At 36.1% G+C, this 102,456-nt stretch overlaps 1 protein-coding gene and 1 long non-coding RNA gene across 7 annotated transcripts; one reads left to right on the top strand and one right to left on the bottom strand.

Annotated features, from left to right (window-relative positions):
* Positions 1-2,256: 2,256 nt before the first annotated feature.
* Positions 2,257-67,650, top strand: ova (ovaries absent). 6 transcript variants are annotated; one of them, XR_010949380.1, is made up of 7 exons: positions 2,257-2,752; positions 24,846-25,106; positions 25,180-25,377; positions 57,064-57,234; positions 57,317-59,213; positions 59,278-59,377; positions 59,464-67,650. XR_010949380.1 is itself a non-coding variant. In XM_067764777.1 (6 exons), exons 2-5 carry the CDS (start codon positions 24,861-24,863, stop codon positions 59,171-59,173), a joined length of 2,472 nt encoding a protein of 823 aa, XP_067620878.1. In that variant the 5' UTR covers positions 2,257-2,752; positions 24,846-24,860; the 3' UTR covers positions 59,174-59,213; positions 59,278-67,650. The 6 variants fall into 6 exon arrangements, 4 of the variants coding, with proteins under 4 accessions (XP_067620878.1, XP_067620879.1, XP_067620877.1 ...); XR_010949379.1 differs by having other exon boundaries at positions 57,317-59,377; XM_067764777.1 differs by having other exon boundaries at positions 59,278-67,650.
* Positions 67,651-77,707: 10,057 nt separating this feature from the next.
* LOC137239455 (uncharacterized) lies at positions 77,708-78,500 on the bottom strand. Its single transcript, XR_010949378.1, has 2 exons — positions 77,979-78,500; positions 77,708-77,924 (listed from the first exon to the last, which is right to left on the bottom strand). It is a non-coding gene; the product is annotated as an uncharacterized lncRNA (long non-coding RNA).
* Between the last annotated feature and the right edge of the window lie 23,956 nt (positions 78,501-102,456).

The following is a 102,456-nucleotide window of genomic DNA, read 5'->3' as shown; positions in this document are numbered from 1 at the left end:
AAACCAACAGCTGTTTATTGTGAGAAATAAACACCTGGTTGTTAGTAGACATGAAGCGTAATTAATTAAAAATTAATTATACATATTTTATTTTATTTTCGTGAAAATACTGTGATATGGAATCTTACAATTGAGTCCAGTTAGAGAACCAGAATTTGGGTTTTATTTTGTTTCCACTTTAGTAATATAATTTTTTGCATTATAAACAATTTCCTCTTTTGTGAGTACGCTATGATTCTCGTGTTAAGACACTGTTTCGAAACAACTCTAGAGATTTTAGAAATATGCCTAGTTATCAACATGGGTTCTAATGGTAGTCAAGCCTACATCTTGTTGGGTATATTCGACACCATTTCGAACGAATGCAAATAACTGATAGAGCCTCCTGCGATTTACAACCAGATTGACTGAACTTTTGTATGTGTGAGTGTCGGGTATTTTACGCTTGCCCCGCGACTATCAAATAAAAAGCCATCAATCAACATTTGCATTGAGAAACTGTAGCGTTCGGTCGTGAATATGTCGTCATCGGATGATGACTTTTTTACTTGCAACTACAGCGGTTTTATTAAATAATAAAAAAATTAATAAAAATTTTATTAAATAATAATAAAAGCTTTACATTCCATAAAGCTGGAAAACATTGATAATTTTCAATACATTTTAACATGAATTGCTGTTCTTGCGCGCACTTGTTCATTTTGAATGTCGACACAAACTAAATACAACACTGCTGTTTTGTCAATCACACCCCGCGACTATCAAACAAGCTAGCGTCAAATGAAAAACTCAAAAATTTTTGATTTACATCAACGTGTAGCCGACAACAAATACGTGTGTCACGAAGCCACCCGACTGCACTAACACACACTCAAAATTCAGTCAATCTGGTTGTAAATCGCAGGAGGCTCATAGGTTAACTAGGGTTTAACCCTGCCAGATCGGCCGCTTAAACTAAGCTTAAACTTCAGTTAAAGTTGACTGAAAACTGCTGATTAAGTTTAAGCGTAGTTTAACTGATGAACTTATACTGAAAAACCGGAGCTTAGTGTAAAGGTGACTCATATTTCAGTTACATCTGAGTATAATGCGTATTGAAATTGAGTAGTACTAATTTTATGCGCAGCAATTTCAGAGGTGTATTTAAAGTTTGCCACTTTGCAGTCCATACAAAGTTTAAGCGTAAATGTCTATAGATGTAAAAATAACACAGCTAATAAAACTTGTTTGTCTCGCTTGACGTATCACAAACATTTTATAGCAAAATATGAAGGCCTCGGCACAATTATACTAGGTTCAAACACACACCAAATTGGCAATTTATACTATTTGGGCAATTTATTACGCAATTTGTCATATAACAAATTGTAATAATAAATTGCCAATTTAAAAAAAATTGCGTAATAAATTGTTTCAAACTACAAATGCAACATTGTAAAGTGTGTTTATTGAGTATATTTAAACGTCACTTACGCATGGCTGAACTATATGGTTGGCTCATATCATCAGCTGATTTTATGTCTTTCATTTCACTGGAGTAGGGATGGTCAAAAGAAGATGGCAAACTCAAAATGAAACAAAAACATTGAACACATTTTCTTACAACACACAAAAATTTCAAAGTTTTATGTTTTCATTCCATTTCATTCGCCTAATACCAACAAGCACATTTTGACAGTCTGAACAAAGGTATGCTCTTGCTGTAGAGATGAGCCAACCAGCTATCAAATTACTATTGTGTAAGCTGAATCGAGTTGTATGAACAGCACTCAATTCAAATCGAAAATTTCTCAATTTATTTTTCTGTTTGAACATAGTATTAGATTTTTCATATAGATGTGTTTAACACAAGCGTAGGCATTCCAATAACAATGCCCACAATCATCCAAGATGTTGCGTTTATAAATATGAAGGAACTTCAGACTTGGCAATTGAAGTTTATTTCGCCTTGCCCATTCACATACTAAATTTCGTGAAGTACTGTTATAAGCATTCTTCTTATACAACAAAAATACTTGCTAACATATTTTGTGTCGTATTCATTTGTTATACTGCAGTTTTTAATTGCGAATTAATATGTCTTTCTCTCTTCCAGAAGAGAGTCCGGCTCTACCTTGTACTTCTTCCATCATTCTATTATAGCACTATTAATTCATAGTAATCACTCTGTAACAGTGTTTGTTCAGTGCGCATTTTCTAATTTGCACCTTGTTCCTACTCTTTTTTACATATTCCAGTTTTCATTATTGGAATACAAATAAATTTGGTGCTCATTTTACATTGAAAAGCACTGTAAAAAAGCTGTCGGTTTTGTAAATTGTAATTATACAAAAAAAAAATGTTCTAGTGAAAAATGATGAAAATAATTCAAATGGGAGATTAAACTTAAATTTATTTAGTGCAAAAGTATATTGAAGTGCGACTAGAAAATCTAGCCAACTAGAAATACTTTCCCCAGCAAACAATAGGAACAGTACAAATCATTTTGGAATAGTTTGCATTTTGTATTGCGGCCATATTTGTATGGCCCGAATTCGGCTCGAGTGTGATATTCACTTGCAAGGGAGTGGATCCCCAATAGAATCCTTAATCGTCCAAACTGCGCATGCCAAACGGGCTTGTTTTTTTGGTTTGTTACGAAAGGACATAAATTATTGATTTGTATGAACGCTTGTTTTATATGTAAAAAGAGGAGGCTGGGATAAATAAGAAGCGTATTGTAATTGATTGGAAATTGTATATAATAAATTCTGTAAGTAGAAATTTTATAATAAAATCCAGATGAATAAATAGTAAGAAATCTCGAAATAATTTTAATAACAGAATTTATCGTAATACAAATTTATGTACACAATTACATAGAATTACGTTTTATTTTTATTTATGTAGGTATCTATTATATTTATTAAACACGCCCTAAACTTAATAAATGAAGCTAAATCTTATTTTATTTAGCTTTAGCTTATATATATACTACAGAGGGTTGCAGAAGTATCAGAATACCCACTATGCTCTACACCAAAAGCCGAAATATGCTTGAAAATTATCAGACATACTGCTAAAAAATGTGATTATCTTAATAGAAATATTTGAATGAAATGATGTTATATTGCTTCACTAACATGTAGGTCTATAAGCCGATGCGCTCAACTTATAGCATATGTTTGGTACCGATACAGAGATTACTCAACGGCTGATTTGCGGCTATAACGTTTTTCATCACTCACCACAAATCTGCAACTTTCCCTCACATTTAGAAGTACGGTTTCCTCAAAATATCTGAAGCCGCCTAGAAGTTGCAAATAAAATCAGTAGCCGACCGCTTTGTGTCTGGGCTAGTACCCGAGCATACCAAATTTATATTCGGCAAAGGAGTGCCGCTTCGGCAAACAATCCCCGAAGCCCTCCTAAAACGTTTTAGCTGAGAAAACAACATAGTTTTAATGCAAACTACTGAGGAGATTCCTCTATTTTTATAGTTCGATTTCACTTGCACACCGTGAAAGTTATTTTTTGAAGCTGTCCAGCCCTGACATTTAATCACCTCTTTTTAGTGATAAGAATACTTTGTCTATTTAATATGTTACATATATGTTCTTCAACACTTTGAACACCCGTCTTTAGTTCCACGTGTAATTTTTAACTAGCCTAATATGTTTGGGATGTCGTTGTTGTTGTTGTTGTAGCGATAAGGACACTCCCCGAAGGCCCTGGGGAGTGTTATCGATGCTGATTGTCCTTTGTCGGATGCAGTTCCGGTATGTTCCGGGTACATGCATCATTCAGGTACTAGCCCAGCCCGACCATCTCAGGAACGATTTAGTATGACCACATGAACCCTTCAAGGCCATCCTGAACTCCCAGAGCCTCGCCTGTTAAAAAACAGATTTATAGCTTCTCCAACCCAATTGTCAACCTCACCTACGCGGGGCTAATCCTGTTACAAATATGAATGTATCATACACATATTTAGCAGGCGAGGATCCGGCGGACTATTTCTTCAGGGTTAGGGGTGGAGGCGGTATGGTCTAGATGGTTCAATGTGGTCATATTAAATCGTTCCCGAGATGGTCGGGCTAGTACCTTAATGATGCTTATTACCGGAACGTATCGGATCTATATCCGAGAAAGGACCATCAACATCGAAAGGACTTTCCGGGAAGTATCTTTATCACTGGTTTAGAGGAAGTAAGCCGCTTCGTAACTTACCACAATGTACCTTGTTGTAGCAATGCTGTTGTTGTTGTTGTTGTTGTAGCAATGCTCGCCCCACCTAATAGCCGCGACCGATCACAAATTGTCATCAATATCCTCTAACGGGAGTCCAAGGAAACTTGCCGTTTCAACAGGGGTGGACCATAAGGAAAGGGGTGTTAGAGGCGATGGTTCCACATTACAATTAAAGAGATGGTTGGTGTCATGTGGGGACACATTGCAAGCAGGGCATACATTTTGTATGTCGGGGTTGATTCTGGATAGGTAAGAGTTTAACCTGTTACAGTATCCAGAACGAAGTTGAGCAAGAGTGACACGCGTTTCCCTAGGGGGTATGCGTTCCTCTTCTGCGAGTTTTGGATAATTTTCGTTAAGCACTGGATTCACCGGGCAATTCCCGGCATAAAGGTCCGACGCCTGTTTATGGAGTTCACCAAGGACCTGCTTGTGTTTTTCACTTCGTACGGCTGGGTTCTCAGGTGCTTCTGGATATTTATTCTGGATATTTATTGTAGCAATGCTCGCCCCACCTAATAGCCGCGACCGATCACAAATTGTCATCAATATCCTCTAACGGGAGTCCAAGGAAACTTGCCGTTTCAACAGGGGCGGACCATAAGGAAAGGGGTGTTAGAGGCGTTGGTTCCACATTACAATTGAAGAGATGGTTGGTGTCATGTGGGGACACGTTGCAAGCGGGGCATACATTTTGTATGTCGGGGTTGATTTTGGATAGGTAAGAGTTTAACCTGTTACAGTATCCAGAACGAAGTTGAGCAAGAGTGACACGCGTTTCCCTGGGGAGTATGCGTTCCTCTTCCGCAAGTTTTGGAGTTTTATATTCTTCCCACTTTCCTTTTTTGAAGTTTATGAAAGTGCGTTTTTCAGTGACGATGAAGTCGGCGGTACGCTCAAGCGAAATAAGTATGGGGGTGGTCGGATGCCAATGTTACCACCGGCTGCCAGTTGACGCAGTTTACGAGTTCTGCGCTCACGATTGAGATATCTGGCGAGCTGTGACAGCTTCCTACCATACGTGTGGGGGGGGGGTCTCCGTTTATTGTGCAGAACATCGTTTCTTCTATTTGATCCGCCAACATCTCACCCCTACTGTCCGCCCGCAAGTTCGAACGCCATAGATCATGATGGGCATTGAAATCACCTAAGATAATGCGATTGTTGCCAGTGAGTACGGCCCTGATATTAGGGCGGTATCCACTGGGGCAACAGGTGGCAGGAGGGATGTAGATATTGATGATTTCTAGGTTTGCATCGCCTGACCGGACAGATAGGCCTTGACGTTCTAAGACATTGTCCCTGCGGTCGATGCCAGGATCAAATATATAATATTGCACAGAGTGGTGTATGATAAAAGCGAGACCGCCTCCATTTCCGCTCTCGCGGTCTTTCCTGTGGACGTTATACCCAGAGCAGGTCTGCAATGCAGATCTTGCTGTGAGTTTAGTCTCTTGAATCGCAGCAATGCGGATGTTGTGCCGCTTCATGAAATCGACTATCTCCGTAATCTTCCCAGTTAGTCCATTACAGTTTAACTGCAGGATTCTGAAGTGCATAAGGGGAGACGTCACCACTCTGGGGGTAAGTGACGGGTGACTACGCCTGGGTTGTGGAAGGCCAGGACGCAATTGCTGTTGTGGCCCTGGGACTGGGCGTCCTTGGGCAAGCATTGGGGTACCCGGATGATTTGGGTTTGCGACCTGGCAACATGGCGCGATGAAACCCGTCGGAGGGTTGCCGTCGCGGAGACCAGAACATCTGGGAAAGTGGCACCACCCAAGGCAGGAGCTGCATTGGGCGGATGTCGCAAACCTATATATTCTGTGCTGGCAGACGGTGCAAACGGAGGTAGGGACTAAGAGTCTGTTTCCCTGACCTGCACGATTGCTGTCGGAAAAGAGGGGGGGAGAAGACGGGGGCAGGGGCTGATGCTCAGCATTGCTACCAACTCTACTACGAAGGTAGTAGTTATGAGTGGTATCAGCTGTTTGAGTTGTTGGCGCCGTGGGGCGCGAGCAGCAGCGGGTACTTGTTGTGGCTTGCTGAGCAGGGGGGCTGCTGGAAGGTAGTGGGGGGGGGGGGGGCTAAGGCGTAGACTACAGGACGCCCTTGGGCGTGAACAGCAAGGAGCCACAAAAGATTTATTAAAGTTACGTGGACGTCGGGTTTTGGGATCAAGCCCAGAACAACCTGTCCGATGCAACCATCCCTTGCACGAGACACACTGAACAGAGTATGACCGTCCTAAAAAGATTATTTTCCGACAGATGCAGCAAAACCATTTCTCAGGACCGGGGTCAGGAGACGGATCCGGATTGGATTCGATGCCTTCCCGGAGTAAGAGAATATGGAGCAGTCCTGCTGCAAGGAGCTGCTGGGAGGATGACAATTTGTGGGAGGGACGAAACAAATTAGATGGGGTCTCACACTGAAATGACAGTCCTTGGTCGGGAAAAATCCCGAGTCGCTCCGGTACATAGAACCGACTGTCTTGGGAAGCGACCACAATGTAGCTAATAGGTGTCTTCGACTTTCTTGACCTTTTACTTGCGTGTCGGTAGATCTAATTATTGCATGTTCGACCAGATTTTTCGCGCACTTACCGAATTTAATACTCTCAGGGAGTTTACTTTTTGATTGCTCTTTGTCGAGAAGTACGTTCAAGTCTTCTCTGGGATTGTGCATTTAATTTATTAAGTTTTTTTTTATATATTTATTCAACTCATTGTTTATCTTTTATTTTCACGTTAATTACGTTTATAAGTTGTTTGTATAGTTTTAATATCTTTTAATTCATCTGTATCTAGTCTGTAAGATTCTTTTTGCACATAAAAAAATAATAAATGTAAGGCGCGATAACCTCCGAAGAGATTTTAGGCCGAGCTTCTCTTCCAATTTGCGTCGTGTTCCTCTTGATTTTCCCTACAAATTGGCCGGCCGGTCGAGACCTACATGTTTTATGCCGACTCCGAACGGCATCTGCAAGGCAGATGAGTTTTCACTGAGAGCTTTTCATGGCAGAAATACACTTGGATCGTTTGCCAAACACTGTCGAGAGGGGACCCCGCTTAGAAAAGTTTTCTTCTAATTGAAAAACCTTATTTCTAAAATTTTGATGTTGCTTTGCCCGGGGTGTGAACTTTGCTCTTAAAACGAAAATTAAGGATATTGGTGTTATTTTCGATTACAATTTTTCTTTTTTATGCCGCCCTTGCCTTTATAAAACGGAATAGTCGAGAGTTAAAGGTCCCCACACAAAAAAAACAACTTTATTATGCTTTTGTTAGGTCTTTTCTGGAATATGCGGCCATTCGAATAGACTCGAGCAATTTATCCTTGTTGTAGCAGTACTTCGCGCCATCCAATAGGTGTGACCGATCACACATTGCCATCAATATCCTCTAACGGGAGTCCAAGGAAACTTGCTGTTTCAACAGGGGTGGACCATAATGAGAGAGGTGTTAGAGGCGTTGGTTCCACATTATTGACGAGATTGTTGGTGTCATGTGGGGACACATTGCAAGGGGGGCATACATTTTGTATGTCGGGGTTGATCTGGATAGGTAAGAGTTTAACCTGTTACAGTATCCAGATCGAAGTTGAGCTAGAGTGACTCGCGTTTCCCTAGGGAGTGTGCGTTCCTCTTCTGCAAGTTTAGGGTATTGTTCTTTGAGTACACCATACAGCGGGCAATTGCTGACATAGAGGTCCGACGCCTGTTTGTGGAGTTCACTGAGGATCTGCTTGTGTTTTTTGGTTTTTTTGATTTGATTGATTAATCTAATTTATTATTATTATAAATGTTCAATTTTTATAGCTCATGCTATTCATGACTAGCACTGTTAAATAATTTGTCAAAATTGTTGTGCTAGGAACAAATTTTCAAATAAGTACATACATACATACATACGGCTGTGTTCTCTCTCAGGTGCCGTATTTCCTCATAATGCTTACGGAGATGACTACTTAAGCCCCTGGGCGGTGTTGGCTCAGCAATTAGATGTATGTTGGGATGCCCAGGTTTCTGGGTATTCAACAGGAACTGTTTGGTCAGCATTCCATTTCTCTCCCTAATGGGGAGTATTTTCGCCTCATTATGTAGATGGTGTTCTGGGGACATACGAAGACAACCCGTGGCGGTTCTGGGGGCAGTATTTTGGCAGGCAGATATTGTTATAGTCTGTAAGGTCTGTAATACCATAGACTAAATATATACAGCCCAGTTCTTAGTATTCCCTCGGAATTTTGTTCTCGCGGATTTTTTTATTCCCGCGGAAAAATTCCTCCAATTCTTTTCTCCTAGGGAGAACAATAATTGGGAAATGTTGCAGCAGTGCTTCGCCCCATCCAATAGGCGTGACCGATCACAAATTGTCAACTCACAAGAAATTTTTATTTAGAATACGAGGAATGGGAGAAGGGAAAAAACTCGCACGGAATTTTTGTTTAGAATTGGGCTGATATAAATAAATAAACAACAACAAACTGTACAGGGGTATACGAATTGTATACTATAGACTTTATTGTAGCGAATTCCAGGGAACTCTTGATTATTCTGCACCTTCTGTTATAGTTCGAATCACTGAACTGTCGAATAAATAACTCAAATATTCAGTATAGCAAAATGTTTTTTATTTGTAACACTACTGCGGTAGTAGTACTTCAAAATTAAATTCCTCGCGTACTTCACTTATAGCGTTTTAAAATGAAACTGATTCATTATTCCTCAGCCTGCGCTGCTTTTGTACTCTCAGTTGCCTCGAAGTGTTTGTGTATACCAGCTACATCGGCAAAATCCCATCGAACAATAACCTAAGGTGGAAATACTGGTTGTCAACCGCATAATTTAAGCGTTCCAACATTCATGAAAGTTATTAATAGAACTTTATAAATTTACTCATTTAAAACCGATAGTACCTGGGCGACTGAGCTTTGCTCGGCAATCTTCGAGTAACATACTTTGTTCTACATGTCATCATTAATCAAACTCTACTTTTATTATATGTATATACATTATATATTTTTACTTACCAATATTTGATTTCCTTAAAAATAGATCTCAAAAACACATCAAACACTACCCGCAAAAGGAATTGGAATGAAAAATTTGAAATGGGTAATTCCAGCCCATAGTATAAGGAATTCTTATGACAATTAGTGAAATCGAGAATTAAGTTATTTAGGTCGAGTATCTTCATGTGCCGAATTATTAATTTCAAACATTGTTTTTAGTTATACACTATAAAAATCTCACATTTTTATTACATTCCAAAAACTTGTAAATTTCACGAATGACAACTATCAGTTAGTTTAATTAAATGTCAACTTACTTCCCTAAGCGCCATCTGTTGGTAAGGAGTTAAATGGTTAGATGTCGTTTTCAAATTGAACATACATATGCCTCTAGTGTTCAAGGGTAGTAAATTACCATGGTGAGCTATCTTTTTGCTATGGTGAGAAATCTTTCTAATAGTAATCTGCAAGAAATTGCAATTATTCATTTCATATTTGCCAAAAATATGCATTTAAATATATTTTGCTAGAATTTGCCACGGTGCCTTGATATTGCATTTAAATTTCATTAGCGTGTGTGAAATTAAGAAAATTAAGTCGAATCATGTGTAAGATTTTTTTACGAAGATTTTTAACTTTAATGTTCTCCCTTAAAGCTTTAATAGAATATGAGTAAGTAGAGTACTATTTCGTGAAATACCTTTCGTTTGATACCCATATCGGCATATCTCATGCAATTTTTTTTTAAACTGCGAATAGGTGGTAGCCCTAAATGGCAACCCTACCCAAAAATGTCCCTATTGTAATGCGGAGTGGAATACCTTTCGTTTGATACCCATATCGGCATATCTCCTGCAATTTTTTTTTAATTTCGAATAGATGCAACCCTAAATGGCAACCCTACCCAAAAATGTCCCTATTGTAATGCGGAGTGGAATACCTTTCGTTTGATACCCATATCGGCATATCTCTTGCAATTTTTTTTTAATTTCGAATAGGTTCAACCCTAAATGGCAACCCTACCCAAAAATGTCCCTATTGTAATGCGGAGTGGAATACCTTTCGTTTGATACCCATATCGGCATATCCTGCAATTTTTTTTTAATTTCGAATAGATGCAACCCTAAATGGCAACCCTACCCAAAAATGTCCCTATTGTAATGCGGAGTGGAATACCTTTCGTTTGATACCCATATCGGCATATCTCTTGGAATTTTTTTTTAATTTCGAATAGGTGCAACCCTAAATGGCATCCCTACTCAAACATTTCCCTATTGTAATGCGGAGTGAAATACCTTTCGTTTGATACCCATACCGGCATATATGTATCATGCAATTTTTTTTTTCGAATAGGTAGCAACCCTAAATGGCAACCCTACTCAAAAATGGCCCTATTGTAATGCGGAGTGAAATATCTTTCGTTTGAGGCTCATATCAGCATATCTCATGCAATTTTTTTTAATTTCGAATATGTGGCAACCCTAAATGGCAACCCTACTCAAAAATGTGCCTAGTGAAATGCGGAGTGAAATACCTTTCGTTTGATACCCATATCGCATGTCTCATGCAATTTTTTTTTTAATTTTGCACAGGTGGCAACCATAAATGGCAACCACCCCAGCGGGTTAGGGGATCAGAATATACCCGCGGTAGGTATGCCTGTCGTAAGAGGCGACTAAAATACCAGATTCAAGGGGCTGTGTAGCGCAACCATTCAGGTTGCCAGCGCAATATATAGCTTCTCCAAACCCAATTGTCAACCTCACCTAACTTCACTAACAGACGAGGCTCTGGCGACCCCAAGCTCCTCATGGAACTTGGGGGTAGGGAGGGAGGGAATGGCCTGAAGTTTAATGTGGCCACGTAAATCGTTCCCGAGATGATCGGGCTAGCACCTTAATGGTGCTATGGTTCCGGAGCGTACCGGATTTGTATCCGGCAAAGGACCATCACATCGATAACACTCCCCAAAGCCTTCGGGGAGCAACCTTATCGCTACAACAACAACAACAACAACAACATAAATGGCAACCCTACTCATAAATGTCCCTATTGTAATGCGAAGTGAAATACCTTTCGTTTGATACCCGTATCGGCATATCTCATGCAATTTTTTTTTAATTTCGAATAGAGGTGGCAACCTTGTGAAACATTCTGAGTGGCAAGACATAGGTAGAAAGTCTTAGAAGGTGATACATTATCTCTGCCAAATTTCATTTAAATCGGTTCAGCCGTTCCCGAGATCGTTCGGCTATACAAACATACAAATATATGAATGTACAAGAATTGCTTGTTTAAAGTTATAAGATTGCTTTTTTGTAGTATTACTAATTTCTCATTCAATGTGAATTAAAGCCCTGCATATACTTTATGTTCTTAGTAGTTTTTAATAAGACGCGTTAAAAAAAATTAATTCAATTTCAGAATTCGAATAGTCAGATCTTTCACTAATCGAATACAAATAGCTAGTCGGTTAGTTATAACCAAGGGTGGGCAAGAGCTTAGCTCCTGCTAACCCAGCAGACCAAATGCTCGCAAATTATACCACATTTGAGGTATTTGCGATATTTCACCGGATAAAACTCGCAAACGCATCTGAAAACGATAGCAATATGATTCATATGTCGTTCAGTTTGTGGCAGTGAAAGTATTGTTTATGATAATCGCAACAAATAAAGCTAGCGAATATTAACAAATATTTTTTATAGGCTTTTTTGATACTTCTGCTTAGTCGGATAAAATATTTGATTTGATACATTTTCGACTCGAATTAGAATCTTTTTCCCGAGACTGAAACAATATTATATAAGTATCAAAAAGGATATTGCAAAATGGACATAAGAAAACCGATGAGCGAATTTTTCAGTTGTTCCGTTTCCCGCTGTGTTCCCCTTTATTAAATACATTGAAGCGCACTTTAGGCGTTTATACTTTGCACAGTATTTGTATGCGTATAATAAATATTAAATAATTTTTCAAACACAGCTCTCAAGTATTCACTCTCACGGATATCATAGAACTAAAAAATTGTTTTATTATTTGCGCTGCACATCGATAGAAGAAATAACGCTATATACGAAATTATTTTAATTTATTTAATTTATTTAATTTAATTTAATTTATTTATTTAAAGTCGACGCAAACACAAAGCGGTCGACTAATTATTGTAATAGACAGATATATATGTAAAATACAGAGCCATTCTTAAAATTAAAAAATTCAAAAAAGGTACATAGAAAATTGGAATGTTATAAAAATTTGACATCGCATTGTATAAGAAAATTAAAATATCAGGCTAAACATAAGAGTATAGCAGTATGTAAAGCAGCAAACGAACATTCAAAGCCAATGCAGTTATACAAATCATTGTACCGCGAGCACCAATGACGCAGGGGACTGTTTCTAGCAAAATTTTGCCGGCATAGAGGTAAATGAAAAGGCACAAAATGTCTGGACGCCCTAGCAGGAACCGCAAAATTTAGTTGACTGAGTAGGTCAGGGGAGTCAATCACGCCAATGATGAGCTTGTGAATGAACATAACGCCAATTAATACTCTACGATTCTCTAGAGATGGCAAATTAATTAGAAGAAGACTATTCCTGTATGGTGGAAGATGAGTACTTGATTCCCAGTTGAGACCTCGTAATGCAAAAATTAAAAACCGTCTCTGGACCGACTCAATCCGATCAACATGGATTTGATAGATCGGAGACCAGACACATGAACAGTACTCGAGAATAGGACGTACCAGCGAAGTATAAAGGATCTTTGTGAAATAAGGGTCATCAAACTCTTTAGCCCAACGTTTGATAAAACCCAATACACCAGTTGCTTTGTTTATAGCGGTTGAAATATGTGTGGTAAAACTTAATTTCGGATCAAAAATAACTCCTAGATCAGTTACAATACATATCCGCTCCAAAGGGTTGCCGTTAAGTGTATAAGATGATAGGACCGGCTTCACACGGTGAAAAGCCATTTGCTTACATTTAGAGTAATTCAAAAAAAGTAAATTTGCAGTACACCAGCTTTGAAATGAGTCAAGATCGGCCTGAAGCTGATTAAAACAGAACAAGTTCGAAGGCAGATATGTGTAACAAAGTTTTACATCATCTGCATACATAAAAACTCTAGAATGTAATATAACCTTTGGTAAGTCGTTAATGAACAGGTTAAAGAGTAATGGACCCAAATGGCTACCCTGGGGCACGCCAGAAGTTACATCAAACGACTTTGAATGATTGTTGTTAAAGAAGACTCGCTGAGTCCTATTTTCAAGATAACTTGAAATCCAACTTAATAAAGGCGCTGGAAAGCCCAGAAGATCAAGTTTGGTAACTAAGAGCTCGTGATTAACAGAGTCAAATGCTTTACTAAAGTCGGTGTAAATTACAACTGTTTGTTTGCAATCTAAAAAACCATTCATAACAAAAGACGTAAATTCAAGCAAGTTGGTAGTAGTTGATGTCCGATGAACAAAACCATGTTGACAAGGTGATATTAAAGAGCTACACAAGTATTGAAGCTGGTATGTAATTATCTGCTCAAAAGTTTTAGGGATAGCTGAGAGCTTAGCTATGCCTCTGTAGTTCTCAATATTAGACCTACTACCTTTTTTATGCAAAGATATAATAAACGATTGTTTCCAAATAGATGGGAATGATGCGGATTCCAGAGACAGTTTAAATAATTTAAAGATAGGCTCTGATAAGCTGACAGCACAGTACTTAAGTACACAACTAGGAACACCATCTGGACCCGGTGAAGATATCGGTTTCAATGCAAGAAGATTATTAAGAACAGTATCCTTATCAATAAATGGGTTTAAAATATTATTAGAACTTTCCAAGCAATATGGATAAAGATTAGACTGGACACATTGGGATGAATAGGTTGATTTAAAGAATTCAGCAAATAAATCTGCGATTTCGTGATCAGAATTTGCGTTTTTGCACCCATAAATAAAAGTAGATGGGAAACCAGAAGTTTTCCTTTTGGAATTAACAAATCTGTAGAAACGTTTCGGATTATTAGTAAATTGGAATTTGCAACATGATAAGTAACCTTTATAACACTGCCTGGTTAAGACGATGAAAATTGGAGCGCGCCACTAAATATTTAGATAAATCAATAGCTTTACCAGATCTTTTGAAACGCTTATAGAGTCTAGATTTAATATTATCAAGTCTTAATAGTTGCTTTGAGAACCAAGGTGGTTTACCCGTGGTGGTACTGGAATAACGAAGAGGGACACAACTTTCAAAGAAAGCATCAATAGAACTATAAAACAAGGAAGTCGCTGTTTCAACGTCTGTACACGCATAAAGACTCGACCAGTCATGGGCAGAAATCAAATTATTGAGCTCACTAAAATTCGTCTTTGAAAAACATCTCGACCGGGGTCGGGAATTGGGCTTAGAAACATCGAGCATCACAGGTTGAACAACATCCAGTACTATCTCAAGCGTAGGATGAAGAGGGTCTTCAGGAAGGGATAATGGGGGAGTTCGGGTTAGAGTAATACCCGCAGAGTCATCTGTAAAAACTAAGTCTAAGATTTTCCTTTTGGAATTTAAAATATTATTAATTTGGAGAAGAGATGTATCTAGCAGGCTATTTAAAAACTCGTGCTGAGTAGTGGGAGTCATAAAATTTGAGTCGATGGTATTGATCCAATTTACTGATGATAAATTGAAATCACCAAGAACTACTAGGCGGTCTTTGTCTCGCAATTGCGAGTACAAACTACAAATAACAGTGCTATGACATGTATAAACGTGTATATCCGATCGTGGCGGTATATACGAGCAGCAGATAAACAAACTAAAATTGTGCAAGGCAAGCTTTACTGCTATAAATTCAATGTCATTTGTGGTGTCCAATAGCAGCAACTCAGATGGAAGCGTCGAGTCAACAGCAATAAGGACACCACCTGCTCTAGATTCACGATCACGCCGATAAACTACATATTTACGTGAAAAGAGTTCAGTGTTAAAATTATCAGCTTTTAACCAGGTTTCACTAAAAGCTATAACTTGAAAAGTAAAAATATAACTATTCAGATAAAAGGTACTTAATTTCGATCTTAGGCCACGAACATTTTGAGTTTTTTGAAGTTCCTGCGGCGTTAGGTTTTTTTGTAAACAAATGCACAACTGAATGTTTCGGCCAGAATGTATGTTCAAGAACTCTATCAAAATAAGCGTCTGGCACTGATATTTTAAATGATGAAATATCCCTATCATATCTAAAATTAAATTTATAAACGCCTATTTTAATAGGTTGTGAAAGGTCTAGCTTATCTTCTATATACTTAATAATATCATTTTCTATAAGCGAAGAATGAAGACGAGATACAAAAATTGTCCTGCGAGGCGGCACGGCAGTCACCTGCCTCGGTTGCGCATTGTCAACATTTGGCAAACGCACAGCGGCAGAGGTAGAATCACCACCTGTGTTGGTGGAGCTGGAAGCAGCATTGTCATTATTAATTGTTGTTATATCATTAACAGCAGTAATTTGAACTTGAGTGTTAGCAGCCACATTTAATGTTGCATTATCGTGAGAAATCTTGTTTACAGCCAAGGGTGTAGGTTTAGCATTCGTCTTTACTTTATCAGCGGCTATGTGTTCAGCAGCAGCGTGGACATTTGCAGTTTTTGCAGTTTTATTGGCAATGTCTTTAGCATTAAGGTTAACAGAAATGTTATTAGCAGTCGAATAATTTACAGTATCAACAACATTAGCAGTATCAGCAGCATTGGCATTTGCTACAGTAGATTTAGATTTATTAACAATTACAGCTGGAGCCGCGAGCTGTTGTGCATAAGACATATTACTCTTTTTATTATCTGAGTTAGCAGTAGAAAGCAATGTAGACGATGGCCCACAGTTATTAACACAGCAGTATTAACACTTGCAAAAACAGGTGATCGGTCGAGAAAATGGCATTGCACACACTGTTGAACGGGGAGAACAAGAGACGGCGACAACGACACATGTGTAAGCGCGCAACTATTAATATCACTGCGCAATGTTTTCGCAGCATTGAGAGAGCTGACAACACTTGACGTTTTGTTGATACCATCAGTCATCTCATCCACACAGTATTCATTGTTATTGTGAAAATTAGCTTTTGATTTAACATGAATGTTAATATCATTTTTTATTTCAGCAATTTGTTCAGTCAAAAGTTTAAATTTTACATCAGTTGCAAGCAAGGCAGATTCTAGGCCAACTTTATGTGACGCCAAGACGGTGTCATATGCCTTGCAAAGCTTGTCATAGGCATTTAAGCATTCCGTGCACAAGTAACTGAGATGCCAGTTCTTAGCTAGCAATTCTACATCGTATGTAGACATGTTGCCTTCACAGCATGTACGATGGAAACATTTTTTACAAAAGCCACCGCATGGCACAATTAGAGTCTCACTTCGGCCAAAACTCTTATCACACTTAGCACAGAAACTGTCCATTGCACCAATATTGGCAGAAAAAACAGAAAACCAGGTAAAACAAAATAAAGTTTGCAGAGCGATAACACAACACGTCTGTACGGCACGACTGTATTGCAGGTTATGAACCGTTATTTTGTCTGCATTTTGGTTTTTGCCACAAAACACATGTTGCAAAGCTCATAAGAAAGATTTTTGTGCAACAAAAATGAGCATCGTTCTTTCCAAACTTGCGAGAATTCCTGCAAACATTAAGCGAGTGATATGCGATAAATAAATTTTCTATCGCTCTTTGTTCGCGTAGGAGCTTGTTTACAGGTTTTTGCGATAAAAATAAAGTTTCAATCTTCTTTTGTTCACATATGAGCACAATTCTGAGCATTTTGCGAAAGTCTCGAAAAATTATCAAATTTCGTCCGCTGGGTAGCGACCATATACGTCAGTGGTCCCTATTTAGTTGAATAATTATTGGCGCCACTTCACACGTATCATTATTCTCTTTCGTCTTTATTCATCTGAACAAGCAGAGTAGCAACATCGGGTGATGCTATTGTCTATTTGCGTATTTGCGAAAAGATATTTTGCAAACAAACGCACATGTGCATAATGTTTTCATGGCTTAATGTTAACAATTTATTTTGTTTAAATTTTCCTTAGACTCAAGCAATAAAGTAGTATTTATATAGCATATTTACGAATTACTTTTTATGTGTTAACAAACATGCGTGCATACGTACTACCTCATTGATTTTTCATCAACAACTAAACCACTACCAATAAGATGATTTTAGTTTTACTCTCCCAGCCACAGTTTTGATTTTGGGGACCCCTGCTCTACAAACATTGAAACCAAACTAAATAAATAAATGTATTTGCTTTCGTGCTCGGTACGCGTTCGTGTATACTAACACATTCTCAATTCGGTAACCGTGTATATATAGTGGTGACCACCGGTGGTTATAACTACCTTTTCTAATCGAGTAATCGATTGTTCGAATAGTTCATTGTCAAGAGCACTATTAAAAAATTGTTGAAAGAGTGGTATCTGCGTGGATACGTTCTTTTATGATTAGGAAACATGCTGTTAATTTTCTGGGTTTCCTATAAAAAGTTGTTGTCGTTTTGTACAAATTATTCATAAGGATTTGTGGAAAATGTGTGTAGATACCGAAATGGTGTGAATTTAAAACCACTTTAACTTTAAAACTATTTGCCATTTTAAAAGTATTTCAAGAAGTATTATTATTGGTAATTCTTTACTTTAGCACACAACTGCTAAAACTCGTCCAAAAATATCGGGAAGGGTGTCAAAATACGGGTTTTGTACCCAGGACCACGAATCCCAAAGCAGAAACTGAAAATTTTATTTCGTCAAAAGATATTTCCAAAAAACCGAAAAATGACTCCGGAGATCTCCGAAACCGGGGGTGGGATCCATTGTATTTTTGCGCAGAACACTTTTCTGCATTGGCGGCCTTTGGCCGCGATTATAAAAAATTACCCTGGGTGGGTCCGACACCGATTTGGAGACCAAAACTATATTCACGCAACACACTTTTACCCACATTTTTTTTGTGGGTACTTTTGAGAAAGCTAAAAAGCATAGCAGTACGAAATACAGCTCTTGATTGGTTGAAAAGCTACCTTACTGGAAGAAAACAAAATGCAAGTGGTTGTGGCAAAGTAAGTTAAAACTAAATATCGAAAAAACAAAATGGATGATCATGAGGAGAAAAATAACAGAAGACAATATTACCCTAAAAATGGCAAATAGTACTATACAAAGGTTTGATGAAATGAAATACCTAGGAGTAATAATTGATGAGAAACTCAAGTTCGATGGGCATCTGAAATATATAGAGGCAAAAATATCAAAAAAAATTGGATTTATGTTCCGAACGTGCAAGCACGTGTGCAAATATTACAAAATAATGGTCTATAGGTCTATTGTAAAATCGCACTTCATATATTGCCTACAATTTTATTTACGTTAGCGGACTCGAGCATTACAAAAATACAGGTGAAGCAAAATAAAGCTATGCGGTCCATCCTCAAAAAACGATATGACACTCCAATACGCGAAATGCTTAATAGCCTAAATTGGCTGAGTGTAAGACAACTCACTGTGTACTAAACTTTAAAATTTATACATAATATGAAACTAGGTAACCTGCCGACATATTTGAACGACCGCGTGTTATATAATAATGAGGTCCATGCTTATCAAACGAGAAATAGAAACATTTTCATTTGCCAGCTTTAAGATCGGAATTCGACAAAAGAAATATATATTACGATGGAATGAGAGAATACAACGAGCTACCAAATGATATAAAACAATGCCGAAATATCAATCAATTTAAGAAATTATTGTTCAACTACTGCAAAACAATGCCTTTTAGATAATTTTATGATGTAAAACAGAAATCAATTAGCAATAACATAAAGAGATCTCATAGATGTAATTTAAGAAATTAAGTCTACAAGACTGTAAATAAATAAATAAATAAAATAAAAATGCTACAAAACCATCAAAATTACAACAAAATGAAAATTTTCAATTCTGTTTAAAAATATCTCTGCAAGGAAATCAAATTTTCGATTTCCGCCCTCGTGATCCTGGGTCCAAAGCGCGTCTTTGGACACCTCGCCCGATATTTTTGGACGAGTTTTAGCAGTTGAAAAAGTAAAGAAGTACCTTATTATTATTATAATTTATTAACATTATTAAAAAAATTAACAATTTAATATGTCTAATGAGCATTAGCTGCCAGGGCTATCCGCTCGATGGGAATAATAATTATTATTATTATCTACCGGACATAGTCCTCACAGATATTTAACAACTTAAATAAAAATTAAATATATAGAAAAATATATGGTAACAATTTATAATTACAATGGCATTATAACAAAAATTTTTGTAAAAAATTCGCTACGGCTTAAATAAATACACATGTACAAACATTTATATATTAATAGGAATACTGGAACATATTAATTGAAAAGAACGTAATCAACAACATCAGCTTTAAAAAGTTCCTTACATGAGTTAAAATCGACATGATTGCAAACAGAGTTACATAAGGAGATTCTGTGAATAGGTTCATTTTTTGCAAAATTCGTTCTACACTTTTGAACGTAGAAAATGTATTTGTCCCTTAGACACATTTTATGTGCATAGAAGGGAGAAGAAAAAGTAGTTCCGGAGAATCGATTTTGTTGTCGTAAATGTCTTTGATAAAGAAAATATCACAAATTTTCCTTCGAATATTAAGGCACTGAATATTTAAAATTCTACATCTTAGTTCATAAGATGGCATCGATTCAAAAGTGAACATTCGCCGAAGGGCGAATTTAGTGAATCTCCTTTGAACTCTTTCTAACCGGCTGGAATGTGTGACAAAGTCTGAGTCGCAAATGATGCAGGCATATTCCAAAATGGATCTTACAAGGCTAATGTGAAGACTTTTCAGCGTTAGCGGATCAAAAAAGTCGTTGGAATTACGTTTGAAAAAGCCGAGTTTTGAATTAGCAGCACTGATTATGTACTCCCTATGAAAGTCGAATCTAAGCTTTGAGTCTCATGTGTTTCTCCGAGTGAATGTGATAATATTACACTTGGAGAAGTTCAAGAAAAGACCGTTACTATTACACCATTTTATCAATTCCAAGTTGTCTTGCTGTAGCTCTATGCAGTCACTAATTTGTTTAACTCTGTAATAAAGTTTTAGATCATCGGTGTACATCAAGCAACTACAAAATTTAAAACATTGGCAGATGTCATTTATAAATAAAGAAAAAAGTAAAGGGCCCAGAGGACTACCTTGTGGTACTCCTGATGTAACGATTATAGGCTTGGAGAGATTGCTGCCAATCTTTATTATTAATTTCCTGTTTTGGAGATACGATTCAAGCCAACTTAGAGCGTTGGAGTGGATTCCGAGTTTCTCGAGTTTCTTATGTAAAAGATTATGATTGAGACTGTAGAAAGCTTTTAAGAAATCAGTGTACAGAGTGTCCATTTGTTCGCCGTCCTCAATCACATTAACCACAAAATTAACAAATATTGTGAGATTTGTGCTGATGGATCTCCCTGGATAAAAACCATGCTGTTGAGGGACAATATAGTTTTTAAAAACTGCAAATAGCTGGTCATTTACAATTTTGCCCAGCAGCTTTGGGATGATGGATAGCTTAGCAATGGGTCGATAGTTGTCTACCTTGTTTCGAGGGCCAGACTTATAAGTTGGCGATACGAAGGCCACATTCAATTATTAGTTATATCGAATAATTTTTTTTGGTGTAAGTTTTAAAGTAATGTTAGAGGTGTGCTTTAATGGCTTTGACGAAGTTATGTTCACTTTCGTGGGTATTTTTAGTAGCTCAATCCTGTTGCTTTTTAGGTAGCGACTTCTGGTTTCATCGAGGTGAGGGCATTCCGTGAATATATGTTTTAATGCTAGATCAGTTTGACAGAATGGGCAAGGCGGTTTGGTTCTCCAGATAGGAGGTATTGGTGCGTGTGAAGTCTGTGACCAAGACGAATACGTGAAAAAGTTTTTATGTGCCCTTTGGGAATATCTGTAGGTTAATTTGGGGTTTCCGGGATTAGGTTAATGCTGCTGTAGTGGTGGTGGTGGTAGTATTGCAATTCTTGCGTGCTTTTATGGCGTAGATGATTTAAGATGAATCGACGGCTTTCCCCTTTCTCTATGATGTTGCATGTCGTTACAGGTGCCATGAGTTCTTATTTAGCGGCTAGGTCTGCTGCGTCATTGCCGGGGATACCTGTATGTCCAGGTATCCATAATAGCCTGATTTTTTGCTCATTATCGATTAGCATATCTCTTATTTTGTTTATTGTCTTTGAGTTAGGGATTGAATTTTAGACTGCTTTAAAAACCGAAGCACTGTCTGTGCAAATAAGAATCTTAGAGGCTTTTTCTTGCGCCATCGTAATTGCGTTATAGATAGCGATTGCTTCTGCTGTGAACGAAGATGAGGTTTTTGAAAGGGTTTGCATTCCTTTTTGTGTCGACGACGGTATAACTGGCCGGAGTGTTGTTAGTTTTGAAACCGTCTGTATACCAGAGAATGCATTCAGCCGCTTGATAATAGGCTTTGCATTCTTGGAATTTTTGGCGGAATTCGATGTCGAAGAAATAAAATGAAGATACCCAAATATGTATTAGTACGGCAAAATACTGGCAATTAGTTAACACCCCTTACGACGATACGAGGGATTGTCTAGTGCAACCTTTTCAAGGGGTTGCAGACGAAATTTAAAGCTGCTCCAACTCGACTGTCAACTTCACCTACCCGTGGCGAATCCTGTCTCTTCAGCAGGTGAGAGTCTGGCGACCCCAAGTTCCTCATGGAACTATAGGGTGGGGGGCGAACTTGTTACCGAACCCAATCGAGTCTATATCCCGCAAAGGACCATCAACATCGTTGACAATCCCTAAAACCTTCGGTTAGTGTACTTGTTGCTACAACTAAAACCACAACAATTTTCAACAAAATCATGGATTCAACTCGCAGTTTGCCGTTGTCAATATTAAAATTCGATTATCACATGCGATGACAATGTGTAGCATACATTTGAGCTTGTAAAATAGTATGTATGTTAACTATTTTATATTACTTTTAAATGTAGGCCAACAGGCAGAATTGGCTCAGGACCGATGGGTTGTCGCTTTACCACGCACTCAAGAACTAGTCTTTACTTTATTTTGAACACCGAAATAGCCTTGAGCGCGGCTGGACTGCCACTGAGTATTGGAATTGTTTCGTTGGGTATCCGCGTTGAAGGTTCAACTCAGCACACTGACTTCTGGCGTATACTTCCGATTGAAATATGCTCGGGTGTACTCCCAGAGACACTGATATTTTGGCTCTGGGTCCGAAGACTCCAGCTCAGGCTGTTTTGTAGATGTTAGTTGCTGTGTTGTTGTTGTAAATACACTCGCCGTATTGCGCTTATCAACCCTTGAATCACTGCTATATCGCTGTGTAGCGGGGTTAGACCGAGGTTAGCCTCTAGCGCTGTTGTTGGGCATGTGCGAATGGACCCCCTTGTGCATACACACGCCAATCGTTGAAGTTTCGTCTTGATGTTCTAGATGCCCAGTCTATCAAGTCATAGGTTATCATAGGTTTTACTATCATGGTATACATCCATCTCAGGACATGTGGGCTGCAGCCTCGTGTATTTACTGCTAGACGTGTGCATACTAAGATGGGCTTCTTGGCCTAAGTTGTCATGGAGGCGAAGGTTTGCTTCCATAGAAGATGGTGCCAAGGGTGCGCCCCAAGTATTTTACTTCGGTTTCTTCATATTCTAGTGCTGCGCCATATATTGTTTTATTCGATATACTTGGCATTTTGGAATAATTTTGTGGCACAAACTTTTCCGATACCACTTTTTAAATTGAAGCTAAAGCAAAATTATTTTCCAGCATTCTCAATGCAGGGGCATCTTTATTAAAGGAAAATTCAAACAAACTAGATCAAGATTTAGAGTTTCTAACCAGTCTTTGTTTATCAAAAAAAAAGAGCTTGACCTGGAATTAAGCATTCAGTTGTCCAATAATATTATATATATCACAGGTACTGACGGGAAGGTGGGAGCAGGCCTCTTTTCACCGGATCTGGGTCTAGATGTCGCTTTTCGCCTACCAGATCACTGTAATGTTTACCAAGCGGAAATGGTGGCAATACACAGGGCTGTGAATCATCTCGGGTCTATGCCTAAGGATGGTAAAGGGATGTTTATTTTCTCAGACAGCCAGGCCGCATTAAAGGCCCTGGACTCATTCGTCGACAACGCAAAGTCGGTCACTGAATGCCACAGATCTCTTAACGAGATGGCTCAGCACTTCAGTATCAGCCTTATATGGGTACCTGGGCACAGGGATATTGAAGGCAACTGCAGAGCAGACGAACTGGCCAGAAGAGGCACCACCGACCATATCCTTCCGGGTCAGCCATATCAGCCAGGTTAACCTGGCCCTCATATGACAAGGGGCGCACAAGAGCGCTTCTGATTTTAAACAAATCAGTTCTATCGTCCCTGATAAGAGTTCTAACGGCATTGTTTAATAGGCACGCATGGTGCTAGAACGGGGGTAACGACCTTCGACTATTGTCGCAGCTGCAGATGTACAGAAGAGGAGGAGAGTATCCAGCACCTTCTCTGTCATTGTCCAGCGCGTAGTAGGCGTAGGTTGGCCATCCTTGGTTGTTGTTGTTGTTGTAGCAATGCTCCCCCCACCTAATAGCCGCGACCGATCACAAATTGTCATCAATATCCTCTAACGGGAGTCAAAGGAAAGGGGTGTTAGAGGCGTTGGTTCCACATTACAATTGAAGAGATGGTTGGTGTCATGTGGGGACACATTGCAAGCGGGGCATACATTTTGTATGTCGGGGTTGATTCTGGATAGGTAAGAGTTTAACCTGTTACAGTATCCAGAACGAAGTTGAGCAAGAGTGACACGTGTTTCCCTGGGGAGTATGCGTTCCTCTTCCGCGAGTTTTGGATAATTTTCGTTAAGCACTGGATTCACCGGGCAATTCCCGGCATAAATGTCCGACGCCTGTTTATGGAGTTCACCAAGGACCTGCTTGTGTTTTTTCGCTTCATACGGCTGGGTTCTCAGGTGCCGTATTTCCTCAAAATGCTTACGGAGATTACTCCCTAAGCCCCTAGGCGGTGCTGGTTCATCAATCAGATGTCTGTTGGGATGCCCAGGTTTCTGGGTATTCAACAGGTACTGTTTGGTCAACATCTCATTTCTCTCCCTGATGGGGAGTATTCTCGCCTCATTATGCAGATGGTGTTCTGGGGACATAAGAAGACGGCCCGTGGCGATTCTGAGAGCAGGCCATCCTTGGTAAACCTTTTCTACATGACCTTGCTGAGATCTCTAGCTATGAAGTCAAGGCTCTAGCAAAATATATAAATTGCACGAAGTGGTTTGACCCGTTTTAGCCAGGGTAGGGGTCCTCTTTGAGCCCGTATAGGGTATTACAATGGTCCCATTGGTGGCCTAAGTAGTGAGCTGTTACCATAGGGTCCAGCTCAGCCCTCGCAACCTAACCTAACCTGTATGTAATAAACTAATTTTTTTCCCCTACAGGAATCCAAATACGACATGGATGAGCAAGAGGAAGTTCAACAAAATATGATTTCTAACCTGCCTTTATTATTTGCAAACGGTTATCCAACATCATTAGATAAGATAACAGAATCACAATTGGAGAAATTTATACCTTTTATGGTGCGTTGCTCTCTGGGTCATATCAATTTTCAAGAAAAAACAGACTGTAGTGAACCGGAATGGTGGCCCGAAGATTTTCCGTTCACCATACCATTTACTAAACCGAAAAAATTCAGTGGGGTAATTTACTTGAAACATTTAAAAATTGTGTAAATAACTGAACTCTTTTTATTAACTTTTTTTTTTGTTCTAGAATTGGGCACAAAAGATGAAGGAAATAATAATTATATGTTATCAATTTCATAGAAGCGTTTTTCTTTTACGCTTTTGCAACGATTTAGCTGCTTATGAGCATGCGAGTTTACGTTTTATAAATAATTATAATTCGACAACATCGCTTTTCGAACGGCGCAGCAATAAGTTGTTGGTGACATTTCGAAATGAAAATATGGTAAGTAACAAAATCAGCATCATGTAGACTTATCCTAATAGAAAAGTCGTAAATTAAAAGATTTCTTAATAAAGAAGTCAGCGAAATTATTAAAAAAGTCTTCCCTCAGGAAATATACTAAAAAGGTTCTACCTAAAAATATAAATTCTCTACCAAAAAAGATTTGAATTTAACATTTATTTTACAAATCGCATTGGACTTTTGAACTTTGTTATATAATACTAACTAGCAGACCCGTCAGACATTGTTCTGCCCTAAGTTTGGTCTATCTGCATACATTTTAATAACATTTTTCCGTCTAACTCTGTCCTTTTCGCTTAATCTATCTCTATCTTTGTCTCACTTTATCTCTTTCTCAATCTCCTCCTTCCCTCTTTTCTATTCTCCAAGTTTTTCCCATTCTTCTTCATCCCTTATTGCCAGTCCCAGAGGTTGGTATGTATTCTGTTCCAGTCCCAGTCCCACTCCAAGTCTCAGTCTCAGTCCTAGTCCTAATCCCATTCCGAGCCCGTTTCTGGTCTACTTCCCGGAAAAAAGGATCGTAAATACTAATATAGGCAAATCTATATACCAAATTTCAGGCAAATCGAATAGGACGTATATATCGGCTTCGCATGCATATTTATCAGTTTTGCCAGGTTGATGCGACTAAATCGAATATCACAATGAAAATTACTTTAAAACTCTCAGCAACAGCTTTCATTTCATATCCATATTACACACACATTCTAGGGATTATCGGGGTCTATGTTTTGACCTATATCTCGAGACCATAGTCACCCAGCGGTATAAATTACTCTGTACTAAAGCACACAGCAACAGTTTCAATTTGATACCCATAATGTAAAAACACATCCTAGTGTTACCCTGGTCCACGTTTTGGCCTCTATCTCGAGACCCTTGTCACCAATAGGTATGAAAACTAGCCTGTACCAAAGCACTCATCAACAGCTTCAATTTGATACCCATAGTGTAAAAACACATTCTAGTGTTACCCTATCCACGTTTTGGCATCAATCTCGAGACCCTAGTCACCAATAGGTATGAAAACTACCCTGTACTTCAGAACTCAACAGCTTTCATTTGTTATTCATATTCTATAAAGAATTTCTAGGGGTACCCGCGTCCACGTTTTCCCCTATATCTCGAGACCCTAGTCACCCACGGGTACGAAAAATACCCAGTATCAAAGTACTCATAAACAGCTTCCATTTGATCCCCATATTGTAAAAACATATCCCAGGATTACCCAGGTCCACGTTTTGATCTCAAGACCCTATCCAGAACGGGATAAAAAGTATCATATCTCTGTCTACTGGTTCTAAGCTACCCCTCCACCAATTTTCAGCCAAATCTGTTAATCGGATCTTGAGTTATAAATAGTGGAACTAACACCACTTTCTTTTATATATATACATCACATTAGAAACTTCAAAAATAACAGTTTTTCTCCACTATTTAATGAATGTTATTATACAATCTACAATATTTAATCACTCTATATATTAAAAACAAGCGCATCAAAATCCGTTGCGTAATTTTAAAGGTTTAAGCATTCAAAGGGACATAGGGACAGAAAAGGCGACTTTGTTTTATACTACATATGTGGTGATAGTGATACATGCAAAAATACCAAAAAACACAACTTTTGTGTAAGAATTTTAAGGAAATGTTCAATATTTTTAACGAAAGAGTATTTTTCTAGAGATGTATGCATTCTTAACCATTTATGTCGCATTAACCATTAACCATTTATGTTGCATAAATATGTATGTACATACATATGTCAAGCTGATATGAAAATACATACATACATATGTACATCCATACATGCCTATAAACCTACGCCCGAAGTTAAATAACGCAGCGAATGCTATGTATGTACGTATGTGTCGCATCATGCCAAACAACAAAAATTTTATGATTTTTTGCTACATTTTGGCAATTTGCCACGCCCCTATAATATTATCTTCAAATTATATTGACAATATCCATCTCACGTAGCTAAGCTTTCAAATGCAAAAAACCGTTTTAAAATCGGAACATTTTGTGTGAAGTGATGTGCGTACATGACATTTAGCGACTTTATTTTATAAGATTTATAGAATAGATAACATGGGTTAACATTTTTGTAATTAAACTTTGCATCCATGTACGCCTGGTCTAAAAAATAAAACTTGAAGAAGTTACCCGTATTGTCCAAGTATTGCTCCTACTTAGTAGTCGTGCAATTTTAATTTAAAAGTCACTTTCTCGTACAAATAGACCATAGTACACCTGATAAAATGCTTGTTCTTGTTCGTTTTTTTTTTGTGGGTGCTATTTTGCCCTGTTGTACTTATTAGGTCTAAGAAAAGTGTAGTAGCTGCTAACGAAAACTGCGTCAAATTTTTATTGTAAAATTACAAAGAAATATCCTTATTTTTTTTCAAACGAGCACTTAATTACATCTCTCTTTAAAATCCAAATGTTTTGGACAATTTTAATTAACAAATTTTGATACTTTATTACCGGGGACGATTGCTAAAACATGACCAAAACCGTTGGGCGAAGTATTAATAGACGCGTTTTCGCCTTTGGACTATTGATAACAGGACAAAACGCGTCTTTTCATTTCTCTTTCCACATTTTTGGACGGGTTATTGCAGTCGACCTCAAACTGTTTTTCGCGGAGAACTTTTGAACTGGTAGAAAAACTTAGCACCCATGTTTGTATTCTTAATACTGGAATAACTACGCGTCCTCAGATACCCAAATTCAAGACCTTTGTATAATTTTCTGTAGGACCCACATAGGTGCACTACATTTTCATACTAAATTCGTGCAAAAAAAACGTCACAGCAACCCATATCTGATACTCCGCTCCTTTTTTGTTTCCCTGCGTCGGTTTCCACGACAGCAACCCCGGTAATTTTGACACTTCGTTCAGTGTCGAACGCATGTTCCACGCAGGTTCCACTAGGTTCCACAATAGTTTGACACTGACCGAAGTGTTGGCAGTATGTTAGAAAGAGAAAGGAATTGTTTCCTTCTCATATATATCATACTTGTCAACCTGTACTATGATGCTAGATATTTTTTGAAATGCGTGCTTTAAGTGCGATAATACAGAAACAAGTTTGTTAGATCTTTTGTGTCCTGGCCAGTATACAGGGGAAATCGGTAAAACCCTAAAAAATAAGTCAACATTTTAAAAGCTCAGCAGAGCACAAGGGAGGCGGGACACTTAGGATATGCAACACACGAGGCTAGACATATTGGCATTTGAATTACAAACAATGACATTTTTCATATAGATGCGTTTAACACAAGCTTATGCATTCCAATAACATCGCCACAATCAACCAAGGTGTTGCGTTTGTAAATATGAAGGAACTTCAGACTTGGCAATTTAAGGTTATTACGCCTTGTACATTCACATACAAAATTTCGCGAAGCACTGTTATAAACATTCTCCCTACACAAAAAAAATACTTGCTAACATATTTTGTGTCGTATTCATTGGTTATATTGCGGTTTTTAATTGTGAAAAATGTTAGAAAAGTTACCAACGAATGGGAAAATAATTACACTTGCAAAGTGTGCCAAGACCCTTAGCCAAAGAAAATGTCAAATTCTTCCTCTTATGATTTTCTTGGGACAAAATTTGGGAGATGGCTACTTTTTAATATCAGATGGCGCCAGTGTCGCTCATTCTACCATTCTCGATAAAAATGCGTGCAATCTACTCATAATGCATAAGCTTGTGTTAAACTCATCTATATGAAAAAGTGCAGATATAAAGCCTATATTTTTTACAACAAAAACGTGTGTCCATTAGGATGGTCGTTAGAACGAGCAGGATACTATGCAAAAGAGAAGAAATCGAAGCCTGCTTTAATAAAGAAAAATGCCAAAGCCGTATAAGCGGTTTATTGCCGCCATGATATTTGAGCGTTGGAAACATTTAATTACAATTTTTTGATTAGTGTAATGAAATATTGCTATTTTTAAAATTATTGATGTCAGATGAGACCATCAAACCGCTTTCCAGTCTGATGGGCGGTCTTGGTATTGGTCCAATACAACACGTGTAAATAAATCTCTCGAGGTGAAACAAACTATCGAATTTGGTGGATCCGGTACGTTCCTGTTACAAGCATCAAGAAGGTCAGAACATCGCGGGAACGATTTAATATGACTACATTGAACACCCACAATCCCTGCCACAGCCTCCAGTTCCAGAGCCTCGCCTGCTAAGTATGTGTATGATACATTTATATTTGAAACAGGATTCGCCGCGCTTAGGTGAGGGTGACTATTGACAATTTAATTACAGTAAAATAATAAAAGGACTGGAAAAAGATAGTCACCAAAAGGCAATAAAGTTCAGTTTAAATTTGAAAAATTAAATAATAATTGTTTATTTTCTTACATCAATGTCCACTGCCATACTATCTTCTGGTAGTTACTGAATCGGATCATCAGTTATCACTGGCTTATGATAAAAATGCGCTACATATATACCAAATTTCATGCAAATCGAAACGTGAATAGAATTTGTTCGAATAAATTGGTCCCTGGTTCACTTCTTTCGGAAATAAACTTCACAGGAACACTCTCCGGGTTGCTGTGAAGCTAACCTCGGAGTAAAAAAGCTGCATACAAACATATGTACATCCTTCTTTATATATACATATATAAATCGCCTTAGTGCACAAACGTTAGCATACATGTACATACATACAAACATACCAAAAAAATAGAACTTTTGTTTGAGAATTTTGCCGGAAATTTGAAAAAGACAGACGCTAGAGAATGTGGCTTTGTTTCGGATACGTACAAGGGTTGCCAGATTTTTATTTCGGATTCCCGGGACAAACCTCAAATTTGAGCCAAATTCCCGGGAGTTTTTTAAATTTCCCGGAACATTTGAAAAATAAGAAACACCTATATATATTTATGGGTTGCTCATTCAGCGAAATAATTTTTAGATAGAATTAAACTTTTTAAACTCATTTATTTATAACAGATATTTTTATGAAACAGACTAATAATTAATACGTTTACTGTGTTTAATGCGAATTCGGTATTCTCTGGATAGACTTTCCAAACGTTATTTTAAAACACAACACTTCCCCAAACAAAATGAATATTTAGGTGTGCGAAATGTCAAACATTGACAATATTCAGAACCACAGCAGGGATAAATTTGTCTTCTCTACAGAGTTGCATGCAATATGCTAATGAGCTGAATACAATCGAAGCCGCAAATATGGGCATGTTTCGTAGCAGATTATTTATTTATTTATTTAAATTTATATTTTACAAATTAATTTGTAAAATATATTTTAGAGACTGGGCTACTGGGCCATTTGCCTCTCGGTCGATTTATATTTCGTGGAGTAGATTATGTTTCTTGAGTGCTTCGGTTGTCTGCTTTATAGTGGAATCCTTGCTGCGATCAAGTAGTGCTGATAAGTTGGAGTTAGTCCTAGATGTGGAACAATCAATAAGTAGGTGTTTGATGGTTAGAGGAACATTGCATTGGTGACAGCAGCGTTGACTGGTATGATTGTAGTAATGCTCGGATGTGAATTTTGTTACACCTACTCTCATTCTCGCTATTTGGATGCATTCCTTTCTCGAATAGCTCTCGTGATAGTTCGGACGATCGGGCTTATGTTGTGGGTTTTCAAAAAACAGTTTGCTGTTTGCCACGATTTGTCTTTTAGGTTTTTAAGGTGTGTTTTTATGTAATTCGTTATGGTGGGCGACAAGCATGGAGTCTCAGCTACAAGTGGCATGCTAAAGGATTGCTTAGCAGCTTTGTCCGGTAGCTCATTACCTGCTATCCCCACGTGACCTGGTATCCATAGAAGATTAATATCGCTACGTATATTAACTCCGCTTAGTGCAAATTTGCGAGCTTCACTGTGTTCGTCGGTTAACGCTTTTAGCACACTTAAACTATCCGAGGCAATTACCGCCCGTCTGTTGTTAGTTGTTGCGTGATGCAGCGCGAATTTGATTCCTGATAGTTCTGCATTAAATATACCAGCATGTGGCGATACAAGAGCTTGATGGGTTGTTTTGTAGGTCCCGTCAATCAGCTGTTCCAATAAGAGACCCTTCGGTGAAATAAAATATATGAGTTGGATGTCTTGCTTTATAGTGTAAGAACATTTGGTTGTACACCTCCGGAGATGTATCGTTTTTCTTTGCGATGCTCAATGAGAGGTTAATTGAGATGTTTGTGGTGGTTTCGTACTTGTCTGGTGGTTTTGGTGGTATTGGTGTGCGGATGTCAAGGAGGTACTTGGAAATAGCTTGAATACCGCAAGTGCTCCTGTAGGTCTTTAGGTTTTTCTTTGGCCTAGTTAAGAAACTCCAGAATGCCTTGTGTAGTAGATGAGAGGTAGTTACAACGGCTTTGGCCGCTAATTTTCCTGAACGACTATGGACAAGCCACTGAAAGTCGTTGTATCGTGCTTCGAATTTGGCGGATATAGTTGGTGTGGCTCTCAAAAGGCCAGCTGCTTTTTTAAAGCAATTATTTAGGGCTGTATTTATTTTATTTATATTGGTATCGGAGGTATGCCCATACATTGTGATGCAGTGGTTTAGAACTCCTTCCGTTAGTGGCCTACATATGCTTATTGCAATGTCAATGTGAGGACCTTTATTCCTGGTGCATATTATTTTAAGTAAATTATGTACCCCACCGAGTTTTGCTATGATTGTTTTAACATGCTCATTCCACAGCAGATTTTGAGTGAAAGTCACACCTAGGATATTCATTTTTGATTTCAGTTCTACATCAACGTGCCTCAGGGCGATGGAGGTAGTACTACAATTTCTCTTTCTGCAAATGTGCAAAGCTTCAGTTTTGTTCGCTGAGATGACCGCTACTGTTCCCAGCACCCATTCATAAATGATACTGTCAAGTTCATTTGGTTTTTCACATACTTTTGCGGGTGTCCCTGATGCAAGTGCGAAGATGTTACCTGCGTATATGCCTATGTATTGTACCCCACATTTACCTGATGCAACATGTTTGACAAAGAATTGGTATAGGCATTGAACAAAAAAACAGAAAGAGGGGACCCTTGCGGAACTCCGTTGTCAAGGTTAAAGCTCCTAGATGTAAAGCCATCTACTCTGACCGCAATTCTTCTATTGGAAAGGAAAGATAAAGCTAATTTTAGGAGAGTTTTGGGTAGGCCCCATTCGTGAAGTTCTTTTAATACGTAAGTGTCTTCGGATATAAGTACACAGTGCTTTTGGGCTGTTAAATTTTTCTTTATTTCTGTTTCAATCTGATGACAGAGTGTATGCACTCCACTGTTTTCACTGTAGGCGTGTTGTAGCAGATTATAATCTATTAATTTTGATATTGTAAAAATGCCGGGACATAGAATTTCCCGGCGGGACACTTTAAAATTTGTGAAAAATATGGGATGTCCCGGCCAATACGGGACATTTGGCAACGCTAATACGTACATAGAACATCCGTATGCTTCCCACTCAAAGCAAGTATGCTCGTACAGTGCACAGCGAACATACACACGAACTGCATTTTCAACATGTTACTTTTGTGTAAAATTTTTTTAAATTTCACTCTCATAATAATAACGAAGTATAACTTCAAAAGTGACAAAGGACTGTGGACAAACTATTAAAACAAAATATAGTTTTTGCAGTTTTGTTGGGTGCAAAACTGGAACAATGAAGCTGCATCAAATTATTCGGAATTTCGTTTGCATAATCAGCCCAATTCTAAATATTTCCTCGGAATTTTGTTCTCGTGGATCTTTTTATTCCCGCAGAAAAAATCCTCCAATTCTTTTCTCCTAGGGAGAGCAATAATTGGGGAATAGGAATTCTGAATTTTCGAAGTCAGCTGTTTTGTCAATTGAAATTTCGTTGCGCATTTCTTATTTTGTTTAAAAAATTGAAAAGTTTAATTATTGTTGCAAATTTGTTTGAAATTAAAAATAAAATATAAACAATGCACAGTATTGCATTTCATGTTGTATTCACTGAAATGAGCAATGAATTGGTGCCACAGCAACATCAACAGTGGAGCATAAGAAGAAGAAAACGGGGGGATAACACAAATCCGCTGGAGTTGCCTGCTTCCATTCAACAAAGCAATTTTCTCGCGGCCAAGTAGAATTGAATTGGTCTTTCGTCATATGCCAAAATCTATTTAAGCCTTTTTGCGCAATTTCTGGACGGCTGTATCAAATATACAAAGAGCTCTTCCGTTGCTTATGATATACTTTTCGACTTAAAATAAAGAATATTGTGGTAGAATGTACATATTGTAGCACAAATTTGTACAAGTAAGTGTTCTTTCTTAAAAGAACCAATTTTGTTGTTGTTGTTGTTGTAGCGATAACGTTGCTCCCCGAAGGCTTTGGGGAGTGTTATCGATGTAATGGGCCTTTGCCGGATACAGATCCGGTACGCTCCGGTACCACAGCACCATTAAGGTGCCAGCCCGACCATCTCGGGAACGATTTATGTGGCCACATTAAACCTTCAGGCCATCCCCTCCCTCCCCACCACCAAGTTCCATGAGGACCTTGGGGTCGCCAGAGCCTCGTCTGTTAGTGAAACAGGATTCGCCGCGGATAGGTGAGGTTGACAATTAGGTTTGGAGAAGCTATATATTGCGCTGGCAACCTGAAGGGTTGCGCTACACACCCTTTGAATCTGGTATTTTAGTCGCCTCTTACGACGGGCATACCTACCGCGGGTATATTCTTACCCCCTTACCCGCTGGGTAACTAACTATTTTGATGCATTCCCTTTAATTTAACAAGTGAAAAAACTCCTAAGAAATGACAGAGAAATCTCCCTCTCACTCACATTTATAATACCTACTTTTCTCCCATAACCAGTTTCCGCTTTTTCGAACATTGTTCAGATTAGGAGGAAAGTGAGAAGTGAAAAAACTCACAAGGAATTTTTATTTAGAATACGAGGAATGGGAGAAGGGAAAAAACTCGCACGGAATTTTTGTTTAGAATTGGGCTGATAATATCGATGTATATGCCTATTATAGTATAGTTGTACAGGTATAAAGGAATCGAGATAGATATAGACTTCCATATATCAAAATCATCAGTATCGAAAAAAATTTGATTGAGCCATGTCCGTCCGTTCGCCCGTCCGTCTGTCCGTTAACACGATAACTTGAGTAAATTTTGAGGTATCTTGATGAGATTTGGTATGCAAGTTCCTGAGCACTCATCTCAGATCGCTATTTAAAATGAACTATATCGGACCATAACCACGCCCACTTTTTCGATATCGAAAATTTCGAAAAACCGAAAAAGTGCAATAATTCATTACCAAAGACGGATAAAGCGATGAAACTTGGTAGGTGAGTTGAACTTATGACGCAGAATAGAAAACTAGTAAAATTTTGGACAATGGGCGTGGCACCGCCCGCTTTTAAAAGAAGGTAATTTAAAAGTTTTGCAAGCTGTAATTTGGCAGTCGTTGAAGATATCATGATGAAATTTGGCAGGATCGCTACTCCCATTACTATATGTATGCTTAATAAAAATTAGCAAAATAGTAGAACGACCACGCCCACTTTAAAAAAAAATGTGTAAAGTCAAATTTAAAAAAAAAAATTAATATCCTTACAGTATATAAGTTAATTATGTCAACATTCGACTCCAGTAAGGATATGGTGCAATAAAATACAAAAATAAAAGAAAATTTCAAAATGGGAGTGGCTCCGCCCTTTTTCATTTAATTTGTCTAGGATACTTTTAATGCCATAAGTCGAACAAAAATTTACCAATCCTTGTGAAATTTGGTAGGGGATTAGATTATAGAACGATAACTGTTTTATGTGTAAAAGGGCGAAGTCGGTTGAAGCCACGCCCAGTTCTTATACACAGTCGACCGTCTGTCCTTCCGCTCGGCCGTTAACACGATAACTTGAGCAAAAATCGATATATATTTACTAAACTCAGTTCACGTACTTATCTGAACTCACATTATCTTGTTATTAAAAATTGGCGAAATCCGACTATAACTACGCCCACTTTTTCGATATCGAAAGTTACGAAAAATTAAAAAAATGCCATAATTCTATACCAAATACGAAAAAAGGGATGAAACATGGTAATTGGATTGGTTTATTGACGCAAAATATAACTTTAGAAAAAAACTTTGCCAAATGGGTGTGACACCTACCACCTACCCGACAGATGATGCTCTGGGTCGCCCTGGTCCACATTTTGGTCAACATCTCGAAAACGCTTTCACATATACAACTACCACCACTCCCTTTTAAAATACTCATTAACACCTTTCATTTGATACCCATATCGTACAAACAAATTCTAGAGTCACGCTGGTCCACCTTTATGGCGATATTTCGAAAAGGCGTCCACCTATAGAACTAAGGCCCACGCCCTTTTAAAATACTCATTAACACCTTTCATTTGATACCCATATTGTACAAACGCATTCTAGAGTCACCCCTGGTCCACGTTTATGGCGATATCCCGAAAAGGCGTCCACCCATAGAACTAAGGCCCACTCCCTTTTAAAACACTTATTAACACCTTTCGTTTGATACCCATATTGTACAAGCGCATTCTAGAGTCAACCCTGGTCCACTTTTATAACGATATTCCGAAAAGGCGTCCACCTATAGAACTAAGGCCCACTCCCTTTTAAAATACTTATTAACACCTTTCATTTGATACCCATATAGTACAAACAAGTTCTAGAGTCACCTCTGGTCCACCTTTATGGCGATATCTCGAAAAGGCGTCCACCTATAGAACTAAGGCCCACTCCCTTTTAAAATACTCATTAACACTTTTCATTTGATACCCATATCATACAAACAAATTCTAGAGTCATCCCTGGTCCACCTTTATGGCGATATCTCGAAAAGGCGTCCACCTATAGAACTAAGGCACATGCCCTTTTAAAATACTCATTAACACCTTTCATTTAATACCCATATCGTACAAACAAATTCTAGAGTCGCCCCTGGTCCACCTTTATGGCGATATATCGGAAAGGCGTCCTGTAGTGGTACTAGTTTATTGTACCACTTAGATATGTTATATAAAAAATTAAATTTATTAATTATATTTTCTTTTGATTTCAATGAATGTTAAAAATTTTCATATTTAAATGTTTCTATCAATTGTAAACATCAATTTCCTTTAACTTATTTTCAACTAGCAGGGTACCCGACGTTGTTCGGGATGCGTATTTATATTAAAGTGGCCCTTATTTTTTTTTTTTAATTTTATTTAGTGTATGTGTACGACAACCAATCGCACACCTACCAAAGCATCGCAGTACACACGAAAACTTTGCGCCACCTGTCAGCGAATAGATAAACCGAATTGCACCAAAAGGTTTGAGTCCCTGATTAACGCGTGTAAAAGGTTTAAAATCTTAGCTAAAAGTATTTCATATTGTAGGTAAATTTAAAGATTTTGGAGCAAATACATTTTGACCGATAACTCAGTTATCGAATAATTTATCGAAATATCACAAAATTCAAATGAAACCTGTGACCTTCCTCTATTGTTTGATGCTCATATTGTACGCATATTTAAATGTTTTAGGTAACCTCATTTTAACCGATTATCGTAATGTGGCAGCGTGAAATAATTTTTTTTGGTATGCCAATGTATCTATTCATGAATTTGATTTTTAATTTATATGAAGCTGAAAAAAAACTTTGCAAAGGCATTCTTTGATATTTGTTTGGAAACTAAGTGTATTTTCCTTCGTTTTTCAAAAAAAAATATCCTTAAAAGTAGCTTAATTATAGCTTAAACAACTATATCTTTTTTTGTTTCTCACGCGATTTTAATGAAATAAGTTCTAGATTCCCTTCTGGATTACAGGCTATCCATCTGCGAAAGTCTCATAAAAATCCATTCGTTAGTTTCCGAGATTATCGATATCATACCGACAAACAGACAAACCGACAAACAGACAAATAGAAAAAAGTGGTGCCGATGGATTCTACGACATCCCTTGACGTTCACTCATTTTTTTTTAGAAATCTTGGATGTACAGACACGATTTTCTAGAGATTTATTATAGTATAGATAGATAGATAGAAGATAGATAGATTGTAGGTAAATTTATAGATTTTGGAGCAAATACATTTTGACCGATAACTCAGTTATCGATTAATTTATCTAAATATCACAAAATTCAAATGAAACCTGTGATCTTCCTCTATTGTTTGATGCTCATATTGTACGCATATTTAGAGGTTTTAGGTAACCTCATTTTAACCGATTATCGTAATATGACAGCGTGAAATAATTTTTTTTTGGTACGCCAATGTATCTATTCATGAATTTGATTTTTAATTTATATGAAATTGAAAAAAAACTTTGCAAAGGCATTCTTTGATATTTGTTTGGAAACTAAGTGCATTTTCCTTCGTTTTTCAAAAAAAAATCCTTAAAAGTATCTTAATTATAGCTTAAACAACTATATCTTTTTTGTTTCTCACGCCATTTTAATGAAATAAGTTCTAGATTCCCTTCTGGATTACAGGCTGTCCATCTGTGAAAGTCTCATAAAAATCCATTCGTTAGTTTCCGAGATTATCGATATCATACAGACAAACAGACAAACAGAAAAAAGTGGTGCCGATGGATTCTACGACATTCCAAACGTCAACTACACTCATTTTTTTTTAGAAATCTTGGATGTACAGACACGATTTTCTAGTGATTTATTATAGTATAGATAAATAATCAGCCCAATTCTAAACGAAAATTCCGTGCGAGTGTTTTCCCTTCTCCCATTCCTCGTATTCTAAATAAAAATTCCTTGTGAGTTTTTTCACTTCTCCCTTTCCTCCTATTCTGAACAATGTTCGAAAAAGCGGAAACCGGTTATGGGAGAAAAGTAGGTATTATGAATGTGAGGGAGAGGGAGATTTCTCTACCATTTCATAGGGATTTTTTTCACTAGTTAAATTAAAGGGACTGCATCAAAATAGTTAAAGGAAATTGGTTCTTTTAAGAAAGAACACTTATTTGTACAAACTTGTGCTAAAATATGTATTTACATTCTACCCCAATATTCTCACTGTTAATACAACAACAACAACAACCACAATATTTATTTTAAGTCGAAAAGTATATCATAAGCAACGGTAGAGCTCTTGGTATACATATTTGATGCAGCCATCCAGAAATTGTGGGATTTTTTAATAAGGCTTAAATAGATTTTGGCATATGAAGAAGTAGGAATTCAACTCAACTTGGCCGCCAGAAAATTGCTTTGCTGAACGAAAGCAGGCAACTTCGGCAGATTTGTTTTATGCGGCCGTCTTCTTCTTATGTTCCGCTGTTGATGTTGCTGTGGCACCAATTCATTACTAATTTCAGTGAATACCACATGAAATGCAATTAATACTGTGCATTGTTTATATTTTATTTCTTAATTTCCAACAAATTTGCAACAATAATTAAACTTTTCAATCTCTTAAACAAAATAAGAAATGTGCAACGAAATTTCAATTGACAAAACAGCTGACTTCGAAAATTCGAAATTCCTGTTCCCCAATTATTGTTCTCCCTAGGAGAACAGAATTGGAGGAATTTTTCCGCGGGAATAAAAAAATCCGCGAGAACAAAATTCCGCGAGAATATTTAGAATTGGTCTGAATATTATTATTACTCAAATAAATGTATATTAATTGGTTATACTAAGAGTATATCATATGGCGATCCAGCTTATTACGAACAATATAACAATTATTTTAAATAATTGGCGGAATTAGTTGTGTCGGTTCAAGTGACATTATAAAGGATGTGCTTTTATTACATTTTCTACTAAACACGCGGTGATATCGGCGATAAAAGTCAATATTATACTGGTTATGTTATTGGTACCAATTTCGAAGCAGTAGAACCTGGCTATTGTGGTGATAATATTTGCAGAACTGCAGGAATTTAAACAAACAATATTAGTGGACAAACTACAACAGCGCTGTAAAATACATCAATTGTACTTGTCCAGGTATCCCTAGATACTAGTAAACAACACACATTTAACAAAATATATATATTTGAAAAATAAAATTTATATACATACTATATTGATTGCAAATCTTATCAGGAAATCAATAGAAAGATTTTATAATAATTAAAGGAATATTTTTAATATTCTAACTAATACAAACGTTTCATCATTTTAAAAAATTTAAAAGAATTACCAAGAATGTGATTTCAATTATTGCCGTTTATATTTATAATCAAACATTTTCAATAATTAGTTTAAGTTATTTGGACTATACAAATATGTAATTTCTCTACAGTATTGTAACGAATTTACTTGCAAATCCTCTTATTTGCAATCCTCTGCTAAGTTCGAATCACTAAACTGTTGAATAAATAACTCCAATATTGAATGATGGAAAAATGGCCTTTATTAAGTACTTCACAATAACACTCAAACTGTGCAACGAATAGCTTAATAACCAAACTGATATCTTAAAGGAAACTGACTTTCAAAATAATAGTGCTATTGCTCGCTAGATATCGTCTTACTCGTAACTGCTTGACAATTCAAATCAAACTGAATTACTTCTTACTCGCTGGCGCCGCTTTTATAGTTTACGCTGCATACTTCTAGGCTCTTCGATTTCCAGAACTTACTAGTTGTTTCGGCTACAAAATCGCCAGCCACAACTACGTGCACAAATTATTGCTCACTCTTGTGACAACTCAGATAAGATATATGCATGTGTTTGTGCATTGCCGCTCCGCTGCTCGTATACGTACATATGTGTAGAGGCAATTATTTATTCGTTTATGTAGATACATAAAGATTGAATTATTGATGTGAATGTTTGTAGTTTACAGTCTCTCGCGCGCACATAGGCATATAAGTAAATGCATCTGTGTGTGACATCTCTCTGGGCTGCCTATATATGTGTATACTTGATTTGATTATTAACGTAAATACTGCTTGGCATGGCCTTAGCATCGCCTTAGTGATGGGATAATTTAGTGATGCTAATATCCGTGACACTGCCCTCCACCTAAGTCTGATCGTCCCGATCAGACAAATCTCTCGATCTAAACGTTGCTAGCCTTTCCAAATGGACCACCTTCATTTTGGTTCGTGGTTTACCGATGGTTTGTATGCGGTACACTACATCGTTGATTCGTTTTACAACTTTGTATGGACCTTCCCAGTTACACTGCAATTTTGGGGACAAACCTTTTTTTCGTTGTGGGTTGTATAGCAGCACCAAATCTCCTTCCTGAAACCCTTCCGAATTAATTGCTTTATCGTACCTTGCTTTCATCTTGTCACTCATAATCTTTGCTCGTTGCCTTACCAGATTGTGTATCTCTCTCAGCTCTTCTTCCAAAACACCAGTGGATTTCTTGACATTCCTCTCCGCATCGACATCTATCCCATACTTCAAATCAGCTGGCAGTCGAAGGTCATTGCCAAAAATTACCTTTGCGGGAGTTTGGCCCGTTGTGTCATGTACTGCCGATCGGTAGGCCATCAAGAATAATGATATGTGTGTATCCCAGTCCTTATGGTACTTGTCTACTACTTTCCTTAAATGCTCCTCCAATGTTCTATTGAAACGTTCCACCATACCATCGGACTGAGGATGCAATGCAGTTGTCCGTGTTTTCCGAATGCCCAGCTTCTTGCACATTTCTTGGAACACAGCTGATTCAAAATTCCTGCCTTGGTCAGAATGTAACTCCATTGGTACACCATACCTTGCAACCCATTCGTTTTTAACCACTTCTGCTACTGTTTCTGCTTCTTGGTTTGGGATTGGGTATACCTCTGGCCATTTACTGAAATAATCCATAACCACCAGTACGTATTTGTTTCCGCGGTTGCTAGTAGGAAATGGACCTGCGACATCCATGGCGATCCTTTCAAATGGCGCGCCTGAGTTATATTGCTTCATCTGGCCATGACTTCGTGTTCTGGGCCCTTTCGCTCTGCTGCAAACCTCGCAGTTCGCAATCCACTCAGTGACCGACTGACGGCAACCAACCCAATAGAATCTCTGTTTAATCTTCTCGAGCGTCTTCGTGATTCCAAGATGACCTCCGCTTGGACCATTATGCAGCTCGCTGAGCACATCAGGAATCCTCTTTCTGGGAACAACAATCAGTTTATTATTGTATTTACCATCCTCACTCTCCCATACTCGATGAAGGCAACCGGATATCAATTCTAAACTGTTCCACTGTGCCCAATATGACTTCGCAATGGGACTCTCTGCTGACATCTCTTCTCTGTTTGGTCTTTCATTTCGTTCGAGACCTTGCATAACACGTGACAGATCTGCATCTTCTAGCTGGCACTTTCTTAGCTGTTCCTTGTCCCATTCATCTGTACATGTTATAGTCATTAGCCGGACGTCTATAATTTCTTCTTTAGCCTCGGCTTTTGAACAGTGCTTGCATTCCAAACTACATGGTCTTCGTGACATTGCATCGGCATTTCCATGGGTACTACCTTTTCGATGCTCAATGGAAAAGTTATAGCTTTGTAGTCGCTCGATCCACCGTGCCAATTGTCCTTCCGGATTACGGAACTGCAGTAGCCATTTTAAAGCTGCGTGATCTGTCCTGACACGGAATCGCTGGCCGTAGAGGTATTTGTGAAAATGTTTAACGCACTCTACCAATGCCAACAGCTCTCTCCGCGTAACGCAGTAGTTCCTCTCTGGTTTTCCAATCGAACGGCTGTAATATGCAACTACCTTCTCCTGTCCATCGACCAGTTGTGATAAAACGCCTCCTATAGCATATCCACTCGCATCTGTATCTAGAATAAATGTTGCTCCTGGAATCGGATATGCTAACATTGGGGCAGTGCACAAACGCTCCTTCAATGTTTGGAAAGCCACTTCTTGCTCCTTCTTCCATTCAAAAGCTTTATTTTTTCTTGTAAGCTCATGGAGGCTATGGGCTACGCTGGAAAAATTTTGTACAAATCGGCGGTAATATGTGCACAGCCCAAGGAAACTTCTTAATTCATGTAGGTTCTGTGGTCTTGGCCAATCCTTTACAGCCTCTATCTTTTCGTTCGCAGTGCATATGCCCTCTGTCGTTACCTTGTGACCCAAATAATTTACTTCCTTTTTAAACAGCGCACACTTTTTGGGACTTAACTTCAGACCAGCGCCAGCTATTCTTTGGAAAACTTCCTCCAAGTTCTTAAGATGTTCATCGAAATTCTTGCCCAATACGATGATGTCGTCCAGGTACACCAAGCATGTTTTCCAATGTAGTCCTTTCAATACCTGATCCATGAGTCTCTCGAAAGTAGCTGGTGCATTACATAGTCCAAAGGGCATTACTGTAAATTGCCAAAGACCATCTCCGACGCTGAAGGCTGTTTTCTCTTTGTCTTCCTCATTTACCTCCACTTGCCAGTAGCCGCTTTTCAAGTCCAGTGTGGAAAACCATTTCGTACCAGAGAGCGAGTCCAGAGTGTCGTCAATTCTTGGCAATGGGTAGCTATCCTTTTTCGTAACGTCATTCAACTTCCGGTAGTCCACGCAAAACCTCATTTTTCCATCCTTTTTCTTTACAAGTACTACCGGTGAGCTCCAGGGACTAGCTGATGGTTCGATGACGCCGCTGTCGCTCATTTCTTGTATAATTTGACTCACAACTTCCCGCTTCGCCAGTGGAACACTACGTGGAGCTTGACGGATCGGCCTCGCATCTCCAGTGTCAATTTGATGTTTCACAACGTTGGTGCGGCCTGGTTTAGAACCATCCTGGTCAAATATGTTCGCGTACTTTAGGAGCAGTTGCTTTGCCTTACTCTGATATGCTTCCCCTAGCCCCTGCGTCCATGCCGTGATGTCATTTGAAAGATTAGTATTACTAGCTGAAACGTGTTCCTGGAGCTGTTCACAGTTAATAACTACTTCAGCCTCTTGGCATCTTCCCAAAATAGCTCCTTTAGTCAGTTTGAGTGGTGAATTGAACTCATTGAGTACTCTTACCGGAATACGTCCATCTTGTTTTGTCATAGCCAGGGTTTTTCCTACAAGTATGTTCAGTGCTGATTTGTTTGCTGCTTCGACAACCCACAATTTGTTTGTCCCACAATCTCCATCAACCTTTGCCCAGATGACTGCTTCGGATTTTGGTGGTATTCGCTGACTCTCTTCTACCAGCACTCGTTTACTGCTGTAGCCTCTCTCGTAGCCGAAATTAAGTGATACATCCATGTTCTTATATCGCATCGTCTTGCTTTGCATGTCGATCTTGATGCCCTGGTCGATTAAGAAGTCCACTCCAATTATGATTTCGTCAACAATCTCTGCCACTATAAAATTGTGTACTACCGTGGCGTTCCCAATTGCGACTTCACATGATACTTTTCCTAGAACCGTGCTGTCTTCTCCAGTGGCTGTACGCAATCTTGCTCCATGCAATGGTGTTATCTCCTTGTTGACTAAATCCGCTCGAATGATGGAATGAGATGCACCCGTATCTACAGTCAGTAAACGTTTCTTTCCATCCACATGTCCTCCGACCGTAAGATTGTTTGACCTTCTTCCAATTTGTGAGATAGAGATTATGGGGCATTCAATTGAGGGAGCCAGCTGTCGCCCCTTGCGGCTGACTCGCTTTAGTTTAACGATTGAGTGGACTTGGAGATTTGCTCATCTCCTTCAGCTCTGCGTTTACGGCCACCCACATTGTTGGAGCTATTGGCACCGGTGCTGCAATGTCGTGCAATATGACCTGGGTTGCCGCACTTGAAACATCTAATAACTCCGGCATTTTTCTGTTGTGATCCCTTCAGTGCTTCCAAAATTGTGTCTACCCATTCTGGCCTTTCTACTTCTACACGATGAGCCTTATATGCTGGTTTACTCAATAGGGCGGCAGTTTCCTGAGTCAATGCATGTGATACCGTTTCAGCAAATGTCAGTTTTGGGTTCGCGTATGTAGCTCGCTTCGTTTCCACGTCTCGTATGCCATTTATAAAACTCTGGATTTTTACCCTCTCGGTGTATTCCACGGGTGCGTCCGCATTTGCGAGATGAGCCAACCTTTCAACATCTGAAGCAAACTCCTGCAATGTCTCATTTGCTTTTTGGTAGCGGTTTTGCAACTCAATTTGGAATATCTGTTTTCTATGCTCGCTTCCGTAACGTCGTTCTACAGCAGCCATCAATGCTTCATAGTTGTTCCGCTCTCCTTCGGGAATCGTCTGTAGGATTTCGGCTGCTGGCCCTTTCAATGCCACGAACAGAGCTGCAACTTTATCTTCCACATTCCAGTTGTTCACTGCTGCGGTCTTCTCAAACTGTAGCTTAAAGACCTGGAAAGGAACAGAACCGTCAAAGGATGGTGTTTTTACCTTTGGATTACTCGCTGAAACTGCTGGACGATTTAGTTGTAACTGCTCGATACGTCCTCTCAAAGCATCCACCTCGGCCTCGATTTTATCCTGTCGACCACTGAAGCCTTCATGAAACTGGGTTAGTTTTTCTTCCATATGCGCTTCCAGTTTAGATGATATACGGGCTTCCTGCTCTTCTAGTTGTGTGGAGATCTGAGATGATATCTGTGCTGAAATTTGTGCTGACATTTCCGAAATACGCGTTTCTTGTGCTTCAATCTTTGATGTTATACGTGTCTCTTGGGATTCCATCTGTGATGACATATACGTTTTCTGTTCTTCTAGTTGAGATGACATATACGTTTTCTGTTCTTCTAGTTGAGATGACATATACGTTTTCTGTTCTTCCATCTTGGATGTTAAACGTGTCTCCTGCGATTCCAGCTGAGATGCCACTGTCGATGTTTGAGCAGTTATTGCAGCCAATATCATGTTCAAGTCTGTGCTCGTAACTGTCTGCGATGTTTCGTTTTTCTCTTCCATTTTTGTTGTTGTTTCGTCCCCATCAGGATAAAAGACAAACTCGTCGACATCAATTCCTTGCGACTCCATTACCTCTCGTAGCCGTGCTTGAAGTTCGATCTTATTGCCAGTTGTATTTAATCCACGGTTTTCCAACTCCTTTTTCAGTTGCTGGATCTTCAATTCACTGAACTTTGCCATGTCCAAGTTGTATTCCCAATCTTCGGAATTTATTCAACAATCCCACTTCTGACACCAATTGTAACGAATTTACTTGCAAATCCTCTTATTTGCAATCCTCTGCTAAGTTCGAATCACTAAACTGTTGAATAAATAACTCCAATATTGAATGATGGAAAAATGGCCTTTATTAAGTACTTCACAATAACACTCAAACTGTGCAACGAATAGCTTAATAACCAAACTGATATCTTAAAGGAAACTGACTTTCAAAATAATAGTGCTATTGCTCGCTAGATATCGTCTTACTCGTAACTGCTTGACAATTCAAATCAAACTGAATTACTTCTTACTCGCTGGCGCCGCTTTTATAGTTTACGCTGCATACTTCTAGGCTCTTCGATTTCCAGAACTTACTAGTTGTTTCGGCTACAAAATCGCCAGCCACAACTACGTGCACAAATTATTGCTCACTCTTGTGACAACTCAGATAAGATATATGCATGTGTTTGTGCATTGCCGCTCCGCTGCTCGTATACGTACATATGTGTAGAGGCAATTATTTATTCGTTTATGTAGATACATAAAGATTGAATTATTGATGTGAATGTTTGTAGTTTACAGTCTCTCGCGCGCACATAGGCATATAAGTAAATGCATCTGTGTGTGACATCTCTCTGGGCTGCCTATATATGTGTATACTTGATTTGATTATTAACGTAAATACTGCTTGGCATGGCCTTAGCATCGCCTTAGTGATGGGATAATTTAGTGATGCTAATATCCGTGACAGTATTATATTATATGTATGTATATGATTCATTGTAAATCCATCTCCAGTGAATTTATTTTAACAGTTGTTTTTATTTTATTTCATTTTTAAATATTATGGTTCTGACCAGATCTCAAGAAAATGTACTTACTTTTATTGAAAGTATGCCGCTTACACATAGTCCAACAACCACATCAAGAATAATGCAAGATAATTTGCCTATATATTCTGAATCAAATACTTCAATCACTAATAGTCAAATAGTCACATCAATGGCAACGCAAACAACCATTATTTGTAACTTTCCAACAATTACCACATCTCTAATAACACAAAATACACTTACAACACCAACTGTTTCAAATTTCCAATCAGTTCCTATAAATTCAGTTCAATCTTTTTCATACAATCAACAAGCTAACAAATTGTTAAAATTACCACAGTTTTGGTATGAAAATCCTGAAGTATGGTTTATTCATGCAGAAGCACAATTTCCTATAAATAATATACTTGATGATTCAGTCAAATTTCATAATGGTTTAATTTCTCTTCCTCAAGAAATTGTTTGTAAGATATTAGATGTCATTAATCCACCACCAATGACAAACAAATATAAAACAATTAAAAGGACATTGTGTGAGAAATTAACTAAATGTGAAGATATTCGACTAGAACGACTATTCTCTGATACTCAGCTTGGAGATCGAAAACCCTCTGAATTATATCGTGAGATGAAATGTTTAGTCGGTTCTAGCTCCATTGTTGGGCAAGAACTACTTTTTAAGCTTTGGTTACGTAAATTACCACAACAAGTTCAAGCACATTTAATGTCTTGTGAAAAAGAAACCATAGACAATAAAATTATTATTGCTGACAAAATGTATACTCTTTAAATTAAACCTCAGATTTCCTCAATTTCACAAAACTCTTCTTTGGAATAAACTATTCAAAATTTAACTCATTTAACGTCTGTACTTTGTGAAAATTTAAATAAATTAACTCTTGATGTAAGTGAATTACAAACAAGATCGAGATCTAGTGAGCGAACTAATTTTAACAAATTAAATAAAAGAATTTGAAGGAAACGATCAAATTCTCCAAACAATATTTGCTGGTACCACTTGAAATTTTGGAATAACGCAGTTAGTGTATTAAACCATGTAAATTTTTTGATATAAAACCAAATCATTTAAATTGAATCGTTCTATCATGCCGGTGGCTGATGATAGAAGAAATGTCAAGCCATCTAGCCGCCTTTTTATTTTTGATAAGCAAAACAAACTTAACTTTTTAATAGATACAGGAGCTGTTGTTTCAGTTATTCCTCTTTCAAAATTTAAACAATTTAAGAGAAAGCCCGATTTAAGTTTATCAGCAGCAAACGGAGCAATTATCCACACTTTTGGTTCAAAATTACTTAAAATAGATATAGGACTAAGGCGTGAATTTCATTTTCCTTTCATTTTGGCAGATATTAAAACTCCAATTTTTAAGAAAGATTTGGACTTTTAGTGGATATTAAAAATAAATTGGTTATAGATTCAGAAACAAAATTGAAAGTAGTAGGTTCTTTTGGATTCTGCGAAATTTTCGAGCTTAAATTACCATTGAAAATTAACAAGTTTTCTGAATTGCTCAAACAATTTCCTGAAATTACAACAGAACCGAACTATACCAAGCTAGTTAAACATAAAACTGTTCATAGAATCGCAACCAACGGAGTTTTACCATTTTCAAGACCACGTCGTTTAGATCCAATTAAACTTAAAGTGGCCAGAACGGAATTTGAATATTTAGTCAAAATTGGTGTTTGTAGACCTTCAAGTTCTTCTGTTGCTTCACCTTTTCATTTGGTTCCAAAAAAAGAAATTAATGATTGGCGACCTTGTGGAGATTATAGAAGACTTAATATTGTTACAGTACCAGATCGCTATCCACTTCCACATATACACGATTTGAGCATAGATTTTAAAAACAAAACTATATTTTCAAAGTTAGATTTGGTTCGTGCGTATCATCAAATACCAGTGGCACCTGAAGACGTGCATAAAACGGCTATTACAACACCTTTCGGTTTGTTTGAATTTCTTCGTATGCCTTTTGGTTTAAGAAATAGCGCCCAAACCTTTCAAAGGTTTATAAATGAAACTCTTTTTGGACTAGATTTTGTTTTTGCTTATGTTGATGATATATTAATAGCGAGTGAAAATGAGGAACAACATTTTGAACATTTAAAGATTGTTTTTAAACGTTTGGAAAAGTATGGATTGAATATTAAACCAACAAAGTTATGAAAATTCAAAAAATGGTATTAAACCATCAACTGAAAGAATAGAAACAATTACAAATTTTGAGAAACCTAACTCTATTAATAAACTTCAGAAATTCAGTGGAATGGTTAATTATTACCATCGCTATATTCCAATGATTGCAGAAGATCTTCTTCCTTTACATCAAATTTTAACTATAGCAAATAAAAGTAAGAGTAAAACTCTTAACTGGACTAATGAGTCAATTACAGCATTTAATAGAGTGAAAAGTCTTTTTGCTCAAAATACATTAATAAATCATTTTGATGGGCATTCAAAATTATCTTTATCTGTTGATGCTTCAAATGTTGCAATTGGAGGAGTTTTACAACAATTAAAGAATAATATTTTGGGACCTTTGGCTTATTTTTCTAAGAAGCTGAGTCCTGCAGAATTAAAATATTCAACTTTTGATAAGGAACTTTTAGGAATATATAGAGCTATTAAACATTTTAAACATTTTTTAGAAGGTCAAGTATTTACAGTATAGACAGATCATAAGCCATTGACATATGTGTTAAATTCAAAGACTGAGAGATCTCCCAGACAAACGCGACATTTAGAATATATAGCAGAACTCACGAATGATACACAGCATATATCTAGAAAGAATAATATTGTAGCGGATGCATTATCAAGGTTTCCAGAAATAGATTCACTTTCAGCAAAAGATATTCATTTTGATACTTTGTTTGTTGAACAACAAACTGATGAGACTCTTAAAACTGACATATCTTCTCCATTATCGAAGAATAATTTAAAACAAATTTTAATTCCAATCCATAATTTTAAAATTTGGTGTGATATTTCTGGCTCAATACCGCGTCCTTATGTTCCGAATTCCACGAGAGAAATAATTTTTTCAAAATTACACTCTTTGTCACATCCAGGGGTTCGTGCGACCAGGCGTTTAATTCAATCAAAATATTTTTGGCCTAATATGCGGAAGGATATAAATGAATGGGTCTCAAACTGTATTTCTTGTCAACAATTGAAAATTTCAAGATATACTAAGCCTCCTATACAGAAAATTGATATACCCAATAACCGATTTGAACATATCCATTTAGATTTGGTTGGACCACTTCCACCATCTGATGGTTATAGATATATTCTGACGATTATTGATAGACATTCAAGATGGCCAGAGGCTTATCCTCTTAGAAATATAACTGCACATACGGTGGTAAAAGTATTTGTGCAAAATTATATTTCTAGAGTTGGTGTTCCTCTTAAAATTACTGTTGATCAAGGTGCACAATTTGCATCTCAATTATTCAATGAACTCACTCAAATTCTTCGTTCGCATACAATTCAAACGTCTGCTTATCATCCACAAGCTAATGGCATGATAGAACGATTCCATCGTCAACTCAAAACTTCAATTATAGCTTCAGGAGATTCAATTCATTGGGCAGAAATGTTACCTGTTATTTTATTAGGGTTACGTACTGCAGTGAAAGAGGATTTAAAATCATCCCCTGCTGAATTAGTTTATGGATAAACTATTCGAGTTCCTGGAGAATTAGTCGTTTCTAGAAATAATGAAAATTCCATGAATAATACTATTAAAAAATTAAGAGATCATTTTTCAAGAGTTAGAACAAAAATTTTACATCATAACAAAGATGTGAGTTATGTTCCAAAATCTCTTGAGGAATGTGAATATGTTTTTGTAAAAGTTAATCAGACTTCAGGACTTAATCCGCCTTATGAAGGACCTTATAAAGTCGTATCGAAACATAAAAATACCTTTAGAATTCAGAAAGCTAATGTTATCAAATCTGTGTTTAAAGAATATACTTCATACTTATTTATATTGTAACGAATTTACTTGCAAATCCTCTTATTTGCAATCCTCTGCTAAGTTCGGATCACTAAACTGTTGAATAAATAACTCCAATTTGTAATAATGCACAATGGCCTTTATTAAAGTACTTCACAATAACACTCAAACTGTGCAACGAATAGCTTGCTTAATAACCAAACTGATTGATAGTTCAAATGAAACTCTACTATTATAATACTGCTCTTGCTCGCTAGATAGCGTCTCAGTCGAAACTGCTTGACAACTCAAATCAAACTGAATTCCAGCGCCTCTACAATTGCCGCCTTTTATACTCTTCGATTTCAACCTTCGCATCTTCTAGGCGCTTCCAGAATCTACTAGTCCAGCAGCTCTCAAACTTCTCAGCTCTCAAACTTCTCAGCTCTAACTACAATTGCACAATTTTATAGTTTTTCTCATTGCATACTTATAGGAGTATCTCAGATATATGCATGTGTTTGTGCATTGACTCTCCGCTGCTCGTATACGTACATGGTACATATGTGTAGACGCAATTATTGTTTCGTTTATGTAGGTACATAATGATTGATCTATGGATGTGAATTCACGTCACTGCTTAGCATCGGCTTAGAGACGATAGCATCGCTCAGTGCTGCTAACATTCGTTACAATATGTTTCACTGGAGGGGGAGTAAATGTAGTGGTACTTGTTTATTGTACCACTTACCCTGCAAAAATCGCGAGTACTCCATGCATGCATGCATGGAGTACTCGCTATGGACCAACCGAGTACTCCAAAATTAACCACAATTCATACAAAAGATATGGTCCAATTAACATTGCGATGTCCTAGGACTGGACCATATACTCCAGCTCCGCATTACATCAGAGTAATCCATGGAGTACCCACAGTCCAATAAACATCGTGTAGTGATTACAATCGTTAAAAACGAGCAATCATCGGCTTACAATATGTTCGTGTCGAAACATAAGTTGATCCATTGCTGCATTACAGTGGAGTATAATGGTAAGTACTCCAGTGGACCACATGATCCAACGATTTTTGCAGGGTAGATATGTTATATAAAAAATTAAATTTATTAATTATATTTTCTTTTGATTTCAATGAATGTTAAAAATTTTCATATTTAAATTTTTCTATCAATTGTAAACATCAATTTCCTTTAACTTATTTTCAATAAATAATATTATTATTACTCAAATAAATTTATATTAATTGGTTATACTAAGAGTATAAGACGTCCACCTATAGAACTAAGGCCCACTCAATTTTAAAATACTCATTAACCCTTTTCATTTGATACCCATATCGTACAAACAAATTCTAGAGTCACCCCTGGTCCACCTTTATGGCGATATCTCGAAAAGGCGTCCACCTATAGAACTAAGGCCCATGTCCTTTTAAAATACTCATTAACACCTTTCATTTGATACCCATATCGTACAAACAAATTTTGTAGTCACCCCTGGTCTACCTTTATGACGATATCTCGAAAAGGCGTCCACCTATAGAACTAAGCCCACGCCCTTTTAAAATACTCATTAACACCCTTCATTTGATTCCCATATCGTACAAACAAATACTAGAGTCAGCCCTGGTCCACCTTTATGGCGATATCCCTAAATCCACCCATAGAACTATAGCCTACTCCCTCTTAAAATACTCTTTAATACCTTCCATTTGATACACATGTCATACAAATACATTCCAGGGTTACCCTAGGTTCAGTTTCCTACCTGGTGATTTTCCCTTATTTTGTCTCCATGGCTCTCAGCTGAGTATGTAATGTTCGGTTACACCCGAACTTAGCCTTCCTTACTTATTTTTTTTTAAAGCAACTTTTTCAAACGGCACAGAAGGCCGATTTCGCTGAGATATGACCTCTTTAAGAATGTATAAGATACGCTCTTGCTAACAAATCTTTTTGAGTGCTCCGCATACCACACCGAAGATCCTGGGCTCAATTCACAGGCAAAGCAACATCAAAAATTTATACACAAGTTTTTTCAATTAGAATAGCGGGGCCGCCGCTCTGCAGTGATTTGGCAAACAATCGGAGCGTATTTCTACCATGGAAGCAGGCAACTCCAGTGTATTTCTATTGTCGCGCAATCTTCATGCCCCTCCTTTGATGTTTCTGTGTCATCAATTTTTTACTAATTTTGTACAATACCATATGAAAAACTGTGCATCGTTTATATTTTATTCATATATACCAAAAACTTTCATTTAACTTTGTTATGAAAAAAAAGATGATAAAAACATTTTCAGGACTACCTTTATATGAATGGACCAAAAAATAGACGGAAATTTTTCCTTTAATACAGACATTATCTTGTTGAATTTTGACTAAAAAACTTTAACAATAGCTCTTGTAAAAGAATTTTGGGATTTAAAACTATAAAGGTGGAGCGCAATCTTTCAATTTAAGGCAAACCTTGTACTTGGGATTAACTAATTGATTATTTAAAAATTAAACATGCGGTCTACCTTTATAATTTTAAATCCCAAAATTCTTTTACAAGAGCTATTGTTAAAGTTTTTTAGTCAAAATTCAACGAGATAATGTCTGTATTAAAGGAAAAATTTCCGTCTCTTTTTTGGTCCATTCATATAAAGGTAGTCCTTAAAATTTTTTATCATCTTTTTTTTCATAACAAAGTTAAATGAAAGTTTTCGGTATATATGAATAAAATATAAACGATGCACAGTATTTCATAAAGACATTCTGTATTAAAGGAAAAATGTCCGTCAATTTTTTGGTCCATCCATATAAAGGTAGTCCTTAAAATTTTTTATCATCTTTTTATTTTAAATTTTTTAGAACTGCCTACAAAAAGGCAATTGCAACTTTGATTAGTAATTTAAGTAATTCCTAAGTGAAAATTCTTATATTTATTTATTTGTTCAAAATAGCAAGATGATGAAGAATTAGTGGAATTTTCGCTGACAACACTGGCGAAAACAACAGAATTCCACCTCGCATCATAACAAGGGAATTCCACCTCGTGTGTCAGCTATTTAATTTGCCCAGCTGAAAATCGTGGTGAAAGTCACGTACGCCTAAAAGTACGTGCATTGAGTTGGGCCTTCAACGAGGTGAAATTCTACAACGCCTGCAACACTCAGGAGGTTAGCCATGAAGTATGGCCTAATCTTCTAAATAGTTCGACTTGTGCGTTACGTAGCTCAAATTTTGATACTCAGTTGAGCAGAGCTCACAGAGTATAATAACTTTGATTGGATAACGGTTGGTTGTACAGGTATAAAGGAATCGAGATAGATATATCAAAATCATCAGTTACGAAAAAAAAAAATTGATTGAGCCATGTCTGTCCGTTAACACGATAACTTGATCAAATTTTGAGGTATCTTGATGAAATTTGGTATGTAGGTTCCTGGGCACTCATCTCAGATCGCTATTTAAAATTAAAGAAATCGGACTATAACCACGCCCGCTTTTTCGATATCGAAAATTTCGAAAAGCACAAAAAGTGCGATAATTCATTACCAAATACGGATTAAGCGATGAAACTTGGTAGGTGAGTTGAACTTATGACGCAGAATAGAAAATTAGTAAAATTTTGGACAATGGGCGTGGCACCGCCCACTTTTAAAAGAAGGTAATTTAAAAGTTTTGCAAGCTGTAATTTGGCAGTCGTTGAAGATATCATGATGAAATTTGGCACGAACGTTACTCATATTACTATATGTATGCTTAATAAAAATTAGCAAAATCGGAGAACGACCACGCCCACTTAAAAAAAAATTTTTTTTAAGTAAAATTTTAACAAAAAATTTAATATCTTTACAGTATATAAGTAAATTATGTCAACATTCAACTCCAGTAATGTTATGGTGCAACAAAATACAAAAATAAAAGAAAATTTCAAAATGGGCGTGGCTCCGCCCTTTTTCATTTAATTTGTCTAGGATACTTTTAATGCCAGAAGAAGTCCTTGTGAAATTTCGTAGGGGCTTGGATTCTAGGGCGATAACTGTTTTCTGTGAAAAAGGGCGGAATCGGTCGAAGCCACGCCCAGTTTTTATACACAGTCGACCGTCTGTCCTTCCGCTCGGCCGTTAACACGCTAACTTGAGCAAAAATCGATATATCTTTACTAAACTCAGTTCACGCACTTATCTGAACTCACTTTGTATTGGTATAAAAAATGACCGAAATCCGACTATGACCACGCCCACTTTTTCGATTTCGAAAATTACGAAAAATTAAAAAAATGCCATAATTCTATACCAAATACGAAAAAAGGGATGAAACATGGTAATTGGATTGGTTTATTGACGCAAAATATAACTTTAGAAAAAACTTTGTAAAATGGGTGTGACACCTACCATATTAAGTAGAAGAAAATGAAAAAGTTCTGCAGAGCGAAATCAAAACCCTTGGAATCATGGCAGGAATACTGTTCGTGGTATTACATATATAAATAAATTAGCGGTACCCGACAGATGATGTTCTGGGTCACCCTGGTTCACATTTTGGTCGATATCTCGAAAACGCCTACACATATACAACTACCACCACTCCCTTTTAAAACCCTCATTAATACCTCTCATTTGATACCCATAACGTACAAACACATTATAGAGTCACCCCTGGTTCACATTTATGGCGATATCTGGAAAAGGTGTCCACCTATAGAATTAAGGCCAACTCCCTTTTAAAATACTCATTATCACCTTTCGTTTGATACCCATATTGTACAAACGCATTTTAGAGTCAACCCTGGTCCACCTTTATAACGATATCTCGAAAAGGCATCCACCTATAGAACTAAGGCCCACCCCCTTTAAAATACTCATTAACACCTTTCATTTGATACCCATATCCTACAAACAAATTCTAGAGTCACCCCTGGTCCACCTTTATGGTGATATCTCGAAAAGGCGTCCACCTCTAGAACTAAGGTCCCCTCCCTTTTAAAATACTCATTAACACCTTTCATTTGATACCCTTATCCTACAAACAAATTCTAGAGTCACCTCTGGTCCACCTTTATGGCGATATCTCGAATAGGCGTCCACCTATAGAACTAAGGCCCACTCTCTTTTAAAATACTCATTAACACCTTTCGTTTGATACCCATATCGTACAAACAAATGCTAGAATCACCCCTGGTCCACCTTTACCCATATTGTACAAACGCATTCTAGTGTCACCCCTGCTCCACCTTTATGGTGATATCTCGAAAAGGCGTCCACCTATAAAACTAAGGCCCATCCCTTTTAAAATACTCATTAACACCTTTCATTTGATACCCATATCGTACAAACAAATTCTAAAGTCACCCCTGGTCCACCTTTATGGCGATATCACGAAAAGGCGTCCACCTATAGATCTAAGGCCCACGCGCTTTTAAAATACTCATTAACACCTTTCATTTGATACCCATACCGTACAAACAAATTCTAGAGTGAGCCCTGGTCCACCTTTATGGAGATATCCCTAAATGGCGTCCACCTATAGAACTATGGCCCACTCCCTCTTAAAATACTCTTTAAAAGCTTCCATTTGATACACATGTCATTTGCCCTTATTTTGTATCCATAGCTCTCTGCTGAGTATGTAATGTTCGGTTACACCCTAACTTAGCCTTCCTTACTTGTTTGATCAAACATTGCACTGTCACCGAGTTTTAAACTATATTTCAGGTTTCAAGTCTGTATATATCCGGGAAGTTAGTTAAAAATGGATTGAAAGATTCCAAAATTAAAATTAATTTTCCTAATATCTCGATCCATACGCCACCTAGCAGAATTTTTTTTATAAAATATTGCATTTTCACCGGGTTCTGACTTACGGCTCAAGTTTCATATCTCCAGCTCACTGGGAAGTCACTCAAAAATCGATTGCAAGATTCCCCTCGTTTTTCAAGGATTTGTAGTTATCTCACTTAGCGCGCCACCTAGCGGAATTTAGTTTTCTGTAAATTGTATTGTCAGCAAGCCTCGAACTGTGTGCCAAGTTTCAAGTCTCTAGGTCACCGGGAAGTTAGTTAAAAATGGATTGAAAGATTCCCAAATCAAAACTAATTTTCTTAATATCTCGATCATGCGCAATCTAGCGAAATTTTTTTGATCAAATATTGCATTGTCACTGGGTTCTGACTCACGGCCCAAGTTTCATGTCTCTGGATCACCGAGAAGTTAGTTAAAAGTCGATCGCAAAATTTCCATTTTAAAATTAATTTTCTGTATATCTCGATCCGTGCGCCACGTAGCGGATTTTTCTTTCACTTGCATTGTAATGTCTCCCAGATCAGAACTATGTTCTAAGTATCAAGTGTCTAGCTCAACGGGAAGTTACCGAAAAAGACTTTTCCGTGGGTCAAAAATTCGCATGGAAATGAGGGGACAAACATGAAAGGGACTTAATATAAAGGTAATAAAAAGGTGTACGATGTATTAAAATGCATACTTGAAAAGTCTATAAAATTTTCGAATTAAATTTTGAAGTATTTTAAAAGATGAATTGTTTTCAATTTCACTATCTAAAAACTGTTTAGAAATAAGTCTATAAAGTTAAAATATTGTTGATTTTCTCTCAACTAGCGCATTCTGAACCAGCTAAGCACTGGACTACTTTATTTGCTTCTTTTTTTATTTACGGCCATTTATATTTGAGGTCTTGTATATTGTATAAAATCTACCCCAACCGTCTTACAATTGAATTAATCATTTATATGTATTTATTTTTCTTTAGTCATACGATCAACCTCAACGCAGCCGAAAATGTTTGATGCGACAAAAGTCAAAAAGTGGTGCCAATCAAGGCAGAGTAGATGCCGAACAAATAATGGTAGAACCAGCACCATTTGATATATATTTATGTGACAATTGCGATGCTGAATTGTATTCAAAAGAAGCTATTTTGGTAAGTAAGCTTTTCCAATTTGTTTATTTTTTTATTTTTTGAACATATAGCAATATCCCCATATGCATCTTCCATGCAATAGGAACACGAAAAGACTTGCAACGTAGATGATGAAGATGATGACGTCATTCTATGTGATACACCTGAACCAAATGAAAGCAATAATATTCAACCAACCAACGACGCTAAACGCAATACTGAAGAAAATGAGCTGCGCAATGGATTCCTACTTAACTTTAATTTGCAATGTCGTGAAAACGGTAGCGGTAAGAGCGGTGGGGGCGAGTCGACAAGTGCGTCCGCAAAGGATGGTAATAGTAAAGATGAGAAAAATGGTTTTATGATTATAGATAGGAACAAGCGTATGCCAAGAAGAAATCGTGCTGGACAATCATTAACACGTTGTCCAACAATACCATTATCATCGCCGGCAGGGCAACTTCTATTGCGTACAACAAAAACTGTCATTACACCAGAATATTTAAATGAACGTCTCGAACGTGTAGAACGTTTCTGTTTTGCACCTATACTCTCAAAATCGCATATGAAACCGCCAAAATATTTTGAGAAAAAACAAAATGCTGTAAATGCAAATTGTACATTTAAAAAACCACAGGATTATAGTACGCACGTATACGTTTTTCCAAGACGACAATTTTCACAACGTAGGCGTACAGAAAGTTTCCTATTTTTAAATAAATCATTAATAAGACGTTGCCGTCCAATTTCTGTACGGCTAAAGAAAATAACAGATAACGATGTTAAAAATCGACGCTCATTACCAAATACAAAGTTGAATATAAAACTAACCCGAGACGCCACAAGACGTTCGAATTGGAAAATATCATCGCCATCTACAGAAATTATTGTTGACACAATTGATTTGTGTTCATCGGATGAAGAAGGCGAAACGACGGCAAAAAAAACTGCTGTGGTTAATAGCGATAAGAAAAGTACACAGAATATTATTTTTCAAAGGCGTACCGATCCTGGGCCTAATCTTGAATTAGTACGTAAGGCGATAGCTACGCTTAGCAGTAACAACAGTAAACTCATTAACAGTAGCAGCGGCATCAGCCTTACATCTGCCAAAACCACCATAGCCAATCAGCAATCGACACACAAGAGCTCATTAACATTAGTTGGTGGTAGTGGAAAGATAAGCCTCAATACGCCAGAAATATCTTTAATACCTATACGAAAATCTACACGTAATAACGGTCCAATTAAAGGGCCAGATAAAACACAGAATCGTAATCCCACATCAGTACTATTGAATAGGTCCTCATCTGCAGCAATGACGACAACAGTTTCATCATCCGTAAATATTTCCGCCTCAAAAACTGCATCTGTATCTGGTATTGCCGTTACCACAAGTACAGATGATTGTAGTAGCAGTAAGCCTTCTTCCAATTTTGATTTAAATGCACTCTTAACAGCAACACCAACTGCAATATTCGCTACAACCCCATCCGAACATGGTAGCAGTAGCACTAACCTGCCCAAACCTTTACAACCTTCAGTTTATATATTTTCAAATTATGCCGCTAATGCATTGACCACAACAGTGCCAACATCAACAACAACAACAAGTAATGAAACTATAGCACCCGCGCCAGTAGTAGCTTCTGCTGCTGCTAATTCATTTAGAAATCAAAATCAAGAGAATCATGCACATAATTGTACCACCGCCGCCACCGTTGCCTCATCGGGCGGTCTTTTAGTTAATAAACACCAAATAGCAAATAATAATGTAGCTGCAACAATAACACCCGATGCATGGTATCCTGAATTAAGTGCTGCATTAAATAATACAACAAATACCAACACAAATTTGAGCAATACAAAGCAAGTGGCGCACTTGGTGGAACGTGAACGTGTACGACGACTCTCTTTAGTTTCGCCAAGTCGTGTTATATCAATTGATCTGACCTCTTAATCATATATGTATATGTACATGTATACATACATACCTGTTTGTATGTATGCTAAAAAATAATCAATATTATATACAAGTTTAGTTTAAATTTATATATCATTTAGACTAATGTCGAAGGCCTAATCACACACACGTTTCAGTTACAAAGTTCATGCATATTACAACGCAGCAACATATTTTGGAGCGGGACATGTTTTCAACATGGTATGAAACGCTTAGACCCATATTACAAATACTCCTAATATTTTTGATTCTCATTGCCATTATTCTTTAAAATAACAACATTTCAGAAATGCTACAATTGTATTATCGAAAAACGTTTTCGCTGAATATCATAAAGCTAGACCTGCAAAAAGAATAAACTAATAAGAAAGGGCAATTCTGAGCCCGTATCGTGTTTTACGATCCGTGATCGATCTAATTTTTAAATCGCAGTAGCTGTGAAACGGTGAATCAGATTAAAAAAATATGTGATATGGTTGCTACGAGTACTTATTAGAACCATAGTTTATTACACTGTGCAACATCCGGCTGGATATTGGACCAACCCCACTTTTTTGTAGAGATTGAAGCTTATGTAGACAAAGCACTATCTCCGTTTTTCGAAGTTCCTCCAAAAAATAGATATCGGCTTTTATTTTTTTTGTTAACGCGTTCAGCAAATTAAAAAAGTAAAAATGTGGTCGTGGTCCGCCTTTTTCTTTCATTTGAATGGCTGGATTATTTTTTTTGAAAAATTGCAGTACGAGCAATTCCAGTGCATACATGAAATTAGTAGCCACTATCATGCGACTGTCTGACTTTTCACCTCGTATAACAGCTGTTATAGTAAATTTCTCAAAAAAATAATTCAACCCTTCAAATAAGGGAAAAGAGCGGACCACAACCACATTTTTACTTTTTTAATTTGCTGAACGCGTTAACAAAAAAATAAAATTTCGAAATGTAGAATTTCGAACTTCGAAAGCCAATATCTATTTTTTGGATAATTATATGGTTGGCTCATCTCATCAGCTGATTTTATTTTTATCATTGCATGGTCGATGGGATTGTCAAAAGGAGATGGCAAACTCAAAATGAAACCAACACATTGACAACATTTTCTTACCACACACAAAAACTGTTATGTTTTATGTTTTCATTTCATTCCATTCGCCTAATACCAATACACAGATTTTGACAATTTGAACAGGCATAATTTGTTGCCTTAGTTGAACCATGGGTAGGTATGACAATCAAGGAATAGAAACATTTTTCATATGTAGGAACTCATAATGGCGTAGATAAATTTTATAGTTCACATGAGAAAATGGCTCTCAAATTAGATTTCTTGAGAAAAATATCGAAATTAAGATAAACGTATATTGGTTCAAATATGTATGTCGTTTCTGAGAGTTGAGTGTATGAACTGCACTATCTATATACTACACTTGCGGGTAAAACAAGTATGTATAAGCAAAAATGTTTTATTTTTTATGTTTTATTTAATTTAATCCATTTAAAAAAAATATATGAATTGAGCTACAGAAACTTTTGCTCGCAATAATATTTGACCATTTTTTTGAAGGATGATTTGGTTTTTTCAATTTAGAGTGTGCAAAATTGTGTTCTTTTTATTGAAGAAAAAAATCTGAAAATGTTCGAAGAAAAGTTCAAAAAACCTTGCGAGCTTCGAAAGACTTCAAACTCTTCTCGAAGACGTTTTACAAATTGGACTATACCAATTTCACACAGAAATTAATGGGATCACAGTTTTTTTTATGAAATAATTAATTTTTTCCTTTTCACATTGACAGACTAACGAACATACGTCAGCGGACTAGCAGCCGCTTTCTCCTTAACTTAAAAAAAAAATGCATGCGGAACTACTCATAAAACCTTACCAAGTACGTGCCTATTTTTTATCAAGCCCTATTATCTTTTGTTGCGAAAAATAAAATTTTCTAGTTATTTGGTGTTTCTCTATTTTTCGTAAATTATTGAAAATATTAAATTTATTTTTGTCTGACAGTAAAACCCAAAACACCAAGCAAAACCGACTAGATTTCAATAAAGCGATATTGAGATAATTAAGAATTTTTATTTTGTTTGTAATACTATGAACAAACACACACCAAATTGGCAATTTATACTATTTGGGCAACTTATACGCAAGTTATCATATAATAAATTGTAATAATAAATTGCCAGTTTAAAAAAAAATTGCGTAATAGATTGTTTAAACTGCAAATGCAACCTTGTAAAGTGTGTTTATTGAGTACATTTAAACGTCAGTTACGCATGGCTCAACTATATGGTTGGCTCATCTCATCAGCTGATTTGATTATTTTCATTTCACTGGAGTAGGGATTGCCAAAAGAAGATGGCAAACTCAAAATGAAACCAAAACATTGAACACAGTTTCTTACAACACACAAAAGTTTCAAAGTTTTATGTTTTCATTCCATTCCATTCGCCTAATACCAACACGCACATTTTGACAGTCTGAATAAAGGTATGTTGTTGCTGTAGAGACGAGTCAACCAGCTATCAAATTACTATTGTGTAACCTAAATTGAGTTGTATGAACACCACTCAATTTAAATCAAAATTGCCTCAATTTATTTTTCTGTTTAACATAGTATTAACGTGGAAAACTTGACTAATTATTTCATTAAGCCTCTGTATGAAACTGCTTTTACATAGTTTTCATTACACAACTCATTAAAATTTAATTTTGAATTGAAAAAAAAAAAAAACTGTTTTTACTTGAAGCCTTTTCAAACTCGCACTAATTTTTGTTAAGTTTTTGGGATTTTCTGCCATACAAATGCAATTTTTTTTTTTGTATGGAAGAAAAACTGTTACAACCTATCGAAATTATTATCAAAAATCATTTCCAACTTTTTCGAAATTGTTTTAGATAGTTTCCGTTGCACAATTCATAAAAGTTTTTTTTTTTTTTTTAATAGACCGAAGCACTTGCATGTGTAAACCAGAGAACTGCAAAAATCACAATTTTCTCGACTTAATCAAACACTAAAACTGTGAATGCATTCAGTCATGCGAATAAACTCATAATTGAATAAACTCAGCATCTGTCTTTACTAGACTCCGTTAGCATGATAGCGATCGAATGACCGAACAGGTTTTACGTACGATTGTATTGATCAAACGAAGGCAAGCCGAGAATAAAATCAAAGCACGAGATTTAGTATCGTTTAGTTCGGCAAACAAACAGAATCGTAAGCAATGTTTATATGTAGCTTGCCGTGAAGTAAGGGCAGAAGAATCATGCAAATATTCAGACGCATGAAGTTTTCATATTTGCCTTTGTAATGTAATCGCTGTTGAGGCAAACGAGCAAACGCCTGAATTGAATATATTAAGTTGGTTGATTTTAAATCAATGTCGATTATGTTCGTTTAAGCAAGTTGGATCATTGAACACGATCATGTTGCCGAATTTAATCGAACGTTGTTGTGTTCGATTTTTGCTGTTCTCTGGTGTAAACAACCTTTTAATATACATAAGTTGAAATCATGCCACCGCTATTGACAAAAATTTTTGCACTGTTAAAGACCTCTTTGTGAGAAAAGGCCCAAGATATTTTTTTAAGTTCCTCTTGTAATAATATATTTTTCATCTTCTTTTAGTATATTTTTTATAATATTTCTTTGGAGCTGCGTACTGCAAGAACAAATTTAAGCTTGCAAATATATCTTGATAATTTATTGTATGGCACAACTTCATCTTTGACTTACAAGGGGAAAATAAAAAAAACCGTGAGCCTTTTATTGAGAACTGCAAATAAGCCTTTAAGATCTATGCTCATATTGTTAGCTTAATTCACAGAGGCTCTAAAAATAAATTTGAATTTTTACAGGAAAAACAAAACATATTATTTTCTTATTCAGCACACGTCTTCAAATGTGGCATAACTGCACGTTATTGGGTCTACACCTTTTCCAGTTTAAGTTCAGAAATTTACAATTCAAGTTTAGCAAATTACAATTCAAGTTCAGAATTTCCAATTTAAATTCAGAAATTTACAATTCAAGTTCAGAAATTTACTATTCAAGTTCAGATTTTTCAATTCAAGTTCAGAAAATTACAATTCAAGTTCAGAAATTCCAATTTAAATTTAGAAAACTACAATTCAAGTTCAGAAAATTACAATTCAAGCTCAGAATTTTCATTTCAAGTTCAGAAAATTACAATTCAAGTTCAGAAAATTACATTTCAAGTTCAGAAAATTACAGCTCGAATACAGAAATTTATAAGTAGGGTGTTAATTTTCAAAAGTTATTTAATTAGCAAGCTGGCATGATTTGTTACGAAACTGCCAAAATCGCCATTAAGTGCCAATTCATGATGAATGATGATGATGGCGAATAAGTTGAGATATTTTGACATATGGCGCCAAGATCTATGCAGACAGTACCTATGTATACTTTACTTCCGGGAGTGTGGATGCTCCGTTGACTGTTTAAGTGGTCACATCTTCGTCATCACTGCTGTCATACTCAGTGCAGATCAATGGTTGTGACGCTAAGAATATAGCTGGATGGCATTGCAATTGCTTCTTATGAGCGAGAGTTTTTTTCTTCGCTATCTCGCAAAATTGATTTAAACGAGTTAAGTGTCCAATGCTTCCTCAACACATAGATACCATCTTACATACATTTATTTCCATTGGATGAAAAAAAAAATACCCGACAAATTTTCTGAACTTGACTTGGAAATTCTGAACTTGAATTGTAATTTTCTGAACTTGAATTGCAATTTTCTGAATTTAAATTGTAATTTTCTGAACTTCAATTGGAAGTTTCTGAACTTGAATTGGAAATTTCTGAATTTAAATTGGAATTTCTGAACTTGAATTTTAATTTTCTGAATTTGAGTTGTAAATTTCTGAATTTAAATTGGAATTTCTGAACTTGAATTGTAATTTTCTGAATTTGAATTGAAAATTCTGAACTTGAATTGTAAATTTCTGAACTTGAATTGTAATTTTCTGAACTTAAACTGGAAAAGGTGTAGTACTTTCATATTTTTACTGGCATTGTATATAGCATATCGAAATATTTGAAAACCCCATTTTCGAAAAACCTGTTGTTTAGGGCCTTTCTAAATTAAGCTATGTATTTGTTTAAGCTTTTACATACTGATGTCATACATGAATGTAAATGAAAATTGGGTATAGTTTTTTGTTTTTAATTAACTGATGCTTTTTTTTTCCTAAACATTAATCTATTTATTTATTATTTATTAGTCAATATATATAAACAAAACAAATTAAAAAATTACTATTTAAGGAATTTAAAATTAAAAGAAAACAAAGACTCAGCAAATGCTGGCAGATAAAAACTTGTTGGAACGTGTTTTTCGATGCAAAAAAAATTAGTTTAATTTTTCATAAACATGTGTATAACTTTTCTGTATAAATACGGCCGAATTTTACATGTTTTTTCGTTAATTCTAAATGTTATGATATTGCATTCGATTTTTGTGTTAGATCTCTCTTTGATTTAAGACATTTTGTGTACTTAAATCACAAAAAAATTTAATTTAGATCTGTTGGGCACGTTAATTGGGTAATCGTTAGAAACTTGCGCATTATTAAAATAAATTCTTGTGTAGTTCAAAAAATATAAAATTAAATAAATAATAATCATAATTTTTTTTTTATGAATTACAAAAACAAAAAAAAAAATGAATAAATTGGTTAAACAAAAAATAAGCGTGATCCTTCCTTTTTACTTTATGCTGTATTTTAACAATGTTATGTTCACTTTCGAAAAATATTTAACTCAAATAACTCGTAATTAAAATTTTACAAATGCAATAAAATCGTATACATATTTGTTAATATCTCAAAAACGAGTTATGAAATTATTTTAAAGTGCACTTCTTTCTTTTCTAAGTGTTTTTTTTTTAATTAAAAAAGAGAAAACATTGAAGTACTTTAACTTAAAAAACTGATTCCGTAAAGATCTTGGGCTGATGTTGTTAAATAAGTAAAAAAAATCACACGTATGTATTTTTTAAAAATCATAACTCAAAACTCTATAAAAATATTACAAAGTCTTAGAAATTTTCGAAGTATGCAGTTTTAGTGAAAGCTAGAGATCATGCTGATTTCGGAACAAATTTTGTGATGCACCTTTTTTACAAATTCTCTGTATGGTTGAAAATGTGAAGCAGCATCTTTAGTAAAAACCTGTGAAAAATTAACTGTAATTTCTATATATTGTTATACTAGAATTGTCTAACGGCTGCTGTTTCGAAAATGCCTCAGCTCAGTAAATGTCTTAGAGTTTTTTTTCTTTTAAAACCGTCTTAATTAAGTATTTTATTCAAGCAATATTTATCTCATATTTCGTTTGAAGAATGCTGTCTGAGAATTTGTTGCAAAAGCTAATGTCTCGGCAAAAATATAATACATTTTTGAAAAACATATTCTCGGAATCATCGTCCACTCAGCTATCAAATAAAAACGGAAAAAATTTTAACATTTTAGAAAAAAAAATTTTAAAATATAGAATTGCTATATCGCACATTTTATTGGAAATATGTAGATATAATTCAAAATTAAATTTTTTTTATTTACATCTGTTTACAATATAAAACATACGATATATCGACGTCTATATATTCGTTACAGCAAGCGAGATAGCGTGATATTTGTCTCATGTCTCATGTCGATATACATTTAAAAAACGCTAAAAAAAGCCAAATATCATTTTTTAAAAACTACTGATTTTGATTTTTTTGCTTTAGTTTAATCTTTTCTCAATTACCTATTCTAGCTCTATATACATACATTTTACACAGAGCAGCTTTAATCATTTCTGGTCAAGTTAGAATTTAACTGGATGATAGCAATCCCTCAGATAGTTTCATTTGACATTTTCGCTTTCACCAATACAAGGTGACTAACCCCCAGTTAAATTGATTTATTATCCTTGCAAAATTTCGCTCGAGATGAATTTTGTATGCAGCAATTTTAAATGTGCAAGGATTTCTTGGGCATTTCTTCAAGAGTCAGTCGAAGAAATGCTCAAGATATACTTGCAGGCTTAAATTTATTGTTGCAGCACGCATTTCGAAACAAAATTCTGAAATAGGGCTTTTTCGAAAGTTTCTAAATAAGGGTCGTTTGCTCGATTTCGAAACCACACCGGAGCTAGGCTGATATTTCAGTCAGAAGTCGAAATCGATCTTCATGAATATTCATGTGTTGAGACTTGAAGCGTAATATGATACTGTACCATATGTATACTTATCATATATATTATTTCTAATTGCTGTTTTTATGTACGGGTCCCTTTTTCGCTCTTATTTGGAATCCAAATCTATAAATAAAGTTTTGGTAGTTCGGGCTATTAGCGAGCTTTGGGCAATTTTGGTCGTAGTGCTTTTGTTAGTATATTTTTTTAAATAATTAGTTAAAAATAAACGATAGCACACAAAGAAATCTATTTGTACTATGGCACTATTGTGAATATTTGCACTGCATTACCGGCAGTTGCTACCATACGTCAGATGGCAGCTCAAGCTATAAGTTTTAATTGATTGATAGAACAGCTGATTTCTGTTGATATTTGATAAGAGACTTTTATATTGGTTGGCGAAGATGCGCACGGGTCCGGCTCATATATACATATTTATGGGGTTTTGGCTTTGTTCAAGAAACACTCTGGTGTTTGGCGAATCTTTGATCACAATTTTACTTTGTGTATATGTCTGCCGTTCAACATGTCACCAATAAGAGCTTAAAATTGGCACGTTCTCCGCTATTTAGTTTTTATTTATTTATATCTTAACCTTTAAATACTTTCATCTCTTAAATTTCTCCGACTTTTTCCCATTTTAAAGTTGTTTAGGTTTATTTCATGGTCGCCGTGATGTGGTAGTCCGCATACCACACCTAAGATCCTGGGTTCAAGTCCCGGACAAAGCCGTAATTGCTTATTTTGTAGTGGATTTTGTATTTTTCATATTTTTTTGTAGATACGCAAACAAAATATGTACCGTTTTTCTATCATGGTTTAATATGGATATAATGTAATTATTTGTGGCCTTAACAATTTGTTTTCAATTTTGAATAAACAATGTATTGGGTGTAGGGTTGCGTGATGTTTATTTGAATGAATCACGAATCCAAAAATAAAATGTATTTTTTATTTGAAAATGTTTTCAAATCAAAGATATTTTTTATCTTTTATTTGATTTGGCATTCAAATAAAAAATATTTTTTATTTGTTATTTGATTCTTCAGGCGAATCAAAGATACTTTTTATCATATATGTAATACTCCTATATTGCTAATAGAAAATGCTCGCATTGTGTTTTGAATTCGAAATCAAAACAAGACAGCCTATAAAATGTTTGTGATTGTGGCAGCATAAGTGTGGCAAGAAAAAATTTAAATTTCGGTACATTCGATTATTGAATACAAAAACAAAAACGTTTAAACAGCAATATATCGGCACTCTGATGTTTGGGAATGTACCTAGCCTTTTGTAGCAATATAGGAGTATTACATATATGCTTTTTTTTTATTTGATTCTACATACATAAAAAATACTTTTTACTTGTTATTTGGTTCTTTAGGGAAACCAAAGAAAATTTTTGTTTCCGATTTGGGTTGCTATCTGAATGAAAGATACCTTATGCTTCATACTTGATACGTGTTCGAAATAAGTGCGCGTGCATATCAACTATTTTAAGCTATGTGTCACCTTTGTCCATCAATAAAGGATTGGCGGACTCCGATCAAATTTATAAATGATGAAACTGTATCAAATATTCCTGCAGCTTTTTGTGACTACTTCGGTACCACATCAGAACCAATTCGGAACAACTTTAGGATCGCTTTTGGATTATTTTAGGAGTTATTTCAGGACGACTTTAGAATCATTTGGAGACTATATCGAATAAAACGTTATAAGTTTGGCTTTTACTGTCGTTTGTTTTTTACCTAACTTTTACGGATATAAATCTCAGGCCCAATAGAATTTTTCTGATTTTTTCCTAGGCCTGATCAGCCCAGCCAAGCTGTGGAGCATAATCGGCTCCCGAACGGCTAAAGCTTCTTTTGGCTAGGGGGATCAGAAGCCAGAGAGCTCGCCAAGGCACATATACTATACTGGTCTTATCCTGTCGGTTCCGACTCAGTTCTCATCAGAAAGCAATATATGTACATATACCCACTCATGGCTAAATACATGGCGATCATCATCATGATAATTTCCGTATTTTTATCGGTGGTTATATCTCTTCCCTTTTAAGGACTCACAATTTTGAGGTTAGGGCCAATCTTAATGTACCAGTCCAATTGCATGAAAGGTGTAAAAAGTATCTTTGATTTGGCTGAGAAACCAAATCACAAATAAAAATTATCTTTGATTTGGCTGGAGAATCGAATAACAAATAAAAAATATTTTTTATTTGGATGCCGATTCAAATAAAAAATAAAAATTATCTTTGATTTGAAGTTGGATTTCAAATCAAAAAGTATTTAGAATCACGCAACCCTGATTGGGTGTCAAGTGAGACAAATTTGGCAAATATGGGTTACGCCACCAAGTAAAAGGGGTTAGCTGCCAAAAATCTTCCACAAAAACGATACTAACAGAGCCAAACTTTGGATCCAGATATAAATACCAGGATCACAACGTTGTTGTTGCATTTGCATGTTTAAATATATCGGGACTTAGAGCTGTGCTAATCGGAACTCAGCTAAGGTTTACACGGTTTACTAGCAAAAATTTATTTAAAAAATTTGTTTTTTTTTTGGAGCACAATGTTACCGTTTATAATTTACTAAGTGCTTTTATGGTCATTAAAAGAGACACATTTTTTTTATGACGTCCAGTATCATTGCAGTCGTGAAAGACTTAAAATTGTGCAAAATCTCATTTGAAGCGGTAAAACATACCCGGCGATTGCATGCAATCATCACTTGATCTACCACCAGGATTTATGTAGAGTAACAAGCAAAAAAGCGTTAAAATTGATTTGTTAAGCGAATATTGTCGCTGAGAAACATGCGGCGATTCTGCTAATGTAAGGAGAAGCATATCCTGAATGGCAAAAACTTTATTAAGGTATCCACAGAGAAAAAAGTAATGTGTCACATAGGCCCGATTTCATCCGAAATTATCCAAGTGGAAGGGGGAGATTATTTAGTCGGCATATACATTTACGGTAAAAAAAAACCGACGAAAATTTGTTCCCTTTTAAGTTTTTTCTACGGTCATAACAGCTGCGTTACGAAACTTTTTAGTTCATGTGGTTAACATCGATAATTCCTTAACTCAGGTGGTATCCTAAGGCGAGAAAGTAAGAAAGTCCCTAGCAGTTTTCGTAAGAGCAACTTTATTTCATAAAAGTAATTCTTAGAAAAGACGTAACGATAATTGTCTACAAAGTACAAATCACCAACAGCACCACGACTTGCAACAAAGTCTATACCGTCCTTGAGAATGTGGCGTCGAAGACAAATCACTCAGATAAATTTGTAGATATTGTATTGTTTAGAGAATTCCGCTTATTCAAACCCTTCTGCTAACGTTCGAATCGCTAAAATGTCGAATAAATAACTCCAATATTCAAGAATGCAAAATGGTCTTTATTAAACTACTTTGAGAGTACTTCACAACCAATAGCGTGCTTAAATCAAAACTGATTCTGACTACTCAGATTGCGCTGCTTTTATACTCTCCGTTGCGTCACTCGCATATTTCTACTAAGGTCTATTAATTTCTCGAACTTCATGCTTGGTTACCAGCCATATACAGGTATACTTGTAGTTTGTAACCATATGCTACTATTTCGGCTAGTGATTACATGTGTTTGTGAAATGATGATTGATTTGTTTACGTACACAGGAGTGTCAGCTTGCTTTATTGTTGTTGTGCCTTTATTTAATAACCTTAGGGATATAAGTATCACTTAGTGATGCTAATATTCGTCACAATATTGTAGACTCCACCCTGACGAAAAGTTAAAAGCGTTTCGAGAACTCAATTATAGACCGGTGCGAGGCAGTTTAGAAAAATAACATCCCCATTACTAAATACTAAACATTTTCTATCAGACGAGCTGCCTTAAATAATCCTACATTTTTTTATAAATCAAAGTTTTTTCTTTCACTACTATTTTTATCATCGCATCAAGGGTCGCATGCCAATGAAATGTTATGTGGATTATTACACCAAGTGCTAAATGGGGGGAGTACCAGTAAATTGATTGTGACGGACTTTGATAAAATTTTGAAGCAGATGGAACTGTACCTTTCCGTATCATTCCGCTTCCGAATTGTTTAAGGTATAATTTCGGGATAGTTTCAAGACTATTTCGAGACAATATCGGGGCCAGTCACCTCAGAATCAAACAGGCGTTTTTTTTTCTTTTTTTTTTAATCTTCTCAACTGATTTAAAAGATCTTGATACCATTGGAAAGGTATTCTAATCGGCTATCGAAATTATACACTGAGAACATTTTTATTACACTGAAAAATTGTTTCAAAAATAAAATTTTAAACTTTGAAAAAAAAAAATCAAAAGGCCAAGTGTTTTAAAATAAAATATATTTTTATTACAAAGGTCTATTTAATATATACAACACATCCAAAAACTAAAATGGCGTTTTCTTTTTTTTTTTTTAATGCCTCTCTTTATATTTTAATATGGTAATTTTAAGCTGTGATAACTACGGAATGGCTCACCCGATTTCCAAGATCTTTGTAACATTGGAAATGTTTTCTAATCGGCTATCGAAATCGTTTCTTACAGTATCCGTTTTTGAAAGCCTATTTGAATATCTTTCTAATGGTACCAAGATCTTTAAAATTAGTTCAGCCATTCTTTAGTTATCACAGCTCAAAAGTACTATGATATCAAAATATAGAGAGATAAATTTACTTAAAAAAATTTATAAAAAAAAAGAAAAAAACCCATTTTAGTTTTTGGATATGTTATATATATTAAATAGATTTTTCTAATAAAAATATATTTTATTTTAAAACACTTGGCCTTTAAATTTTTTTCTATGTGTAAAATTTTATTTTTGAAACAAAAAATTGTTCACAGTGTATATTTTCGAAAGCCGATTCGAATACCTTTCCAATGGTATCAATACCGTACCGTACCGTAGTTATCACACCTCCAAAGTACCTGTTACCGTAATTTTTAACGCACTTTTACACCTTGCCACGCCCACAATTTTAAAATACAATTTCTAAAAATTAGGTTGTGTTTGCATAGGTAAAGTGTACCTGTATGCAAAATTTCATCAAAATCTGAGGGGGTCGGGTTCAATGCATATCGGCTTTGATATGAAATTCATCAAATGAGGTTTGTTGCTCTTGAGTTAACAGACATTCAGTAAAACAAAACAGTCAACCGAGTTTTTTTTTCCAAGAAAACAACTTAGTTTAGTTACTTCAACAGAAGGAAAATTGTTGATCTCCAGTTAACAATATTCTGTAAAAATTACAGATTTCAATCAATCCAACTGATTTTTCTGTTAAAAGAACTGATTTCATTGGTAACTGTCAATATTAACAAATGCATTATTTTTAAGACAAACTTACGCTCACTGCGCTGACTACTTTGTTGTTATGACTATCGTGCAACAGAAATCTGTTATATTAACATCCACTGTTATTTTAATGTTAACGGAAATCTGTTATATTTGTAGTCCGAAAATAAAATCACACAAGTTATTTACTTAAGAGACATAGATGTGTTGTCTTACCCTTTTTCTTTGTTGAACTAAAGTTGGCTGAACTTCAAAAGTACAACCTCAAAAGGTTTCGTAAAGTGTTAAGGAAATCTGTCGAAATTTTACCGGAGAGAATAAAAACTACTCGAATCACAAAATTTTTTCGAAACAGGCATAACTCATTTTTTAACACGCTTATATTAGCTTCACTTGTATGTTTGTAACTCTCTAGGCTCGCAAAGAGACCTATTTAGCGGCAATTATTGAAGAAGGCAGTGGTTCAATAACTCGCTACAAAACGAGTTGTGCTTAATAGCGGAGGCACGAACCTTTGGGCAACGGCGTGTTCTTTAGTTTTTTAAACTATATTTATTTGTAATTTAGTTTTGTTATATTAATTATGTTTAAGTCGATTAATCGGCGTCCGCCTATGAAAAAAATTCGGCATCGGTCAGACTCTAGTTATTTTAACAGTTTGCTGCTATTGTAACGAATTTAGTGAAATTCCACTTATTTGCAACCTTCTGCTAACGTTGGAATCGCTAAATTGTTGAATAAATAACTCCAAATTCAATAATGCAAAATGGTCTTTATTAGACTACTTTGAGAGTATTTCACAATAACACTTATACTTCACAATCAATAGCGTGCTTAAATCAAAACTGATTACTGGTTACTCAGCTTGTGCTGCTTTTATACTCTCCGTTGCTTCATTCTCTCTTGCTTGGTTAGTAGTGTATGCGTTTCTCATAATCATATGCGTGTTTATGTGTGAGCACTACTTCTTCTGATGACCACAAGTGTGTGCGCGTAATATCTCTTCGTTGCGTTGTATGTACGTGTGTAAATGGATTAAATTCATGTGTTCATGTGGCAGCTTGCTTTATTGTTGTTGTGCCTTTATTCACTAACATATTAGCAATGCTAAAATTCGCCACAGTATTGTTAGTTTACAGAGTTTACCACACCGCAAGTCCTGGGTTCAAGATCTGGAAAAAGCAAATTTGTACTTTTTTGGTAAGGTAAATTCAACAGTTTGTGCGAAGTTGATTCAACAGCTATTTACGATGGATAAATATTGGCATACTTATTGGTTGAATTGATCCGTAATTCGGTTGATTTTATCAGATTTTTTCTTTTCATGCAGCGCACTGCTGTGAGAAACAAAATTTTGTAAAGGAAGCGGCTCACTGTGGGGTATTTGATCAATCTAGCTGGCCAAAATTAAAACAGCAGTTATTTCTGTTCAAAAAATGATTGTCTCACTTCATTGTTATGAAAGCAAATATTTGACAGTAAATTCACGGTGTGACGCGCAGAATTACTATGGATCGGGCCCCCGGTTTCGGATGGACCCGGGGACATTTCTTGGCATAACATGAGGTATGTCAATATGGGTATCAAACGAAAAGTATTTTACTCCGTATTTCCATTGTGATTTTTTAGAAGGGTTGCCACTTAGGGTTGCCACCTCACCTTTTTTACATTTATCTATATATGCACTACCATCTCGGAAACGGCTTAACCGATTGGAATCAAATTTGGTACATCGACATGGTATTACATTTTAAGACTTCACATAGGCGTTGCTACTGAGGCTATTTTCACAAGGTTGCCACCTGTCGCCAATAAGGGTAACAGTCTCTTACAAAATTGATCACTACTCAAGAAATTGCAGGTATGCGCAGCCGTTTTTGTTATTGAACTTTGAAACAAAAACAAGCTTATGTATTGCCAAAAAATTACAAAAAGAAGATATATCTTTTTATTTGCAAGGTTTTTAAAAAAATTAATATTGAAAAGTAGTAGAATAACTCAGTTAAAACATGCGGTATAAAATTCTAACATATTAGCCGTGTTTTTTTTTTTACATGCGTATACGTTTCGTTTGCGCGTGAATAAAACGCCTATCCTCGCTTAGATAATGCTTAGGATACCCATCTAGCGGGTGTGGTTAAACAACTAGCTACAGCAACAGGGTGTACCGAAAAGCGGAGAAACAGCGCTCTGATGGCCATAGGGTAAAACATATAGCTGAATCAGTTGCGATGAAGTGTGGACGCACATAGAATACATAGAATTAGTGTAGAGGGTAAAACATAAACACATTTTTCAGTTACATCTGAGTATAATGCGTATTGAAATTTAGTAGGACAAAATTTATGCGCAGCAATTTCAGAGGTGTATTTAAAGCTTGTCGCTTAGCAGTCCATATAAAGTTTAAGCGTAAACGGATATACGCGTGTTAAAAAACACGGCTATTGTAACGATTTCCGGGAAACTACGCTTATCTGCAACCTTCTGCTAACGTTCGAATCGTTAAACTGTTTAATAAATAACTCCAAAATTCAATAATGCAAAATGGTCTTTATTAGACTACTTTGAAAGTACTTCACAAAACACTAACACTTCGCAACTGATAGCATCAAACTGATTACCGAGTACTCAGCTTGTGCTGCTTTTATACTCTGCCCCAAATGTGTAGGTGTTTCTTCTTCTAGAATTTTCTACTTGGTTACCAGCTATGTGCGTGTGTATTTGTAGTTTATAGCCTCTCGCATAGCCATATGTGTGTGTATATGTGAGTACTACTTCGACTGATGACTACATCTGTGTGTGACTACATCTGTTCGTTGCCTTGTATGTATGTGGGTAAATGATGATTAATGTGTTTATGTAACTTGTTTTAATGTTTTTGTTGTTGTGCATTTACTTAGTAACAGCTTAGAGATGGTAATATTCGTCACAATATGAATTAAAAGTATATTTACCTGTCCTAAAAGAAAATGTAACTAGATTTGATTAAGGCTTAACAAGTGAACAAGTAACAAGTGCTTTTTAATCAAAAAATACATCGAACTGCACACAATTTTTATACAACTTTAGATGTGCGCGGTTAGCTCCGTTGACGTTGCAGATGGGTTTTGGGGTATGTATACTATTCAGTGGAACGCCAGGGAGTATGTTAAAAAAATTGTAATATTTTGAAAAATCGACTTTTGGCCAACTAGATTGATCAAATACCCCAACGTGCGGCTATTCTTCCGGAATTTCCGGTTAATAATATAATATCAATTTTTTCTTCTTCGTCTGGAAGATTTGCTGTCGTAGCAAACGCAACTGCACAGAAACTCAAATGCAACAATAACGTAATAAAACAACCAATATCCAACATAAAAAACAGGCAGAAAAATAACATTAAATCAAATTTTCTGGACGGATAATAAAAAGTAGTTCCTCCGGAGTTTTTATACAATGAAATTCTGGTTGAGTAGGGACAACTTTTTTTTAAAGCAGTTATTGGAGAATAAATTCTAAATTTTTTCGATTATCTCTATTTTTACTTCCTTTATATTAGGTCGGTTGAATGTTTGTCCGCTTTCCATACAAATTTTGCAATCGATTTTTAAGTAACTTCTCATTGAGCTACAAACGTGAAACTTTACACATAGGTTAGAACACCGTGACAATGCAGCAAAAGAAAAAAAAATTCGTTAGGTGGCGCACGGATGGAAATAATTAGATGAGAATTTGAAAATTTTCAAACCAGCTTTTAAGTAACTTCTCGATGAGCTGGAGACTTGAAATTTCAAACTGAATTCAGAGGTCTATGACAGCTGATGACGCGATACAGAAAGATTCGCTAGGTGGCGAACGGGATGAGATATTTAGAAAAATCGTACGAAACGGAGGGAATTTTGGGATTGATTTTTATGTAAGTTCTGATTGAGCTACAACTGTAGAACTTCACAGATAGGATAAAGGAGAAAAAAAGTCCGTTAAGTGGAGTACGGATCGAAATATTTAGATAAGAATTTGGAAATTTGGTAGTTTGAAATCGATTTTAAAGTAACTTCTCATTTAGCTACAAACATGAAACCTCAGAGGCAGGTTAAGACACCGTGACAAAGGAACAAAAGGAGAAAAAATCCCGTTAGGTGGCGCACGGATCGAAAAAATTGGATAATAATATGGAAATTTGAAACCGGGTTTTAAGTAACTTCTGGATGGGCTAGATGCTAAAAATTTAGAGCTTAATTCAAAGGTCCATGACAGCCGATGACACTATACAAAAGGTTTCGCTAGGGGGCGCACGGACTGAGATATTTAGAAAAATCAAACGGAACGTAGGGAATTTTGGGATTTATTTTTATGTAAGTTCTCATTGAGCTACAAGCGTATTTAACAGATAGGTTAAGACACCGAGAAAATGTAAGAAAAGGAGAAAATTCAAATAGAATAAAAAAATTTTAAGCATTTCCTTTATATAAATGGACAAAAATCAGCGAAAAATGTTAGGTGGCGCATATATGTTATATTTTTGTCCATTTATATAAAGGAAGTCCTTAAAATTTTTTATTTTATTTTTATGAGACTTCCTTTTAAATATGGGTAGTTCCACTTTTGGTTGTCCGTTGGATGTTTATTTAGTCAGGTTATGTCGCCTGAAAGTGGGTTTGTTGAAGTGATGGCCAGCAATTTATTGGAATAATCATGTTCATAAACAAAACCATTTAATCAATTGATTACCAACCCTAAAATTTCCTTGCCACATGTCGATTTCCAGATCGATTTTTTTTACATTCTACCAAGAGTTTCAGGTAGAAATAGAGAATAGAGCAAAAATTTGGCTCGAGTAAAAGCTATTAAATAGATATTTAACAGGCAAATTTTCCAAATGATCGAACAAATTATGGTCTTCAAAATTGACCTCTTTTCAAACAAAGAGGATATTTCTTAACAGGTAGCGTTTTTTCTAACTCTGTTCTTCTGATTCGAAAAAAACTGCCAAAGAATGTCGTCTCAGCTTTTGAACTGAATATTTCGGAACTTCTTGCCCCGACTGTGAGATAATCAGTCGTGTAATGCGCAAGAGCATTGTGAATTCCCATGATTCAATCACAAGAGGTTTGCTCGGCTGACAAATTTTTTAACAATTGCAGCCATTTTGCTCCCAAATCGAACTGACTTCCGTTAACTGTGTTGTTTCTTTGCGATTTTTCGAAAAATATTAGTAGTAGAAATAGGAAGCAATCAGTTTACAAATACCCGATAAGCACCGAACTACATAATTCCTTAGACATTTTTTTTAATTTTCTGATGAATTTACTAATTATGCCGTGATCTATTAGTGTGGGTGAACATAGGTTTTATGAAAAGTACGGACACCAAGGAATCGTGCACTTTTGTAAAGCTATGAACATGCGAAACCTAAAATAATTCAAAATTCATCGTTCAACGTCAAAAACTCGACTAGTAAAATGTCATTAGTAATTAATAGAGATGTACCCATTGAGCACGTTAACTTATGCATTCCATATGTTCGGAACATACGTCTCCATTTAAAAATTTGTGGAATCGTTTTATATTTGGAATATTATGTATATACTTATTTGGAATATTCGGACCTCGTGAGGTAGTATCAAACGAACGTGTTCCGAATATTCTAAATTAACGATTTATCTGCAAAATTTCCATGAATACTTAAACGGAAAAGAGCTTTCCGAAATTTCAGAATAAAAAAGGAAATACTCCTTGTGTAGCAGGACCGCACAAAAGCTTAACTCTTCTGTCAAAGTCAAGGCCGGAATATAAAGTCCTAAGACAAGACAGCTCTTTATCAATTCACGAAATATTTAGTAGAAAATTAATTCAGCCCTATTCTGCATTTCGACTTGGATTGGAATTTTTTTGATTTGGCAATTTTGGTATTCTGTGTTCCAACTTTCGATCCAACTTCGCATCGTTCGATTTTTTGTATTCTGCATTTCGATCGTAGTTCCGTTTTTCTAAGTTGCAAATTAGTTGGCGGAAAAATATTTTCTTTTTATTTTTTTATTATTTTTTAACAGAATTTTAACAAAAATGTAAGTAAAACTTGTTAAGAAACGTAGAAGGCTTGATGATGATTGTTTTTTATATGTTTCCAGGTCAAAAACAACATGTCGATGTCGAAGTCCTTGGACGTATTTGCCCCGCAAAAGTATCTAACACATACTTGAAAGCATCCTTGTTAAGTCGAAAGTTTTTTTGAACCTAAATAAGAAAATAAGTCATTAAACTTTACCACTTTTAAGTTCAATTTCTTACAATTAGTCACTCATCTCAAATGGATTACACAAATCTCGCAATATTTGCCTTTCCATTCTCGCCCGGCAATTTTCGTATGCGTTGCTTTCCAACTCCATAAATAATGCCGCGGCTATTGATTCCATTATAACAGACAGCTATAATTTGTGTCTGTTCGTTGGGCCCAGTTATATGCCAAAACAAGCTGCCGGCGTAGAGGAAGGTGAAGCGAAAACGTAAACAATTCTTGCGGAAAGAATAAATAAACATTATAAAGTATTTTAGGCCAGTGCAATGAAATTAGCATCCTTAAAATTCAGAAAATGTCAACTATATTCGTGCAGGAATCCGTTTTAACAAAACTTGGTGGCCACGGCAGGGAATTGGCCAAAAGAACGACAAAAACACGCTTACAATTATGAAAGCACTTCACTCAAAAAAATATAATACTGCGGCAATATATTCTATTGCTTTTTTTGTACAAAATGGCGTGGATAATAAAATATAAACGTTTTTCAGTGTTTTTTACAAATTTTCTTTAATTTATTTTGTTCCAATGTTCACACATTCCGTACCAACAGCTGATTTCGAAAAATCGTTTGCTCTTCCTCTTCTCTTTACGATTTCGTCGTAATGCAGAATACCAAACTTCGATTAAAGCGGAGCGTAGAACGGGAACGTAATCGAAATGCAGAATAGGGGTGATTATTTCCCCCAAAACTTGTTGGCGTTTACAAATTTATTGTCACTACTAATATATTACTACTGGTACTTTTCTACTACAATTTTCCCTGAAGGGGATTGCATTATTCCCCGTTTTCCTTACTTCGTAAAAGCAACCCGTCCAGGTTTTTAAATTTGGGAGTGTCAAAGGTCTGTCATCATTGGAGAACAAACCTTTAGTAATTGAATCATTGTTTACTATATAGTTTGGCAGCTTAAGTAGAGGTTATGTTGCGAATAGAGTGGAAGGCAGTGGACTAGGCAGCCGAATGTCATATAATGAAGGAATGGTGCTCGGAGTTTTTTCAAAGTTAAAAAAAAAAAATGATAAAAGCTTTAATAAAAATAAAACTATTGTTTTAATAACAACAATAACGCCTTATATATTCTACGTACATAAATTGGTAAGGATTATCTCACTTTAAAATTTGAGTTAAATAATCTAAAGTTTTTGTTTGAAACTGAGTCGAGAACTGTGCGTGTGAATGTGCGAATTTTCACCGATCAGCTGTTAGTTGCGCTACTTGGTAAAATTTACAATGAATTGAATTATGGTGAATTCCTGTAAGTGAAGACACTTCTCTTTCTCTGTCACGTATGGCTGTTAACAGCTGTTTCTCGCAATTTCGGTTTTGACTCATAAGCCACCTTTTCATAGACCGGGTCACATATATTAATATTCACTTATGAAATCTAGTTAATAGAGAGAACATGAGCATTTTTTTTAAATATGTAAATAATGCAACATACCAGCCATGCATACATACCAGCATTTTCGTAAAATGTTTGAAACATACTATTAAGCAAATGATTTATTGTGAAACTTTTTTCAAACATTCGCTACTTGTAAGAATACCCAATGCGCATATACATATATAATAGGAAGTTCGCACAGAATCTTAATGAAATGTAAAAATATTTTACTAAAAAAAATTAAAATGGGAAGCAGTTTTTCTCTTTTAAATATAAAAATAATCAAAATAAAATGCACCTAACCAAATATGTGACTATTTTTTTTAAAGGGATATTATTTTCTGCAAACGCTGCAGAAATCAGATTAATACAATCATAAAATAATAATAATAATAATATATATCTGAAGGTCGTTTGATGGCAAAACTATGAAATCCGCCATTCAATATTCTACTAAATTAATAAATAACTTAATTGTGTTTTGTAAGCGAATAAAAAAAAATTTTAAAAAATAAAAATAAATTTAAATTTTTACTTATTACAACCGCAACCAGGCTCGGTGCCTCGGGGCAGCTTGAGCGCCGATCATATGGCCATAGTAGTATAGCGTCATCAATCACAAGACGAACAGACTACCTGATGCCCTATCTGCGCTTCGAGGGAGGTCTTAAGGCCACAATAGAGGTGGACGGTTGGCGCAAGGCTGCGCAAATGGCGGACGAGGCGATACATGTGTACACAGATGGTTCCAAAGTAGTGGAAGGAGTAGGGTCTGCGGTATACTGTGCTGATCCGGAAATAAGCAGATCCTACAGGCTGCCGGATTACTGTAGCGTTTTCCAAGCGGAAATATTAGCCGTAACCAAAGCAGTAGAAACCCTGGAAAAGAATAGCTTAAGCTGCAACCGTGTTAACTTTTATATTGACAGTCAAGCAGCAATTAAGGCAATAATCTCGCATAGCACAGCATCTAAATGCGTGTTAGAGTGTAAGCAGTCTCTGGAGAGAATCGGGGCAGGGAGAAGCATACATCTATATTGGGTCCCAGGGCATATGGGAATAGATGGGAATGAAAAAGTGGACGAACTAGCTAAAAGGGCGCGAAGGCGAGAGGTGCACATGATTGACCAAGCGGGAAAGGCGTGGGTTCAAGCGCGGGACTGTAAAGTGTCGAAGATTATGTGTATGTCTTACAACCTTAGACTAACAAAGTTGCTTCTATCATTAAAAAGAGAGGACTGTATACTCATGACGGGTATTCTGATTGCCAAGAGGACGCTGTTATTTTATAATATAGGTCCTGGTTTTTGATACGGTTTTTCAGTTCGGTCGTTAAAACAAACTTCTGGTAACACTACGGACTCAATCAGTCTATGTGAGGTACTCATGGACCGGCCAGTTCAACCTAACCTAACTTATTATTTAAGAATTATGAGCTTAACATTGTTTTTCTAAGAGAAACTGAAAAGAAAGAAACATTTAATTAATTCCATTGTGTTGTTAGTGTAGAAATGAGATAAACTGAATTAAGCCAGGAAACAAATACAAGCAGGATATCCTAGTGGTGAAGGCAACTGCAGTTTCACAGTGTGATTCGCGGTTCGAATCTCGGTGAAACCTTTGATAACATTATGATGTTGTTTCTTTCTTTTCGGTTTCTTTTAGAAAAACATAATAATTGAATATTCATTCTTAAATAATAAGTATAAATTGAACACACCATTAAACGAACAAACATAAATTTAAATTCTTAACAAAGTTATTTGAAATCTGCTAGTGTCCATCTCATATGTATGTATACTAGGCTGGCCCTTGTAAATATAAAATTTATTCCGGTCTCACCCCTTCAAACGGTAATACCTATGCCAATAACAGGGCCGGCGAAACATCCGGGTGGGTAATTTTACGAACCGCAAAACTTTCCCTTATTTTGAACTTTTCTGTTATTCTTATAAAATTTTAACATTATACTCTTTTCAACCAACTTTATTCATCACTTTAAGTTACAAAAAATAATTTTCGTAAAACAACAATTTAAACTAATCTCATTGTTGAAGCGCGAATATTGCAGCTCGCTTCGAATTTTTAGAAATAAATTTATTCATGAGGATTTCAAGCTCAAGCTCGTCAGTTTCCTTTGAGTACGAATGTAGAATCGCGACATAGTTCAGTCGATCTTGCGTCATAGTCGATCTGAAATAATTTTTTACTCTACGTAAAACAGAGAAACTTCTCTAGAGCAAGTTGACCCCGGAATAGTAATGACCAATTTTATAAAACTTAAATATTCAGGAACAAGTCCTCTACAACAATTATTTTCTTTTATAACTTGCACAATATCTTTCAATGCTTTTGGAAATACTTTTGTACGTTTCATTAAATTCAATGCCATATCTCTGTCATAGACTAACCTGAACTCGTCAAAATCACCTTTATAAAACGGTATGACTGCAAATTGTTCCAATGTTCGAAAAAATTTGGCTGAATCTGTGTCGAATCTACAAAGCGTTTAGTCATAAATTTCACAGTAAATTTTACGATGATATTCTTTTGGAGTGCTGAAAACATGGTCGTTATCATTTTTACTGGCAATTCGCTTTGGAATTTTCCGTCGACGTGGCAAATTCGGTTCCCTGATTTCAAATTTCTTTGATAACTCTTTATTCATTTTAGCCAAATTGGTTCAAATTCGGAATCGCGCAAAATTTCCAACGTGTATGTTACAGCTTCAATTTTACGAGATGAATCTACGACTTTAAAGTAAAGTATTACTTTCTATACAGTTTTTTGTGATAACCGGTTACTTTATAGTACTATGCAAAGCAAACATGGCAGCGCCGGCAGTCAGCTGCAACACAATACTTTTTTAAACTGACAATAGAACAAAACAAATGAATGGGAATGCATATGATATGTTCAGTAGACTGGGTCGATTTATAAACCCATATCGCGCCATCGATTTTTCGATAGCATTTGGGCTCAGGAAAAAAAAGTTCCACTACGCATACCCAAAAAAATAATATTCGAGCCTTCGAAATTTTTTTTTTTTTTTTTACATTTTTTCGACTTTAATTTTTAAGGTTTTTTCATGACCTACTAAAAAAATTTCATTTGATTGTAAAATTTGCATGTATACCCTGTCCGACCCAAAAAATATCCGATAAAAACGTTGGCGATAACAGTTTTTTGAAAAAAAATATATTTTTTTTATTTATCGGTTAACTTTCGCCCATACAATAAATACTAATATGTATTTAATACAGCAGTAACACAATACTCTTAACGCTATGAACACAATCACAGCTACATACAAAAATATATCTCTACTTCGTTTTATCAATTGATGAACCTATTAAAAATGTATCCATTTGATATTTTGTTAATGTTTGTATCCACTTCAAATTGATACAATTGTATCCAAAGAGTAGCACATACCGAGCGCATCACCTGACTGACGACCGCTGACTGGTTGACCCCATGAATCGACTTTTACGCGCGCGTATTTGAAAATTTAATTAGGCTCTAGGGCAGATCAAAAAAATTTTCTTTTGCTTTCGGGGTGGGTAATTACCCACCTTCAGGTCTTCCGGATGGGTAGTACTACCCACCATACCTACGCCTTCCGCTGGCCCTGCCCAACAATATGATATTTTTTGGTCACGATTGGAGTCGTTTAAGGGGTTGTCGCAGGGAGTCAAAATTATGATTTACCTATGGAGACTAGAAGTTATCGATATCACATGTAAATTTTTGGTACCGATTGGAAACGGTTAACACGTATTGTGTAGGGAAGTTCAGATTATCATACCAGGGCTGAATATATTAAAATTTGAACTATGTATAATCACTGTGCGATACGACTTTACCGTTTCTAGCCGGGACCAAATTTATATTTGATGTATTTGACGTTGGTATTCCCGAATGAAGGGGCGAGACGGAAAAAAAATCTTCTATATTATTTATAAGGATCACCCTTTTGTATGTATATTAGACTGGGTCGATTTATTAACCGATATCGCGCCATTGATTTTTCGATAGGATTTGGGCTCAGGAAAAAAAAGTTCCACTACGCATACCCAAAAAAATAAATTTTCAGCCTGCAAAAAAAAAAAATGACGAAAGGGTAAATTTTTCGACCAAAACACTCCCCAAAACCCAAAAAATATTTTTTTCAAAAAACTGTTATCGCTAACGTTTTTACAAAAATTTGGGTTTTGGGAAGTGTTTTTGTCGACAAATTTACCCTTTCATCATTTTTTTTTTGCAGGCTCGAAAATTATTTTTTTGGGTATGCGTAGTGGAACTTTTTTTCCTGGGCCCAAGGTTAATGTATATGTACATATCTAGCTATATATAAGCACAAATCATACACAGAAGATTGGGCATGGCGCATGTAAACAAAAGATCAGCTGTTTTTTATGGGCAAATTTTACGTCATTTTCCTTTAGCTCTTGTTTTTTTCACTCTTTCTTTCATTAGTTCAAGCAGTCAAGTGTGACGTAGATGCGCAGAACGAAGCAATTTTGAACTCGTGAATGCGCAATCTTCTGTGTGTGATTTGTGATATATAAGCATGCACTCTATGCTCTTGTTCCAATGGTACATGAACCAGATGCGGATAGAGATTCAACATGCAAATGCAACAACAATGTGAAGTATCTGGTTCATGTACCATTGGAACACGAGGTATGATGCATATTCATGGTATTCACGACAACCTGGCTGACGGATTGATAACTATTTATCTCTGATGAATATTAGGGGGACTCATGTAACCGTATAAATGCCTTATAAAGTGTGTAAAGGTATAAATTTATCTAGTGTGTAAACGAGCTGTCAAATTTTGTATGAAAAATCATTTACACAATTTGTATAAATTTACGCGCACATTTGATTGTGTAAACGCGGTAAACTCAAAGGAATGCAACCTTGCAGATATTACCAGGCATTTTCATCAGAAATCTCCAACATCAACAAGTAAAGGAGTTTTAGTTTTGATTTTTCACTTAATCTTGGCATTCTTTAATTAGTATAACAACCCTGCAAAAATCGCGAGTACTCCATGCATGCATGTATGGAGTACTCGCTATGGACCAACCGAGTACTCCAAAATTAACCACAATTCATACAAAAAATATGGTTCAATTAACATTGCGATGTCCTAGGACTGGACCATATACTCCAGCTTCGCATTACATCGGAGTAATCCATGGAGTACCCACAGTCCAATAAACATCGTGTAGTGATTACAATCGTTAAAAACGAGCAATGATCGGCTTACAATATGTTCGTGTAGAAACATGAGTTGGTCCATTGCCGCATTACTGTGGAGTATAAATGTAAGTACTCCAGTGGACCAAATGGGAATGAAAAAAATTTTGTTTGGCAATAATACAGCTGATAAACAATCAAGTATATCAAGAGTATTACTAGGTGCGTTCATATAACAGCGTGTGTAAATGGATATAATTTTACACCTTATAAGTTTATATGCTTTCATGAGTCCCCCTATTGTTTTTTCAAACATAGTAAAAAATATAACCTCATAATCTGACAACCAGGGGGTAGATTCAGTGTGTGTTTCACTTTCTTTATATAATTTGGATGAAAGCAAAAACTCATATTTACTGAATACAGCTCCAGTACTATGTGGATACCCCAAGGGGCTCTAAATATATGTAGTTGTAATTATTTTAAAGTAAAACGTTTTATATTTTCTAAAAATACGATTAGCGTTAAATTCTTTTTCATCGTTAATTGTTCATTAAAAAAGGTGTGTGAATAAGGCTTTAGACGGAACGTTATTTTCAATGCGTAAGTAGTTTCTTTTTTTGTTTTATAAAATTTTTACTTGAAATATTACACAATATAGAATATTAAATTTCTAATTTAGTAAGTAGTTAGTAGGTAATATAGATATTATAATGCAATTTCGTGTATTGTCTAATATTTTGTCTACCAGTTAAATCTGGTGTTAATCAAAATTTAAAAGATGGTGTTGTTAATATGAAGAAATTATTAGAATTTTTATGTAATTTTATTATTTCAAAACTGTTAGAAATAATGAAAATGTATACCCGAAATGTGAATGTAAAATATGTACAAGTGTATATTTTATACATACGCATAAGTGAAGTTTATATATATTACTGCAACAAAACTTAAAAGGGCTACAGATAAATACTTGATTTTCGTATAATTTTATAGTAAACTACTATAGGGTAGTTCAGGATTTTATATAAATGGTGTAGCATCATTGCATTGCAAACATGTGAAACATATTTTTACAATACACTTACAATACGCGACTCTGCATTTGCTACATCATTGCAAATATGCAATATCAATTTTTACGTTTCCAACAATGAATGCTCAAAAATCTGAACTCCCTTTATGTATAATTTTTTAAATATTATATATGTAACTACTATAATGATTTACTGAAATTGAAAACAAAGTTGGAATTGAAGTTGTGCATTGTTTCGTATTCTGAAATTCATACGACATTTTTATCAATTTCTCTTCTGAGTCGTTAAATTTTATGTTGTTTCTTATTTCAATGCATCAAATATGTAGATATGTTTTTGTAGTTATGATTAAGAGATATTTAACTAGTAAACTGTGTGTATACAGTGGTAACAAAATAAATAAATAAACAAATAGTTTCCTAGTTTGATTGGCTATATATGTATATATCGAACATTCCATGGAAAGTTCAAAAACCAAAATAAGCACCGACCCTAGTTGTCTTAGCAACCATTTTTTTATTCCTACATCATGGCTCAATTATATGGTTGGCTCATATCATCAGCTGATTTTATTTTTTTCATTTCAATGGTATAGGGATTGTCAAAAGGAGATGGAAACGGTAAAATGTAACCAACACAGCGACAATTATTTACTGCCGTGGTGGTAAATCTATATATCGCTCATTTACTTCAATAGTGTCATAACTCAAAAAACACAATTTTCCAGGAGAGCCATTCAAAGATTTTAACTGTCATATGTTGCGCATATAAAGGCATATTTTCATTTTTATAGCACGCGGTAAATTTTTAACTGATCACAAAGATTTTTTTACACAACATAGATCATGATATTGGATACGTTGCTATGTTATTAACTCAAAAGTCATGTTTTTTGAGTTATGACACTATTGAAGTAAATGAGCGATATATAAAAATGAATGTCCGTTATAGAATCAAAGATGAGCCGGTCGATTTTGTGCAAACTTTCACATAAGTTGCATATACCTCACGCGGTGGTTTGCACATAGGTTTGGTTGCGATCGACGCACAGGGTCTCGAGATATAGGCCAAAACGTACCCCTAGAATGTGTGTGTAATATGGATATCAAATGAAAGCTGTTGCTGAGAGCTTTAAAGTAATTTTCATTGTGATATTCGATTTAGTCGCATCAACCTAGCAAAACTGATAAATATGCATGCGAAGCCGAACTTAAGAAATGAATTAATAATACCCAAATACCCATATACTTCCTATTCGATTTGCTTGAAATTTGGTATATAAATTTGCCTATTTACGATCCTTTTTCCAGGAGGTAGACCAGAGACGGACTGGGATTAGGACTAGGACTGGGACTGAGACTCGGAATGGGACTGGAACATAATACATACTACGCTCTGGGACTGGCAATAAGGGATAAAGAAGAATAAGAAGAACTTGAGAGAAGACAAAAGAGAGGAGACTGAGAAAGAGATAGAATGAGACGAAGATAGAGATAGATGAAGCGAAAAAGACGGAGGGTGGAGTGAATAAAAGGATTAGGATAAAGTGAAGAGGGGGAGAGTGCAGAGTTAGACGAAAAAAGCTTATTAAAATGTATGCAGATAGGCCAAATTTAGGGCAGAACAACATCTGACGGGTCTGCTAGTTGTTTATAAAAAAATAGTTTCACAGCACTTGTAAGTTATTTTTAAGACGCTTATATTAGCTTCACTTGTATGTATGCTTGCTTGTAACTCTAGGCTAGGCGCGCAAAGAGGAGTGTGTCTAACTAGCGGCAATTTTTGAAAACTCGCGGCAGTTGTTAAATAACTCGCTAAAAACGAGTCGTGCTTAATAGTGGATACACGAACATGTGTGCTACGGTGCTATCAACATCAAATATCTAAGTGGATTGTAGATCCTAAAACGGCACCATATTTACGTGTTTTTTTTTTTAACTACATATTATTTTAGTAAATGCATCTAATTTAGCGCATTATTTTTCCCACAACACATAAGAACTGCAAAGTTGTATGTTCTCTCTCCATGTTATGCTGTAGAGATGAGCCAACCATATACTTAAACCATGTCTATAAAAATTCAGAATTTTCATTTGCGGAAATATTCTAATTGTGTACCTGGAATCAAAGGGGATAAATATAAAAAGAGCCACCAGTCTGCTACGAGTAACTCGCTGGAAATCAAAAAAATGATGCCGAATGTTTCCTAAAGCCCGGTTTTTCAGTAGTTGGTTAAGCTAAGCTTAAACTAGGTTTGCTTAAACTCTAGTCAAATTCAAACTCCAGTTAAACTACTGAGCAGTTTTTCAGTCACAGTTTAAGGCCGCCTTTGAGGTATGCTGTTTTGTGCGGCAACATTGGTTTATCCAGCGAAAAGGTGGTTTATGACTCAAAGAAGAAATTGCTAGAAACAGCTGTTAACAGCTGTTTTTTTTTTTTCGTCATAAGCCACCTTTTCATAGACCGGGTCACATAGTTCCGGAAATATCCAACATAAATATTTAATTAATATTTAATTATTCTTAAACCAGATAGTTCTCGAGTTGATATCGAACTTCATTCTCCAATCACTATCCAACCTTTGAGAAATTTTGTAAAATTATAGGTTTTCGAGTTGATCTCCAACGTCATTAATATTTTCCAATTATTATCCTAATTTCGAGAGATTTTAGAAATGTACAGTTCCCAAATGAATATTCAACACATTTCTCCAGTTGATATCCTACATTGGATATCGAGTTGCGGTGGAGTTGAAAAAAATCTCCAAGGTGGTAGGTACCACCAAAACCAACAGCTGTTTATTGTGAGAAATAAGTACGTGGTTGATAGCATTAATGAAGCGTAATTAATCAAAAATAAATTATATAGGCGGCCGAGTTGGTATGATGGTAGCGTGCTCCGTCTACCACATCGAAGATACCGGTTTCACGCCCCGGGCAAATCTGTACGGAATCGGCATAAAACAACTAGATCCCGTCCCGCCAATTCGTAGGAAAAATTTAAATGAGCACGACGCAAATTGGAAGAGAAGCTCGGCCTAAAATCTCTTCGAAGGCTATCGCGCCTCATATTTATTTATTTTTTAAATTATGTATATATATTTCATTTTATTTTCGTGAAAATACTGTAATATGGAATCTTACATATGGGTCCAGTTAGAGAACTACAAGTTAATTAAATTTTTTCAACTTAAATAATAGCATTTTTTGCTTTATAAAAAATTCCCACTTTAGCTGAGAAATGATTCTCGAGCTGAGTCACTGTTTCGAAACAACTCTTGAGATTTTAGAAGTATGCCTAGTTATCAACATGGTACTGAAGCCCAAATGCTAGTTGGGTATATTCGATGCCATTTCGCACGAACGCAAATAACTGATACGTTAACAAGAGTTTAACCCTGCCAGATGGGCCGCTTAAGCTCAGCTTAACTTCAGTTAAAGTTTACTGAAAAACTGCAGAATAAGTTTAAGCGTAGTTTAAATGACAAACTGAGTTGAACTTGTACTGAAAAACCGGGCCTAAGACGAACATTTTTGAATTGTCTCGCATTTATCCATGCGGTGTAGGCTTGTGAAACTGTGATTTTTGGAAAGAGAAATAATTAGTTAATACAGTCGGAAAAATAAACACAAATACCCCACGAAAATTTATAGAAGACATTTTATGCACATCTCGCCCAAAAAAAAAACCAGCGATTACCTCTTAGAAAACTTCGAGTAAAAGGCTGCGAGGAACGAGTGACGTCTCTTATCATTATTTATCCCCTTTGCTGGAATATGTAAATTTCTCGTATTCTCGAATGTCCCTTACACTACAACTTTTTCGAAAAAAGGCTATTTTAATTTTTGTTTGTTATTTTAACAATCTTTAATACAAGTACTACAAAATGTAGTTTGGTTTTTTGAAATATGAGTTTTGCTGAAATTTTACTTGATTCAAATTTACGCATTCATGTACGGCAGCGAAGAGTTAGGCGTATGTATCAGCTTGTTTGCAAAATATAGTCGGGCAAGCGCATGCCTGACAATTGGAATCTAAGTGTCCTTTGCCCACTCCACAAGAATAGAAATCCTGCAAACTACGCTAACGATCGCGAAATCAGACTTTAATATCGCATATAAAGTCCTGCCAAGCGTAATATGCGAAAGATTGAAGCCCACCGTGAATCGCCTAATTGGATCTTATCTGCGGTTTCAGACCTGGTAAATATACCATCGACCAGATTTTCACTACACGCCTAATCATTGCGCATCACCATCAGCCAGTTAGAATTGGGAATAACCTCTGCGAGACGTTCGAAACTGAACGAGGTTTCAGACAGGCTGACCCTTATTGAGCGATTTCTTTAATTTGATGCTGTAAAAAATAGTACAAGCTGCAGAACTTAACCAAAATATTATGTAAAAGCGTGTAATACTGGTGTGTGCTGACGACATTGATATCATCGGCCTGAACACCCGCGCCGTAAGTTCTGCTTACTTCAAACTGGAAAAAGAAGCGGAAAAGATGCTACTTTGGAATAGCCGCTTGAAAAGTAAAGTCCTCACTCTGATCTATCACTTATTGTACCCGTCCTGCTATGTGGTGCAGAAGCATGGACCATGACAACATCAGATGAAGCGGCTCTGGGAGTGTTTGATAGAAAAGCGCGTTGGCGACGGCGAGTACCGACGAAGATTTAATTACGAGCTTTGCGTAGACATGAACAGCACCTACGCCGGCTAAGCCATGCTATGCTAATTACAGCGGATGATCCGGCTAAGAAAGTATTTTTATCGGAACCCGCCTTTGGAAGGAGAGGAAGAGGGCGGCTCCCACTCCGCTGGAAGGATCAGGTGGAAAACGCTGCAAATTCCCTTGGTGTGATGAATTTTCGCCAGTTAACCCAACGAAGAAGCGACTGGCGCGCCTTGTTGGACGGCCATAACCGTTAACAGTTAAGGGTCAATTAAGTAAGTACAACCGCATGCTTATTTTGGATTTTTCACACATGCATATATACAAATATTACAAAAGCAGCCCGCTAGACAGAGCTGACGGTAACTCCAACACATTAACAGATTTTTTGACATCACTAATCCACTCGCATAAATTTTTCCTTTTATTCCCCAGCCAGCATTTTTTAAAAATTTTGATGATTAAAATGGTTCAAATTTAAAAGCATTTTCTGTTCGAAAATACTGTATCGTCGGGAGAAAAATGTACCGTAAATATGATTATTCTTGAATAATCATTTATGATTCATATTTCGAAACGCTCTTTATTCATAATTGATATCATTGTAAAATGAACTTTAATTGTTTTAGAGTAATATTTGACTGCTTTTCACAGTCATTTTCTGATCATATTCGTGAACATATTTCAATCGTTTTGTATGAGATTTTTGAACCATTTTTGAATGCGATTATGATGCATTTATTCTTCATATCTCATTCAAAATAGGATAATACATAATAATCTTATTTCATCAGGGGAATAAAGCATGCAGAAGTGAACTATTTGAACCACAGGTCACTCGCAAACAAACTTGACCGATATACACCTGCGACTACAACATCCAACATCAGCTATGATCGTAAATATCTTAAAATAAGATACGGTACGGGATGTTGAAGCCGTATCCAGGTATGTCAAGATAGTTTCACTTACCTGGGGTTCAAACAGCTCACAACCTTTGTATTGTCCAACTATTATGTATTTTCGGGGAAGCCGAAGGTGGAGAAATGGTTGAGGAAATCTTCGGTCACGAGCAGCATTTACATTATTTCTGGTCTTGAAGAATATATATAATTGTATAAATAATAAACAATTGTATGTGAAAAAAATAAGATTTTCATTGAAAAGTAAAATTTTAACAAGTATAAAATTCATTATTCAGTCAACAAATATATTCATAAAAGATTCAGAAAGCTGAATTAAAAATGATTATAAATTTTTGAACACCTAAATTAAACACATTTGGTTCAAATATAATTCCAAAATGTGATCGAAAAACCATATTCAGTTTTTGTTCATCAAAGGTAAGCATATTTTATTATTCCTTTTGTTGTTTTTTAAGAAATATAAAAATTTAATCATCAAAGGACTTCAAAAATGATTCCAAAAAGTGATCGAAAAATGATTTCTAGTTTTTGATCATCAAAAGTATTCATATTTGATTATTTATTTTGTTCAATTGTATGACAACTCATTATTTAGTCAGAAAGAGTAATCAAATTGTATTGATATGCAGGTAAATTCAAAATTTAATCATCTAAATGCTGAGTGGGTCCTATGGAAAACCATGGTAAGTATACACGTATACAAAATGTTTACATCAGGTTTGTCATCATGGTATAAATATTACAAGGTAAAACTGGTAAGAGCCGAAATGACGTTTAAAAAAATTTTAAAATTCTCACTGCTCCTCACATTTTTATTTTTTTATTTTGGTGTTTTTTTTTTTTTTTTCATAACAAAAATATTACAAACTGTAATATATTTGGTAATTCTATACGACAGCATGACACTCTTAATACACGTCCAAAAATATCAACAGGATCGTGAATCCGAAAGCGGAGGTAAAAAATTTTGGGTATGTCATGAGATATTTGCGAAAGAAATTTTGAAAATTTCCATGTGGTTGTTGTAATTTTGATGATTTTGTGGTGCCCACAAAAAAAATTGTGAACATAAGCGTTTTCTGCGGATATAGTTTTGGTCTCCAAACCGGTGATGAACCCACCCAATGCAATTTTTTATAAGCGCGGCCAATGCAGAAAGGTGTTCTGCGCAAAAATACTATGGATCCCACCCTCGGTTTCGGAGCACTCCGGGGTCATTTATTTTCCACCTTCGGATTATTGTTGTCGAGGTCAATACGAGTCTTTTGACAACTCTCTCGGTATTTTTGGACGCGTATTACCGGTGTCATGCCGTCGTATAGAATTACCATATATTTTTGCGTTCTAACAATTATGATATTTTATCCAAAACCGATTTTTTTATTGGTGGAAATAACCAGAAAATAAGAAATCTCTACGGTCAACCGCATTCTAGAATTTTCAATTCAAGAATCGTGTTGCGGTTTCCCGCAAAAGGAAGAATCAGGCCACGATCCTCTTCTGAGGAATTTTCTTCAACAAATTGTTTAGAAATGTATCAGCGTCTGCGCAACGAGAAGAAAAACCGGACTTACCGCCAAGGTCTACGGAAGAGATACATATCTACTAATAATAACAATTTGTTGTATATATCTGAGGAGATTAAGGTCTAGCTTTCCATCCAATTCGAAGGCTACTTATCGCGTATTCGTTTTTCTACGAACTTTTGGTGCCAAGGTAATGCCGAGGGAGAATACCATTTATACAAATTTTCTTAAATATTTTTGATGGATAGGCCAACACACTAGCTCTAGACCACGGCGGCAGACTTTGGCCGTTCAGCCGGTAAATTCAGCCTCCACGAACTATATCACACTCCAACTGAACGATGATGTTTAGCTAAGCTGCGAAGAGGTACAGCGCTTTTGCTGGCGTGGGCAAGTTATGGGAAGATCTCCACTGAGTTCGGAGAAGCAGGTGGCGGAAGACTTTGATCTATCTTGGTGCCCCCTGTTGGCGTCAGTTATCTCGAAAGAGGGTTAGCTGGAGTGACTTGTTACGCAACGACCAGCATTTCCTAAACGGTTAAGCGCCAATTAAAAAATGTATCTTCCAACCGCGAGGAAAAGGACCAAAACAAACCGAAGAATATCTCCAAGATCATTTTTTTCCGCAGTAGCGTGGAGACTTGAGACTGGTGATCTCTTATAAAGTGAAGTTTCAGCATATTTAAGGGTTAAAAACGTATCAACCAAGTGAAGAAGGATGAATGAAAAATCAATAGGGGTGGTCTCCAACGTTCGTTTTTCTTTCCCTTTGCAAAAATAGCACGTGTCGAGGCATCAATTATATTGGTAGCTCATTTTTTTGCCATATATGTACATAAAAACCGATTTCAAAACTTTTCGAAATATTTTTTCACTTATTTCATAAGCATTTTATTTTTTTGGCATTCAAAAAAATGAAAATGTCATTTGTGTGTTTGGCATTTCCACAAAGTTTAAGAGAGCGATTTTAAAATTTTTTTAAAATCAAAAAACCATTATGGCCGCCAAGAAGAGTAAATGGTTTTACCTGGTAATATTTATACCATGTTTGTCATGCCGCTTCTAACAACCTGGTAAAAACTTTGCTTTACGATGTAATGTAAATTTCCATCAGCCATATCTGTCAATTGGTGCCTCAAATGACTGATAGCTGTCCAGAAGGCCATATCTGTCAATTGATGCATCAAATCATTGTGAATGATAACTAAGTGTGATATCTTCTGCATAGACGTCAAAATTCTAAAGTGATTGGATCTCCTGATTTGTAATTGACTATCGCTGTCTCGTTCTGTATCTCTTTCTATCACCCGCCGAAAAAAAAGTAGCCATATTGAACATCCTGTCAGGCAGTTGACAGATAAGATATCACACTTAGTTATCATTCACAATGCATCAAATGGCAAATAGCTGTCTAGCAGGGAGGTTTCTATTTTTATTTAGAGATGTGCCACACAACATTTGCCCCTATTACGGTATACAACTCAACTTACACCCCTATTATGAATTTTCATACGATAAACGCTCGCTAGCGTATCGTAAAAAATCAGCTTTCATATTGCGATTTCCACACGCCCGATAGATGTACTATTGTGAATGACAGCAGAGTTTTGTTTAAAAAATATAGTGAAACTGTATAAAAAGATAGCAAAACAAAACGGAAATACTAAAATTTCAATTGTCTTGTACTTTGTGAATTCATACAAGTGGCGAATGTTTGAGAAAAGCGTTCACAATAGTAAACAGTCTCGATCACCTGTTCGATTACTTAAATCATTTACTTTACTTTTTCTCGGACGTTGTGGCAGCGCACTGCCCTCAAGTGGCCCGATGAAATCAGGCTAATCCTGTTTTTGTTTTTTTTTATTAATTCATACATACGTTTTTTTTTTTTTTTTTGTATCCTAGTTCTTATTTATGTGTTATTTATAAATTTTTTGTTACCGAGTCTTTGAGAGGCCGAGATCTAAAACCGCTCAGCTACAGAGAAACTCATCAGCTGAGAAACATAGATTCACAAAATACAATAGATTAAAAGTATAAATATAATTTTTTAATTATTAAGAGAAGATATAACCGTCTTTTTTATGGCAAAGAGCGAGTCCGAAACATCAATTATTCTCGAGTGAGAGCTATAATCTTCACACAAACATAGAAAAGGTTCGTGTAGTTGGAAATTGCTTCTGCATTGTTTAAGAATTATAGGTTCATAATGGCTTGAAACTCGGCATGGAACATTTAAGTTTACTTCGTTCAAAAGAAATGGGCTTGAAATCGATCCATTTAAAAGTCTAGCCATAAATAGTACACCTAGCATTTCTCTACGACTTGCAAGGGTAGGAAGATTTCTCAAGGCGAAAAGTAGCGCGGATTCCAAATTATCAATCCATATTCTAATATCGGCCTCACCAATGATGTAAAAAGGGTTTTTGTAACGTAAGGATCACTAAACTCTTTTGCCCATCTTTTCACAAATGCTGAAACTCCTCTCGCTTTATTGACTGTGGCATTAATATGAGGGTTGAAACTAAGTTTGCAATTCATTGTAACTCCCAAGTCGACAAAAACATCAACGCTTTCCAGAGTTTGGCCATTAATTGTGTAGGAAGCTGGGATAGCGGAGAGTTTTGCTATTCCACGATAGTTTTCAATAGACGACTTGCTTCCTTTTTTATGGAGTGGGATAAGAAAAGATTCCTTCCAAGCCGTCGGGAAAATGCCATTTTTTAAAGAGAGGTTAAACAGATCAGTAAGGGGCTGGTAAATGTATTCCGCACATTTTTTAAGAAAACATGTTGGGATCAAATCGGGGCCGTATTTGAAGGATTCTTTTAGGGTCTTTAGATGTAGTAGAACATCTTCAGCCAACAAATGTGGGGCATATATTGAGTTACTAGAATGGAGCTCATACGGTAATTAGAGTGAAAGAATTGAGCGAAGAAGTTTGCAATCTCTTCATCGTCGCTGGAAATGCTATTTCTAAATTTCATGGCAGAAGGAAACCCGTTAGTTCTGCGTTTAGAATTTGCGAAATCATAAAAAGACTTTGGGTGGCAAATAATGTTTCTTTTAATTTTACATATGTAAGCTTTATAACACTTTTTATTAAGTTCAAAATACTTATGACGGAAAATAGCGTACTATGCATAATGAGAATGTAAACCGGTTCTCTTATATAATTTGAATAAACGTGATTTCTTATTTTTTAAACCTTTAGTAAACCAGGCTTGCACTGGTTCAATGTACGAGCATGTGCGTTTGGGCAAATGTTTTTCAAATAAAGTATAAATGGCTTTATTAAAATGTGAAACGTTTTCCTCTTTATATCGAGGCCACATTATCTCAGAAAGCTCTTTATTTAAATTGTTGAAATTAGTTTTGGAAAAATCAAAGCATCTGGTAGAGACACGTGTTTTCTTAGTGTAGCCGACTTCGTTACTTATGATTTCGTAAATTATCTTAAGAGAAGGATGGTAAACGTCTTCTGGCAAAACAAGAGGTTCACACCGATTTATAGAGAATTTAGACATGTCGTCAACAAATGCTAAGTCTAAGAAGTTTGCATACTTATTCGGAAAGAAGTTGATCTGATTAAGGCAAAGATCAGTAATTCCATCCAAAAAGTCATTGTTATGCATCTTGGATGATACGGGGACCAATAATGGTTTTCAAACATTTTTGTGAACGACTAGTATATTGCATTATTTACATATTTTAAAATGTTTGCTTAACTGGCTGTTCATATTTTACCTAATAACTAGATTTTTAAAATTAAATTCAATATGTTGTCTGATTTTGTGTATATACAATTAACTGTTTTGAAACACATGGCACTTTAATTTAATAACGGCTAGCAAAAAGCAAACCTTTCTTCCATTCTCTGGCCATTCGCGACAGCCGTTCTCCCTGTCAGCTATTCTTTGACAGGTAGATATGGCAATGGAAGAATAGAAAGATTTTTCACTTGTATGAATTCGCAATGGTCTTGCACGTAAAAGTGGCAACAGTTTTTAAAAGCTATAATACCCTGCAAAAATCGTTGGATCATGTGGTCCACTGGAGTACATACCATTATACTCCACTGTAATGCAGCAATGGACCAACTCATGTTTCTACACGAACATATTGTAAGCCGATCATTGCTCGTGTTTAACGATTGTAATCACTACACGATGTTTATTGGACTGTGGGTACTCCATGGATTACTCTGATGTAATGCGGAACTGGAGTATATGGTCCAGTCCTAGGACATCGCAATGTTAATTGGACCTTTTTTTTTGTATGAATTGTGGTTAATTTTGGACCACTCGCTTGGTCCATAGCGAGTACTCCATACATGCATGCATGCATGGAGTACTCGCGATTTTTGCAGGGTAATAACATGTTTTCTGCAACCTCTGTTGCCTTTTATAGAAACTCAAATGAACGAATTGTCGAAACTCACATAAAGGCCATAGACAGAAGAAAATTGAGAGATGCTTCCAATCTTCTTAAAATGAACTCTACACTGTAAGTACTGGACATACTAAAAGTAAAAAAAATAGATTTCAGAGTATGTATTAACAGAAGTAGAAGGCAGTTTGCGCGCCCGTAAAAACAGGTCATCCATCCCAAATATTTTGAAGGTATGTGCCACTTTAAGGTTTCTTGCCAGGGTGTTGAAACGTAGTGTTGGGAATGAGGCTTTGGTTAGTTTCTTTTGGATTTTTAATTTTATATTTACTTTTAATTAAATAGCTCCCAACGTATCGTGCAAACATTTATCAACGATATCTAGCGTAGAAAATTGAACAGCTGATGCGATAGTTAGCGTATGGCAATACCACGATAAACGATAAACGCTAGCGATTGGGTTTCACACGCTAGAATTTATTTCATAATACGGTATAACAGATTGCAAGCGTTTATCGTGTATAGTATGAGTTCATAATAGGGGTGTAAGACATACAAGAAATGGTACTTCAATGCAGATTTTGTATACTTCGTAATTGGGTTGATTTTTTTAAATTAATCGTGTGAGATCAAAAAATGTAGGCTCTTTTGACTTGATTAGTTTCCTTTTTAGGTAAATCTCGCGGATAACTCGCTTATATAAAACCATAGTGCTTTTGATTATATAAAGTATTCAAAAGACATGAAGATATAGTCGAATTTGACTTCGCAAAGACAATCTATTGCTTTCTTGCTATATGTCAAAATGTTACTGCTTATTTTGCTATTGTTGTAAAATGGATTTTTAAAATGAACACATTGTGCATTGACCAATTAGAGTAAATTGTGGATATTTTTTGTCGATAATATAACAAAAACAGTACTTGAGATTAAGTCATTTAAATACATCAAAGTGCATAGGTCCATCGGCAATTTCGTTGGAGCTTCCTAATTCCGAGGATTTCGATAAACATATGTCTATTTCCATGGCATCGTCCTACGGTGATTCAGGCTTTTTCCATTCACCTGTTTGGCCTTCCCCGTTCCTTCATCTGTGCCACAAAAAAAATGTTCCATTGGGAGAAACTCGTCAGAGGTTATTGACTGGATCCATCGGACTACAGTTTTTTACAGCTGATATTTTATATTTTAACAGTGTTTGACGGAATATAAATATAGGACCCGAGTGGTTGAGAACAGTCTCTCTGCCTATTTGCACGGCATTGATAAAGGATTGAAATTGTGTTGGTTGAATTCTATCTTACTTGAGCAGATTTGTATTCAAAGTTAATTTCCTTGCTATCAAAAAGCTACAACTACCTATAGAGCCTACTTTAAATGGCTGTAATTACAAACTATTGTGTTTAGAAGAATATTTTTCTTAGAAAATAGGATATTGCCATTGCAATTTGCAAACTCACAAAGCAGTATATAGATACGGTATTTGACCACATACCGCTAGGAAGAATATATGGAGGAACTTAAGAGCTTTTATAATGTATTGCCTTTTCTTCAATTGTTTAATCACCAATTGAGGGCGTGCAAATGTAGGCTAGTACTTTTTAATACAAGCCTTTTATATGGCACATTGGCAACACTCCTTTAGAACGATGACAATTTTCGGAACAGAGATTTTGAAATATTTGTAATTTGCTTTTTTTATTATTAAATTTTTAGGAAAATTTCAATAAGAATACTTTTCCAGTTAACTTCTGCGTACTTTATTGTCATTTAAATATGGAAAAAACTGGTCATCACGGACAATAATTAAATTTTTGTGTTGATATTTTGAAGTGGATTTAATTAAATGCAGCCATGTGATATTTGAGGGGGTTTTGTGCATGTACGACATTTTTCATAATTGATTGGTACTAGAAAAATGTGTGCACACCCAGCAAAGGCTGCATTCATTTGAATGCTTATTCATTCAATTACTTCATTCTTTGTTCGAATGAGTTAAGGAGTGCATTCTTTTTTTTCCACTACTGAATGAAGAATGGGTTGACTTTTAAGCCACATTCCTTAGCAAGGAATGAATGAATGAAGAGAAAGCATTCTTAAATCAATGATTTAAAATTTCAAATGATTGCACAGTTTTACAGCTCTGATTTCCAGCCACCCACACTCACGCAGCAATTGTGTGCATGCATGCACATGCATGCGTTTCATACACATGCATGTGTGTGTGTTCAGGTTGTCAGCACCCATGCACGTATATGTGGGGGTGGCTGTGTGTGTGGCTTTCCCCTTAACACCAGAGGACTTTTTCGCGGCTTAGCGGTTGTCATCAACGGGACAACCGGCCTCTGTTTCGATCGACCGCCAAGCAGTTCACGTCGCACAGGATCATCACCGCCGTCATTTGCACGTAAAGGTAAATTCATATCATGATTGTCCATTTTCTTTCCATTTAATTAAATACAACTTTATAACGAGGAAATCCTCTTTGTGTTCTCTTTTATTGTATTTCTGAGTGAACCTTCCCGAGATCGACCCTTGTGCGCCCGCCCACTGCCGGTTTACGACGGATTTAGGCCGAACCTAGCCCTTTAAACTCGCACTTAAAAACTGGACCTTATACCTATATGACACTATTTTATTTTCGTGTATTTTTTCTTGTATTTTATCTTAAATTTTTTGCCGCACTCCCTCCTAATACGGCTTCGGTACTGGTGTAAGTGTGTAAACTATATTTCAAAAAACTAACGAAATAGAAGGAAAATACAATCTAGTTCATTAAAAACAAACGAGCCAGTTTGTATTTCGATAGGTTTTTTTGATATTCGGCCGCTTTTTCATTATTTTTTTCTGACACATGAAAATTTTGTTTTTAGTTTGAAAATTTAGTGCATAAAAACACAATTAAAATCAACTTTCTAGTGAAAAAAGTGAACCATTAGAGACCGAAATAATTTTCGCGTGTTATTTGCATTGTTTTTATTGTTAAAAGTGTTAATGTAAAAATAAAATGTAAAACATAAACAAAAACATGTCAAACTCACTAATTTTTGGGGAATAGTGGTCTCGTTTTTTCATGATAGAAATTGTTGTTGTGTTTTGAAGTTCCGATAAAGTTTCGTCAGTTTTTTTAGCTTGAAATCCAAGCAAAAATAAAGCTGGAGACATTGGTGCTTTATCGGTAACCATATCGGTAACCTTTTAACAGCTGATTCGACCAATCTTATGAGAATCAATGCAATCGATTATTGGTGCCGCTAAGGTCGTAACAGTATCGTAGCCAACCAATTGAGTTTTGGTTTACCGTCGTAACGATAAACAGCTGATTACGTTAGGGATACGGATACAGCGATACGACAGACGGCACCAATGACTCCGGCTTAAAGTAGTGTCATATATGCTTTAAAGGTTCATGCACATTATACGACGCGACATTTAGACTCAAATTTGCATGTATTCTTATGGAGCCATGCACATTTAGCGGCAGTCGTACGACGCGACACCACCAAGTTGACCAACTATCCCTGCAAAAATTGTTGGATTACGTGTTCCATTTTCTTCATGTTGGAATACTCTAACAATACTCCTTTGCAATGCGTTTGCGGACCACCATCAGCCGATCATTGCTCGTTTTTTAACGACCGTGATCACGACACGATGACGATCGAACAGAGTTGCCAAAAGTAAAATATTGCATACAAATAACTGATAATAAAATGTTACTATGGCAACTCTGATAAAATGCAACCGCGCACTGGTTTTATGTATACATACTATAGTATAGAGAATAATTAGTTTCTTTATTCACGCAAATGCTAAATAACATAAGAATAATCGTAGTAAAAAATATAAAAGTTGTATTGCCCCTTTTCATTTACTTTCATTTTAAATTAAATTCACTCCGATAATTCTTTCCGACACAATTCCTCTTTAGTACTTCGGCATATGATCCTCTGTGGGTGCTCCATGGAGTACTATAGTGAAAGTACTCTCACGTATGTACTCTATGGAATACTCACAAACAAAGCGAGATTGGGATCACCTGCTCCTCTCCTAGGACATCGCAATGTTAATTGGAGCACATTTTTTGTATGAATACAGATTATTTTTGGAACACTCCTATACTCTCAAAGGAGTACTCCTTACATTATTTATGGGTACTCGCGTTTTTTGAAGGGTAGGCAAAGATGCCACGAATATTTTGTCGGAACGTGCCGCTACATGTCGCGTCGTATAATGTGCATGAACCTTAAAGCTATGCCGATATCAAAACCATTGTGAATGAAACTAAGTGTGATATCTTCTGCATAGACGTCAAAATTCCAATTTGATTGGATCACCTGATTTGTAATTGATTATCGCTGTCTCATTCTGTATCTCTTTCTATTACCCGCTGAAGATAGGCGCCGCCATATTGAACACCCTGTCAAAACGCTAAAAAGTTGCTATATTGAACATCCTGTCAGACAGTTGACAGAAAGATATCACACTTAGTTTCATTCACAATGATCAAAACAGTACTGCTGTCAAACCATTGTTTACTATATAGTTTGGCTGCTTATTTTGAGGTTATGTTGCGAATAGAGTGGAAGGCAGTGGACTAGGCAGTCGAATGACATATAATGAAGGAATGGTGTTCGGAGTTTTTTTCAAAGTTAAAAAAAATGATAAAAGCTTTAATATAAATAAAAACATTGTTTTAATAACAACAAAAACGCCTTATATATTCTATATATATAAATTCGTAAGGATTATCTCACTTTGAAATTTGAGCTAAATAATCTAAATTTTTTTTTTTTGAAACTGTGTCGAGAACTGTGCGTGTGAATGTGCGAATTTTCACCGAACAGCTGTTAGTTGCGCTACTTGGTAAAATTTACAATGTGTCAAACGCCAATCAGATTCGGAGTCAAAAGAACAGAAATTTGGTTTCCAAAATTCACCTAACTGTCTTAAAGCAACACACTCATTAAAAGCTGGAGACATTGGTGCTTTATCGGTAACCGTATCGGTAACCTTTTAACAACTGATTCGACCAACCTTATGAGAATCAATGCAATTGATTATTGGTGCCGCTAAAGCTGTAGTCATTGGTGCCGTATGTCGTATCGCTGTATCCGTATCCCTAACGTAATCAGCTGTTTATCGTTACGATGGTAAACCAAAACTCAATTGGTTGGCTACGATACGGTTACGACTTTAGAGGCACCAATAATTGATTGCATTGATTCTCATAAGATTGGTCGAATCAGCTGTTATAAGGTTACCGATAAAGCACCAATGTCTCCAGCTTAAAGCTGGAGTCATTGGTGCCGTATGT

The sequence above is a fragment of the Eurosta solidaginis genome, chromosome 2, assembly GCF_040869045.1.
Source record: "Eurosta solidaginis isolate ZX-2024a chromosome 2, ASM4086904v1, whole genome shotgun sequence".
Lineage (NCBI taxonomy): Eukaryota > Metazoa > Arthropoda > Insecta > Diptera > Tephritidae > Eurosta > Eurosta solidaginis.
The sequence above is the reverse complement of the archived record's forward strand: the minus strand, read 5'-3'. Positions and strand labels throughout refer to the sequence as shown.

Coding starts and splice junctions, on each gene's coding strand:
- ova (XM_067764777.1), top strand. CDS start 24,861: ATGGATGAGCAAGAGGAAGTTCAACAAAATATGATTTCTAACCTGCCT. Junction 25,107..25,179: donor AACCGAAAAAATTCAGTGGG/GTAATTTACTTG, acceptor TTTTTGTTCTAG/AATTGGGCACAAAAGATGAA. Junction 25,378..57,063: donor CATTTCGAAATGAAAATATG/GTAAGTAACAAA, acceptor ATTTTTCTTTAG/TCATACGATCAACCTCAACG.